The 144,179-nt window shown below is 39.6% G+C and overlaps 1 protein-coding gene across 2 annotated transcripts; it reads right to left on the reverse strand.

The window, feature by feature from the left end:
- Nucleotides 1–20,529: 20,529 nt before the first annotated feature.
- On the reverse strand, nucleotides 20,530–115,425 carry LOC137253744 (uncharacterized). 2 transcript variants are annotated; one of them, XM_067791174.1, is made up of 5 exons: nucleotides 115,237–115,425; nucleotides 22,149–22,230; nucleotides 21,527–22,072; nucleotides 21,284–21,446; nucleotides 20,530–21,010 (listed from the first exon to the last, which is right to left on the reverse strand). In XM_067791174.1, exons 2-5 carry the CDS (start codon nucleotides 22,188–22,190, stop codon nucleotides 20,841–20,843), a joined length of 921 nt encoding a protein of 306 aa, XP_067647275.1. In that variant the 5' UTR covers nucleotides 22,191–22,230; nucleotides 115,237–115,425; the 3' UTR covers nucleotides 20,530–20,840. The 2 variants fall into 2 exon arrangements, with proteins under 2 accessions (XP_067647275.1, XP_067647274.1); XM_067791173.1 differs by having other exon boundaries at nucleotides 22,120–22,230.
- Nucleotides 115,426–144,179: the final 28,754 nt, after the last annotated feature.

Consider the following 144,179-nt stretch of genomic DNA (forward strand, 5'->3'; position numbering starts at 1 on the left):
AGCACCGAGAAACCAATTACAGGTAGGCAGTACCAGGTACCTTTTATCCAAAGACCTGTACTTTCCACGATAATTGACGAATTGCTTAAGCACAATATAATTCGTCAGAGTTCATCACCTTACGCAGCTCCAGTTGTAATAGTGAAGAAGTCAAACGGGGAAGATAGAATGTGCGTTGACTTTAGGGCACTTAATGCGGTCACCATAAAAAAACAATTCCCAATGCCAATAGTAGAAGAGCAGTTGTCAAAGCTTGGGGGTAATACGTTTTTTACCACCCTTGATATGACTGCAGCATATTACCAAATTCCATTACATGAGGAGAGCAAGAAGTTCACAGCGTTTTTGACGCCTGAGGGATTATATGAGTATAATGTAATGCCATTTGGACTGCGAAATGCACCAATGGTCTTTCAGGAGATGATTATTCAACTTGTACGTGGTTTGAGAAACCGAGATAAAATTATAAGCTACGTTGATGAGGTTATAATTGCAACAAAGAATGTTAGTGAAGGTATTGATGTCCTAGCCGAGTTTTTGGATGCAGTACGAAATGCTGGTCTCACGCTAAAACCAAGTAAATGTACTTTTATGTCAAGAAATGTTAAATTCTTAGGCACATGGCCAACATGGTAAGCCAAGATGGTATTAAGCTTGGTGAGGAGAAAACAAAATCAATTAAAGCTTTTCCTCAACCCACTAATGTAAGTGAAGTCCGTCGATTCCTTGGCTTAACAGGGTTTTTCAGGAAGTTTATACCAGATTATGGTAGTACCGCTATGCCGCTAACAACGTTACTAAAGAAAGCACAAACATTCGTGTGGACAGACGAACATGCCATAGCTTTTGAAAAATTAAAACATGCACTTTGCACTCAGCCGGTGTTAGTTTTGTTTGACGTAACAAAGAGCCACGAAGTACACACCGACGCTAGTTCCATAGGGCTATCTGGAGTGTTGTTGCAGCTAGAAGGTGAGGATTGGAAGCCGGTACACTATTACAGCAGACGATGTAATGCAGCTGAGTCTACGTATCCATCACATGAATTAGAAGTATTGGCGATCGTAGAGACGCTTGAACGATTACGAGTTTATTTAGTCGGTACTCCATTTGTTGTACGAACGGATTGCAATGCAATTGCAACAACTAAGTCCACTACAGCGTTGAAGCCGCGCATTGCCAGATGGTGGCTAAAACTACAAGAATTTGATTTTACATGTACATATCGACCTGGGTCTAAAATGCAGCACGCAGACTCACTTAGTCGAGCGCCTGTTGAAATATCGAAAGGTACAAACACTGTTGCAGAAAAGGTATTGAAACTTAACCGAGGCAATACGATGGATGATTGGATTTACTCAATGCAACTCCAAGATGAAAATTTAAAACGAATAAGCGATATAATTACAGGGAAAGAAACGGCAGATGAAGCTACAATTAAGCAAATGAAAACCGATTATACGATGCATTACAGTCGATTATTTAGAAAAGCTAAGGGCGAAATGAAATTAGCAGTACCAAAGGCAGTAAGATGGCGAGTTGTTAAGTCATGTCATGATGACTCTGGACATTTTTCTTTAGAAAAAACATTACAGCGACATGCAAACATTTTTGGTTTCCACGCATGAGGAGGTATGTCAAATCATACATAGCAGCTTGTGAAGAGTGTTGCTTAAAGAAAATGACGGGAGGTAAACCGCAAAGCCAATTGCACGTAAGCGATGTGTTGCCGATCCCATTTAGGCACATTTTTATTGATCATGTGGGTCCATTCCAACGCAGCAAATCAGGGTTTTCGTACATATTAGTAGTTGTATGCGGATTCAGTAAGTACGTAATCCTAAAGGCAGTCAGAACTACGAAAACTGAACCAGTCGTAAAAGCACTAGAAGAAATCATGGCCATTTTTGGTCAACCACTTAAAATAACATCAGATCGAGGTACGGCGTTCACTTCGAGGCAATTTGAAGAATTCATTTCCAATCATGGTATTCAACACAACAAAACTGCAGTACGAACACCGAGAGCTAACGGACAGGCCGAACGCGTAAATAAAACAGTTATCAACGCTTTGAAATGTATGAGCGAAACGGCCAAAACATGGGATAAAATGCTTCCAAACATTCAATGGACGATTAATTCCCAACGTAATGAGGTAACAAAATACACGCCTAATGAACTTGTGTTTTATTTCAATCCCAGAGATGTAACATACAACCGAATGATACAAGCTATAAACGATGATGATAAGGGTAATCCAGATATCGAGGTGCAACGTGATGAAGCAGCAAACAATATAATGGCAGAGAGACATAAGTGGAAAGAGCGTTATGACAAAAGACACCAAACTCCAAAGAAATATGATGTTGGCGACTTAGTGGTCATTGATCATGTTCCAAATGCAACAGGTCTCTCCCATAAGCTGGATCCCGCATTTAAAGGACCATATATTGTTACGAAAGTACTTAACTACGACAGATATATTATCGAAGATCTACCAGACTCAACACATACACAAAGACGTTATTGCAACATATGTAGTGTGGATAACATAAAACCGTGGTGTGCATTGATTCCTGAACTTGATGGTATCGACGACGACGATGATTCGTCCATGCAGGACGAAATGTCAGGAAAGGCCGAGCTGTCACCGACAGTTTGCGTGTGAGAGCATTGAGGGGCATTCGCTGGTTGACTGTGAAGCAGAACGGTAGTCAGTTCGTGGTACAATCAATTTCCTTAACATTTGAATTATAATTTAACCTAAACCTTTTGTTAATTAAATAAACAAATACATGTATTACTTTTATAAACGTGGTGAGACTATTCATTTTAATCCATTTGGACATTCCTGACACTATCCTTCAGGTAAAATCCTACTTAACTGGGGAACGGCAGGTATCTTATAGCGTTTTCTTTTCTAGCAAAAGTGTTACGCATTTTGTACGCCGCGCAAGGTTTTTAAATATATTTGGTTCTATTCTAAAAACCAGGTAGCGCCTTTACGGGTTATTTCGTTCTTTTGTGAAAATTGTTGCCTGATCGCGAAGCAAAAGCGTTACACTTTTACCCTGCCTAAAATGGCAGTGTAGCAGTGCAACTCTGCTAAACTAGCTGATCGTGACAATTTATTTTCGCAACTTCACAAATTTTTAGCGAAGAAAATTGAAATGAAGGAAATCATTCCTAATGAATTTTTATTATCATTGACAGCGCGTTTGTGAAAATCAGCTAATACACGGGATAGCCATTTATGTTCTTTGCATGCACTATAAATGTTGAAAATTTTCAGGGGTAGGAGTAACGCTATTAAGGCTTTACCATTTAGGTAGGTAGGTAGGTGAAATGGCTGCGACCCTGGTCGCCAAAGAAGCTATTTAAAGCCGTTTTGATGCCATGTAAATCGTCTAAAAACCTACGGAATGTTACGGTCAATGTATTACAACCAGCCAGAATTGTTGATAAAATTAAGAATATTCGGGACTGATATCACAGATAACCCTCTGAGGTCTTCTAGAAAGGGGGTTCCAAGGAACCCGATCATTTACACATAAAGTGTTCTACTGTCTCCCTGGCATTTGGATCTTTGCAGCTTCTGCAGTATTCGTTATACGGAATGCTCATCTTTTCCACATGCAGTAGGCGCCCAATGACCGGTGCAGACTGCTATCAGTTTGCGTGTGTTAGCCCTTGATTTGTTCAGAAGACTTCTCGTCCTCTTTCCATCATAATTTGGGCAAATGGATTTTGATATTGCACAGGTGGTGATGTCATTCCACTTTGTTTGTGCTTTCTTCAAGTAGAAGCTTTGGATATTCCCCTTGGCTGCTGCTAAAGGTATGCCTATTTCGACACTGGTTATTTCGTCGCTCATCTCCTGCGTGCTAGCTCGTCGGCCTTCTCGTTACCCTCAATCCCCCTATGACCCGGGACCCAGATAACGCGTAGTTCTAGATTGGTGGATAACTATGATATGAGTCGCTTACAAGCCCACACTAATTTTGAGTTAATGTGTGGCGAGGAAAGCGCTTTTCTCGCTGCTTGCCTTTCCGAAAGGATGCAAACTTTACCAGCTATATTCAAGCCCTCCAGTGATTAGTAGGCTTGCCAAATCGCGAGGATTTCTGCTTGAAGCACGCTGCAGTGCGATGGGAGTCTGAATGATGCAGATAAATCTAGGGACTCAGAGAAGACTCCGGCCCCCACTCCCGATTCCATCTTGGAGCCGTCAGTGTAGATTTGGATGTCGTCCCTTATGCCCGTGTTTCTCATCCACTCGTTCCTGCTTGGAATAGCGGTATTACAACCGTACTCAAACTTCAGTTTGCGAGGGTAGTAATCTGTCTCGGTACTACATGTACCATCCGGAAGTTTATTTAGGATACTACTATGCCCTTGCTGAATATACTCTCAACACCCAGACTCCCTCAGTCTCAGTGCAGTTTGTGACGATGTACAAAGTATATGCAAGTCGATCGGAAACAGTAGCAAAATGGGGTCTAAAGAGGCTGTGGGGTAAGTGCGTCTGGCCCCTATGGCATCAACGCAAGCAATGCGCTGGACTTTTTGCAGGCTGGTGAGATTGTAGCTCTTACTGAGAGCTTCCCACAAGACTATGGAACCATAGCTAAGCACCGGTCGCACCACCGCCTCGTACATCCAAATTACCATGCTTGGATTGAGTCCCCCTTTCTTATCAAACATTGATTTGCAGGCATAGAAGGCGATGCAGGCCTTCCGTACCCGCTCTTCGATGCATACTTTCCAATGACAGGATTAATTGCTGGCCATTTAAGAATGGTAGTCTGAAGGCAGGTGGTTTGTACTTCCTCGGGAAGAGAAGCAGGTCCGTCTTGTCGGGATTTAACCTACGTCCACATCCCTGTGCCCACCTGCTGAGTTTAGTCAATGCCATTTCTATGATTTCACTCATTACGGATGGGGAAAGGACCAGAGACCAAGATCGCCACGTCGTCGGCATACGCCCCGATCTTAACCCCCCTGCGTTAAGTTTTCCTAGGATTTCATTTATGGTGATCAACCCTCTGCATTGGTGAAAGCACCCCACCCTGTGGTGTACCTCTGCATACCTGCTTGCCAACAATAGCTCCGCCTAGCTCTGCTGTTATTTCGAGGTTGCGAAGCAGGGTTGAAATCCAAAGCCGTATTGGTTCTTCAAGCCCTGCCCTACAGAGGGCAGCCTCAATCGCTTCAGCTCTTACATTGTTAAACGCGCCTTCCACATCAACAAACGCAGCCAGAGTGAACTGCTTGTGATGAAGGGACTTTTCCACCGTTCGAACTACCTCATGTAGCGCGGTTTCTGTGGATTTCCCTCTCAGAGCGTGCTGTGCCGTGGAAAGTGGAGCCTCGCCTAGAAGCTCCCGTATATGTATATCTAGTAGCCTTTCGAACGTTTTCAGAACAAAGGACGTGAGACTTATTGGCCGAAAGTATTTGGCTACTTCATGCCCCCTTCTGACGGCCTTAGGGATGAAAACCACCCTTGTTTTCGTCCACGAGACCGGAATGTGATTGAGACGAATGCATGCCTCGAAGACCTCCTTTAGTTCTTTAACCAAAGATTTGTGAGTCTTCTGCAGCATAATAGGTAGAATACCATCCACGCCCGGTGATTTATATGGAGAGAAGCTATCCATTGCCCAGGCAATTTTCTTCTCCGCTAAAAGGTTGTTTTTGAGGCCAACAGGTACTTCCTGATGTGCCGTCTTTGTATCGCGTACTCCCTCCCCCGATCCATCCGGGAAGTGAGCATCTACAAGAAAAGTGGAGACACAATCATCTGTTGTATTTCTGTGCATAACATATAGCTGAATCAGTTGTGATAAATAGTGGACGCGCATAGAATACATAGAATTAGTGTAGAGGGTGAAACATAGACACATATTTCAGTTACATCTGAGTATAATGCGTATTGAAATTTAGTAGCACTAATTTTAAGCGTAGCAATTTCAGAGGTGTACTTAAAGTTTGTCGCTTAGTCCATATAAAGTTTAAGCGTAAACGTATATATGTAGATGTGAAAAAAAACAGCTTTTTTCCTTTTTGGTTTTCTTTTGTTTTGAGATTGATTTTTAATATTATATTGCGCGAAAGTTAAGAAAGAAAAAAAGTCATGGCCAGAAGAAAGACAGAACGGTTTACCTTGTAAGTGTTTTTAATAAATTCTCCATTTATATCGTCGTTAAACCTGTACAGGTAGGATATATTTGAGAAGTAAACAATTCCTTTCTTTTACTAACACACTGCCGCAGGGAAACAAAAAAAGGACCGGAATATCAGATATGTCTTGCTGTGATGGCAATTTTTTTTTAACGAATTTATTATGAAAATGTAAAGTGCACCTATATGGGTCCTACAGAAAATTATACAACAGTCTTCAATTGGGGTATCAAAAGTTGTCCGCGAAAAACCGTTTGAAATCGTGGTCGACTGCAATAAATAAATAAAAATAAATGTAAGGCGCGATAACCTCCGAAGAGATCTAAGGCCGAGCTTCTCTTCCAATTTGCGTCGTGCTCCTCTTGATTTTCCCTACAAATTGGCCGGACGGGACCTACATGATTTTATGCCGACTCCGAACGGCATCTGCAAGGCAGATGAGTTTTCACTGAGAGCTTTTCATGGCAGAAATACACCCGGAGCGCTTGCCAAACACTGCCGAGGGGCGACCCCGCTTAGAAAAATTTTCTTCTAATTTAAAAACCTTACCTTGCGAACCCAGGGCATACGGTGTGGTAGGCGGAGCACGCTACCATCACACCACGGTCGCCGCAATTGCAAGGAAAAATTTATGAGAGAATTCTTCCCAAACTTATTGATATATTTATAACTTGTATCCAATGCGAATTCAGTACCAGGTATTGTTATCCCCAACAGCTGATTGCTTCTTCTTGATTATTTCCCATACAGCGCCTTGTACTTTAATATATCAGTTAATCGACATCAATCAACGTTTTCTTTTGACTTGTCATTCTTCTGCACGGCGAATTGGTTGAATTCGCTTTGCCACCACCTAGTATAGATTCGCCTTGCCTCGTATGAAGCGTTGCTTGTATGGCATCACAATTTTCATATACTCACGCAAGGCGAATTCAGTATACTTGACACAACAAGACGTCAGTTAATCGAAATCAAAGCTATTTTTTATACTCAGCTGAGCAGAGCTCACAGAGTATATTAACTTTGTTCGCATAACGGTAATCCGTAACGGCATAAACTAATCGAGATAGAGTGAAAAAAGAAATTCATTTACCCATGTCCATCCGTCCGTCTGTCCGTCTGTCCGTCCATCTGTAAACACGATAACTTGAGTAAATTTTGAGGTATCTTGATGAAATTTGGTATGTAGGTCCCTGGGCGCTCATCTCAGATCGCTATTTAAAATGAATGAAATCGGACTACAAGCACGCCCACTTTTTCGATATCGAAAATTTAGAAAAACCGAAAAAGTGCGATAATTCATTACCAAAGACGGATAAGGCGATGAAACTTGGTAGGTGCGTTGACGTTATGACGCAAAATAGAAAATTAGAAAAACTTTGGACAATGGGCGTGGCACCGCCCACTTTTAAAAGGAGGTAATTTAAAAGTTTTGCAAGCTGTAATTAGGCAGTCGTTGAAGATATCATGATGAAATTTGGCAGGAACGTTACTCCTATGACTATATGTGTGCTAAATAAAAACTAGCGAATTCGGATAACGAACACCCCCCCCCCTTTTTAAAAAAATTTTTTTTAAAGTAAAATTTTAACAAAAAATTTAGTATAAAAGTAAATTATGCCAACATTCGACTCCAGTAATGATATGGTGCAACAAAATACAAATATAAAAGAAAATTTCAAAATGGGCGTAACTCCGCCCTTTTTCATTTAATTCGTCTAGAATACTTTTAATGCCATAAGTCGAACAAAAATTTACCAATCCTTGTGAAATTTGGTAGGGACATAGATTCTATGACTATAACTGTTTTCTGTGAAAATGGGCGAAATCGGTTGAAGCCACGCCCAGTTTTTTACACAGACGGCCGTCTGTCCTTCCGCTCGGCCGTTAACACGATAACTTGAGCAAAACACGATATATCTTAACTAAACTTAGTTCACGAACTTACTTTAAGTCACTTTATCTTGGTATAAAATATGGCCGAAATCCGGCTATGACCACGCCCACTTCTCCGATATCGAAAATTACGAAAAATGCCCGCTTCCCAAGGCAGTCGGTTCTCTGTACCGGAGAGACTCGGGATTTTTCCCGACCAAGGACTGTCATTTCAGTGTAACCCCATTTAATTTGTTGCGTCCCTCCCACAAATTGTCATCCTCGCAGCAGCTCCTTGCAGCGGGACTGCTCCATATTCTCTTGCTCCGGGAAGGTATTGAATCAAATCCGGGTCCGTCTCCTGACCCCGGTCCTGAGAAATGGTTTTGCTGCATCTGCCGGAAAAGATTCTTTTCAGGACGGTCATACTCTGTTCAGTGTGTCTCGTGTAAGGGATGGTTGCATCGGACAGGTTGTTCTGGGCTTGATCCCAAAACCCGACTTCCACGTAACTTTTATAAATATTTTGTGGCTCCTTGCTGTTCACGTCCAAGGGCGTCCCGTAGTCGCCTTAGCGTAGCCTCTGCACTGCAAACCTGTTCTGGGTATAATGTCAACAGAAAAGATCGCATGAGCGGAAATGGCGGCGGCCTCGCGTTTATCATACACAACTCTGTGCAATATCGTATATTTGATCCTGGCATCGACCGCAGATTCAATGTTTTAGAACGTCAAGGCCTATCTGTCCGGTCAGGCGATGGAAACCTAGAAATCATCAACATCTACATCCCTCCTGCCACCTGTTGCCTCAGTGGATACCGCCCTAGTATTAGCGCCTTACTCACTGGAAACAATCGAATTATCTTAGGCGACTTTAATGCCCATCATGATCTATGGCATTCAAACTTGCGGGCGGACAGTAGGGGTGAGATGTTGGCGGATCAAATAGAAGAAACGACGTTCTACACAATAAACGGAGACGTCCCCACACGTATGGTAGGAAGCTGTCACAGTTCGCCGGATATCTCAATCGTGAGCGCAGAACTCGTAAACTGCGTAAACTGGCAGCCGATGGTAACATTGGCATCCGACCACCTGCCTATACTTATTTCGTTCGAGCGTACCGCCGACTTCATCGTTACAGAAAACCGCACTTTCATAAACTTTAAAAAAGGAAAGTGGGACGAATACAAATCTTTTACAGACAACCACTTTGCTGCCCTCCCTATCCCGACTGATGCCCGCCAAGGGGAGCGTGCTTTCCGCCTCGGCACGTTTCATTCCCGCCGGGAGAATTCCCGAAATTCGGCCCCACTTCCCGGCGGAGGCCGCAAATTTAGCGAGAGAACGTGACCTTATAAGACAGCTCGACCCAGGCGACCCCCAAAAAAGGGATATAAACCAACGCATCAGATTGCTTGTGGATGAACACAAGCGGGCGAAATGGGAGGAGCACCTAAGAGGTTGTAACCTCTCTGCCGGTGTGGGTAAACTTTGGTCCACCGTAAAGTCCCTATCCGTCTAAGCACAATGACAAAGTTTCCATCGCCTTCGGCGATAAAGTGCTGTCAGATTCGAAAAAATGCGCGAGCGCTTTCTGCCGTCAATATGTAATGCATTCTATGGTCGACAAAGATAGACGGAGGGCCAACAGACACGCACATAAACATAAATTCAGCGCGTCACCAGTTACCATCACCGCCAGAGAGGTTGAAGATGCCATTGGTCACGCTAAAAGCCTAGGGAAAGAGGGTTTCAAATACTTAGCACATGTCTTCAACCTGTCTATGTCCACCTTTGTCATACCCGAAAAATGGAAAATGGCCAAGGTGGTTCCGCTACTAAAGCCTGGGAAACCAGCTAACATAGGAGAGTCGTATCATCCGATATCTCTCCTATCGCCAGTAGCAAAGACGCTTGAAGCCATTTTGCTCCTCTACTTCCAAGCAAATTTGCAGCTAGCCTGTCATCAGCATGGCTTTAGAAAACTCCATAGCACCACCACCGCGCTAAATGCTATCAGCACCCAGATAAATTGCGGTTTAAATGAAACCCCCACCATAGAACAGTACTCGTAGCGCTAGACCTATCAAAAGCTTTTGATACGGTCAACCATGGCACGTTACTGCAAGACCTGGAAGTGTCTACCCTTCCCCCATGTCTTAACAGGTGGACCACAAATTATCTGGGTGGTCGGCAGGCATCAGTGCAATTTAAAAACGAAACATCAAAACCAAGAAGAATTAAACAAGGGGTGCCACAGGGTGGTGTCCTATCCCCACTTTTGTTTAATTTCTACATATCTAAGCTACCTTCACCACCAGAAGGAGTACTATCGTTTCATACGCCGATGACTGCACAATAATAGCCACAGGCCCAGGCCCACAGATCGATGAGCTCTGCAACAGAATAAACGGCTACCTCCCTGATCTCTCCAGTTTTTTCGCCTCGCGAAACATGGCATTATCACCGACTAAATATTCCGCGACCTTATTTACAACATGGACGTCCCAAATGTCGACCATTTTGAACATCCACGTCGATGGCACTACGCTACCGACTGTCCTACACCCCAAAATCTTGGTTGTGACGTTTGATCAGGATCTACATTTTGGTGAGCACGCAGCCGCAATTGTTCCGAAAATCCAGAGCCGTAATAAAATCTTCAAATCCCTTGCTGGCAGCACCTGGGGAAAAGATAAAGAAACGCTCATTACTACATACAAAGCAATTGGCCAGCCGTTTATGTGCTACGCGTCCCCTATATGGTCGCCAAGCCTAAAAACTACCCACTGGAAGAAGCTACAGGCCTGCCAAAATACTACTCTCAGAATCGCCACGGGCTGTCTTCTTATGTCCCCAGAACACCATCTACAAAATGAGGCGAGAATACTCCCCATCAGGGAGAGAAATGAGATGCTAACCAAACAGTTCCTGTTGAATACCCAGAAACCTGGGCATCCAAACAGACATCTGATTGATGACCCAACACCGCCTAGGGGCTTAAGGAGTCATATCCGTAAACATTTTGAGGAAATACGGCACCTGAGAAACCAGCCGTATGAAGCAAAAAAACACAAGCAGGTCCTTGGGGAACCCCACAAACAGGCGTCGGACCTTTATGCCGGGAATTGCCCGGTGAATCCAGTACTCAAAGAAAAGTACCCAAAACTTGTGGAAGAGGAACGCATACTCCCCAGGGAAACGCGTGTCACTCTTGCTCAACTTCGTTCTGGATGCTGTAACAGGTTAAATTCTTACCTATCCAGAATCAACCCCGACATACAAAATGTATGCCTTCGCTTGCAATGTGTCCCCACATGACACCAACCATATCTTTAATTGTAATTAACGCGTCTAACACCCCTTTCATTATGGTCCACCCCTGTTTAAACAGCAAGTTTCCTTGGACTCCCGTTAGAGGATATTGATGACAATTTGTGATCGGTCGCGGCTGTTAGGTGGGGCGAAGCACTGCTACAACAAAAACAACAATGAAATATGCCATAATTCTGTACCAAATATGAAAAAAGAGATGAAACATGGTAATTGGATTGGTTTTTTGACGCAAAATATAACTTTAGAAAAAAATTTGTAAAATGGGTGTGACACCTACCATATTAAGTAGAAGAAAATGAAAAAGTTCTGCAGGGCGAAATCAAAAGCCCTTGGAATTATGGCAGGAATACTGTTCGTGGTATTATATATATATATAAATTAATTAGAGGTACCCGACAGATGATGTTCTGGGTCACCCTGGTCCACATTTTGGTCGATATCTCGAAAACGTCTTCATATATACAACTAAGTGCTACTCCCTTTTAAAACCCTCATTAATACTTTTAATTTGATACCCATATCGTACAAACACATTCTAGACCTGGTCCACCGTTATTGCGATATCTCGAGAAGGCGTCCACCTATAGAACGAAGGCCCACTACGTTTTAAATAATCATTAACACCTTTCATTTGATACACATGTCATACAAACACATTCCAGGTTTACCCTAGGTTCATTTTGCTAAATGGTGATTTTCCCTTATTTTGTCTCCAAAGCTCTCAGCTTAGTATGTAATGTTCGGTTACACCCGAACTTAGCTTTCCTTACTTGTTTTGAGTTAACATTCTTCTGCATGTCGAATTGGGTTGAATTCGCTTTGCCATAGCATTGTTTAGATTTTCTTTGTTCCAAGGCGAATTCAATACCAGGTGTTGTTATCCCAACAGCTGATTGCTTCTTCTTGATAATTTTCCATGGAAATCAAAGAACATTTTCTTTCGACTTGACTTTCTTCTGCACGGCGAATTGGTTGAATTCGTTGTGTTTCCACCTGGTGTAGATTCGCCTTGCCCAGTAGTTTTTTTTCAATTGATAAACTAACTTTTCAAAAGTGTTAACCCAGGCTAATTCAGTTGTTGTTATCCCACCAGCTGGTGGATTTTTCTAAAGATTTCCCGTACAACGCCTAGGAACAAAAATATGTCAGTCAATGGAAATGAATAAAAGTTTTCTCATAACTTGATCGTCTGCGCTGCGAATTAGGTTGAATTTGCTTTGCATCAATTTATATGGATTTGCTTTAGAGATAACTCATCACACTTTCTAAGCTAGCACTTTTTCCTCAGATTTGAGTCTATTTGAGCTAGACCGTAGTATTCAATATCCAGGTCATACATGTCTATTGAGTTGTAAGGATTGTGAAAAAGTGGACAGTGCCAGCATCTCCAACCTTCTGCCGTCTGTTTTCGGAACTTTGCGGGATCTCGACTAGCCTGTTTCGAAGCTTTACGGAACTTCTTTGAAATCATGTTTTGGGAGCATTAGGGGCCCATTTTCTTATAACTTCGGGTTTTGTTTCAGAATCAATTCGGCTCTAACCATAGTTTTGTAAAATGTACTATTGTTTCGGTACCGATCATTTTCGCGATATCTCTTAATCGTTTAGAATATTTTGGAACTGTTTTTATATACTTCGAGAACTCTTTTATACAAATCTTCCAACTATTTTTAAATAGTTTTGTACCTATTTTTTAAAACGATTTCGAAACTATTTTGGGATCGTTTATGAAACTTTTTTGCTGAAAATTTCAGTACTATTTCGGTATGATTTATTTCGACGCCATTCCGGAACTATTTTCCGTATATTTCAAAACAGTTTTAAACCAATTTTCCCACACCCATCTTGTTATAATTTTTGGGCACATTTTTTAAGTTCTACGTAGACAATCATCGTGATAGTAACAGGGCCGCCATGGTGTGGTGCTAGCGTACTATGCTTACCATACCCAAGATCCTGGGTTCAAGTCTTAGGAAAAGCAACACCAAAATATAGAAACAAGATTTCCGATTGGAAAAAAGTGTTTCCAAGCGAGTCGCCAGTCGGCAAAGATTTAGCAAGCACCCCAAGATTATTTCTGCCATAAAACACTTCTCAGGGAAAACTAATAAGCCTTGCAGATGCCGTTCGGAGTTGGCGTAAAACATGTACATAGGTCCCGTTCCGTCAATTTGTAAGAAAAAAGGAAAGGAGCACGACGTAAATCTAAATCCCTTTTATTTATTATTTTTTTTAAAGCTCAAAAGAATATTGAAATATCGCAGAATTTATTTTTAGGAAATATTAGGAGGGCGTGGTTATACATATAGCGCTTCCGTCCGTCTTAAACAAAAGCCTAGTTCGTGTTAGAAAGAACAAGTGTGCCAAATTCCATTTCAGTAGCGGAGCTTAAATGTAAGTCATTGCAAAAAATATGTGACGATGACCCTTCGGAGGGAAAGCCTGGCCGATATACAGGCGGATGGATAAGCAATGGTAACATTCATTTGTTTTTCGGTTAAGGCTTCAGCATTTTTTTGTCGAAGCTTACGTTTCTTTTCGGTAGTAGATACCAATTCCTTCGACAGAGTCTACCGAAATTTTTTTCCTTGCAGGATATTTTGTTCATTATGCGGAAACACTATGCCATCCTCGTCGTTCCAAACAAAGTTAGGTAAACCACTGTAGAGACAAAGGAGTTAACTATTTATGTTGAAAAATACACTGAACCAAAAAAATATTAAAAACCACGTAAAGTTAACATTTTTTGTTTACAATTCTCGACTGAAATGAAAAAATATTAATTTTATCATTTCGACTCTATCATTTTTACTTGAAATTTATGTGTATGAAACACGTACAATTAACATGACGATCATGTATTATTGATATGATACTCAGGCATAATTAACACGATATTTATGTAATACTCACATAGAGCGTAGAGCAACGGTGAAACAACATTTTAAAAATGTTAATTGGAATTTATACTTACGTGAAAGTAACGTTAGTATACATTTAAAAAACTGTTGATTTAAAATGAAGATCACATCAAATTAAAATTATTTTTAGTATATTTATTATTATTTTTCAATTCAATAAAATAATTTTTTTTTATAATAAATAGGCACTTGTTTACATATTTTTTTAATGAATAAACAGGAACTAAAAATTCTTATTTCTAATGACAGGAGTTCCTTCGTTAATGTAGTACAAATGAATAGGTGGAATTGTAAAAAAATCAACATTTTATAATTCAATAACATTCTTTATACATCCAACTTTGTACGATTGATGGTGCTCTAAGAATCCAATAATTTCATGTTTATAGATTAGAAAGTAAGCCTCATTATAGACACCTATAACAATTTATTTTATTTCATATAGTTCAATGACTTCTTCAGTAGTTTTTGTTAAAAAATAGCCCTTTTTATACGCCTTCCTCTTAAAGTTGACTAATTTGGCTTTAATATTATTTGTGAACATTGATTCAAACGTTTGAAAGTTCACGATATTTTTAAAATAACTGCAATCTTTAATTCGAAAATGCTCAGTTTTATCATATTGCGTTTGGCTTGGAAACCCTTTGTTATGGGCCCTAATAAATGCTGTAAACTTTAAAGATGTCTTCATGCTTAAACTGTATGTTATATTTTTTCTGGAAGTAATACTTCTTGTATACATTTTTGCTTCCTTGTGCTTAGATTCGAATCGAAAAGTCCATAAGTACTTAAGAGGGCCTAATTGTTTAATAACACACACATAATGTTTAAAAAAGTGAAATTTAGGTTTAAGGGATTTGTGAAATAATTTCAAATATATTTCATTATGCGATATTATTACAGACTCTTACTTAATTAAAGAATTTGTATAAAAATAACTGCTATATATCATGTCAATCATTTTGAGGAGTGTTAAAAAAAATAACCAACATTCGTCGTCGTCTGGAATACGAATTCCTATTATTAGAGGAAGAAAATGTACAAACGTCATCATTTCTCTAGCGGACATTTTGAGGTTACCACTAGAGAGGCGAGTTAATTCAAAAGGAGGGGGAAAATTTCCAATTTCCGTTTCACCGTAGTTAAACATCTGCTTTCTGTAATTTTTTCTTTTGAATTATGAATAATAATAATTTCTTTTGAATTATGAAGTATTTTAGAATTTCAAAAATATCATATTTACAAACTCCCTCGAACAAATCGGGTACTATATCTACCGCAAAATTTGTTGTAGCATGAAAAGATGTTAGCTTAACGTCGTTAGTCACTAATGCCGCATTATAATGTTTCTCAGACCTGATGAAGTCTAGATACTCCACGCAATCTAAATGCATCTCAGCTTTGTTTCTCATACAAAATCGGCAATAATAATTGGAATTAAATGAAGTTGTGAAACCAAGAATGTCATTCAAGCCTAAATTATCCCCAAGAATATTACACAATACAAAGTATATTTTTTTAGTACAATTTTTTAAATTAAATTCTAAACCGTCTTTTTCAAGAGACTTGGATATATCAATTAGAGGTTTCATAAAAGGCTCATTACCAAACTTTTTTTGTTCTTTGCTTTTGAAGTAAGCTGCTACAAATATATAGTTTAAATTAAATAACAGATATTGCGGCAAAGTTGGAAATATAAAATAAACACCACATATTTGATTTGCATTTGCATGACTACCCAACGGATTATTAATTTCAAAGCTATCCATGTAAACAAAAAACGGTATGACAGTTTTACCAACAAAAAACTTTAACTTCTCTTTAAATGAAGCGGGGTTGATGAAATGCGTAATCGAGGATGAATTAAATAGGTAATTTATATTATTTGAAGTAATTTCCAGAACTGATGGTAATTCGAAAAATTTTCTAATTTGAAATTTAATCGGGATAATGCAGCCAAACATATTACCTGCTTCTATTGTTGGTCTATTATTTAATATAACTTCACACATTTCATTGTTTATATTTAAAAACTGTGGTTTTGAAAATTCTTCGGATCGTTTAACGCTTTTTAAGAACTTATATTCAGTTTGAACGTCTTTAAATGGGTTTTGGCAAAAATTAGCAAATTCTATAATATCTTTTCTCTCATTTTCAGGAGTATAGCTAAGAAGTTTATTTTTCAATGGCTCCACAACACTAGAAATTATAGCAGATGCACTTTCCTGAATCGATAGAATGTCTTTTCTGCTTACGTTGCTCTTAGTATGTAAATCTAATAAAAACGATTAACATTTTTTGATACATTTAACTTACTTTATATCATTTCGTCCCTATTGTTACAAGGTCTGTTTGAGTCTGCTATTTGAGCAACTATTCTAGAGCTGTCGTTTATAAAATGTAAATGAATCTTAGTTCTTTTAGATTGTGGTTGTTACGGTCTGCTGTTACGGTCTACGGTTACGGTCCACTTGGGAGCGTTTTCGTGCGAACACACCTAGTGACTGGTGATGGGGCGAAAGTTGCGATACAAAAGTATCGAAACAAAGAAAAGAAAAATTCGGCGATCACTAGCGAAAAATTTGCCACGAGTTTCCGGCCGCAAGTAAAACGAAGAAGACGTGGAAAAATTTAGAAAAAGAAAAGCAAAAGGATAGCACGTTTTTCCGGCCGGGAAAAAGCAAGAGTTGGCTTTTCTTTTGCGCAGTTAATCGGAAAATTTTATAAACCAAAAAGGTTTATTGTAAAATTATTCATTTAAGGCTGTTATACAAACGAGAAGATTTGTGATTTGCTTCAGCCTAAATTTTGGCGGCCTTGCGATTATACAAAAGGATCGTATAACATCTATTAACACAACTTCAACAGCAAAGGCGTCAAGCACAGCTCCTGCTTCATTAACATTATTGCTTACATCAACTGCACATCCCCAACTATATTCAACTCATCGCAAAACACCCTCGTTGTGCTGTGCACATATTCAAGCGAGTATTGTTGAAGAGCCAAAAGACTGCAACGAGGAATCGCAGGCCGATTCCTTTACCCAACTACTAAAAGAACAAACAGGTAATGCCTAGAAACTAGGAAGAGTCGATAGCGCAAAGTACCGACAGAGTTCATTCCGACAAATCTAGTTTCTACTCGTCTATTTTGGGTGGTAATAAACTTTACAACGGGTGTGTTGTGTTGACGCAAGCTCAACGTATAGAATATCCAGTTGAAATAGGTCAGCGTTTCACGGTCACACCTAGTGAGGAAAGTTCTAGTGATTCCGATTTAGATTCGGGCGGCACTAAACTAATTGTTGATGAGAAACCCTTGGTATCTGAAGATAAATTCCTTTCTCTACGTTTACGAAGTACACTACCACCTTCGGAAAGCGTCCGACTCCAATTCCGCCTCCACGGCCAGCAGTACGCTGCCGCGTAATACAACTGACGCCAAAATTACCAAGTCATCCAGATCGTAAAGGTCAGCACGAAGCTTTATCGCCACCAGGTTCATTCGATTACCTCGGACCAGAGCGCAACAACCACCAACGCAGCGCGCCCAAGACCGCACGACATAACCAACGACAGCGACACCTTCACCAGCAATAACAACATCACCGGTAACCACGTCGGCAGAGACCCATGGTACGTACTCTGACGGCCATGTAAGTACCAGCAAAGTATAACTTTAGATATAATTACCCTACAAAAAATTTGGTCATAAAACTTACCCACGCTCATGCAAATGTGACTATGAATATAACCTATGACTGTAGAGTGTCTAGTCAAATGACGTGGAATGACGAGAGCGTTTTTGCAGGGTAGTTAAAGAAACTTCTAAGTGGTACTTAGAGGGTTCTATACAGTCCGGTTGAACCATTTAACAAGGGTCGATTTTTCCCGTCAAACTTTATTATTGAATACTTGAAATTGTTAGCTTTACAGCAAAGGGCATACATCCTTTTTTTTATATCATTTTAATAATATATTTTGTCGCTTTAAAATGTTTGAAGTTAGCTCTATAAATTTTGTTGATAATAAGCCGTCCTTATCACGTGAAACGTTTTAACGATCCATTTTTGGAGCTCAACCGTGGGTTGTTAGACAAAAAATTATGCACGAATTGGCTAGAAGATTTAAACTTTCTTTTTTATATCATTCAAATACAATATATATATATATATATATATATATACATATGACTCACTATTGCTAGCAATATCGTTCGAACAACCAGAAGCAAATAATATACGCGCATATAATACATAACATAGCGCTATACAAATTTAATCTTTATTGCTTTTATAACAAGTTTTCTTGGTACATATTACATGTTAGTGTCATTATACTATGCGTTATACCAAATTGATATTTTGTTAAACTCAAAAATAAGTTCTACTACAACAACATAATAATTTTGTAATAGAGCCCCAATTATCGGAATTTGTATCCCAACTTTATAGCCCTAAAATATGTTTTGTGAAGGGAAAACCGAAAAGGGGTACTCGACCAAATTCTTACGTTGAATGTAGTATATTTACTATACATAAGTACATTTAATTACATATTTTTCTCACACATAGCGTTTATAACGATTATAAAAAAAGGGGGAGACGTAAATAATTGTATAATTTAAAATATTACGAGCAAAAGTAAGAGAAAAGAAAAAAACCCCCAACAGAACAAGCTTAGTCAGACTTAAGTATTCATATTAGATTTCGTTTCGATTCCGGCCCAATAAAGTGTGATCTGTTGGATCATTTTTTTTTTCTCTCACTTATGTACTACACACACTTACCTACATTTTCATAGTGTAATACGCTATTCGTAGTTCAACAATGCTGTAGCCATGGTTAAGAAACCTGCATTATCTTATTTTTTTTGTTGCTTACATACGTTAATAGAAATGAATTATAAATAAATTAATATTTAAAATGGAAATGCTGGCGTCACCATTTATTTAGAAGGTACGTAGGGTCTACAGAAAAATAAATTGAGGCAATATCAATTCAAATTGAGTGGTGTTCATACAACTCAATTTAGCTTACACAATAGTAATTTGATGGCCGGTTGGCTCATCTCTACAGCAACAACATACCTGTATTCAGAATGTCAAAATGTGCGTGTTGGAATTAGGTGAATGGAATGGAATGAAAACATAAAACTTAAAATTTTTTGTGTGTTGTAAGATAATGTGTTCAATGTTTTGGTTTCATTTTGAGTTTGCAATCCTCTTTTGACAATTCCTACTCCAGTGAAATGAAAAAAATAATATCAGCTGATGAGATGAGCCAACCATATAGTGGAGCCATGCGCAGCTGACGTTTAAATCTACTCAATAAACACACTTTACAAGGTTGTACTTACAGTTTGAAACAATTTATTACGCAATTTTTTTTAAATTGGCAATTTGTTATTACAATTTATTATATGATAAATTGCGTAATAAATTGCCCAAATGGTATAAATTGCCAATATGGCGTATGTTTGTACCTAGTATAAGGGGCCACCGAAATTTAGGTGCGTCGGTGGCCATGGTTTTTGAGGGTGGGTAATGCACCGGGCGTCGCAACAACACCCGCGGCGCACCTATGTATATTCGGCCTTTTGTTTCCTTTTAATTTTCAGCTTTTTTTTTGATTTCCTGCGATTAGTAACCGGTCATTGCCGGTTCGGTTAATTTTGTTTGCGTTAGATTTTTTTTGAATTTGAATTTAGATTTTGAATGTCGTAGCGGTCTGTCCGTGACATCCGGTTCGGCCGGATGTTGTTTTATTTTAAATATATAAGCGTTTTGAGTCGTTCTCTGCGTTTCTGTCAGAGTTTTTTGATTTTGACAGCTTTCAGTTTGATAGGCATGATAGGAACTTTTTTCTGTTTATGGCGCAGGAACAGTAAGGTTGGCAAGGACCCGCCCCAGCCGACAATTACTAGCCATTGTGCACCACCACATCATGCCGACCGCCTTCCTAACTGCTTCCACCGAAGATGTGTTTCCATAACATGGTAGTGTTAGCTCACTTTCGATAAAATATTTCAAATGGTTTCGGGTATGCCTCTTGCAGCAATACAGGTTTGAAAATAGTTGATTACAATTTTAAAAAGTACATCGAAAGTCACTATTGTGTGTCAAGCTATGAGCATCTTTAAATTGTTTAAGTAATATTGAGAGTTCAATAAAAACTCTATCACAAGCAAAATATTTAACTTCTTTACTCATTCTTTATTTATGATTTAAGGAAGGTCAAAAATTCACATAAAGCTGAGCCTTTTAGGTCTTAGATCGTTGTTATCTTGTAAATTGGTTTTTGCAAAAAATACCATATCAAAGCTGACTCTTTTGGATACTCTAAGTTAAATACATGAAACACATTAAAGCAAATGTCTAAAGTAGCTATAAATATGTGAAACTTTTGTATAGTTCCGTCATAGTTTACATAAAATTCAGTTAAGCTTTTTATATCTGTACCCACTACAATGAGATACGGTTGAATTTTTTCTTTCCTGTGTATCGATTTTTTTCCTTCTCTGCTTACGTAAATTCCAGATCACTTATATTGGTAATATGTATAATACAACTGTCCATAGCATCTCGAATAGTAGTTTTAAGAGTAACGCGCTTTCCATCAATTTCTGCTACGTATCGTGATGTGGGTTTCAATACAGCATTTAGCAGCATAATCAAAATGCAATCTTTGGAATCTACATATGTATGTACATAATAGAAAAAATTTTTTAGCTTAAGAAGTGTCTTATAAATGTGAATACATAAATATGAAGGTACACTGACGGTCATAAAGATTTGCACAAGGACTTTTTTGATATTAAGCTTTACTTCATATTGGTTTTCGTACATGTTTTTATAAAGAAATAGTGAAAATTATTTTGCTTAAGCAAAACTAGGTGAAAACAGCAAAAAAGTCCTTGCGCAAATCTTTATGACAGCCAGTGTAAGTATATAGTATTGATACTCACTCTCGTTAACGCATTCTTTGCTTACTAACCCAAAAAGATCTCCATAATGTTTATCCCTCAACAAATCTTTATAAAGTTCGCAAAGTTGGCTCCGCACATCTATCCAATTATTTATTAAATGAAACGTTTTTTCTGGGTATATTTTTTGAAAATCGAAATCGAGCTACATACATAAATTAAATGAAAAATATGCTTGTGTTAGTGTAAGTACGTTAATTTGTTTTGAAAACCTTTAGTACGTACTAATTTTGGCCCTGTAGCTTGCGTGTAGAATGGCCACTCTTCCAGGATAGATTTCAAGTCTTTTAAGTGACGTATATCAATAACACGGAGCGAGACATATCTCCATAAATTGATTGCATCGCTTTCGTCACCACTCATAAACTTCATTTTATTCTTAAGTGAAATGTAATTAGTGGAGCAGAGTGTTTCCTTATCAGATGCATTCTCTTCCCCTGACGTGGTCCTTTCAAGTTTTAAGCGCTTGCGATTTAAGTTATTGAAGCGATTGTATAAAATACCAGATGCATTGGTTCTCCGTCCGGCCTTGCAAGATATGTAATATATTTCCTTATTTTCTGTCGGAAAAATTTCTACAATTTCTTCAGCCAATTTATTCATATGATACGGACGCCGTATTATGTACTTTCGTGAATTAGAATCGAAGAAGTTTCCCACAATAATGTTAAGCAATCTTTTTCTATCATCCATATCCAACTTGTTCTTCATTTGATACAAGCTTAGTAGAGATTGGCCGCTTTTTGAGTTTTTCACCATGTCAGTTACATTCTGCAAGAAAGTTTAAAGAATATCTACAGCTTCCAATCAACCCTTACCGTAACTTTTGCTGAATTGGAATTGCTACCTGGTGAGTGAGGAGGCTGATTTTCAAGCCAATTTTGTACATTTGAGTTCATACTAAGAGTCGAAAGAGATTCTTCTGGAAACTAAAACAGAAAATTGTTAATATCGCGGGTTCGAATCGAGCTCAAGGCCTAACAATAATTTTTTTATCATTATTATTGTTATGATAAATTTTTTCTTAATTGAAAAAATTTTTAAATTAGAATAGAAGAAAGAAAAAATTTTAGACAACTGCCAAAGCTCGTTGTATAGATCCATTTCGGGAACTGATAAATTCCTTCATCGGCAACGTTTAGGCGCCGCTGCTATAACCATTCAGCCACCACAGCGGTTTTTTGTTTGTCTTCATTAATCCTACTTCTATTCTGGTTCGTGCCAATTGATATTCACACCACTGCGACATCTGTTGCAGAATAGCTGTGAAAATTGGACTTGTTTGTTGGCAATGCTGCCATAGTGTCATATTTTATTGACACTTGTTTTTCCCCGTGCTCTGGGATGTATTAACAATTTTTGTTGTTATATCGGCCTACTGATTTTAAGATCGCGGGTTCGAATCGAGCTCAAGGCCTAACAATAATTTGTTTATCATTATTATTGTTATGATAAATTTTTTCTTAATTGAAAAAATTTTTAAATTAGAATAGAAGAAAGAAAAAATTTTAGACAACTGCCAAAGCTCGTTGTATAGATCCATTTCGGGAACTGCTAAATTCCTTCATCGGCAACGTTTAGGCGCCGCTGCTATAACCATTCAGCCACCACAGCGGTTTTTTGTTTGTCTTCATTAATCCTACTTCTATTCTGGTTCGTGCCAATTGATATTCACACCACTGCGACATCTGTTGCAGAATAGCTGTGAAAATTGGACTTGTTTGTTGGCAATGCTGCCATAGTGTCATATTTTATTGACACTTGTTTTTCCCCGTGCTCTGGGATGTATTAACAATTTTTGTTGTTATATCGGCCTACTGATTTTAAGATCGCGGGTTCGAATCGAGCTCAAGGCCTAACAATAATTTTTTTATCATTATTATTGTTATGATAAATTTTTTCTTAATTGAAAAAATTTTTAAATTAGAATAGAAGAAAGAAAAAATTTTAGACAACTGCCAAAGCTCGTTGTATAGATCCATTTCGGGAACTGCTAAATTCCTTCATCGGCAACGTTTAGGCGCCGCTGATATAACCATTCAGCCACCACAGCGGTTTTTTGTTTGTCTTCATTAATCCTACTTCTATTCTGGTTCGTGCCAATTGATATTCACACAACTGCGACATCTGTTGCAGAATAGCTGTGAAAATTGGACTTGTTTGTTGGCAATGCTGCCATAGTGTCATATTTTATTGACACTTGTTTTTCCCCGTGCTCTGGGATGTATTAACAATTTTTGTTGTTATATCGGCCTACTGATTTTAAGATCGCGGGTTCGAATCGAGCTCAAGGCCTGAATATCAATTGGCACGAACCAGAATAGAAGTAGGATTAATGAAGACAAACAAAAAACCGCTGTGGTGGCTGAATGGTTATAGCAGCGGCGCCTAAACGTTGCCGATGAAGGAATTTAGCAGTTCCCGAAATGGATCTATACAACGAGCTTTGGCAGTTGTCTAAAATTTTTTCTTTCTTCTATTCTAATTTAAAAATTTTTTCAATTAAGAAAAAATTTATCATAACAATAATAATGATAAAAAAATTATTGTTAGGCCTTGAGCTCGATTCGAACCCGCGATCTTAAAATCAGTAAGCCGATATAACAACAAAAATTGAAAATTGTTAATATTAAAACACAATATAATATTTAAAACTTTATAAAGAAATATATTATGTTCTTGTGTTTCCAAAGCCCAATTTTTCCCCTTAGTTCTGCTCTATAAGCTATATTTTCGTTGCCTGGAAATGCCAACACCAAGTCGTCACAGTTTATGTACTTTAACCGGTCATATGTGATTTCATAAGCTTTATTTGGGTCAGTTTAAATATGATTAGTTACAAAAGATTTTTATTATAAATAAGATAAACAATTACCATAAAACTTGACGTAAGCGGCTTCTACATTCATCTCTTTCAATCAGTTTTTTAAACGCTGGTCCTCTCCTGATTGAGTTTGGACAGCCTAGGCCTCTGAACATGAAAAGTGTTAGGAGCAGAGCCGTAGCACAAAAAATGGATAGAACTTTTTAGGCTCTGCATTTTTTCTGCTGTTTGCCCCGCTCTAAAACGCGACGTAGTTCATAGCCTAAGGAATGCTATCACTGTATTAGGCTACGGCTCTGCTCTATGCTCCATACATTGCAAAGCATTTTCAATGGATGATCTTCAAATTAACCATATAAAAAAGAAGTTGTTTATAAAAACTCTCTTCTTACCAGTTGTAAATTTCCACACGGAGCACCTTGCGTCACAATCTCTGCATTTTCACAAATTTGTACAAGTCTTTCTTCTAGAAAGAGTTACTGCCCAGCGTTATTCATTGCCAGCGAAATGTTTTCGCCAAGTAACAAGCAATTACCACGCATTTTCACTTTTATTTAATGTCTTGGCCTTGTTCTTTAATCAATACATTATACAATGTGGAAAAATGAATAGAGTGTTTTGTGAGGTGTAAGTGTCAATTAGTGAATGTATGAATGTTTCTTTATTCAAATATTTCAGCTTATTTATATTAAATTATTCTAAACATATTCTTACATACATATTTACATTTAAGCATACATACTTACATGCATATCTACCTTAAGCATACATACTTACATACCTACATACAACTCGACACAAAATATGTACCTTCACATCTGTGTGGAGCTGTGACTTTTATGGGAAATGCAATGTTTGAAAGTTTGCTAGAAATCAGAATTACAGCTTTAAGGTACTCCATAGCAGCAGTACCAACGAAAAATATGCTCTGCTACTGCTCCGGCTCTGAACATGAAAAGAGTTAGGAGCAGAGCCGTAGCACAAAAAAGGAATAGAACTTTTTAGGCTCTGCATTTTTTCTGCTGTTTGCCCCGCTCTAAAACGCGACGTAGTTCATAGCCTAAGGAATGCTATCACTGTATTAGGCTACGGCTCTGCTCTATGCTCCATACATTGCAAAGCATTTTCAATGGATGATCTTCAAATTAACCATGCATTTCCACAAATTTGTACAAGTCTTTCTTCTAGAAAGAGTTACTGGCCAGCGTTATTCATTGCCAGCGAAACGTTTTCGCCAAGTAACAAGCAATTACCACGCATTTTCACTTTTATTTAATGTCTTCGCCTTGTTCTTTAATCAATACACTATATAATGTGGAAAAATGAATAGTGTTTTGTAAGTGTAAGTGTCAATTAGTGAATGTATGAATGCTTCTTTATTCAAATATTTCAGCTTATTTATATTAAATTATTCTAAACATATTCTGACATACATATTTACATTTAAGCATACATACTTACATGCATATCTACCTTAAGCATACATACTTACATACCTACATACAACTCGACACAAAATATGTACCTACACATCTGTGTTGAGCTGTGACTTCTATGGGAAATGCAATGTTTGCAAATTTGCTAGAATTCAAATTTGTTTGGTTGTGTGTTGTACACACACCTGTATTAATGGCTATGTCAGCATTAATTATCAAATGCATATTTATGTGTTGATGAACATTTAGACTATTTTTGAAGCAGGGTAGCATATTAGACTGATTTAAATATTTGGGATTAAATTGTTGGCTGTTTATACTACATCTCCCTTTTTTCAGAATGCTTATGCATTTGGAGAATGCATGAGCATTCTATTTTTATAAATTAATTCTACTTTTGTATTTTATGTTTGTAGGTTGAACATTTCCTTATTCTACTAATTTAAGTCTATTTTTGTGTATTTTTATTTTCTTATTATTTATGATATTGATATTCTCTATGTTGCTGAGAAATTTTCGATTATCCTCATTTCTTGTTCTAGATGGGATTAAAGTGTCGTTATTTTTATTATTAGTATATTCTTTATAGGGTATTAGAGTAAAATCATAACATTACATCTCCTATATTTATTTCCTTATATTGAATATTTTTATCATAACTAATCTTTTGTTTTTCTTTAGCCTCTTCTACTAATTTAAAGGCTCTATCCTGTGCTATTTGTAACCTATATTTAATTTTTTTATCGTAAGCCCCATAATTTTATAAAAGGGCTTACCGTATTTTCTTGAAAAATTCGTAAGTCTGGGGTTTTTTGCCAAAGATCAATTCGAATGGACAATAGTTATGGACTGTAGATGGAGTAGTATTGTAACAATATGTAAAATATTTGAGATATTCATCCCAGTCATCTTTGTTAATGGATATGTATGAACGCACATATTCATTGAAAGTTCTATGGTTACGTTCAACAGTGCTTAAAGTTTGGTGGTGATACGGCGTAGATGTTTTGTGCTCAATATTGAGAAGTTTACATAGTTCTTCAAACAGGCTATTTTTATATTCAGATCCCATATCCGTTATTATTGTTTTCATACTTCCATAAATTAATATGAAATTCTCGAATATGGCTATGGCTACTGGTTTTGCATGTTTGTCTGTATAGGAATTGCAATTAAGTATTTAGTCAAATCACATATTAGAGTGACAGCGTATTCGTTTCCATTTAATGATCTTGGTAAAGGTCCAATTGTATGTATTTGTACTGTTTCGAACACCTTTGGTGGTGTTTCAGTCAAAATCATTGGTTCTTTTAAATTTTTATAAATTTTATTTTTATTGCAATTGACGCATTTCTTCATATATTTTCTTATATCATTTTTCATATTTTTCCAGTAATATTTTTATACTCAGTTGAGCAGAGCTCACAGAGTATATTAACTTTGATTGCATAACGGTTGGTTGTACAGGTATAAAGGAATCGAGATAGATATAGACTTCCATATATCAAAATCATCAGTATCGAAAAAAAATTCGATTGAGCCATGTCCGTCCGTCTGTCCGTTAACACGATAACTTGAGTAAATTTTGAGGTATCTTGATGAAATTTGGTACGTAGGTTCCTGGGCACTCATCTCAGATCGCTATATAAAATGAACGATATCGGACAATAACCACGCCCACTTTTTCGATATCGAAAATTTCGAAAAATCGAAAAAGTGCGATAATTCATTACCAAATACGCATTAAGCGATGAAACTCGGTAGGTGAGTTGAGCTTATGACGCAGAATAGAAAACTAGTAAAAGTTGAACAATGGGCGTGGCACCGCCCACTTTTAAATGAAGGTAATTTAGAAGTTTTGCAAGTTGTAATTTGGCAGTCGTTAAAGATATCATGATGAAATTTGGCAGGAACGTTACTCTTATTACTTTATGTCTGCTTAATAAAAATTAGCAAAATCGGAGAACTACCACGCCCACTTTTAAAAAATTTTTTTTTTTTAATTCAAATTTTAAAAGAAAAGTTAATATCTTTACAGCATATAAGTAAATTATGCCAACATTCAACTCCAGTAATAATATGGTGCAAAAAAATACAAAAATAAAAGAAAATTTCAAAATGGGCATGGCTTCGCCCTTTTTCATTTAATTTGTCTAGGATGCTTGTAATGCCATAAGTCGAACAAAAATTAACCAATCCTTGTGAAATTTGGTAGAGGCTTAGCTTCTAGGACGATAACTGTTTTCTGTGAAAAAGGGCGAAATCGGTTGAAGCCACGCCCAGTTTTTATACACAGTCTACCGTCTGTCCTTCCGCTCGGCCGTTAACAGGATAACTTGGGCAAAAATCGATATATCTTTACTAAACTCAGCTCACGTACTTATCTGAACTCACTTTGTATTGGTATAAAAAATTGCGGAAATCCGACTATGACCACGCCCACTTTTTCGATATCGAAAATTACGAAAAATGAAAAAAATGCCATAATTATATACCAAATACGAAAAAATGGATGAAACATGGTAATTGTATTGGTGTGTTGACGCAAAATATAACTTTAGAAAAAAACTTGGTAAAATGGGTGTGACACCTTCCATATTAAGTAGAAGAAAATGAAAAAGTTTTGCGGGGCGAAATCAAAAGCCCTTGGAATCTTGGAAGGAATACTGTACGTGGTATTACATATATAAATAAACTAGCGGTACCCGACAGATGATGTTCTGGACCACCCTGGTCCACATTTTGGTAGATATCTCGAAAACGCCTTCACATATACAACTAAGGGCCACTCCCTTTTAAAACCCTCATTAATACCTTTAATTTGATACCCATATCGTACAAACACATTCTAGAGTCACCCCTGGTCCACGTTTATGGCGATATCTCGAAAAGGCGTTCACATATAGAACTAAGGCCCACTCCTTTTTAAAATACTCATTAACACCTTTCATTTGATACCCATATCGTACAAACAAATTCTGGAGTCACCCTTGGTCCACCTTTATGTCGATATCTCGAAAAGGCGTCCACCTATAGAACTAAGGCCCACGCCTTTTTAAAATACTCATTAACACCTTTCATTTGATACTCATATCGTACAAAAAAATTCTAGAGTCACCCCTGGCCCATCTTTATGGCGATATCTCGAAAAGGCATCCACCTATAGAACTAAGGCCCACGCCCTTTTAAAATACTCATTAACACCTTTCATTTGATACCCATATCGTACAAACAAATTTTAGAGTCACCACTGGTCCACCTTTATGGCGATATCTCGAAAAGGCGTCCACCTATAGAACTAAGGCCCACGCCCTTTTAAAATACTCATTAACACCTTTCATTTGATACTCATATCGTACAAAAAAATTCTAGATTCACCCCTGGCCCAGCTTTATGGCGATACCTCGAAAAGGCATCCACCTATAGAACTAAGGCCCACGCCCTTTTAAAATACTCATTAACACCTTTCATTTGATACCCATATCGTACAAACAAATTCTAGAGTCACCCCTGGCCCACCTTTATGGCGATATCTCGAAAAGGCATCCACCTATAGAACTAAGGCCCACTCCCTTTTAAAATACTCATTAGCACCTTTCATTTGATACCCATATCGTACAAACAAATTCTAGAGTCACCCCTGGTCTACCTTTATGGAGATATCTCGAAAAGGCGTCCACCTATAGAACTAAGGCCCACACCCTTTTAAAATACTCATTAACACCTTTTATTTGATACCCGTATCGTACACAAAAGTTCTAGAGTCACCCCTGGCCCACCTTTATGGCGATATCTCGAAAAGGCATCCACCTATAGAACTAAGGCCCACTCCCTTTTAAAATACTCATTAACACCTTTCATTTCATACCCATATCGTACAAACAAATTCTAGAGTCACCCCTGGCCCACCTTTATGGCGATATCTCGAAAAGGCATCCACCTATAGAACTAAGGCCCACTCCTTTTAAAATACTCATTAGCACCTTTCATTTGATACTCATATCGTACAAACAAATTCTAGAGTCACCGCTGGTCTACCTTTATGGAGATATCTCGAAAAGGCGTCCACCTATAGAACTAAGGCCCACACCCTTTTAAAATACTCATTAACACCTTTTATTTGATACCCATATCGTACACAAAAGTTCTAGAGTCACCCCTGGCCCACCTTTATGGCGATATCTCGAAAAGGCATCCACCTATAGAACTAAGGCCCACTCCCTTTTAAAATACTCATTAACACCTTTCATTTGATACCCATATCGTACAAACAAATTCTAGAGTCACCCCTGGTCCACCTTTATGGCGATATCTCGAAAAGGCGTCCACCTATAGAACTAAGGCCCACACCCTTTTAAAATACTCATTAGCACCTTTCGTTTGATACCCATATTGTACAAACGCATTCTAGAGTCACCCCTGGTCCACGTTTATGGCGATATCCCGAAAAGGCGTCCACCCATAGAACAAAGGCCCACTCCCTTTTAAAAAACTCATTAACACCTTTCATTTGATACCCATATAGTACAAACAAATTCTAGAGTCACCCCTGGTCCACGTTTATGGCGATATCTCGAAAAGGCGTCCACATATAGAACTAAGGCCCACGCCCTCTTAAAATACTCAGTAACACCTTTCATTTGATACTCGTATCGTACAAACAAATTCTAGAGTCACTCCTGGTCCATCTTTATGGCGATATCTCGAAAAGACGTCCACCTATAGAACTTAGGCCCACTCCCTTTTAAAATTATCATTAACACATTTCATTTGTTACCCATATCGTACAAACAAATTCTCGAGTCAGGCCTGGTCCACCTTTATGGCGATATCCCTAAATGGCGTCCATCTATAGATCTATGGCCCACTTCCTCTTAAAATACTCTTTAATACCTTCCATTTGATACACATGTCATACAAACACATTCCAGGGTTACCCTAGGTTCCTTTTACAACATGGTGATTTCCCTTACTTTGTCTCCACAGCTCTCAACTGAGTATGTAATGTTCGGTTACACCCGAACTTAGCCTTCCTTACTTGTTTTGTCTTAATTTATTAGTTGTACGATTGATTCCTGGGTGGCCACCATTAACAGCATCATCGTGGTATTTTTGAAGAATATTTTTAATTTTATCATTTTCTGTCACATGCACAACCTCCGGAGTTAATGGTATAGTTAAATTTTTGAGAACTTTTGTACGTATTTCCTTAAATGTGTCTACTCGAGTATAATTAAACAATTTGTCTCCTAAGGACAACTGTATTTTCTTAATTCCCAAATTGCCGGTCTTTTCCATAAGCCTGGTAAAGAATTGGCCTAAGTCAATCTTCGCCTCAACAATTTGATTTTCTATATTTATTTCACTACAAATTTTCTTTCCTTTTTTGAAATATAATTTCGGAGGATCGAAAACGAGCTGGACTAGTCTTTTTACTTCACATTTGTTAAGCGCTTCGTATATTATAGGGTTCTCTTTGTGCCTTTTCTTCTCTTCATTTCTATTACAGTTATTACTGGAATTCTTTTTAGTTTTCGATCTTGTCGTGACTTTCATTATTTTACATGCCTGTACTGACATTTCTTTCAAATCATTGATATCTATTCATGACAGAGCGTATGCCACGTAATTTTCTTTTCCGGCTATGTACTCCACCCCAAAGTCATACTCTTCCAAATCTAACCTGATTCTAGTTAATTTAGATGAAGGGGTTTTCATTGAGAATAAATACGTTAAAGGTCGATGATCCGTTTTCACTGTGAATTTTCTGCCATAAACTTATGGTCTAAAATATATAATTGCCCAATGTATGGCCGCTAATTCTTTTTCGATCGTGGCTTTGTTTATTTCGCCTTTTGTAAATGATCTTGAGGCATAGGCAATGGGTAATTGTTTTCCTTCATATTCTTGGCTTAGCACAGCACCGCAAGCAAAACCACTTGCGTCGGTTGTAATAAAGAACTCTTAATCAAAATTGGGATATTGTAAGATATTTGGACTAACTAATGCATTTTTTAGGTAATTAGAAGATTTCTGGCAGTCGTCTGTCCAATTGAAAATTACATTTTTCTTACTAAATCTTGTTAGAATCCTAGCGTATTCCGCGAAATTTGGTATGAATAATTACAAAATGCGACAAATCTTTTTGCTTCATCGGCATTTTTGAGAGTTGGATAATTTTGAACAATTTTAAATTTGCTTGGGTCTGGTAAAATTCCAGTACTTGTGCATTTATGTCCAAGATAAGTGACTTTTTGGCTGAAAAATAGACATTTGTCCGGATATAATTTTAAATTATATTTTCTGCATGTGGGGAATACATCCCGTAAATTTTTAATCATATGTTTTTCAGAGCATCCTAATACGACTAAATCGTCCACGTATAAGAATACTTGTGATGGTTTTGGACCTGTGGATGCCAATGTCATCATCCTCTAGAATGAGTTTGGCGCTACTTTGAGGCCATAAGGTAATATCTTGAAACGATAAGTACCGTTGTCCGCTGTAAAGGATGTGATATATCTCGATTCTGGGCTGAGTTCTATTTGGTGAAATCCTGACATTAAATCTAGGCATGAGAAATATTTCGCTCTTCCCAATTGATCCAGAATATCATCTATTCTAGGCAAAGGGAATTTATCAGCTGTTAATTTTTATTTATTTGTCTGAAATCAACAACTAATCTCCACCTTTTTTCTTGTTTCCCGGAAGAGATTTTTTGGGTACCAATAAAATAGGGCTGTAGTACTCTGAGGTTGATGGTTCAACAATATCATCTTGAATTATTTTATTTACTTGTTTATTTATTTCATTCTTATGTGCTTGGTGTAGTCTATAATTTAAAATATACACAGGAGTGTTATCCTTCAGATGCAACTTTTGTTTGTAAAAGTTGTTGGTCGTAATTGGTTCTGTTTCTAATGAGAATATATCAACGAATTCTGAGCATAATGTGTTGAGTGATTTACTAGCGAATGGTGGGAAATTTTTATTCAATCTTTATAACTTTTCTTTATTATTAGCTTTACAGTGAGGTTTGATGTCATAATCTTGAATGATTGCATATTTATCTGTTGTATTTATTATTCTTATTAAAGCTTGATTTGAGTTTACTATCGTGTTGGCTACAAAAATGCTATTAGTCAATTCTTGATGAGGTACTAATAGTTCCTTATTGTGACTATTGATATGAACCTGTCTAATTACTTCGGTTCTTGCGGGTATTGTTTGTTTGTTTTTGTTTAATTGGCGCTTAACCGTCTAAACGGTTATGGCCGTCCAACAAGGCGCGCCAGTCGCTCCTTCGCTCCGCCAACCGGCGCCAATTGGTCACACCAAGGGAGTTTAAACCGTTTTCCACCTGGTCCTTTCAATGGAGTGGGGGCCGCCCTCTACCTCTGCTTCCATAGGCGGGTTCCGACAGAAACACTTTCTTGGCCGGAGCATCATCATTCATTCGCACAACATGGCCTAGCCAGCGCAGCCGCTGCGTTTTAATTCGCTGGACTATGTTGATGTCTGCGTATAGCTCGTACAGCTCATCATTAAATCTTCTTCGGTACTCGCCATCGCCAACGCGTAGAGGTTCATACATCTTTCGAAGAACTTTTCTCTCGAACACTCCCAAAGCCGCTTCATCTGCTGTTGTCATGGTCCATGCTTCCGCCCCATATAGCAGGATGGGTAAGATAAGTGACTTGTAGAGTATGATTTTCGTTCGCCGAGAGAGGACTTTACTTTTCAATTGCCTACCTTGTCCAAAGTAGCATTTATTGGCAAGATTGATTCTTCGCTGGATTTCAGTGCTGATGTTGTTGCTAGTGTTGATGCTGGTTCCCAAATAAACGAAGTATTTTACTATTTCGAAATTATGGCTACCAACAGTAGCGTGGTTGCCAAGGGGCGTATGCGCTGACTCTTTGCTCGATGACAGCAGGTACTTCGTTTTTTCCTCATTCACCATCAAACCGGGTATTGTAATGCTATTAATTGTTGGTTTATTTGCCATTTGTTTAACTATATCTTCTGGGTAGTCATATGGTCGTAGTATTAGGCTGTCCCCATTTTTATTATAATCTAAAATGCAATTATATTTTTTAATGAAGTCGAGTCCCAAAATTCCATCACATGGGATTGGGAAATTGTCTTCTACTATGTGAAATTTATGTCGTATTAAAAGACTATTATCTGTTAGATCTGCTTTTACTGTTCCAAGTGTGCTTGTTATGCCTCGGCCAATACCTTTTAAATCTGTGGTCTGTGAGTTATTTATTGTGACATTACTGTCAATTTGACCCTTCTTTATTATTGAGATATCCGCTCCTGTATCTATCAGGAACGTCGAAGTTGACTTATTATGGTAGTATTGGAAGATATGTAGCTGTTTAGATGCATATTGAATGTGCATATTTTATTACCGTTAGAATTTACTGTTGGAGTGGAGTTTGCTGGTTTTCCTGTTGGTTTATATTACGGAGATTGCTTGTGTTACTCTGATTGGATGATCTTGACTGACCTCCAAAATTACGTCTTTGGATATTATTGTTTTGTCTATTACTATTGCTGTTATTATACCTGTTAGTGTTACCGGAATATCTTCGGTTTTGGTTACTTCGATATTTATTATTTTGGTAGCTTCTTCGGAAGTTACCTCGGTAATTACCTTGTGAGCGCGTCAGGCGCAGCACTGTATTTGGGTTACCCGTGACTTCAGTACAGCTATTCGTGAATTTTGAAATAGCCTCGTTCATAGATGTGAACGTTCCTGCTTGCATTATCAGTTTAACTCTTTCGTTAGCCGAGTTTTTACACATGGCCTTTACAGCTGATTGTGTGGCATATTTGGTTGCCCAATCAGGTGCAAGACCGTCTGATATGTAAGCACCTTCCAACGATTTTGTTAATTTTTCGATTTCGGTAGTGTACTGGTTAGCTGTTTTACTGCACTGTTGGACGTTAAGGCGTTTTGCCGTCAAAACTTCTACAGATTCACCTTTAGTTGTTGAACTCAACTTTTGTCTTATTGCTGGTATTGAATTTTCAGTTCTCAAAAAGTTTCTAGCTGTTCCCTTGAGCTTAGTTTTTGTCATCGAGACTGCTATGGTCTCGTGAGTATCCTTAATTTGTTCTAGTATATTAGGTGCGTCTAGGAAGCTATGTAAGTTCTCATGTTTACCATCAAACTCAGGTAGAATTGACGAAGCCGTTTTTAAGAACTCTACTGTGGTTTGAGCCATTTTGTCTTTTCTTGTTTGGTACTTTGGCGTCTCTGTTATAATTTCCTTTTATTCCTGTTTTTCTTCTTCTTTTTGTTCTACTTTCGGTTCTTCTTCTAAATCGGATGCTGACTCCAGAAGGAATGTGCTATAGTCTATTTTATTTCTTTCTTGAAACTCGTTGATACTATGAATTCTATATCACATCTTGCCAGTGAGGACACCCATTTGTCTCTAATGCTGGATAAAATTTGATATGCTTGGTCTTTTCGATTGCCGTCGAGTTTATCATTTAACTGTTGAATTATTTTTCCTATTTTGTTAAATGCTTCAACTATTATTTTAAGATGCTTTACTACTGTTTCTGCCTTAACTTTTGTATTTTTATTAATACATTTGTAAGATTTTTCTCCTATCGTTGTTTCTTCTATGAGTAGTTTAACGATATCTTTCCATTTGCCCATTGGGGATGGCAGTTAATATTTAGTTAAACCTTATCTAAACCGTCTGCGCGGCCAGCATATCGCTTGTTTAGGAATTTATTATGGGTTGAGTAGAGTTTCAGAAACAAACTGATGCAACTGACTACGCAGATGATTAGAAGTATGATCTTAATAGTATCTAGTGCCTCAGTATGGTCTACTACTTGGACTGAGTTTACAACGTTTGCCGTTGGTTTTTCTATTTTTGATTCTTGGCCTCCCATCGTAAAAAAAATATGAAGACAAAAAAAATTTTTGTGGTTTTTTTCTTTTATTAAAATTTTTTTTCAATATTTTAATCTGTTCTTCCCATGAATTTTACTTCCCATCTATATATCTCTTCAGCTGCTGTTGCGTGTGGGTTCCTAACATTCCATATTGTTGCTTCCCCAGGCATCTCAATAAGTTTCCAATGACTTTTCAACCAAATTAGAGTTTTTTCCTCATCTACAATTTCAATTTCATTTGTAAGGTCCTCAAGTGGGCCTTTTACATAACCTTTAATTTTGCTTGATCTTTCCATAATTTTAAAATCAATACTTTTACAAAATTGTATTTTATTTATTTTTTTTTTCAACACCCTAATGTTTACATTGTTGGATTCTTTTTTTATTTTTGTAATTATTTTTCCTGAATTTCTTGATTTTTTTTGTAGTTTAATTTTTTATGCCTGATTTGTGCTTAAATTAATTTTTTCATAAATCTTGGCTATTGTTTTTCGAATGGCAAATTGCTTTCCTCCTCTTTTTCTTTTCAATTTTATCGGGCTTGGGACTTTAGGTTCCTCAATTTTTTGAATCTTATTTCTCTGTCTATATTCTTCAATTGTTATTGGCGTAGGGTCTTGCTTGATTTTCTCGGGTGTTTTCTTTTCACCTCCTTGCAAATTTAAATTTAATCTAACTAATTTATCAAAAATTTGGTCAAACTGCCTTTGATTTTGTATGTCCTCTTCTGGGAACACAATACAATAAGTAGGAGAAAAAAATATAATTTTTGCTTGTCAATAGGCAGCCGTTAGGTTGCCCGAATATTGTTATTGTTAGAAATAAATATTAATATTAATTATTATAATACATATCGGAAAGATGATTGGCAATTTGGAGCACCACCTTTTTCTTCAGGGTATCCGTTAATTTCTTCTCAATCCTCTAGCAAATGTTATATTCCACTTCGCTTGCCGCATCAGGTGCACTCGGATAAATGGTTGGCAATTTGGAGCACCGCCTTTTTCTTCAGGGTATCCTTTAATTTCTTCTCAATCCTCTAGCAAATGTTATATTCCACTTCGCTTGCCGCGTCAGGTGCACTCGGAAAAAGGTTTGGTAATTTGGAGTACCGCTTAGTAATGTCGGTTTTTTGTGTGATTTGTGTAGTATGTGTATATATATGTAGCGCTTAGGCTGAAGCCAGTATTATCCTTGCCAGAAATGAACTTAGGCTGAAAAATCAGCCACCAGAATCATAGGCAGGATCGCCATATAAAAAAAAATAAAATAAATGTAAGGCCCGATAACCTCCGAAGAGATCTAAGGCCGAGCTTCTCTTCCAATTTGCGTCGTGCTCCTCTTGATTTTCCCTACAAATTGGCCGGACGGGACCTACATGATTTTATGCCGACTCCGAACGGCATCTGCAAGGCAGATGAGTTTTCACTGAGAGCTTTTCATGGCAGAAATACACCCGGAGCGCTTGCCAAACACTGCCGAGGGGCGACCCCGCTTAGAAAAAATTGCTTCTAATTGAAAAACCTTATTTCTAAAATTTTTGATGTTGCTTTGCCCGGGGTTTGAACCCAGGGCATCCGGTGTGATAGGCGGAGCACGCTACCATCACACCACGGTGGCCGCCATATACAATGTGGAAAAATGAATAGAGTGTTTTGTGAGGTGTAAGTGTCAATGAGTGAATGCATGAATGCTTCTTTATTCAAATATTTCAGCTTATTTATATTAAATTATTCTAAACATATTCTTACATATATATTTACATTTATTTATTTATTTATTTATTTATTTATTTAAGCCAATTAAAAAAGAATCTTATAGGCTAATTATAAAAGTGTAAAGTAGTTAATAATGTATAATAATATAAATTACCTTACTTATAAAAAGTATTTAAAATACTCAGAAAGCCATCTTTCGAACAAGAAAAATCTATCTCACAAAATTTAGAAATTCTATTGAACTCAATTAAGGCTCTAGTAATTGGAGCATTCCGCGCATAAAGAGCCCTGAGAACACCAATATGAAAAAACTCAGAAGCACGAAGAGCTCTAGCCGGTATATTAATGAAAATCCTCTCCAAGAGCACAGGGCAATCAACAACCCCACGTAACAAATCGAAAACGAACGACAACGATAAAATTGTCCTCCTGTCCTGCAATGATTTTAAGTTGATCAATAAGCAACGAGCTTTATAAGTCGGGACAGGATCCGAGAAGCGCAGACTGCGTAATGCAAAGCGTACGAATACTTTTTGGATTCGTTCAATTCTTGCAACATGGCAGGAATAATACGGAGACCAGATGAAACAAGCGTATTCAAGTTTGGATCGCACAAACGCAGAATATAAAAGCTTTAGCGTATACGGGTCACTGAAATCCAAGCTATGACGCCTAACAAAAGCTAGCATGGCATACGACTTAGCAATGCACACATTAATATGACTTGAAAACGAAAACTTCGTGTCAAATATTACACCCAAGTCCTTAATTTCACTAACCCGCAACAGGGGCGAGTTTGATATTTGATACACGGTATCAATCAAGTTGACACGCTTCGAAAAAGTTATTTGAAAGCACTTTTTTAGGTTAAGTGATAACCTATTATTATTACACCAGTTACTAAGTTTATCCAAAGCTTCTTGCAACAATACCGCATCATGAAGGCTATGAATAGGCAAGTATATCTTCAGGTCATCTGCATACAGCAAGAATCTTACTTTAGAGAAGCAAGAGCGAATATCATTAATAAACATGACAAAAAACAGTGGACCCAGGATACTACCTTGTGGAACACCGGAGGAAGCAACGAATGGACGAGACCTAACACCATCAACTACAACCATGCAGCGACGCTTAAATAAGTAGGATTCAATCCAACTCAAAAATACTGAGTGAAAGCCCAAACAGGCTAACTTTTTTATCAAAATAACATGGGAAACCCGATCGAATGCCTTGGAAAAGTCAGTATACACAGCGTCAACCTGATATCCTGCCTGAAAAGCTGCAAGGCAGTCATCCGAGAAAATAGTCAGATTAGACACAGTTGAACGTCCTGGAAAAAATCCATGCTGCTCAGGACACACAAAATTCTTTACACAGAAACGTAATTTATCTTGGATGATACATTCAAAGAGCTTCGCAATGGTGGACAGTTTTGAAATAGGCCTATAATTAGTAATATCATTTTTATTGCCGCTCTTGAAAATAGGTGTAATGAATGCTACTTTCCACGCATCAATAAAAGTACCTGTAGATAACGAATTATTAAAAATTAACAACAGTGGATAGACTAGGGAATCACATTGTTTAAACAGAATTGCAGAGAACCCATCGATATCGGTAATAGTCGACGTATTAAGCCGAATAAGCCCATTAAGAACATCTTCCTTAGACAATACTACATTACCGAAGTCAATCGAAGCCTGAATATTAAAAGTAATGTTATCATGATTGACAGAGTCAGAAGTGAAATTGTTCATAAAGTATTCAGCAAAAAGATTTGCAGCATCCTCCGGAGTATCGACAGCTTCTTCAGCAAGAAAAAGAGAGGACGGAATATTCGAAACTGATTTCTTCGAGTTGACAAAGTTCCAAAATGATTTTGGGTTAGATTTAAGATTTTCCTCAAAATTTAAAATATAATTTCTGTGTAAGAATTTATCCAGACACGCGAATTTCTTATCATACTCTTTATACAAGTTGAAAAACGTTGGATTTTGAGTTCTTTTAAATTTACGGAAAAATTTATTTTTCAAATTCCGGAGTTTCATCAAGGCTCTATTATGTCAGGGCACCTTGTACTTCTTTTTGGAAGCCAAGGGAATGACATTTCTACAAATTTGCAGAACAGTAGACTTAAATATCTCAAACCTTTTAGTGGTATCAAGACTGCAAAACAAATTATCCCAATTTATTTCCAGCAAAAGATTGTTCAAGTTCGAAAAATCACATCTCTTAAAATTAAAAGAAAAATTAGAGCTGGTAGTACTCGCTTCGGCAAATTTATAAAACTCAAGATCAAGAACTAATGGAACATGATGCAAATCGGATTTTTTAATAGGAGAAATACATTCAAAAAGTGAAAAATTTAGATTATTAGATAAAAATATCAAATCCAAAGTACGACCTAGTCTGTTTGAAAAACGATTAATTTGTTTAATATCAATACTTAAAAAACTATCTATTAAATATATTTCACTGGAGCCAATGACCTCACATGCTATTAAAGCCGAGTTTGATAGAGTCTGTGACCATTTAACATTACCCAGATTAAAATCACCCAGCACGCAGAGATGATCACCACCAACTTTGTTCAATGCCAGTGACGTAATATTATCGACATGTGCAGTGTATAAGTCGTAGCTACTATTGGGCGGTATATACGAAGTACAAACAAAAACAGTGTCTGATGAGCCTCGAATGCATACACATACCTGGTCAAGTAGCGCACTATTATTTTCCAGTATGATTTCAGAAGCATGATGTTTGGAATGTACCGCAATGAGAACTCCACCACCTCGTGCACAACCAGTAAAGTTTGAATTTCTGTCTTTGCGAAAAACATTGTATAACATAGGATCAAAATATTCCTCGCTGAAAAAGTTTTCATTTAGCCACGTCTCAATGAAGACAAAAACATCATATTCTTCATGGCAGCTAAATAGCCGCACCAGCTGGGATTTTGTTCTAACACCAGCCATATTCTGCATATATAATCTTAGGTGATTATTTCTCCCATCTAACCCAACCGATTGCCGTCGGACATCGGTTGGTTTTCGTCGTTTTTTGGCTTGAATTTAAATGGGCGCACAACAATATTTGCAGGCCATAGTTCAGGCCGCAACAGCATCGCATATGAGTTGGCATTAACGCCTAACTTGAAATTAAGGTGTCTCAAAGAGCTCGGATCCACACCTTTCTTGCTAAGACTACTGCAAATAATGGAGTTTTCTTCCATACCAGTATGTCTAGCAATATATTTTTTTACCTGGTCAGCTGTTGCTGAAGTAGAAAAGGGAGATATATGGAGCCATTTTCTTCTGACAACAGCTCGTATCTAATTACTGGAGCTCGACCCAATAAATAAGGGTTTAATTAATTTCCGAGCGTTTGCATTTTTTGGGTGGCTAGCGTTGATATTTGCCCTGGAATCAGCATTGTTACCAGAACCTTGCAACTGATTTGAATTTAAATCGCTTTGGGAAGAATTCGCTGTACTAGAACCAGAGGACTTATTTTTGCTTTTATTAGACATCTTTTTTTTACGCACAGTGTTCCAATCACTTAGGTTATCAGCACCTACAGATGGTTCATCTAAATTAGTTGCACTCATATTGGCTGGAAACACTGGCACCGCAGTCGGAGTACCAGTAGCGGGAGTAGCAACATGAGGGGACGGCAGCATTTTCTCTTGGCCAGTAGAAGCAGAAGAAGAGGTATAAGAAGAGGAAGTATTAGTAACTACACTAGTTGACAAAGCAGCAACGCAGGCGTATGGCATATTTGTTGTTGGAACAGAAGTATTGACTGCACTGAGTACACCATTACCATCAGACACAATTATTTCCTTTCCACTAACCTTCTCTTTGGCCAAAGGGCCACTAACAATACCACGCACTTCACTGAATTCAGATAGCAAGTGCGACACAATCGATTTATTTTCAGCAAGCATAGAGCGCAATAGAGCATACATACTTACATGCATATCTACCTTAAGCATACATACTTACATACCTACATACAACTCGACACAAAATATGTACCTACACATCTGTGCTGAGCTGTGACTTCTATGGGAAATGCAATGTTTGCAAATTTGCTAGAATTCAAATTTGTTTGGTTGTGTGTTGTACACACACCTGTATTAATGGCTATGTCAGCATTAATTATCAAATGTATATTTATGTGTTGATGAACAGCAGGGTAGCATATTAGATTGACTTAAATATTTGGGATTAAATTGTTGGCTCTTTAGACTACAACACTCACTCTTTATACTTTTAAAACGGGTACACAACGATTTAATTCGATTTTCTATGGAGCTAGCGTTTTTTAGTAAATATTCTGTGAAATGTTTTATTAACATAAAGACTGATTTAACAGTTTTCATATCAATTTGACGTGAAACCTGCTGATTCTATCATTTTCAACGTTAAGATGACATTTTTCGCCGAAATGTGAAATTGATAATGCAGAAATGTTAGTTTTACATGAGACTTTTCTTCGGTGCATCTATAGATGAAATGTCCGGGTCTGTTGATTTTAGTGTGCAATCGCCTACCTAGAAAAGTGACTCTTTCTGGTGAAAAGGGTATAGGGATATGTAGAAAGTGAATCCCCACTTCTTTGGCACCATATGGCACATCCACTTTTTATTCTTTCTTGATTTGGATTTATCATTTTTGCTCAGAGTGCTAAAATAGAGTGAGTTATTCCGTTTCGCATCATTTGCAGACTTCTAGCGATATATATGCATGTGATAACTCAATACAAATAGTACTCAGTATAAAACTCTACAAATGTTCGTCCATGAGTGAGGCGGATATGTAAAGGAGCAGCAGATTGGAAAAAAAAACATTGGCGACAGTGCTCTTGAGTTTTTAAAAGAGATATGCATATCTATTTTGGGCACAAGTAGCTTTTTCCTTGGGCCCGCCTTTTTTTTAATTTAAATTTTGAAAATATTTTAAATTCAATTCAATAGTTTTAACATATTTCTCATTCAACTCTTCTTACTACAGAAAATACCCTCATACACTGACTTCGCGCGTGATCTTATGTATTGGCTTGGTGATCGTTTGCAGTTAACTGGGGATAACATCTTAGAGTTTATTGATCCACGATCTTCTATTTTATGTACTGAAGATGGCGTTTGCTACACAGAAGAAGAGATTGGCGAAATCTGTTGTCCTCTTTAAAGAAAACGCTTGCTGCTATGAAAGAGTAGAACGAATATGAATATGAAAATGTAATAAATATATGATTTGATAAAATTAATACTAGAGATATTTATTAGAATGGTATGTGGACGGTTCGGATCTATTTACCACTATAAGTCGAAACTTTTTATGGAAAATACACTACACCGAGAGCCGGTCCGAGCGAAGGTAATACTTAAAACAAAAAATTCTGTTGAACTAGGCCCACATGTATGGCGGCAAGTTATATTTTTAGCTCACAGCAAATTTAGCAAATTGCCAAAAATATACTCAATCTGATATTTAGGCTGTGTGCGAGTTGACCTAAATTTCTACTTAAATAGAGAAAAAACCTAAATCACTGGAAACTGTCGGTAAAGTAGTGCAAAATAAAAATTTAGAATTTTTATAAGCATACTTTTCAACCTAAATTCAAATGTCAAATTTCAAAAACAAAAATATTGATTTTTCAATATTGTACATACATATATGCAAATAAATGGCTCTCGTCCATTCAATTTAAGTAAATCATAGCTCCTAGAGCGATGATCCCTGCTGCGATTAAGGTCCAATAGATTGTACGTGATGGTGAGCTCAATTTTGTTCAAGCTGATGTTGGCGACACAAGAATTGGATCCTTCTCAAATATAGACCGCAATCTTAACATATTTGGCAGCCAAATGCACTAATTGGCCTAAAGAAGTTATTGGAGGCGTACCAAAGTCACAGTATTGAATTAGAGATTGTTTAAAAGGTCTTGTGCACGTGCTCCACTATGTCCGAAAAAAAGCCTTATAAGACGGAGCCACTACATTTTCTTGAACTGGAATCTTGGGATATGTACTTACCGCGGACCCTAATTGACCTCTGTTCTCTTTAAGCGTGAAAATGCATCAAAAATACCAAATTTTCCGTATTGTTATTATTTCTTTGGAGCAATAATATAAACAATTTAGGTTTTCAAATCAACTCGCACAGTTTTGGCAGCTTTTTCCTAAATTATTGCAGTGCTGGAAAGTTCCAATGGAATATTAGTTTAGGTACCTAAAATTTAGGCGAACTCGTACCCAGCCTTAAAATATAACTTTCCGTTCAATTACTAGGCCTTAGAGAGTTAAATTCTATTTACATGTTGTGCATTCCCCTTTTTTAAGATTGTTTGCACTATTACTATCCAGATACTAAATAAACGGGAAAAGCTTGTAAGAAACCCCAATATGACCGCGAAATGTAATCGACGCACAGCCGGAACTATCTAAGAATACCGAACATAGTCCAAACGTGTGATTAAATCTACCACAAATTAGCGCTAAAATTGTTTCGAAATTATCTCAAAATTATCCTAAAATAATATCGAAAATAATCGTAAAAAGGTCACATATACATATGTATGAACCCGAAAACAATTCTAAACTGATCCGCCCAAAAGTCTTGAAATTATTCTGAAATAGACTTGAAATTCCAAAAGGAATTCAGACATAGTCCCGAAACGATCCTTAGGTAATCCCGAAATTATACTTAAAATATATACCTGAAATGAAAACCGAAATTTATTCCGAAGTGACTTTGAAGTAATCTGCTTCCGTAATAGGCTGGCAATGTCTTACATTTTTCGCAGATTGATGCTTAAAACAGGGCACCGTGGTGTATATGTAGCGTGTTAGCCTACCTCACCGAAGATCAATGCTTCAAATTTCAGAACAAGCTTCATTTATATATGGTTTTAAAGTTTTTTCCATCGGGGTCGCCCCTCGGTAGTGGGTTGCTAAACACTCGGAGTATGATTCTAATCTTCTCAGATAAAATTTTTCTGCACGCGTTAGCCGTTTGTAGTCGGAACGACCCCGAAAAAATCTCTAAACGATCTAGAAATAGTCCTAGAGATAATCGCGGAATTATACGTGGATGTTCAACAGCGGCCGCCGTGGTATTCTGGTAGCTTGCTCCACCTACCACACCGAAGATTCTGAGTTCAAGTCCCGGGCAAAGCAACACCAAAAATTTAGAAACAATTTTTTTCCCATAACACTACGAGTGTATTTCTGCCATGCAAAGCTTCTTTGTGAAAATTCATCTGCAAATTTGGAGTCAGCGTAAAATGTGTAGATACCATTCCGCGAATTTGTGGGCAAACTTAAAAAGAGCACTAAGCAAATTGGAGGAGAGCTCGGCCTAAATCTGTTCGAAGGTATATCGCGCTTTATGTTTTTTATTCTTTGTTCCTCAAATGTACCCAAGATTGATTTGTGAAAGCATTTTGATATATGATACGGACCGCAAGCTATGCTTATATCATTTCAATATAATTATGAAATGATCCCGGACCCGAGATTATGATCAAATAGTTCCAAATAATATCGAAAGCAATCCATAAATTATCCTGAAACAATTCCGAAATTGACCCGATATGGTTTTTAAAACAATTCTTAAATAGCACCAGAAACCATTCTTAAACTATTCCGAAATATTTCTACAACGATCGCGATAGAGTTAAGGTATTGAAAAAAACCGAAATTATTCAAAAAATAACACTAAAATAGTCTCGAGTTTCCCAAATTTCCCGATATCATCTGCAGATGATTGTAAAATAATCCCAAATCGATTTCCAAAGTTTTCTCAAAATTAGTGTAAAATGATGCCGTGATAATCCTAAATGATCTCGAACACAATCCACATATTAACCTGAAAATATTATAAAATAGATCTGATGTGAACTAGTACTCTTTTTGCAATAAACGAAATGAAATGAAATATGTTTCTTTAGTCAATTCCAAAATAACACGAAAGCAACTCCGAAAGCCGCTCTGAATTTATACCGAAACATTGTCAAAACAATCTCTATATGATTAAAAAACCAAAATGGAGCAGGAATGATCCCCACACCAATCCTGAAACTGTTCCGAAATAGTCTCGAATATAAAACCCAAAATAAATAAATAATAAAAGTTTGTCAGAAATTATTCAGAGAAAGTTCGGAGATTACTCTGAAAACAATACAAATGACCCAGAACTTATGCCAACAAAAAATCAAGAAATTATCTGCTGACGTTCCTCAGATGGGCTCAAAATAAACGCGATACAAAGAGGGTTCCCAAATCATACCGATATTCATAAAAGGTAAATGATATTGTTCGTGCATTGTTCCAAACTTCACCATTTTCTCTAGAAATAAAACCCTAAGGTGTCTTAAATGACCCTAAGTCGTCCCAAAATACATCCAATTTGCATATTTTGCAACTTATTAGAAATCAGTCGTATATCCTAGATACCATATAATACAATTTATATAGGTCAAATAAAGCCAGAGTTCAATCGAGGCTAGTCTTTGTTGGAAGACACTGCTTACCTGTAAAAACTTATGTAGACCTTGATTTGTATGTACGGACCCAGATAACAAATGTTATTGGTAAACTTACAGATAATTATTTAAAGATATTGTTCCAGAAGGGGTAGGGAATTATGGAATAGAATTTCTATAAAATATTCTTAGTTATCGGGTTTTGGCTGTATCCATTAGCAAAGCCCGATGGCTGAACTTCGTTAAGTGTACTCGTCCGTCCTTTCCAACATTGTTAGCCGATCAACCCAATTTCGTTGTGCAAGAATTTTTTTGGGTTGATACATAAACATTTTTCTTTTGTGGCTGCACAGCAAACATATCAACAACATACGCAATTGCATTTTCGCGGTTCACCGATGGTTAACGCTGCTTTTAGTGTGTCATCCTCGCATCAACCGCGAATGACATGCCGTTGTCTGACGTTTACTGTCCCTCGAGGTACATAAATACTCCCACAAATGCACGCTCCTTTCGATATCCGATGGCAATGTTATTGTTGTGTAGCCACATTACCCAGTACCAAAAGAATTCAGAACTGAAAAAGGTAAGCGAGTTGGTAATATGTTGCGGGGTGAGAGACGAAATAAACTTCGTTTTAAAATCCTTGTTGTAATTTTCAACAAAAGTATTTATATCAAAGCTATTCGCACAACTGAACGACTCACTGCCATGGGTATGCGATCACTTCAGTACTAAATTTTCTAAGAAATCGAAGCTGCAACCACGTACAAACAAACATAAATATTTACATGCATGCATATATTTACTGTTGCAAATAAATTACTACAGTTATCCCGTCGCCACGGCAAAATTTGCTGCCACGAAAATTTCGTTTTTATTTTGCTTTTAGTAAATATTAAACATCAGTTGAAAGCGGTCGGGTCTGAAGTGAATAAAACTAATAAGTACATATGTATAGCAAACGTCAACAAAGACGATTGTTAAACACCGAAACAAATGAAATGTTAATTATAATACATCATTTAAGGTTCCCGATTTGCAACGTATCTCACCTCAATGAAATTGAAGATGATGTATCTAAAAACAAGGATGCATAGGTACGTAAGTCTAAAGCCGCAACAGCATAATTTTTTTTAACATTAACATCAAAATTTAATTAATCTAATATTTTTTAAGGTTTCTAATGTAAAAAAAATAATTGGACCGATTGGAGTTGTAAAGGATATGACAAAAATACTCAGCGATAAAGTTATGGTACAACTAAATTATGATGGATTGCACGAAAAGGTTGCATTTAAGAAATTTGAGTCTCTAAATTATGTAATATATGGTAAGTTTTATTTTTTATTAAATAAATCTTTAATATAAAACAATTTTATGTATTTTTTCATTTCAGAAGCAATGCAAGTGGAGGGCTACACTAGAGGAAATTTTGGAGCTCCAAAGAGCCTTCACGATGGGAAAGAATCGTCCTTGAAGAGGCAGCAGAATAAAAACTAACGAAATAGAAGTGAATGCAAAAATCATCAAAAAATATATATACTTTTTATGTTACGAATTTAATTTTTGTATTCTTCCTCCAATATTTATATTTATATTTATTTAACAACAAACAGCGGTTGTATATGTAAGACAACAGTCTTTTAAAAGTACATCAACTAACATTAATTATAATAAAATTAAATTAAATAAAATGCATTAAACTTAAATTTAATTGAACTTATATCTAAATAGAAAAATCAATGGGAAAAGAGAAGAAAAAAAAAAAAAAGAAAAAGACGAAAAAGACAGAGAGTGTAGACCGATAGTAGGAAGTAGTTATATACAATCGCACTCATTAACTCGATTTAAAGTAGTTATGTATAATTTCCTTGCAGTTATTCCTGTTCAGCACGAATTTAACATACTCTGGGATGTTGTTCCAGAGCCTCACAGCGTTGGCGAAGAACAGTCTGGATGATGTCAGGTAGTTGTATTTCGGTATAACCAGATTATGAATCCTAACGGATTTTGTTGGATTTAACTTTTCATACAAATAGTTTGGGGACTTCCATTCTAGTAACTTGAATATGAACATACAGTTTCTAGCAGCAAGGTGGTCATGAATACTACAACCCAGAATATCGTTCCTCCATTGGGATATGTGATCGAATTTCTTTAGACCATAAATATAACGGGTAACATTATTAAATAGGACATTAATTTTGTGAGCGGAAATTGAATCAAGCTTGCTGTAGACATGTTCAGCATACGTTATGTGGGGAATGATAAGCTGTTTAGCTAATTTTCGAATAGTTTCCAAAGGCGTGAACGACGCAGACATTCTCAATCTACGTAAGAACAATACACCTTACTGACAGTACCATTAATGTGATTACAGCAAGTCAGCCTAGAGTTGACGACAAAGCCTAAGTTTTTAGTTTTGTTTGTAATCTGTAGAGTACTATTACCGATAAACACCTCTGGAATATCCTCAACATTCACTACTCTATTACATATTGGCAGCACATATGACTTAGACGCATTAAGGCATAAATTGTTATCACTTGCCCATTGCCATATAGCTGACAGATCACTATTTACTTTAAAATATAAATCGGCACCAAGACCAATCCGACTAGACAAGTACACTTGGATATCATCAGCATATGCGTGTACATTAACATATTTACAAACTGAGAACACATCATTCAAAAATAAACTAAACAAAAGAGGTCCTAGGACAGACCCTTACGGAACGCCCGCTGACACACCCTTAAAACTGGAATACGACTCCATTGACTTCACCTTTTGTACCCTGCACTTAAGATAGCTCATCATAAGTTTCAAGGAATTGTTCGAGAATTCAAAATAATGCTTAAGCTTGGTGTGTAAAATATTATGATCAACCATGTCAAATGCTTTAGAAAAATCCAGGAGGCATAGAAGTGTTAAGGATCCATCATCAAAATGTATCCTTATATCATCAGTTACTTTCAACATGACAGTAGAACAACTATGCTTCTGCTTAAAGCCATATTGTAGAGGGGATAATAAATTGTAGGGCTGAACATGTGATGAGATTTGCGCTGCCATTAACGACTCGCATACCTTCGCCAATGCTGGTAATATACTTATGGGCCTATAGTCACTAGGAGTTGTAGGCGTACTTTTCTTAGCTACTGGTAGTATGACGGTTTTTTTCCAATCCTCTGGTTTATTATGTGGGTAATAGTGCCCAGAATAAATGGCAGCACAAGCTTAACGAATTTTAGGGAAATGCCATATTCACCAACAGCGTCAGATTTGATATTCAGTATTGCTTGTATGACATCACCCTCACTTACACATTCAAACTTAAATTCATGTTCAAAAGCAGTACGAGCTACAAGCTATGAGGAGAAGGTTCATTGCTTTTTCCTACTGAAACGAAATCGTTCATTATATTGGGGTCTATGTCACATTCCGGCTTCAAACCAACACGAACTTTTAAGTTTTTTAAGTTCCGCCATAGATTCTTAGAAGGAAGTGATGGATTCAATTTACTATTACAATATCTTCTTTTTTCTTGTCTTATGACAAGCGTAGTATAATTTCGAGCAGCTTTATATTGAGACCAAGCGAAATCTGACATAGTCCTCCTCCATTACCTATACAAATTATTCCGAATTTTTAAGGATGTATTGACTTTGTTATTAAACCAGGGACAAGATCGGTTTACTCGAGCCATACGTAGAGGAACATGCTTCTCAAATAAATCAGTCAAATTTTTATTAAATGCTTTAAGTTTTTCATCTACAGAGTTGTAGAGCCAACTATCATTCCAATTCACAATTGCCACACTTTGATACAACGCATTTACATTTATCGACTTGAAGTCACGATACATAAAACTACTTTGAAATAGACGACGATTGAACACAATATCTAAAGTACAAAAAATTAGGTCATGGTCAGAAATGAAGAATATTTGGTCGAATTTTAAAATATGGTCAAGGTTTGAAGTTATAAAAAAATCTAAGAGAGTTGGATTTGCATTATGGGCAAATCTTGTAGGTGCTACATCATTAACTATGGTAAGACCTGCTGCAGTTACATGATCGTTTAGTTTACGTGAAAAGGAGTCATTTGAAAGGAGGTTCACATTAAAATCACCACATATTACATAAAATTCATAGTCAATAATAAACATTGATATTTCCCTAAAAAAAGAATCTAACGAACAACACTTACGGGGGTTATATACGCACGACACTAATATGCTTTTTGTACCATCAGAAACTTCAGCTATGATAAACTCGGTATCCGCGGTATGGGATTTAGCTAGAACATGAAAGTTTAACGACGACTTGCAATAGATTGCAACACCACCCCTCGTTGGTTACACCTGCCGTGGCGAATAAGGCTGTAGCTTGGAATACTGTAGACAACATCGGAAATAGTGGGACTGAACCAGGTTTCGGAAACACAAACCACATCAACTAAATAATCCTCAAAGACATTCCTAACGTAGTCCAGTTTATCACCACTAAGGCTACGGGCATTAAAGTGTACTACATTAAAACCACGAGACTGCTTACATAAAATATCCAACAAGATCTTAGAGTTATCATCAACACTGGGTACTTTTTTGCTAACTGGGTTTACCAACATTAAACTGTGTTTGAAGAGAGAGAACCACAAGTAAAAGTGCTCATTCCAAATGCAAAATGAATAACATCGTAATTGTATTAAAGCAAAACACACAAAAAAAGTAATAAATAAACAAAATAATTATATGGGAGTAAATTAACAAGCTAATTCAAATGAGAATGATTATGATATGAAAAAGGGAAAAAAGAGTGTATAGAAGTAGGAGTAAATGTAGAAACAAAGAAGATAAGACCGAGAGAGAAGGTATACAAAAATGTATCCACGTATTACAATATAAATATATTAGAGTACTAGCTTATTTGTGTGTTATGAGTGCGCTCTATTTCCAATAAGAGCATTAACCTCGGCTTTGCTGTTTACTAACTTGGGCTCATCGCTTGGCTTAAGACGAACAAACACTTTTCCACGCATCGAGAAGGCCGACGCCAACTGCTTCTTACGCCTTAGCTCTGAGGCATGTGCCATCAGCTCTCGCAATTTTTTCGTTAAACTTTCATGCAAGAAGATTGCTACATAACCAGGCAAATCAATATCTGACAGCGCGAGCGATCTCTTTTTTGATATGCAAAACAAAGCCACAGATTTTAAGAGTTGGTTGCGGTCAGTTGCAGAAAACAGTTTAACAATGATGGGACTGGCATTGGCGGGTTGCTTTTGGTTGTTATTATTACTGCTGTTATTTCTTGCATCTCGCACTCGAAATGCATCGCGCAGTGGTGGTCTTTTGTGCTCAGCCACTTTGCATATTTTAGAAAACAATTCACGCAAGCACTCACCTGCTGTGAGTGGGACAGTGTTGCCAGGTTAGCCTTTTCGAGGCTAGATTTATCCTTTTTTTTTGCCTTTAGCCTCGAAATTTTGGGTTTAGCTTCGTGACTTTTTTCTAGCCTTTTTTACTCCGAATGTATTTTTAAAAATTTCTAAAATAAAATAATTTCAGTGGTTCCTGTGAACACCTAATACCTAATAATATGAGTTCTCTACAAAAGATTAATTCTTTTTCTGCTGAAAATTTAAAAGTCCGATGTATTTTCTTACTTTGAAAAAGAGAAGTATAGTTATTCTTCAAGTCAAATAGAATTAATAGATGCAGTGGCGAAAACTTATAACTATACAATGGAAAAATGTACACTCCACCATGGAATTTTGGTCGGAAGTCCGAGAACATAAAAATGCATTAAACGAACCTCCTTTTTTAGAACTTGTCGAATTCATATTTAGTTTTTTAGTATTACCACTCAGTAACGTGGAGGTTGAAAGAATTTTTAGTGGCATGAAAATTAAAATGCTTAATGCGCTGCTTAATATTAGATGCTCGTTAAAACGCTTATCTAAATGTTGTAATGACTTTGAAATTACCGATGATCTCATATCTATGGTAAATAGCCAAACTTTATACCCAGACTTAAGCTCTTCTGATTCTTCAGACGGGGAATATATATATAAATAATTAGTTTGTAATATTTTTTTTATGTATTACACATATGCAATCATTTAAAGTAATTCCATGTGCTAGTCAAGGAAAATGTGCCTGATATGTTTTGAAACAGGAAGTTATGCTTAAGTTATGTTTATAAGTTTTTATTTACAAATGTGTAAACTAAAATATAAAAAAAATTTTATGAATTAACCAAAAAATTTCTGGCCTTTTTTAGCTTCTTTTTTTTTCTAAATTTAGCCTTTTCTAACCTTTTTTTTGCCAATCTAGCTTCTTTTTTTGCATCACCTGGCAACACTAATGTGGGATGCCAGTTAGAATTAAATCAGTGGCAACAGCGCTGCTTTCAAATGTATTTATCTGTGCCTGAGCTGAAATGAGTTCATTACGCAGAATGAGCACATCTGAGCACGCGTTTTCAACAACCGCCACTCTCCTTTCGATTGCCGCATTCGCTAGCTTTAAATTGGCAATTTCAGCAGTCAACTCACCAAATTTCTGCATCATACGGTTTTCTGTTTTCTCCATCACTTCAGGTAACTCTTTCATAATTATATGTCTCTGCTCTTCCATCTTCTCTTCCAATTTTTTCTCCAATCTCTCTAGTATCGATTCTCGTGGGAGAGGGGTTTTAGGGGGGGGGGGAGGATTCTGTTCCTCTTGCTGGATTTTTTCGCGCCATTGTTGTGTTTTTATTTATCTTAATTTTTGTTAGGCTATTAGTTTTATTAGGCTAATGTAAGTTCTAACACAAAACAAATGGATACCAAATAAAGTTCGCAGCACAACCGAATACCGCCAAAACAAAAACATAGGAATATTACAATAAAGATTCGAGGGTAAATGCAATTATTTTAGAGCGCGAAAAAACACGTCTTACTCAGTCAACATACTTGCATATGTTAATATTTGTTAACTAATGAATAAAAAGTGTAAAACTATAAAATATTTGCATTAAATCCTCTTTAGTTCTTTCATATAGCCAAGTGAGTCTGTAAGGTGAACAGCTGATCAAATCATTTACCCAAGTATGTGTGTCTGTAAGGTGAACAGCTGATCAATTTATTTGCCCAAGTATGTGAGTCTGTAAGGCGTACAGCTGATCAAATCATTTACCCAAGTTTGTGAGTTGGTAATTCATATAATTGACTTGTAAATATCCGCGGGTAAGCGAGTTCTTCAGGTATGAATTTCGTAGGACATCGCTGTGTTAAAATTCAGCGGTGAATTCAGCAGTAAGACCCTCACTTTGGCTATTACCAACTCATTTCCTATCTATTACCTTTTGTTACTGTGTATTTACGAGCTAAAAGTGACTTATGGCTCGAATTTATTTACAAGAAAAATGTATGTATGGCTGTGTATATGTAAGAGTAGGTAAGTATGTGTTCATAGTAGTGCAAAAGCAGTAGTATTTGATGAGTGAATAAAAAACTATGCCGGTCAGGCAATAAAGAACCTTGGAATAGGCAGAATAAAAAGTCGAAAATAAAAATAGTAGTTAAATAATAAATGAAATGTCATGTAAGTAAATTTGTTGGTGTGCATGCGTACTTACATGGTTGAATAAGTACTGATATATACGTATGTATTTGTGTTAGTTTGGTAAAACTCAAAGCTGAATTAATAATAAACAATTGCTAACATAAGTGAAAACTAGTTTCAAGTGGAGTGAGTCATTTCAAATAATTAACCCCAATACGAGCATTAAATGTCCATTACTAATGCATATTTGATGAGATATTACTACACAGTTAATCATTAGGAATTTTTTTATAATCCTTATTTAATTAAATTAAATTACTGATTGATATATGAGTCAAAAATTTCCACGGCGTACATTTTAGTTCAGCGGAAAAAGTGCGTCTGCTTGACCTACTGACAAAAGACCTTGATTTCTGCATTTTTTGCAAATACGTTATAAGGTAAAGTTTATTTTATTGAGGCCAAACCTCAACAATAAGAACAATAGAGTCACAAATAACAAGGACCACTTGGCTTCTAATGTGAAAAATAATGATGATTTTAACTGGGATATCTAGTTAACTGAATGAATTAGTTAATTTTATTTCAACCAAGCCAGTAAAAATATCCAAAAAAATGATAAGGACTTGCACTGAGACTTTTAGCTCAAGTAATGGACTAATTTATTTAGAGTTCTTACAAGCTGTCGACTGTCTGATGAATAATGACTATAACTGGACTTTTTAGTTCAAAGCATCGACTATCTTATAAATAATAAAGACTTGATAATTTTTTCAAGTGTTTAAACGGATAAGCTCATTTCTAGTTCTTTCAAGCTGCCGACAATATGATAAATGATGAAAACTTGGATTGAGAACATTATTTCTGTGAATTAATTGCTTTATTCCTAGATCAATCTTCGACTATTGGACAAATTAAATAATAATGGATCAGAGATTTATAGTTGTTTTTATACTCAGCGTGTTTTACATACAGAGTATATTAACATTGATTGGATAACGGTTGGTTGTACAGGTATAAAGGAATCGAGATAGATATAGACTTCCATATATCAAAATCATCAGTATCGAAAAAAGATTTGATTGAGCCATGTCCGTCCGTCCGTCCGTTAACACGATAACTTGAGTAAGTATTCAGATATCTTCACCAAATTTGGTACATTAGCTTATCTGTACCCAGAATAGATTGGTATTGAAAATGAGCGAAATCGGATGATAACCACGCCCACTTTTTATATATAAAAAATTTTGGAAAACACAAAACACCTGATAATTTAGTAAATAATACACCTAGAATGTTGAAATTTGACATGTGGACTGATATTAACACTCTTGATAAAATTTTGGAAAAATTGTTTAAAATGAGCGTGGCACCGCTCACTTATGATAAAATCAATTTTACAAATATTATTAATCATAAATCAAAATTCGTTAAACATATCGTAACAACATTCGGCAGAGAGGTTGCCTTTACTATAATGAATGATGTGAAGAAAAATTAACGAAATCGGTTAAGGACCACGCCTACTTTTATATAAAAGATTTTTAAAATGGTCGTGGAGGAATAAAATAAGCTATATCTTTGCAAAAAAGAGCTCTATATCAATGGTATTTCATTTCCCAAGTGGAATTATAGCAATAAATAGGAAAAACTTCAAATTTAAAAAAATGGGCGTGGCACCACCCCTTTTATGACTAAGCAATTTTCTATATTTCGGGAGCCATAACTCGAAGAAAAATTAACGGATCGTAATAAAATTAAAAAAAATAAATGTAAGGCGCGATAACCTCCGAAGAGATCTAAGGCCGAGCTTCTCTTCCAATTTGCGTCGTGCTCCTCTTGATTTTTCCCTACAAATTGGCCGGACGGAACCTACATGTTTTATGCCGACTCCGAACGGCATCTGCAAGGTAGATGAGTTTTCACTGAGAGCTTTTCATGGCAGAAATACAATCGGAGCGCTTGCCGGACACTGCCGAGGGGCGACCCCGCTTAGAAAAATTTTCTTCTAATTGAAAAATCTTATTTCTAAAATTTTGATGTTGCTTTGCCCGGGAGTTGAACCCAGGGCATACGGTGTGATAGGCGGAGCACGCTACCATCACACCACGGTGGCCGCCAAATTTTCCTTATTGTAGAAAATATTTCTACTAAAAATGGACGGGATCAGTTAAAGACCACGGCAATTTAGATATAAAACAAGTTTAAAAGGGTCGTAGACTAGAATAATAAGCTATAACTTAGCAAAAAATAGTTTTGAATCAATGACATTTCACTTATCAAGTTGTATTGTAAGAGGAAAAGGGGAGACATTTTTTTTTAAACGGGCGGTGCCACGTGTTATGTAGAAAAGTAATTTATCTGAAATGAAATGTAAAATTGATGCTCACGATGAGTATAAAATGTTCGGTTGCACCCGCACTTAGACACCTTTACTTGTTATACTCAGTTGAGCAGAGCTCACAGAGTATATTAACTTTGATTGGATAACGGTTGGTTGTACAGGTATAAAGGAATCGAGATAGATATAGACTTCCATATTTCAAAATCATCAGTATCGAAAAAAAATTCGATTGAGCCATGTCCGTCCGTCCGTCCGTCCGTCCGTCTGCCCGTTAACACGATAACTTGAGTCAATTTTGAGGTATCTTGATCAAATTTGGTACGTAGATTCCTGGGCACTAATCTCAGATCGCTATTTAAAATGAACTATATCGGACAATAACCACGCCCACTTTTTCGATATCGAAAATTTCGAAAAATCGAAAAAGTGCGATAATTCATTACCAAATACGGATTAAGCGATGAAGCTTGGTAGGTGAGTTGAACATATGACGCAGAATAGAAAACTAGTAAAATTTTGGACAATGGGCGTGGCACCGCCCACTTTTAAAAGAATGTAATTTAGAAGTTTTGCAAGCTGTAATTTGGCAGTCGTTGAACATATCATGATGAAATTTGGCAGGAACATTACTCTTATTACTATATGTTTGCATAATAAAAATTAGCAAAATCGGAGAACGACCACACCCACTTTTTAAAAAAATGTTTTTTAATTCAAATTTTAAAAGAAAAGTTAATATCTTTACAGTATATAAGTAAATTGTGTCAATATTCAACTCCAGTAATGATATGTTGCAACAAAATACAAAAATAAAAGAAATTTTCAAAATGGGCGTGGCTCCGCCCTTTTCCATTTAATTTATCTAGGATACTTTTAATGCCATAAGTCGAACAAAAATTTACCAATCCTTGTGAAATTTGGTAGAGGTTTAGATTCTAGGACGATAACTGTTTTCTGTGAAAAAGGGAGAAATCGGTTGAAGCCACGCCCAGTTTTTATACACAGTCGATCGTCTGTCCTTCCGCTCGGCCGTTAACACGATAACTTGAGCTCAGTTCACGTACTTATCTGAACTCACTTTGTATTGGTGTAAAAAAGAACGAAATCCGACTATGAACACGCCCACTATTTCGATATCGAAAATTACGAAAAATGAAAAAAATGCCATAATTATATACCAAATACGAAAAAAGGGATGAAGCATGGTAATTGTATTTGTCTATTGACGCAAAATATAACTTTAGAAAAAAACTTGGTAAAATGGGTGTGACACCTACAATATTAAGTAGAAGAAAATGAAAAAGTTTTGCAGGGCGAAATCAAAAGCCCTTGGAATCTTGGAAGGAAACTGTTCGTGGTATTACATATATAAATAAACTAGCCTTTACCCGCGGCCCCGTCCGCAAGGAGAAAATGAAATATGTGGGCTATTCACGTTAGCCTGCTTATAAAGTTATCTGTTTAAAATTTTTTTACTGTCTAATGCATTTTATTTTTTTAATTGAGTAAAAAAAAAGAACTTTGAGCTGATAACCTGATAGGATCCCAAAATGATAACGAAATTATCCAGAAAAAGCCACGAAATGACCCACACGCTATCGCGGACGGATCCCGAAAATCATCCAGAAACGCCCCAGAAGTGTCTCCAAAAGTTCCCGAAGTAGTTCCAAAAAACCCGAAATGACAACGACACGATTCTAGACTTATCCAGAGAACCACACAGAAATGATCCCTGAAGGGTACCAAATTGATCCGAAATAGTCCCGAAAAAGTTCCGAAATTACCCTGAAGGGCTCCCGGACGGATCTCAAAAACCATCCAGGAAGGGTTCCTAAATTATCCCGACATAGTCCAGAAAAAGCTCCGAAAAAGTTCCGAAAAGACCCCGAGGGATCCACAACGGATAGCGAAAACCATAAAGAAATGATTCCGGAAGGGTCCCAAAATGATTCCGAAAATGACCCCGATGGAATCCCACGCGGATCCAAATGTGATCCCGGAAGGGTTTCAAAACTATCCCGAAAAAGTAACAAAAAAATCTCAAAATGAATCTTACGGCATCCTGGACGGATCCAGAAATGATCCCAACAAGGTCCCGAAATGACACTGATGGATCCGGCAAACGATCAAGAATTGATGCCGGAAGGGTCCTCAAATGATCCCGAAATAATACAGATAAAGTCATGGAATGACCCCTAAATGGTCCCCAAATAATCCCGAAATAGTCCCGAAATTACCCTGATGGGTTTCCGTACAGATCCCGAAATCCATCCAGAAGTGATGCCGGAAGCGTCCAAAAATGATCCCGTATTGTCCCGAAAAAGTTCCTAAATGACCCCGACGGGATCCCGGACGGATCCCCAAAACTATCTAGAAATGATGAAGGAAGGTACCCAAAATGATTCCGAAAAAGTCGTGAAATAACCCCGACGGAATTCCGGACGGATCCTGAAAACCATCCAGAAATGATCCCGAAATAGTCCCGAAGAAGTCCCGAGATGTCCCTGACGGGATCTCAAACGGCCCCCTAACTGACCCCGCCGGGATTCCGGACAGATCCCGAAATCCATCCAGGAATCATTTTGGCCCAAAATGATTCCGAAATAGTTTCGGAAAAGTCCACAAATTACCCTGACGGGATTCCGGACGTATCCTGAAAACCATGCTTAAATGATCCCGAAAAAGTCCCGAAATGACCCCGACGGGATCTCGGACGGATCCCCAAGACTATCTAGAAATGATGAAGGAAGGTACCCAAAATGATTCCGAAAAAGTCCTGAAATAATCCCGACCGGATTCCGGACGGATCCCGAAAACCATCCTGAAATGATGCCGAAAGGTACACCAAATGATTCCGACGGGATCCCTTACGGATCCCGAAAACCATGCAGAAATGATGCCGGAAGGGACCCAAATGATCCCGAAAGAGTCCTGAAATGACCCTGACGGGATCCCCTCCGGATCCCGAAAATCATCCAGAAATGATGTCGGTAGGTACCCCAAATGATCCCGAAATAGTTCCGAAATGACCCCGTCGGGATCCCGGAAACTATTCAGAACTGATGCCGGAAAGGTCCTCAAATGATCCCGTATTAGTCGAGAAAAAGTCCCGAAATGACCCCGACGGGGTCCCTTACGGATCCCGAAAACCATCCAGAAATGATGCCGAAAGGTACACCAAATGATCCCGAAATAGTCCCGAAATGACCCCGACGGGATCCGGGACTGATCCCGAAAATTATCCAGAAATGATGCCGGAAAGGTCCTCAAATGATCCCTTAATAGTCCCGAAATCACCCTGAAGGGATCCACGACGGATCCGGGAAACTATCCAGAAATGACGCCGGAAAGGTTCCCAAATGATCCCCAAATAGTGCCCAAATGACCCTGACGGGATCCCGGACGGATCCCGAAAACCATCCAGAAATGAAGGCGAAAGGGTCCACAAACGATCCCGTATTAGTGGCGAGAAAGTCCTGAAATGACCCCGACGGGATCCCGGACGAATCTCGAAAACCATCCAGAAATGCTGCCGGAAGGGAACCCAAATTATCCGGAATAAGTCCGGAATGACGCAGAAATGATGCCGGAAGGGTTCCCAAATGATCCCGTATTAGTCCAGAAAAAGTCCCGAAATGACCCCGACCGGATCCCGGACGGATCCCGAAAACCATCCAGAAATGATGCCGAAAGGGTCCCCAAATGATCCCGTATTAGTCGAGAAAAAGTCCCGAAATGACCCCGGCCGGATCCCGGACTGATCCAGAAAACCATATAGAAATGATGCCGGAAGGTACCCTAAATGACCTCGAAAAATTCCTGAAATGACCCCGACGGGATCACGGACGAATCCCGAAAACCATCCAGAATTGATGCCGTTAGGTACCCCAAATGATCCCGAAATAGTCCCGAAATGGTCCGTCCGGATCCCGGACGGATCCCGAAAACTATCCAGAAATGATGTCGAAAGGGTCCCTAAATGATCCCGTATTAGTCGAGAAAAAGTCCCGGAAAGACTCCGACGGGATCCCGGACGGATCGCGAAAACCATCCAGAAATTAAGCCGGAAGAGCCTCCAAATGATCCCGTATTAGTCGAGAAAAAGTCCCGAAATGACCCCGACGGGATCCCGGACCAATCCCAAAAACCATCCAGAAATGATGCCGGTAGGTATCCCAAATGATCCCGAAAGAGTCCCGAAATGTCCTCGTCGGCATCTCGGACGGATCCCCAAAATTATCCAGAAATGTTGCCGGAAAGGTCCCCAAATGATCCCCTAATAGTCCCACAATTACCCTGATGGGATCCCGGACGGATCTCGAAAACCATCCGGAAATGATGCCGAAAGGGTTCCCAAATGATCCCGTATTAGTGGCGAAAAAGTCCCGAAAAGACCCCGACGGGATCCCGGACGGATCCCGTAAACCATCCAGAAATGATGCCGGAAGAGCCCCCAAATGATCCCGAAAAGGTCCCCAAATGACCCCGACGAGATCCCGGACGGATACCGAAAACCATCCAGAAATGATGTCGGTAGGTACCCCAAATGATCCCGAAATAGTCCCGAAATGACCCCGTCCGGATCCCGGACGGATCCCGAAAACTATCCAGAAATAATGCCGAAAGGGTCCCCAAATGATCCCATATTAGTGGAGAAAAAGTCCCGGAATGACCCCGACGGGATCCCGGGCGGATCCCGAAAAACATCCAGAAATTATGCCGGAAGAGCCCCCAAATGATCCCGAAAAAGTCCCCAAATGACCCCGACTTACTCCAGAGAAAGTTCCGAATTGGGGGACCCACGACGGATCGCGAAAACCATACAGAAATGATTCCGGAAGGATCCCAAAATGATCCCGAGATAGTCCGGAAATGACCCAGATGGGATCCAGCACAGATCCAGAAATGATCCCGGAAGGGTCCAAAAACTATCCCGGAAAAGTAACAAAAAATCCCGAAATGGCTCCTACGGCATCCCGGACGGATCCAGAAATGATCTCGGAAGGGTCCCCAAATGATCCCAAAATGGTCCCGAAATGACCCTGATGGATCCGGCAAACCATCAAGAAATTATGCCGGAAGGGTCCACAAATGATCCCGAAATAATACAGAAAAAGTCACGAAACGACCCATAGAGGATCCCCAAATGATCCCATATTAGCCCCGAAAAGGTCCCGAAATAACCCCGACGGGATCCCGGACAAATCCCGAAAACCATCCAGAAATGATGCCGGAAGGGATCCCAAATGATTCCGAAAAAGTCCCGCAATGATTCCGACGGGTTCCCGAACGGATACCGAAAATCATCCAGAAGTGATGCCGGAAAGGTCCTCAAATGATCACCTAATAGTCCCGAAATGACCCTTAAGGGATCCTAGACGGATCCCGTAAACCATCCAGAAATGATTCCGATATAGTCCCGAAGAAATCCGGAAATGACCCTAACGGGATCTCGAACGCATCCCTAAATGACCCTGACGGGATCCCGGACAGATCCCGAAATCCATCCAGAAATGATTTTGGGAGGGACCCCAAATGATTCCGAAAAAGTCCCGCAATGATTCCGACGGGATCCTGAACGGATACCGAAAACCATCCAGAAGTGATGCCGGAAAGGTCCTCAAATGATCACCTAATAGTCCCAAAATGACCCTGACGGCATCCCGGACTGATCCCGAAATCCATCCAGAAATGATCTTGGGAAGGTCCCAAAATGATCCCAAAATAGTCTCGGAAAAGTCCAGAAATTAGCCTGACGGGTTCCCGGACAAATCCTGAAAACCCTCCTTAAATGATCCCGAAAAAGTCCCGAAATGACCCTGACGGGACCCCGAAAGGATCCCGAAAACTATCCAGAAATGATGCCGGAAAGGTCCTCAAATGATCTCCTAATAGTTGCGAAAAGACCCTGACGGGATCCCGAACGGATCCCGACAACTATCTAGAAATGATGCCGAAAGGGCCCGCAAATGTGATCCCGGAAGGGTTTCAAAACTATCCCGAAAAAGTAACAAAAAAATCTCAAAATGAATCTTACGGCATCCTGGACGGATCCAGAAATGATCCCAACATAGTCCCGAAATGACCTTGATGGATCCGGCAAACGATCAAGAATTGATGCCGGAAGGGTCCTCAAATGATACCGAAATAATACAGATAAAGTCATGGAATGACCCCTAAATGGTCCCCAAATAATCCCGAAATAGTCCCGAAATTACCCTGATGGGTTTCCGTACAGATCCCGAAATCCATCCAGAAGTGATGCCGGAAGCGTCCAAAAATGATCCCGTATTGTCCCGAAAAAGTTCCTAAATGACCCCGACGGGATCCCGGACGGATCCCCAAAACTACCTAGAAATGATGAAGGAAGGTACCCAAAATGATTCCGAAAAAGTCGTGAAATAACCCCGACGGAATTCCGGACGGATCCTGAAAACCATCCAGAAATGATCCCGAAATAGTCCCGAAGAAGTCCCGAAATGTCCCTGACGGGATCTCAAACGGCCCCCTAACTGACCCCGCCGGGATTCCGGACAGATCCCGAAATCCATCCAGGAATCATTTTGGCCCAAAATGATTCCGAAATAGTTTCGGAAAAGTCCACAAATTACCCTGACGGGATTCCGGACGTATCCTGAAAACCATGCTTAAATGATCCCGAAAAAGTCCCGAAATGACCCCGACGGGATCTCGGACGGATCCCCAAGACTATCTAGAAATGATGAAGGAAGGTACCCAAAATGATTCCGAAAAAGTCCTGAAATAACCCCGACCGGATTCCGGACGGATCCCGAAAACCATCCTGAAATGATGCCGAAAGGTACACCAAATGATCCCTACGGGATCCCTTACGGATCCCGAAAACTATGCAAAAATGATGCCGGAAGGGACCCAAATGAGCCCGAAAGAGTCCTGAAATGACCCTGACGGGATCCCGTACGGATCCCGAAAACCATCCAGAAATGATGTCGGTAGGTACCCCAAATGATCCCGAAATAGTTCCGAAATGACCCCGTCGGGATCCCGGAAACTATTCAGAACTGATGCCGGAAAGGTCCTCAAATGATCGAAAAAGTCCCGAAATGACCCCGACGGGGTCCCTTACGGATCCCGAAAACCATCCAGAAATGATGCCGAAAGGTACACCAAATGATCCCGAAATAGTCCCGAAATGACCCCGACGGGATCCCGGACTGATCCCGAAAATTATCCAGAAATGATGCCGGAAAGGTCCTCAAATGATCCCTTAATAGTCCCGAAATCACCCTGAAGGGATCCCAGACGGATCCGTGAAACTATCCAGAAATGACGCCGGAAGGTACCCCAAATGATCCCGAAAAAGTCCTGCAATGAATCCGACGGGATCCCGGACGAATCGTGAAAACCATCCAGAAATGATGCCGGAAGGGAACCCAAATGATACCGAAAAAGTCTCGAAATGACCCCGACGGGATCCCTAACGGATACCGAAAACCATCCAGAAATGATGCCATAAAAGTCCTAAATAATCACCTAATAGTCCCGAAATGACTCTGACGGGATCCCGGACGGATCCCAAAAACTACCGAGAAATGATGCCGAAAAGTCCCCAAATCATCCCGTATTAGTCGAGAAAAAGTACCGAAATGACCCCGCCGGGATCCCGGACGGATCCCAAAAACCATCTAGAAATGATGCCGGAAAGGTCCTCAAATGATCCCGTATTGGTCGAGAAAAAGTCCCGGAATAACCCCGACGGGATCCCGGACTGGTCCCGAAAGCTATCCAGAAATGATGCCGGAAAGTTCCTCAAATGATCTCTTAATAGTCCCGAAATGACCCTGAAGGGATCCCCGGCGGATCCCAGAAACTATCCAGAAATTATGCCGAAAAGGTCCCCAAATGATCCCCTAATAGTCCCACAATTACCCTGATGGAATCCCGGACGGATCCCGAAAATCATCCGGAAATGATGCCGAAAGGGTTCCCAAATGATCCCCAAATAGTGCCGAAATGACCATGACGAGATCCCGGACGGATCCCGAAAACCATCCAGAAATGATGGCGAAAGGGCCCCAACCGATCCCGTATTAGTGGCGAAAAAGTCCTGAAATGACCCCGACGGGATTCCGGACGAATCTCGAAAACCATCCAGAAATGATGCCGGAAGGGAGCCCAAATTATCCGGAAAAAGTCCCGAAATGACGCAGACGGGATCCCGGACGGATCCCGAAAACCATACAGAAATGATGCCGGAAGGGTTCCCAAATGATCCCGTATTAGTCCAGAAAAAGTCCCGAAATGACCCCGACCGGACCCCGGACGGATCCCAAAAACCATCCAGAAATGATGCCGAAAGGGTCCCCAAATGATCCCGTATTAGTCGAAAAAAGTCCCGAAATGACCCCGGCCGGATCCCGGACTGATCCAGAAAACCATATAGAAATGATGCTGGAAGGTACCTTAAATGATCCCGAAAAAGTCCTGAAATGACCCCGACGGGATCACGGACGAATCCCGAAAACCATCCAGAAATGATGCCGGTAGGTACCCCAAATGATCCGGAAATAGTCCCGAAATGGCCCCGTCCGGATCCCGGAAGGATCCCGAAAACTATCCAGAAATGATGCCGAAAGGGTCCCTAAATGATCCCGTATTAGTCGAGAAAAAGTCCCAGAAAGACTTCGACGGGATCCCGGACGGATCGCGAAAACCATCCAAAAATTATGCCGGAAGAGCCCCCAAATGATCCCGTATTAGTCGAGAAAAAGTCCCGAAATGACCCCGTCCGGATCCCGGACGGATCCCGAAAACTATCCAGAAATGATGCCGAAAGGGTCCCCAAGTGATCCCGTATTAGTCGAGAAAAAGTCCCGGAATGACCCCGACGGGATCCCGGACGGATCCCGAAAAACATACAGAAATTATGCCGGAAGAGCCTGCAAATGATCCCGAAAAAGTCCCCAAATGACCCCGACTTACTCCAGAGAAAGTTCCGAATTGCTCCGGGGGGACCGACGACGGATCGCGAGAACCATACAGAAATGATTCCGGAAGGATCCAAAAATGATCCCGAAATAGTCCGGAAATGACCCAGATGGGATCCAGCACAGATCCAGAAATGATCCCGGAAGGGTCCAAAAACTATCCCGGAAAAGTAACAAAAAATTCCGAAATGGCTCCTACGGCATCCCGGACGGATCCAGAAATGATCTCGGAAGGGTCCCCAAATGATCCCAAAATGGTCCCGAAATGACCCTGATGGATCCGGCAAACCATCAAGAAATTATGCCGGAAGGGTCCCCAAATGATCCCGAAATAATACAGAAAAAGTCACGAAACGACCCCTAGAGGATCCCCAAATGATCCCGTATTAGCCCCGAAAAGGTCCCGAAATAACCCCGACGGGATCCCGGACAAATCCCGAAAACCATCCAGGAATGATGCTGGAAGGGATCCCAAATGATTCCGAAAAAGTCCCGCAATGATTCCGACGGGATCCCGAACGGATACCGAAAATCATCCAGAAGTGATGCCGGAAAGGTCCTCAAATGATCACTTAATAGTCCCGAAATGACCCTTTAGGGATCTTAGACGGATCCCGTAAACCATCCAGAAATGATTCCGATATAGTCCCGAAGAAATCCGGAAATGACCCTAACGGGTCCTCGAACGCATCCCTAAATGACCCTGACGGGATCCCGGACAGATCCCGAAATCCATCCAGAAATGATCTTGGGAGGGACCCCAAATGATTCCGAAAAAGTCCCCCAATGATTCCGACGGGATCCTGAACGGATACCGAAAACCATCCAGAAGTGATGCCGGAAAGGTCCTCAAATGATCACATAATAGTCCCAAAATTACCCTGACGGCATCCCGGACTGATGCCGAAATCCATCCAGAAATGATGCCGGAAGAGCCCCCAAATGATCCCGAAAAGGTCCCCAAATGACCCCGACGAGATCCCGGACGGATACCGAAAACCATCCAGAAATGATGCTGGTAGGTACCCAAAATGATCCCGAAATAGTCTCGGAAAATTCCAGAAATTACCCTGACGGGTTCCCGGACGAATCCTGAAAACCATCCTTAAATGATCCCGAAAAAATCCCGAAATGACCCTGACGGGACCACGAAAGGATCCCGAAAACTGTCCAGAAATGATGCCGGAAAGGTCCTCAAATGATCTCCTAATAGTTGCGAAAATACCCTGACGGGATCCCGAACGGATCCCGACAACTATCTAGAAATGATGCCGAAAGGGCCCGCAAATGATCCCGTATTAGTCGAGAAAAAGTCCCGAAATGACCCCGAAGGGATGCCGGACGAATCCCAAAAACCATCCAGAAATGATGCCGGAAGGGACCTCAAATGATCCCCAAAAAGTCCCGCAATTATTCCGACGGGATCCTGAACCGATACAGAAAACCATGCAGAAGTGATGCCGGAAAGGTCCTCAAATGATCACCTAATAGTTCCAAAACGACCCTGACGGCATCCCGGACGGATCCCGAAATCCATCCAGAAATGATCTTGGGAAGGTCCCAAAATGATCCCGAAATAGTCTCGGAAAAGTCCAGAAATTACCCTGACGGGTTCCCGGAGAAATCCTGAAAGCCATCCTTAAATGATCCCGAAAAAGTCCCGAAGTGACCCTGATGGGATCCCGAAAGGATTCCGAAAACTATGCAGAAATGATGCCGAAAGGGTCCGCAAATGATCCCGTATTAGTCGAGAAAAAGTTCCGAAATGACCCCGACGAATCCCAAAAACCATCCAGAAATGATGCCGGTATGTATCCCAAATGATCCCGAAATAGTCCCGAAATGACCTCGTCGGAATCCCGGACGGATCCCGAAAATTATCCAGAAATGATGCCGGAAAGGTCCCCAAATGATCCCCTAATAGTCCCGAAATTACCCTGATGGGATCCCGGACGGATTCCGAAAACCAGCCAGAAATGATGCCGAAAGGGTTCCCTAATGATCCCGTATTAGTCGCGAAAAAGTCCCGAAATGACCCCGACGGGATCCCGGACGGATCCCGAAAACCATCCAGAAATGATGCCGGGAGAGCCCCCAAATGATCCCGAAAAAGTCCCCAAATTACCCCGACGAGATCCGGGACGGATCCCGAAAACCATCCAGAAATGATGCCGGAAGAGCCCCCAAATGATCCCGGAAAAGTCCCCAAATGACCCCGACGAGATCCCGGACGGATCCCGAAAACCATCGTGAATTGACGCCGAAAGGGTTCCCAAATGATCCCGTATTAGTCGCGAAAAAGTCCCGAAATGACCCCGACGGGATCCCGGACGGATCCTGAAAAACATCCAGAAATGATGCCGGGAGAGCCCCCAAATGATCTCGAAAAAGTCCCCAAATGACCCCGACGAGATCCCGGACGGATCCCGAAAACCATCCAGAAATGATGCCGGAAGAGCCCCCAAATGATCCCGAAAAAGTCCCCAAATTACCCTGACGAGATCCCGGACGGATCCCGAAAACCATCAAGAATTTATCTCTCGAAGGTACGCAAATGATCCCGAAAGTACCCCGACGGGATCCCGGACGGATCCCGAAAACCATCCAGAAATGATGCCGGAAGGGTCCCCAAATGATCGCGAAATAGTCCCGAAATTGTCTCAAAATAACCCCGACGGGATCCTGGACGGATCCCGAAAACTATACAGAAATGATCCCGGAAGGGTTCCAAAATGATCCCGAAATAGTCCCGAAAAAGTCCCGAAATTACCCCGGCGGGATCCCGGACCAATCCCGAAGTCCATCCAGAAATGTTCCCGGAAGGGCCTCGATATGACCCTTACGGGATTACAAATAAGGTGAAGCTAATTATAAAACCATGTTAATAAGGCAGCAGGCGCATTGGAGCGAATGAAAAGTTACATAGAAACATACAGGTAAAGGACGGGGCCGCGGGTAAAGGCTAGTCTAATCTAATCTAATCTAATATCTATATCTAATATATATTATAAATGGGAAAGTTTGGATGTTAAGATGTTTGGATGTTTGGATGTTTGGATGTTTGGATGTTTGGATGTTTGGATGTTTGTCCAGACGTTTGACTTTGTGACTCAATAACGCAAGAACGGCTGGACCGATTTGGATGAAATTTTGCACACATATAGCCAATAGTCTAGAAGGATCTACTAGCTATATATTTTTCAAAAGGGGCGTGGTCCCCGCCCCCTAGGAACAGTTATAATTTAATCTAATATATATTATAAATGGGAAAGTTTGGATGTTAAGATGTTTGGATGTTTGGATGTTTGGATGTTTGGATGTTTGTCCAGACGTTTGACTTTGTGACTCAATAACGCAAGAACGGCTGGACCGATTTGGATGAAATTTTGCACACATATAGCCAATAGTCTAGAAGGATCTACTAGCTATATATTTTTCAAAAGGGGCGTGGTCCCCGCCCCCTAGGAACAGTTATAATTTAATTATTATATTTTTTCGTCTTTGCGACTGAATCACGCCAGAATGGCTACACGGATTTTGATGAAATTTGGGACACAGACAGTAGTCTACTAGCGAAATTTTTTTCGAACATGGAAAGAGGGGTGGGGGTCCCACGACCCCTTCGAGAAATTATTTTTCATAATTTTCACACATTATAACTTTACGTATACTGGCCTTCACCAATATCACAGACTCAAGGGGTCAAATAAGTCGAGGGCTTACAAAGTAAGCAGTGACACCCTCCGCCCGCCCCCCTTTATCTCCCCCTCTGGTGTAAAATCCATAAATTGTTATAACTCAATCTAAATTTTCTCCTAAATCAACAGTTTTTGGTATCTGGTACATACAGAACGAGATCTAGACAATTTTGAAGGAACGATCAGTGGTCCTCTCCTCTACTCCCGCCATCCGCCCTCCATCAATTGTTTTTATTAGCACGCTTTTATTAGCTTTACCTGTATGTTTCTATCTAACTTTTTATTCGCTCCAATGCGCCTGCTGCCTTATTAACATGGTTTTATAATTAGCTTCACCTTATTTGTAATCCCGTAAGGGTCATATCGAGACCTTCGTCGGGGTCATATGGGGACTTTTTCGGGATCATTTGACGGCTCTTCCGGCATCATTTCTGGATGGTTTTCGGGATCCGTCCGGGATATCGTCGGGGTCATTTGGGGACTTTTTCGGGATCATTTGGGGGCTCTTCCGGCATCATTTCTGGATGGTTTTCGGGATCCGTCCGGGATCTCGTCGGGGTCATTTGGGGACTTTTTCGGGATCATTTTGGGGCTCATCCGGCATCATTTCTGGATGGTTTTCGGGATCCGTCCGGGATCCCGTCGGGGTCATTTCGGGACTTTTTCGCGACTAATACGGGATCATTTGGGAACCCTTTCGGCATCATTTCTGGATGGTTTTCGGGATCCGTCCGGGATCCCGTCGGGGTCATTTCGGGACTTTTTCGCGACTAATACGGGATCATTTGGTAACCCTTTCGGCATCATTTCTGGATGGTTTTCGGGATCCGTCCGGGATCCCATTAGGGTAATTTCGGGACTATTAGGGGATCATTTGGGAACCTTTCCGGCATCATTTCTGGATAATTTTCGGGATCCGTCCGGGATGCCGACGAGGTCATTTCGGGACTATTTCGGGATCATTTGGGATACCTACCGGCATCATTTCTGGATGGTTTTTGGGATTCGTCCGGGATCCCGTCGTGGTCCTTTCGGGACTTTTTTTCGACTAATACGGGATCATTTGCGGACCCTTTCGGCATCATTTCTGGATAGTTGTTGGGATCCCGTCACGGTCATTTCAGGACTATTAGGGGATCATTTGAGGACCTTTCCGGCATCATTTCTGTATTGTTTTCGGAATCCTTTCGGGATCCCGTCAGGGTCATTTTGGGACTTTTTCGGGGCTAATACGGGATCATTTGGGGATCCTCTAGGGGTCGTTTCGTGACTTTTTCTGTTTTATTTCGGGATCATTTGGGGACCCTTCCGGCATAATTTCTTGATGGTTTGCCGGATCCATCAGGGTCATTTCGGGACCATTTTGGGATCATTTGGGGACCCTTCCGAGATCATTTCTGGATCCGTCCAGGATGCCGTAGGAGCCATTTCGGGATTTTTTGTTACTTTTCCGGGATAGTTTTTGGACCCTTCCGGGATCATTTCTGGATCTGTGCGGGATACCATCTGGGTCATTTCCGGACTATTTCGGGATCATTTTGGGATCCTTCCGGAATCATTTCTGTATTGTTTTCGCGATCCGTCGTTGATTCCCTCGGAGCCATTTCGGAACCTTTTCTGGAGTATGTCGGGGTCATTTGGGGACTTTTTCGGGATCATTTGGGGCTCTTCCGGCATCATTTCTGGATGGTTTTCGGGATCCGTCCGGGATATCGTCGGGGTCATTTGGGGACTTTTTTGGGATCATTTGGGGGCTCTTCCGGCATCATTTCTGGATAGTTTTCGGGATCCGTCCGGCATTCCGTCGGGGTCATTTCGGGACTTTTTCTCGACTAATACGGGATCATTTGCGGGCCCTTTCGGTATCATCTCTGGATAGTTGTCGGGATCCGTTCGGGATCCCGTCAGGGTCTTTTCGGAACTATTGGGAGATCATTTGAGGACCTTTCCGGCATCATTTCTGGTTAGTTTTTGGGATCCTTTCCGGATCCCATCAGGGTCATTTCGGGACTTTTTCGGCATCATTTAAGATTGGTTTTCAGGATTCGTCCGGGATCCGTCAGGGTAATTTCTGGACTTTTCCCAGACTATTTCGTGATAATTTTGGGACCCTCCCAAGATCATTTGTGGATGGATTTCGGGATTCGTCCGGGAACCCGTCAGGGTAATTTCTGAACTTTTCCGAGACTATTTCGGGATAATTTTGGGACCTTCCCAAGATCATTTCTGGATGGATTTTGGGATCAGTCCGGGATGCCGTCAGGGTCATTTTGGTATTAGGTGATCATTTGAGGACCTTTCCGGCATCACTTCTGGATGGTTTTCGGTATCCGATCAGGATCCCCTCGGAATCATTGCGGGACTTTTTGGGGATCATTTGGGGCCCCTCCCAAGATAATTTCTGGATGGATTTCGGGATCTGTCCGGGATCCCGTCAGGGTCATTTAGGGATGCGTTCGAGATCCCGTCAGGGTCATTTCGGGACTTCTTCGGGACTATATCGGGATAATTTCTGGATGGTTTATGGGATCCGTCCATGACCCCTTAAGGGTCATTTCGGGACTATTAGGTGATCATTTGAGGACCTTTCCGGCATCACTTCTGGATGATTTTCGGTATCCGTTCGGGATCCCGTCGGAATCAATGCGGGACTTTTACGGAATCATTTGGGATCCCTTCCGGAATCATTTCTGGATGATTTTCGGGATTTGTCCGGGATCACGTCGGGGTTATTTCGGGACCTTTTCGGGGCTAATACGGGATCATTTGGGGATCCTCTATGGGTCGTTTCGCGACTTTTTCTGTATTATTTCGGGATCATTTTGGGACCTTTTCGGCATAATTTCTTGATGGTTTGCCGGATCCATCAGGGTCATTTCGGGACCATTTTGGGATCATTTGGGGACCCTTCCGAGATCATTTCTAGATCCGTCCGGGATGCCGTAGGAGCCATTTCGGGATTTTTTGTTACTTTTCCGGGATAGTTTTTGCACCCTTCCGGGATCATTTCTGGATCTGTGCGGGATCCCATCTGGGTCAATTCCGGACTATTTCGGGATCATTTTGGAATCCTTCCGGAATCATTTCTGTATGGTTTTCGCGATCCATCGTGGATCCCCTCGGAGCCATTTCGGAACTTTTTCTGGAGTTAGTCGGGATAATTTAGGGACCCTTCCTGGATATTTTCTGGATGGTTTTTGAGATCCGCCCGGGAGCCCGTCAGGGTCATTTCGGAACCTTTTCGGGATCATTTTGGAACACCTTCAGGGATCATTTCTGTGTGGTTCTCTGGATACGTCTAGAATCGTGTCGCTCTCATTTCGGGTTTTTTTGGGACTATTAGGGGAACTTATGGAGACCCTTTCGGGGCATTTCTGGATGGTTTTCGGGATCCGTCCGCGATAGCGTTGGGGTCATTTCGTAGCTTTTTCTGGATAATTTCGGGATCATTTGGGATCCTATCAGGTTATCAGCTCACTTAGTTCTTTTTTTTACTCAATTACAAAAATAAAATGCATTAGACAGAAAACAAAATTTTAAACAGATAATAAGCAGGCTAACGCGAATAGCCCATATATTTAAAATTTTCCTTGCGGACGGGGCCGCGGGTAAAGGCTAGTATATTATAAATGGGAAAGTTTGGATGTTAAGATGTTTGGATGTTTGGATGTTTGTCCAGACGTTTGACTTTGTGACTCAATAACGCAAGAACGGCTGGACCGATTTGGATGAAATTTTGCACACATATAGCCAATAGTCTAGAAGGATCTACTAGCTATATATTTTTCAAAAGGGGCGTGGTCCCCGCCCCCTAGGAACAGTTATAATTTAATTATTATATTTTTTCGTCTTTGCGACTGAATCACGCCAGAATGGCTACACGGATTTTGATGAAATTTGGGACACAGACAGTAGTCTACTAGCGAAATTTTTTTCGAACATGGAAAGAGGGGTGGGGGTCCCACGACCCCTTCGAGAAATTATTTTTCATAATTTTCACACATTATAACTTTACGTATACTGGCCTTCACCAATATCACAGACTCAAGGGGTCAAATAAGTCGAGGGCTTACAAAGTAAGCAGTGACACCCTCCGCCCGCCCCTCTTTATCTCCCCCTCTGGTGTAAAATCCATAAATTGTTATAACTCAATCTAAATTTTCTCCTAAATCAACAGTTTTTGGTATCTGGTACATACAGAACGAGATCTAGACAATTTTGAAGGAACGATCAGTGGTCCTCTCCTCTACTCCCGCCATCCGCCCTCCATCAATTGTTTTTATTAGCACGCTTTTATTAGCTTTACCTGTATGTTTCTATCTAACTTTTTATTCGCTCAATGCGCCTGCTGCCTTATTAACATGGTTTTATAATTAGCTTCACCTTATTGGTAATCCCGTAAGGGTCATATCGAGACCTTCGTCGGGGTCATATGGGGACTTTTTCGGGATCATTTGACGGCTCTTCCGGCATCATTTCTGGATGGTTTTCGGGATCCGTCCGGGATATCGTCGGGGTCATTTGGGGACTTTTTCGGGATCATTTGGGGGCTCTTCCGACATCATTTCTGGATGGTTTTCGGGATCCGTCCGGGATCTCGTCGGGGTCATTTGGGGACTTTTTCGGGATCATTTTGGGGCTCATCCGGCATAATTTCTGGATGGTTTTCGGGATCCGTCCGGGATCCCGTCGGGGTCATTTCGGGACTTTTTCGCGACTAATACGGGATCATTTGGGAACCCTTTCGGCATCATTTCTGGATGGTTTTCGGGATCCGTCCGGGATCCCGTCGGGGTCATTTCGGGACTTTTTCGCGACTAATACGGGATAATTTGGTAACCCTTTCGGCATCATTTCTGGATGGTTTTCGGGATCCGTCCGGGATCCCATTAGGGTAATTTCGGGACTATTAGGGGATCATTTGGGAACCTTTCCGGCATCATTTCTGGATAATTTTCGGGATCCGTCCGGGATGCCGACGAGGTCATTTCGGGACTATTTCGGGATCATTTGGGATACCTACCGGCATCATTTCTGGATGGTTTTTGGGATTCGTCCGGGATCCCGTCGTGGTCCTTTCGGGACTTTTTTTCGACTAATACGGGATCATTTGCGGACCCTTTCGGCATCATTTCTGGATAGTAGTTGGGATCCCGTCACGGTCATTTCAGGACTATTAGGGGATCATTTGAGGACCTTTCCGGCATCATTTCTGTATTGTTTTCGGAATCCTTTCGGGATCCCGTCAGGGTCATTTTGGGACTTTTTCGGGGCTAATACGGGATCATTTGGGGATCCTCTAGGGGTCGTTTCGTGACTTTTTCTGTTTTATTTCGGGATCATTTGGGGACCCTTCCGGCATAATTTCTTGATGGTTTGCCGGATCCATCAGGGTCATTTCGGGACCATTTTGGGATCATTTGGGGACCCTTCCGAGATCATTTCTGGATCTGTCCAGGATGCCGTAGGAGCCATTTCGGGATTTTTTGTTACTTTTCCGGGATAGTTTTTGGACCCTTCCGGGATCATTTCTGGATCTGTGCGGGATCCCATCTGGGTCATTTCCGGACTATTTCGGGATCATTTTGGGATCCTTCCGGAATCATTTCTGTATTGTTTTCGCGATCCGTCGTTGATTCCCTCGGAGCCATTTCGGAACCTTTTCTGGAGTATGTCGGGGTCATTTGGGGACTTTTTCGGGATCATTTGGGGCTCTTCCGGCATCATTTCTGGATGGTTTTCGGGATCCGTCCGGGATATCGTCGGGGTCATTTGGGGACTTTTTTGGGATCATTTGGGGGCTCTTCCGGCATCATTTCTGGATAGTTTTCGGGATCCGTCCGGCATTCCGTCGGGGTCATTTCGGGACTTTTTCTCGACTAATACGGGATCATTTGCGGGCCCTTTCGGTAACATCTCTGGATAGTTGTCGGGATCCGTTCGGGATCCCGTCAGGGTCTTTTCGGAACTATTGGGAGATCATTTGAGGACCTTTCCGGCATCATTTCTGGTTAGTTTTTGGGATCCTTTCCGGATCCCATCAGGGTCATTTCGGGACTTTTTCGGCATCATTTAAGATTGGTTTTCAGGATTCGTCCGGGATCCGTCAGGGTAATTTCTGGACTTTTCCCAGACTATTTCGTGATAATTTTGGGACCCTCCCAAGATCATTTGTGGATGGATTTCGGGATTCGTCCGGGAACCCGTCAGGGTAATTTCTGAGCCTTTCCGAGACTATTTCGGGATAATTTTGGGACCTTCCCAAGATCATTTCTGGATGGATTTTGGGATCAGTCCGGGATGCCGTCAGGGTCATTTTGGTATTAGGTGATCATTTGAGGACCTTTCCGGCATCACTTCTGGATGGTTTTCGGTATCCGATCAGGATCCCCTCGAAATCATTGCGGGACTTTTTGGGGATCATTTGGGACCCCTCCCAAGATAATTTCTGGATGGATTTCGGGATCTGTCCGGGATCCCGTCAGGGTCATTTAGGGATGTGTTCGAGATCCCGTCAGGGTCATTTCGGGACTTCTTCGGGACTATATCGGGATAATTTCTGGATGGTTTATGGGATCCGTCCATGACCCCTTAAGGGTCATTTCGGGACTATTAGGTGATCATTTGAGGACCTTTCCGGCATCACTTCTGGATGATTTTCGGTATCCGTTCGGGATCCCGTCGGAATCAATGCGGGACTTTTACGGAATCATTTGGGATCCCTTCCGGAATCATTTCTGGATGATTTTCGGGATTTGTCCGGGATCACGTCGGGGTTATTTCGGGACCTTTTCGGGGCTAATATGGGATCATTTGGGGATCCTCTATGGGTCGTTTCGTGACTTTTTCTGTATTATTTCGGGATCATTTTGGGACCCTTTCGGCATAATTTCTTGATGGTTTGCCGGATCCATCAGGGTCATTTCGGGACCATTTTGGGATCATTTGGGGACCCTTCCGAGATCATTTCTGGATCCGTCCGGGATGCCGTAGGAGCCATTTCGGGATTTTTTGTTACTTTTCCGGGATAGTTTTTGCACCCTTCCGGGATCATTTCTGGATCTGTGCGGGATCCCATCTGGGTCAATTCCGGACTATTTCGGGATCATTTTGGAATCCTTCCGGAATCATTTCTGTATGGTTTTCGCGATCCATCGTGGATCCCCTCGGAGCCATTTCGGAACTTTTTCTGGAGTTAGTCGGGATAATTTAGGGACCCTTCCTGGATATTTTCTGGATGGTTTTTGAGATCCGCCCGGGAGCCCGTCAGGGTCATTTCGGAACCTTTTCGGGATCATTTTGGAACACCTTCAGGGATCATTTCTGTGTGGTTCTCTGGATACGTCTAGAATCGTGTCGCTCTCATTTCGGGTTTTTTTGGGACTATTAGGGGAACTTTTGGAGACCCTTTCGGGGCATTTCTGGATGGTTTTCGGGATCCGTCCGCGATAGCGTTGGGGTCATTTCGTAGCTTTTTCTGAATAATTTCGGGATCATTTGGGATCCTATCAGGTTATCAGCTCACTTAGTTCTTTTTTTTACTCAATTACAAAAATAAAATGCATTAGACAGAAAACAAAATTTTAAACAGATAATAAGCAGGCTAACGCGAATAGCCCATATATTTAAAATTTTCCTTGCGGACGGGGCCGCGGGTAAAGGCTAGTCTAATCTAATATATATTATAAATGGCAAAGTTTGGATGTGAAGATGTTTGGATGTTTGGATGTTTGGATGTTTGTCCAGACGTTTGTCTTTGTGACTCAATAACGCAAGAACGGCTGGACCGATTTGGATGAAATTTTGCACACATATAGCCAATAGTCTAGAAGGATCTACTAGCTATATATTTTTCAAAAGGGGCGTGGTCCCCGCCCCCTAGGAACAGTTATAATTTAATTATTATATTTTTTCGTCTTTGCGACTGAATAACGCCAGAATGGCTACACGGATTTTGATGAAATTTGGGACACAGACAGTAGTCTACTAGCGAAATTTTTTTCGAACATGGAAAGAGGGGTGGGTGTCCCACGACCCTTTCGAGCAATTACTTTTTAATAATTTTTACACATTATAACTTTACGTATACTGGCCTTCACCAATATCACAGACTCAAGGGGTCAAATAAGTCGAGGGATTACAAAGTAAGCAGTGACACCCTCCGCCCGCCCCCTTTATCTCCCCCTCTGGTGTAAAATCTATAAATTGTTATAACTCAATATAAATTTTCTCCTAAATCAATAGTTTTTGGTATCTGGTACATACAGAACGAGATCTAGACAATTTTGGAGGAACGATCAGTGGTCCTCTCCTCTACTCCCGCCATCCGCCCTCCATCAATTGTTTTTATTAGCACGCTTTTATTAGCTTTACCTGTATGTTTCTATGTAACCTTTTATTCGCTCCAATGCGCCTGCTGCCTTATTAACATGGTTTTATAATTAGCTTCACCTTATTTGTAATCCCGTAAGGGTCATATCGAGACCCTTATGGGATCATTTCTGGATGGTTTTCGGGATCGGTCCGGGATTACGCCGGGGTAATTTCGGGACTTTTTCGGGACTATTTCGGGATAATTTTGGGACCCTTCCGGGATCATTTCTGTATAGTTTTCGGGATCCGTCCGGGATCCCGTCGGGATTATTTTGGGACATTTTCGGGACTATTCCGGAATCATTTCGGGACTATTTCGCGATCATTTGGGAACCTTTCCGGCATCATTTCTGGAAAATTTTCGGGATCCGTCCGGGATGCCGACGAGGTCATTTCGGGACTATTTCGGGATCATTTGGGATACCTACCGGCATCATTTCTGGATGGTTTTTGGGATTCGTCCGGGATCCCGTCGTGGTCCTTTCGGGACTTTTTTTCGACTAATACGGGATCATTTGCGGACCCTTTCGGCATCATTTCTGGATAGTTGTCGGGATCCCGTCACAGTCATTTCGGGATTATTAGGGGATCATTTGAGGACCTTTCCGGCATCATTTCTGTATTGTTTTCGGAATCCTTTAGGGATCCCGTCAGGGTCATTTTGGGACTTTTTCGGGGCTAATACGGGATCATTTGGGGATCCTCTAGGGGTCGTTTCGTGACTTTTTCTGTTTTATTTCGGGATCATTTGGGGACCCTTCCGGCATAATTTCTTGATGGTTTGCCGGATCCATCAGGGTCATTTCGGGACCATTTTGGGATCATTTGGGGACCCTTCCGAGATCATTTCTGGATCCGTCCGGGATGCCGTAGGAGCCATTTCGGGATTTTTTGTTACTTTTCCGGGATAGTTTTTGGACCCTTCCGGGATCATTTCTGGATCTGTGCGGGATCCCATCTGGGTCATTTCCGGACTATTCCGGGATCTTTTGGGATCCTTCCGGAATAATTTCTGTATGGTTTTCGCGATCCGTCGTTGATTCCTTCGGAGCCATTTCGGAACCTTTTCTGGAGTATGTCGGGGTCATTTGGGGACTTTTTCGGGATCATTTGGGGCTCTTCCGGCATCATTTCTGGATGGTTTTCGGGATCCGTGCGGGATCTCGTCGGGGTCATTTGGGGACTTTTTCGGGATCATTTGGGGACTCTTCCGGCATTATTTCTGGATGGTTTTCGGGATCCGTCCGGGATATCGTCGGGGTCATTTGGGGACTTTTTCGGGATCATTTTGGGGCTCATCCGGCATCATTTCTGGATGGTTTTCGGGATCCGTCCGGGATCCCGTCGGGGTCATTTCGGGACTTTTTCGCGACTAATACGGGATCATTTGGGAACCCTTTCGGCATAATTTCTTGATGGTTTGCCAGATCCATCAGGGTCATTTCGGGACCATTTTGGGATCATTTGGGGACCCTTCCGAGATCATTTCTGGATCCGTCCGGGATGCCGTAGGAGCCATTTCGGGATTTTTTGTTACTTTTCCGGGATAGTTTTTGGACCCTTCCGTGATCATTTCTGGATCTGTGCGGGATCCCATCTGGGTCATTTCCGGACTATTTCGGGATCATTTTGGGATCCTTCCGGAATCATTTCTGTATGGTTTTCGCGATCCGTCGTTGATTCCCTCGGAGCCATTTCGGAACCTTTTCTGGAGTATGTCGGGGTCATTTGGGGACTTTTTCGGGATCATTTGGGGCTCTTCCGGCATCATTTCTGGATGGTTTTCGGGATCCGTGCGGGATCTCGTCGGGGTCATTTGGGGACTTTTTCGGGATCATTTGGGGGCTCTTCCGGCATTATTTCTGGATGGTTTTCGGGATCCGTCCGGGATATCGTCGGGGTCATTTGGGGACTTTTTCGGGATCATTTGGGGGCTCTTCCGGCATCATTTCTGGATGGTTTTCGGGATCCGTCCGGGATCCCATCAGGGTAATTTCGGGACTATTAGGGGATCATTTGTGGACCTTTCCGGTATCATTTCTGGATAATTTTCGGTATTCGTCCGGGATGCCGACGAGGTCATTTCGGGATTATTTCGGGATCATTTGGGATACCTACCGGCATCATTTCTGGATGGTTTTGGCATTCGTCCGGGATTCCGTCGGGGTCATTTCGGGACTTTTTCTCGACTAATACGGGATCATTTGCGGACCCGTTCGTCATAATTTCTGGATAGTTGTCGGGATCCGTTCGGGATCCCGTCACGGTCATTTCGGAACTATTAGGAGATCGTTTGAAGACCTTTCCGGCATCATTTCTGGATAGTTTTTGGAATCCTTTCGGGATCCCGTCAGGGTCATTTCGGGGCTTTTTCGGGATCATTTAAGGATGGCTTTCAGGATTCGTCCGGGAACCCGTCAGGGTAATTTCTGGACTTTTCCGAGACTATTTCGGGATCATTTTGGGACCTTCCCAAGATCATTTCTGGATGGATTTCGGGATTTGTCCGGGATGCCCTCAGGGTCATTTTGGGACTATTAGGTGAGCATTTGAGGACCTTTTCGGCATCACTTCTGGATGGTTTTCGGTATCCGCTCAGGATCCCGTCGGAATTATTGCGGGACTTTTTCGGGATCATTTGGGGTTCCTCCCAAGATCATTTCTGGATGGATTTCGGGATCTGTCCGGGATCACGTCAGGGTCATTTAGGGGTGCGTTCGAGATCCCGTCAGGGTCATTTCGGGACTTCTTCGGGACTATATCGGGATCATTTCTGGATGGTTTATGGGATCCGCTCAGGATCCCGTCGGAATTATTGCGGGACTTTTTCGGATCATTTGGGGTTCCTCCCAAGATCATTTCTGGATGGTTTTCGGGATTTGTCCGGGATCACGTCGGGGTTATTTCGGGACCTTTTCGGGGCTAATACGGGATCATTTGGGGATCCTCTATGGGTCGTTTCGCGACTTTTTCTGTATTATTTCGGGATCATTTTGGGATCCTTTCGGCATAATTTCTTGATGGTTTGCCGGATCCATCAGGGTTATTTCGGGACCATTTTGGGATCATTTGGGGACCCTTCCGAGATCATTTCTGGATCCGTCCGGGATGCCATAGGAGCCATTTCGGGATTTTTTGTTACTTTTCCGGGATAGTTTTTGCACCCTTCCGGGATCATTTCTGGATCTGTGCGGGATCCCATCTGGGTCAATTCCGGACTATTTCGTGATCATTTTGGAATCCTTCCGGAATCATTTCTGTATGGTTTTCGCGATCCATCGTGGATCCCCTCGGAGCCATTTCGGAACTTTTTCTGGAGTTAGTCGGGATAATTTAGGGACCCTTCCTGGATATTTTCTGGATGGTTTTTGAGATCCGCCCGGGAGCCCGTCAGGGTCATTTCGGAACCTTTTCGGGATCATTTTGGAACACCTTCAGGGATCATTTCTGTGTGCTTCTCTGGACACGCCTAGAATCGTGTCGCTCTCATTTCGGGTTTTTTTGGGACTATTCGGGGAACTTTTGGAGACCCTTTCGGGTCATTTCTGGATGGTTTTCGGGATCCGTCCGCGATAGCATTGGGGTCATTTCGTAGCTTTTTCTGGATAATTTCGGGATCATTTGGGATCCTATCAGGTTATCAGCTCATTTAGTTCTTTTTTTTACTCAATTACAAAAATAAAATGCATTAGACAGAAAACAAAATTTTAAACAGATAATAAGCAGGCTAACGCGAATAGCCCATATATTTAAAATTTTCCTTGCGGACGGGGCCGCGGGTAAAGGCTAGTAATATATATAAATAGGAAAGTTTGGATGTTAAGATGTTTGGATGTTTGGATGCTTGGATGTTTGTCCAGACGTTTGTCTTTGTGACTCAATAACGCAAGAACGGTTGGACCGATTTGGATGAAATTTTGCACACATATAGCCAATAGTCTAGAAGGATCTACTAGCTATATATTTTTGAAAATGGGCGTGGTCCCCGCCCCCTAGGAACAGTTATAATTTAATTATTATATTTTTTCGTCTTTGCGACTGAATCACGCCAGAATGGCTACACGGATTTTGATGAAATTTGGGACACAGACAGTAGTCTACTAGCGAAATTTTTTTCGAACATGGAAAGAGGGGTGGGGGTCCCACGACCTCTTCGAGAAATTATTTTTCATAATTTTTACACATTATAACTTTACGTATACTGGCCTTCACCAATATCACAGACTCAAGGGGTCAAATAAGTCGAGGGCTTACAAAGTAAGCAGTGACACCCTCCGCCCGCCCCCCCTTTATCACCCCCTGTGGTGTAAAATCCATAAATTGTTATAACTCAATCTAAATTTTCTCCTAAATCAATAGTTTTTGGTATCACATACAGAACGAGATCTAGACAATTTTGGAGGAACGATCAGTGCTCCTCTCCTCTACTCCCGCCATCCGCACTCCATGAAATTGTTTTTATTAGCACGCTTTTATTTGTTTTACCTGTATGTTTCTATCTAACTTTTTATTCGCTCCAATGCGCCTGCTGCCTTATTAACATGGTTTTATAATTAGCTTCACCTTATTTGTAATCCCGTAAGGGTCATATCGAGACCCTTCCGGGATCATTTCTGGATGGTTTTCGGGATCGGTCCGGGATTACGCCGGGGTAATTTCGGGACTTTTTCGGGACTATTTCGGGATCATTTTGGGACCCTTCCGGGATCATTTCTGTATAGTTTACGGGATCCGTCCGGGATCCCGTCGGGGTTATTTTGGAACATTTTTGGGACTATTCCGAAATCATTTCGGGACTATTTCGCGATCATTTGGGGACCCTTCCGGCATCATTTCTGGATGGTTTTCGGGATCCGTGCGGGATCTCGTCGGGGTCATATGGGGGACTTTTTCGGGATCATTTGGGGGTCTTCCGGCATCATTTCTGGATGGTTTTCGGGATCCGTCCGGGATATCGTCGGGGTCATTTGGGGACTTTTTCGGGATCATTTGGGGGCTCTTCCGGCATCATTTCTGGATGGTTTTCGGGATCCGTCCGGGATCTCGTCGGGGTCATTTGGGGACTTTTTCGGGATCATTTTGGGGCTCATCCGGCATCATTTCTGGATGGTTTTCGGGATCCGTCCGGGATCCCGTCGGTGTCATTTCGGGACTTTTTCGCGACTAATACGGGATCATTTGGGAACCCTTTCGGCATCATTTCTGGATTGTTTTCGGGATCCGTCCGGGATCCCGTCGGGGTCATTTCGGGACTTTTTCGCGACTAATTCGGGATCATTTGGGAACCCTTTCGGCATCATTTCTTTATGGTTTACGGGATCCGTCCGGGATCCCGTCGGGGTTATTTTGGAACATTTTTGGGACTATTCCGGAATCATTTCGGGACTATTTCGCGATCATTTGGGGACCCTTCCGGCATCATTTCTGGATGGTTTTCGGGATCCGTGCGGGATCTCGTCGGGGTCATATGGGGACTTTTTCGGGATCATTTGGGGGTCTTCCGGCATCATTTCTGGATGGTTTTCGGGATCCGTCCGGGATATCGTCGGGGTCATTTGGGGACTTTTTCGGGATCATTTGGGGGCTTTTCCGGCATCATTTCTGGATGGTTTTCGGGATCCGTCCGGGATCTCGTCGGGGTCATTTGGGGACTTTTTCGGGATCATTTTGGGGCTCATCCGGCATCATTTCTGGATGGTTTTCGGGATCCGTCCGGGATCCCGTCGGTGTCATTTCGGGACTTTTTCGCGACTAATACGGGATCATTTGGGAACCCTTTCGGCATCATTTCTGGATTGTTTTCGGGATCCGTCCGGGATCCCGTCGGGGTCATTTCGGGACTTTTTCGCGACTAATACGGGATCATTTGGGAACCCTTTCGGCATCATTTCTTTATGGTTTTCGGGATCCGTCCGGGATCCCATTAGGGTAATTTCGGGACTATTAGGGGATCATTTGGGAACCTTTCCGGCATCATTTCTGGATAATTTTCGGGATCCGTCCGGGATGCCGACGAGGTCATTTCGGGACTATTTCGGGATCCTTTGGGATACCTACCGGTATCATTTCTGGATGGTTTTTGGGATTCGTCCGGGATCCCGTCGTGGTCCTTTCGGGGCTTTTTTTCGACTAATACGGGATCATTTGCGGACCCTTTCGGCATCATTTCTGGATAGTTGTCGGGATCCCGTCACAGTCATTTCGGGAATATTAGGGGATCATTTGAGGACCTTTCCGGAATCATTTCTGTATTGTTTTCGGAATACTTTCGGGATCCCGTCAGGGTCATTTTGGGACTTTTTCGGGGCTAATACGGGATCATTTGGGGATCCTCTAGGGGTCGTTTCGTGAATTTTTCTGTTTTATTTCGGGATCATTTGGGGACCCTTCCGTCATAATTTCTTGATGGTTTGCCGGATCCATCAGGGTCATTTCGGGACCATTTTGGGATCATTTGGGGACCCTTCCGAGATCATTTCTGGATCCGTCCGGGATGCCGTAGGAGCCATTTCGGGATTTTTTGTTACTTTTCCGGGATCATTTCTGGATCTGTGCGGGATCCCATCTGGGTCATTTCCGGACTATTTCGGGATCATTTTGGGATCCTTCCGGAATCATTTCTGTATGGTTTTCGCGATCCGTCGTTGATTCCCTCGGAGCCATTTCGGAACCTTTTCTGGAGTATGTCGGGGTCATTTGGGGACTTTTTCGGGATCATTTGGGGCTCTTCCGGCATCATTTCTGGATGGTTTTCGGGATCCGTGCGGGATCTCGTCGGGGTCATTTGGGGACTTTTTCGGGATCATTTGGGGGCTCTTCCGGCATCATTTCTGGATGGTTTTCGGGATCCGTCCGGGATATCGTCGGGGTCATTTGGGGACTTTTTCGGGATCATTAGGGGGCTCTTCCGGCATCATTTCTGGATGGTTTTCGGGATCCATCCGGGATCCCATCAGGATAATTTCGGGACTATTAGGGGATCATTTGTGGACCTTTCCGGCATCATTTCTGGATAATTTTCGGTATCCGCCCGGGATGCCGACGAGGTCATTTCGGGATTATTTCGGGATCATTTGGGATACCTACCGGCATCATTTCTGGATGGTTTTTGGGATTCGTCCGGGATCCCGTCGGGGTCATTTCGGGACTTTTTCTCGACTAATACGGGATAATTTTCGGACCCTTCCGGCATAATTTCTGGATAGTTGTCGGGATCCGTTCGGGATCCCGTCACGGTCATTTCGGAACTATTAGGGGATCATTTGAGGACCTTTCCGGCATCATTTCTGGATAGTTTTTGGAATCCTTTCGGGATCCCGTCAGGGTCATTTCGGGGCTTTTTCGGTATCATTTAAAGATGGCTTTCAGGATTCGTCCGGGAATCCGTCAGGGTAATTTCTGGACTTTTCCGAAACTATTTCGGGACCTTCCCAAGATCATTTCTGGATGTATTTCGGGATTTGTCCGGGATGCCCTCAGGGTAATTTTGGGACTATTAGTTGAGCATTTGAGGACCGTTCCGGCATCACTTCTGGATGGTTTTCGGTATCCGTTCAGATTCCCGTCGGAATTATTGCGGGACTTTTTCGGGATCATTTGGGGGCTCTTCCGGCATCATTTCTGGATGGTTTTCGGGATCCGTCCGGGATCCCATCAGGATAATTTCGGGACTATTAGGGGATCATTTGTGGACCTTTCCGGCATCATTTCTGGATAATTTTCGGTATCCGTCCGGTATGCCGACGAGGTCATTTCGGGATTATTTCGGGATCATTTGGGATACCTACCGGCATCATTTCTGGATGGTTTTTGGGATTCGTCCGGGATCCCGTCGGGGTCATTTCGGGACTTTTTCTCGACTAATACGGGATCATTTGCGGGCCCTTTCGGCATAATTTCTGGATAGTTGTCGGGATCCGTTCGGGATCCCGTCAGGGTCTTTTCGGAACTATTGGGAGATCATTTGAGGACCTTTCCGGCATCATTTCTGGTTAGTTTTCGGGATCCTTTCCGGGTCCCATCAGGGTCATTTCGGGACTTTTTCGGCATCATTTAAGATTGGTTTTCAGGATTCGTCCGGGATCCGTCAGGGTAATTTCTGGACTTTTCCCAGATTATTTCGGGATAATTTTGGGACCCTCCCAAGATCATTTCTGGATGGATTTCGGGATCTGTCCGGGATGCCGTCAGGGTCATTTTGGGACTATTAGGTGATCATTTGAGGACCTTTTCGGCATCACTTCTGGATGGTTTTCGGTATCCGCTCAGGATCCCGTCGGAATTATTGCGGGACTTTTTCGGGATCATTTGGTGTCCCTTCCGGCATCATTTCTGGATGGTTTTTGGGATTCGTCCGGCATCCCGTCGGGTTCATTTCGGGACTTTTTCTCGACTAATACGGGATCATTTTCCGGCCCTTTCGGCATCATTTCTAGATAGTTGTCGGGATCCGTTCGGGATCCCGTCAGGGTCTTTTCGGAACTATTAGGTGATCATTTGAGGACATTTCCAGCATCATTTCTGGATAGTTTTCGGGATCCTTTCGGGGTCCAGTCAGGGTCATTTCGGGACTTTTTCGGGATCATTTAGAGATGGCTTTCAGGATTCGTCCGGGAACCCGTCAGGGTAATTTCTGAACTTTTCCTAGACTATTTCGGGATAATTTTGGGACCTTCCGGAGATCATTTCTGGATGGATTTTGGGATCAGTCCGGGATGCCGTCAGGGTCATTTTGGTATTAGGTGATCATTTGAGGACCTTTCCGGCATCACTTCTGGATAGTTTTCGGTATCCGCTCAGGATCCCCTCGGAATCATTGCGGGATTTTTCGGGATCATTTGGGGTCCCTCCCAAGATCATTTCTGGATGGATTTCGGGATCTGTCCGGGATCCCGTCAGGGTCATTTAGGGGTGCGTTCGAGATCCCGTCAGGGTCATTTCGGGACTATATCGGGATCATTTCTGGATGGTTTATGGGATCCGTCCATGACCCCTTAAGGGTCATTTCGGGACTATTAGGTGATCATTTGAGGACCTTTCCGGCATCACTTCTGGATGATTTTCGGTATCCGTTCGGGATCCCGTCGGAGTCAATGCGGGACTTTTACGGAATCATTTGGGATTCCTTCCGGCATCATTTCTGGATGGTTTTCGGGATTTGTCCGGGATCCCGTCGGGGTTATTTCGGGACCTTTTCGGGGCTAATACGGGATCATTTGGGGATCCTCTAGGGGTCGTTTCGTGACTTTTTCTGTATTATTTCGGGATCATTTTGGGACCCTTTCGGCATAATTTCTTGATGGTTTGCCGGATCCATCAGGGTCATTTCGGGACCATTTTGGGATCATTTGGGGACCCTTCCGAGATCATTTCTGGATCCGTCCGGGATGCCGTAGGAGCCATTTCGGTATTTTATGTTACTTTTCCGGGATAGTTTTTGCACCCTTCCGGGATCATTTCTGGATCTGTGCGGGATCCCATCTGTGTCAATTCCGGACTATCTCGGGATCATTTTGGAATCCTTCCGGAATCATTTCTGTATGGTTTTCGCGATCCATCGTGGATCCCCTCGGAGCCATTTCGGAACTTTTTCTGGAGTTAGTCGGGATAATTTAGGGACACTTCCTGGATATTTTCTGGATGGTTTTTGAGATCCGCTCGGGAGCCCGTCAGGGTCATTTCGGAACCTTTTCGGGATCATTTTGGAACACCTTCAGGGATCATTTCTGTGTGGTTCTCTGGATACGTCTAGAATCGTGTCGCTCTCATTTCGGGTTTTTTGGGACTATTCGGGGAACTTTTGGAGACCCTTTCGGGGCATTTCTGGATGGTTTTCGGGATCCGTCCGCGATAGCGTTGGCGTCATTTCGTAGATTTTTCTGGATAATTTCGGGATCATTTGGGATCCTATCAGGTTATCAGCTCACTTAGTTCTTTTTTTTACTCAATTACAAAAATAAAATGCATTAGACAGAAAACAAAATTTTAAACAGATAATAAGCAGGCTAACGCGAATAGCCCATATATTTAAAATTTTCCTTGCGGACGGGGCCGCGGGTAAAGGCTAGTATATTATAAATGGGAAAGTTTGGATGTTTGGATGTTTGTATGTTTGGATGTTTGTCCAGACGTTTGTCTTTGTGACTCAATAACGCAAGAACGGCTGGACCGATTTGGATGAAATTTGGCACACATATAGCCACTAGTCTAGAAGGATCTACTAGCTATATATTTTTCAAAAGGGGCGTGGTCCCCGCCCCCTAGGACTTTGCGACTGAATCACCCCAGGATGACTACACGAATTTTGATGAAATTTGGGACACAGACAGTAGTCTACTAGCGAAATTTTTTTCGAACATGGAAAGAGAGGTGGGGGTCCCACGACCCCTTCGAGCAATTACTTTTTAATAATTTTTACACATTATTACGTATACTGGCCTTCACCAATATCACAGATTCAAGGGGTCAAATAAGTCGAGGGCTTACAAAGTAAGCAGTGAAACACTCCGCCGCCTCCCCTCCCCCCTCTCTATCTCCCCCTCTGGTGTAAAATCTATAAATTGTTATAACTCAATATACATTTTCTCCTAAAACAATAGTTTTTGGTATCTGGCACATATAGATCGATAGCTAGACAATTTTGGAGAAACGATCAGTAGTCCTATCCTTCTACACCCGCCATCCGCCCTCCTTCAATTGTTTTTATTAGCACGCTTTTTGAACGCCCCTTTTGAAAAATATATAGCTAGTAGATCCTTCTAGACTATTGGCTATATGTGTGCAAAATTTCATCCAAATCGGTCCAGCCGTTCTTGCGTTATTGAGTCACAAAGACAAACGTCTGGACAAACATCCAAACATACAAACATCCAAACATCCAAACTTTCCCATTTATAATATACTAGCCTTTACCCGCGGCCCCGTCCGCAAGGAGAAAATGAAATATGTGGGCTATTCTCGTTAGCCTGCTTATAAAGTTATCTGTTTAAAATTTTGTTTCTGCTTAATGCATTTAATTTTTGTAATTGAGTAACAAAAAGAACTTAATGAGCTGATAACCTGATAGGATCCCAAAATGATAACGAAATTATCCAGAAAAATCCACGAAATGACCCCGACGCTATCGCGGAGGGATCCCGAAAACCATCCAGAAATGATGCCGGAAGGGTCCCCAAATGATCGCGAAATAGTCCCGAAATTGTCTCAAAATAACCCCGACGGGATCCCGGACGGATCCCGAAAACTATACAGAAAAGATCCCGGAAGGGTTCCAAAATGATCCCGAAATAGTCCCGAAAAAGTCCCGAAATGACCCCGACGGGATCCCGGACTGATCCCGAAAATTATCCAAAAATGATGTCGGAAAGGTCCTCAAATGATCCCGAAAAAGTCTTGAAATGAATCCGACGGGATCCCGGACGAATCCCGAAAACCATCCAGAAATGCTGCCGGAAGGGAACCCAAATGATACCGAAAAAGTCTCGAAATGACCCCGACGGGATTCCTAACGGATACCGAAAACCATCCAGAAATGATGCCGGAAAAGTCCTAAATGATCACCTAATAGTCCCGAAATGACTCTGACGGGATCCCGGACGGATCCCGAAAACCATCCAGAAATGATGCCGAAAAGTCCCCAAATCATCCCGTATTAGTCGAGAAAAAGTCCTGAAATGACCCCGACGGGATCCCGGACGGGTCCCAAAAACCATCTAGAAATGATGCGGGAAAGGTCCTTAAATAATCCCGCATTGGTCGAGAAAAAGTCCCGAAATGAACCCGACGGGATCCCGGACTGATCCCGAAAGCTATCCAGAAATGATGCCGGAAAGTTCCTCAAATGATCTCTTAATGGTCCCGAAATGACCCTGAAGGGATCCCCGACGGATCCCGGAAACTATCCAGAAATTATGCCGGAAAGGTTCCCAAATGATCCCCAAATAGTGCCGAAATGACCATGACGAGATCCCGGACGGATCCCGCAAACCATCCAGAAATGATGGCGAAAGGGCCCCCAAATGATCCCGTATTAGTGGCGAAAAAGTCCTGAAATGACCCCGACGGGATCCCGGACGAATTTCGAAAACCATCCAGAAATGATGCCGAAAGGGAACCCAAATGATCCCGAAAAACTCCCGAAATTACCCCGACGGGATCCCGAACGTATACCGAAAACAATCCAGAAATGATGCCGGAAAGGTCCTCAAATGATCCCTTAATAGTCCCGAAATGACCCTGAAGGGATCCCCGACGGATCCCGGAAACTATCCAGAAATGATGCCGGAAAGGTTCACAAATGATCCCCAAATAGTGCCGAAATGACCATGACGGGATCCCGGACTGATCCCGAAAACCATCCAGAAATGATGGCGAAACGGCCCCAAACGATCCCGTATTAGTGGCGAAAAAGTTCTGAAATAACCCCGACGGGATCCCGGACGAATCTCGAAAACCATCCAGAAATGATGCCGGAAGGGAACCCAAATTATACCGAAAAAGTCCCGAAATGACGCGACGGATCCCGAAAATTATCCAGAAATGATGCCTGAAAGGTCCCCAAATGATACCCTAATAGTCCCGCAATTACCCTGATGGGATCCTGGACGGATCCCGAAAACCATCCGGAAATGATGCCGAAAGGGTTCCCAAATGATCCCGTATTAGTCGCGAAAAAGTCCCGAAATGACCCCGATGGGCTCCCGGACAGATCCCGAAAACCATCCAGAAATGATGCCGGAAGAGCCCCCAAATGATCCCGAAAAGGTCCCCAAACGACCCCGACGAGATCCCGGACGGATACCGAAAACCATCCAGAAATGATGCCGGTAGGTACCCCAAAATGATCCCGAAATAGTCCCGAAATGACCCCGTCCGGATCCCGAAAACTATCCAGAAATGATGCCGAAAGGGTCCCCAAATGATCCCGTTTTAGTCGGAAAATGCCCCGGAATGACCTGCGACAGGATCCCGGACGGATCCCGAAAACCATCCAGAAATTATGCCGGAAGAGCCCCCAAATGATCCCGAAAAAGTCCTCAGATGACCCCGACATACTCCAGAGGAAGTTCCGAAATTGCTCCGAGGGGATCCACGACGGATCGCGAAAACCATACAGAAATGATTCCGGAAGGATCCCAAAATGATCCCGAAATAGTCCGGAAATGACCCAGATGGGATCCAGCACAGATCCAGAAATGATCCCGGAAGGGTCCAAAAACTATCCCGGAAAAGTAACTAAAAATCCCGAAATGGCTCCTACGGCATCCCGGACTCATCCAGAAATGATCTCGGAAGGGTCCCCAAATGATCTCAAAATGGTTCCGAAATGACCCTGATGGATCCGGCAAACCATCAAGAAATTATGCCGGAAGGGTCCCCAAATGATCCCGAAATAATACAGAAAAAGTCACGAAACGACCCCTAGAGGATCCCCAAATGATCCCGTATTAGCCCCGAAAATATCCCGAAATAACCCCGACGGGATCCCGGACAAATCCCGAAAACTATCCAGAAATGATGCCGGAAGGATCCCAAATGATTCCGAAAAAGTCCCGCAATGATTCCGACGGGATCCCGAACGGATACCGAAAATCATCCAGAAGTGATGCCGGAAAGGTCCTCAAATGATCACCTAATAGTCCCGAAATGACCCTTAAGGGATCCTAGACGGATCCCGTAAACCATCCAGAAATGATCCCGATATAGTCCCGAAGAAGTCCGGAAATGACCCTAACGGGATCTCGAACGCATTCCTAAATGACCCTGACGGGATCCCGGACAGATGCCGAAATCCATCCAGAAATGATCTTGGGAGGGACCCCAAATGATTCCGAAAAAGTCCCGCAATGATCCCGACGGGATCCTGAACGGATACCGAAAAACATCCAGAAGTGATGCCGAAAAGGTCCTCAAATGATCACCTAATAGTCCCAAATGACCGTGACGGCATCCCGGACTGATCCCGAAATCCATCCAGAAATGATCTTGAGAAGGTCCCAAAATGATCCCGAAATAGTCTCGGAAAAGTCCGGAAATTACCCTGACGGGTTCCCGGACGAATCCTTAAATGATCACGAAAAAGTCCCGAAATGAACCTGACGGGACCCCGAAAGGATCCCGAAAACTTTCCAGAAATGATGCCAGAAAGGTTCTCGAATGATTTCCTAATAGTTCCGAAAAGACCCTGACGGGATCCCGAACGGATCCCGACAACTATCTAGAAATGATGCCGAAAGGGCCCGCAAATGATCCCGTATTAGTCGAGAAAATGTCCCGAAATGACCCCGACGGGATGCCGGACGAATCCCAAAAACCATCCAGAAATGATGCCGGAAGGGACCCCAAATGATCCCGAAAAAATCCCGCAATTATTCCGACGGGATCCTGAACCGATACAGAAAACCATGCAGAAGTGATGCCGGAAAGGTCCTCAAATGATCACCTAATAGTTCCAAAACGACCCTGACGGCATCCCGGACAGATCCCGAAATCCATCCAGAAATGATCTTGGGAAGGTCCCAAAATGATCCCGAAATAGTCTCGGAAAAGTCCAGAAATTACCCTGACGGATTCCCGGAGAAATCCTGAAAGCCATCCTTAAATGATCCCGAAAAAGTCCCGAAGTGACCCTGACGGGATCCCGAAATGATTCCGAAAACTATCCAGAAATGATGCCGGAAAGGTCCTCAAATAATCCCCTAATAGTCCCGAAATGACCGTGACGGAATCCCAAACGGATCCCGACAACTATGCAGAAATGATGCCGAAAGGGTCCGCAAATGATCCCGTATTAGTCGAGAAAAAGTCCCGAAATGACCCCGACGGGATCCCGGACGAATCCCAAAAACCATCCAGAAATGATGCCGGTAGGTATCCCAAATGATCCCGAAATAGGACCGAAATGACCTCGTCGGTATCCCGGACGGATCCCGAAAATTATCCAGAAATGATGCCGGAAAGGTCCGCAAATGATCCCCTAATAGTCCCGAAATTACCCTGATGGGATCCCGGACGGATCCCGAAAACCATCCAGAAATGATGCCGGAAGAGACCCCAAATGATCCCGAAAAAGTCCCCAAATGACCCCGACGGGATCCCGGACGTATTCCGAAAACCAGCCAGAAATGATGCCGGAAGAGACCCCAAATGATCCCGAAAAAGTCCCCAAATGACCCCGACGGGATCCCGGACGGATTCCGAAAACCAGCCAGAAATTATGCCGAAAGGGTTCCCAAATGATCCCGTATTAGTCGCGAAAAAGTCCCGAAATGACCCCGACGGGATCCCGGACGTATCCCGAAAACCATCCAGAAATGATGCCGGAAGAGCCCCCAAATGATCCCGAAAAAGTCCCCAAATTACCCCGGCGAGATCCGGGACGGATCCCGAAAACCATCCAGAAATGATGCCGGAAGAGCCCCCAAATGATCCCGAAAAAGTCCCCAAATGACCCCGACGAGATCCCGGACGGATCCCGAAAACCATCGAGAATTGATGCCGAAAGGGTTCCCAAATGATCCCGTATTAGTCGCGAAGCAGTTCCGAAATGACCCCGACGGGATCCCGGACGGATCCCAAAAACCATCCAGAAATGATGCCGGAAGAGCCCCCAAATGATCCCGAAAAAGTCTCCAAATGACCCCGACGGGATCCCGGACGGATCCCGAAAACCATCCAGAAATGATGCCGGAAGAACCCCCAAATGATCCCGAAAAAGTCCCCAAATTACCCTGACGAGATCCCGGACGGATCCCGAAAACCATCCAGAAATGATGCCGAAAGGGTCCCCAAATGATCCCGTATTAGTCGCGAAAAAGCCCCAAAATGACCCCGACGGGATGCCGGACGAATCCCGAAGACCATCCAGAAATGATACCTAAAGGGACTCCAAATAACCCCGAAAAAGTCCCGTAATGATCCCGGAAACCATCAAGAATTTATCTCTCGAAGGTACGCAAATAATCCCGAAAGTACCCCGACGGGATCCCGGACGGATCCCGAAAACCATCCAGAAATGATGCCGGAAGGTCCCCAAATGATCGCGAAATAGTTCCGAAATGATTCCGGAATAGTCCCGAAAATGTCTCAAAATAACCCCGACGGGATCCCGGACGGATCCCGAAAACTATACAGAAATGATCCCGGAAGGGTCACAAAATGATCCCGAAAAAGTCCCGAAATTACCCCGGCGGGATCCCGGACCGATCCCGAAAACCATCCAGAAATGATCCCGGAAGGGCCTCGATATGACCCTTACGGGATTACAAATAAGGTGAAGCTAATTATAAAACCATGTTAATAAGGCAGCAGGCGCATTGGAGCGAATGAAAAGTTACATAGAAACATACAGGTAAAGCTAATAAAAGCGTGCTAATAAAAACAATTGAAGGAGGGCGGATGGCGGGTGTAGAAGGATGGGACTACTGGTCGTTGCTCTAAAATTGTCTAGATCTCGATCTGTATGTGCCAGATACCAAAAACTATTGAAGTAGGAGAAAATTTATATTGAGTTATAACAATTTATAGATTTTACACCAGAGGGGTGATAAAGGGGGGAGGGGGCGGCGGAGTGTTTCACTGCTTACTTTGTAAGCCCTCGACTTATTTGACCCCTTGAGTCTGTGATATTGGTGAAGGCCAGTATACGTAAAGTTATAATGTGTAAAAATTATTAAAAAGTAATTGCTCGAAAGGGTCGTGGGACCCCCACCCCTCTTTCCATGTTCGAAAAAAATTTCGCTAGTAGACTACTGTCTGTGTCCCAAATTTCATCAAAATCCGTGTAGCCATTCTGGCGTGATTCACTCGAAAAGACGAAAAAATATAATAATTAAATTATAACTGTTCCTAGGGGGCGGGGACCACGCCCCTTTTGAAAAATATATAGCTAGTAGATCCTTCTAGACTATTGGCTATATGTGTGCAAAATTTCATCCAAATCGGTCCAGCCGTTCTTGCGTTATTGGGTCACAAAGACAAACATCTGGACAAACATCCAAACATCCAAACATCTTCACATCCAAACTTTCCCATTTATAATATACTAGCCTTTACCCGCGGCCCCGTCCGCAAGGAGAAAATTAAATATATGGGATATTCACGTTAGCCTGCTTATCAAGTTATCTGTTTAAAAAGATGTTTCTGTCCAATACATTTTATTTTTGTAATTGAGTAAAAAAAGAACTAAATGAGCTGATAACCTGACAGGATCCCCAAATGATCCCGAAATTATCCAGAAAAATCCACGAAATGACCCCGACGCTATCGCGGACAGATCCCGAAAACCATTTAGAAATGCCACGGAAGGGTCTCCAAAAGTTCCCGGAATAGTCCCAAAAAACCCGAAATGACAACGACACGATTCTAGACTTATCCAGAGAACCACAAAGAAATGATGCCTGAAGGGTACCAAAATGATCCCGAAATAGTCCCGAAAAAGTTCCGAAATGACCCTGACGGGCTCCCGGACGGTTCTCAAAAACCATCCAGAAAATATCCAGGAAGGGTCCTTAGGGGATCCACGACGGATCGCGAAAACCATACAGAAATGATTCCGGAAGGGTCCCAAAATGATCCCGTATTAGTCCCGAAAAAGTCCTGAAATGACCCCGACGGGATCCCAGACGGATTGCGAAAACTATCCAGGAATGATGCCGGAAAGGTCCTCAAATGATCCCCTAATAATCCCGAAATGACCCTGACGGGATCTCGAACGGACTCCTACATGACCCTGACGGGATCCCGGACAGATCTCGAAATCCATCCAGAAATGATCTTGGAAACCCAAAATAATCCCGAAACAATATCTGAAAAGTCCAGAAATTACCCCGACGGGATCCCTCACGGATCCCAAAAACTATCCAGAAATGATGCCGGAATGTCCTCAAAAGATCCCCTAATAGTCCCGAAATGACCGAAAACCATCCAGAAATTATGCCGGAAGGGACCCCAAATGATCCCGAATACCATACAGAAATGATGCCGGAAAATACCTCAAATGATCCCCAAATAGTCCCAAAAAAGTTCCGAAATGACCCGGAAGGGATCCCGGACGGATCCCGAAAACCATCCAGAAATTATGCCGAAAGGGTCCCCTAATGATCCGATACCAGTCGATAAAAAGTCCCGAAATAACCCCGACGGGATGCCGGACGGATCCTCAAAATCATATAGAAATGATGCCGGAAGGTACCCCAAATGATCCCGAAATAGTCCCGAAATGACCCTGGCAGGATCCCGTACGGATCCCGAAAACCATCCAGAAATGATGCCGAAAGGCTCCCCTAATTATCCCGTATTAGTCCCGAAAAAGTCCCGAAATGACCCCGACGGGATTCCTGACGGATCCCGAAAAGCATCCAGAAATAATGCCGAAAAGGTCCCCAAATCATCCCGTATTAGTCAAGAAAAAGTCCTGAATTGACCCCGTCGGGATCCCGGATGGATCCCGAAAACTATCCAGAAATGATGCCGGAAGGTATCCCGAAATAGTCCCGAAATGACCCTGACGGGATCCCGGACGGATCCCTAAAACCATCTAGAAATGGTGCCGGAAGGTACCTCAAATGATCCCGAAATAGTACCGAAATAAACCCTACGGGTTCCGGACGGATCCCGAAAACCATCGAGAAATGATGCCGAAAGGGTCCCCAAATGATCCCGTATAAGTCGAGAAAAAGTCCCGAAATGACCAAGACGGGATCCCGGACAGATCCCTAAAACCATCTAGCAATGATGCCGGAAGCTACCCCAAATGATCCCGTATTAGTCGAGAAAAAGTCCAGAAATGACCCCGACGGGATCCCTGATGGATCCCGAAAACCATCTAGAAATGATGCCGCAGGGTACCTCAAAGGAACCCGTATTAGTCGAGAAAAAGTCCCAAAATGACCCTGAAGGGATCCCGAACGGATCCCGAAAACCACACAGAAATGATGCCGAAAAGGTCCCCAAATGATCCCGTATTAGTCGAGAAAAAGTCCCGAAATTACCCCGACGGGATCCCGGACGGATCCCGAAAACCATTTAGAAATGATGCCGAAAGGGTCCCCAAATGATCCCGTATTAGTCGAGAAAGGGCCCCGAAATGACCCTGACGGGATCCGGACGAAACCCGAAAACCATCCAGAAATGATGCCGAAAGGGTCCGCAAATGATCCCGTATCAGTCGAGAAAAAGTCCAGAAATGACCCCGACAGGACCCGGACGGATCCCGAAAACCATCCAGAAATGATGCCGAAAGGCTCCCCAAATGATCCCGTCTTAGTAGAGAAAAAGTTCCGAAATGACCCCGACGGGATCCCGGACGGATCCCGAAAACCGTCCAGAAATGATGCCGGAAGGGTCCCCAAATGATCGCGAAATAGTCCCGAAATGATCCCGGAATAGTCCCGAAAATGTCCCAAAATAATCCCGACGGAATCCCGGACGGATCCCGAAAACTATACACAAATGATCCCGGAAGGGTCCCAAAATAATCCCGGAATAGTCCCGAAAAAGTCCAGAAATGACCCCGGCGGGATCGCGGACGGATCCCGAAAACCATCCAGAAATGTTCTCTGAAGGGTCTCGAGATGACCCAAACGGGATTACAAATAGGGTGAAGATAATTATAAAACCATGTTAATAAGGCAACAGGCGCGTTGGAGCGAATGAAGAGTTACAAAGAAACATACAGGTAAAGCTAATAAAAGCGTGCTAATAAAAGCAATTGAAGGAGGGCGGATGGCGGGAGGGGAGAGTACCACTGATCGTTTTTCCAAAATTGTTTAGATCTCGATCTGTATGAGCCAGATACCAAAAATTATTGATTTTAGGACAAAACTTACATTGAGTTATAACAATTTATAGATTTTGCACGAGAGGGGAAAGGGGGGGGGGGTGTGTATCACTGCTCACTTTGTAAGCCCTCGACTTATTTCACCCATTGAGTTTGTAATATTGGTGAAGGTCAGTATACGTAAAGTTATAATGTGTAAAAATTGTTAAAAAGTAATTATTCGAAGGGGTCGTGGGACCCCCTTCCCCCTTTCCATGTTCGAAAAAAATTTCGCCAGTAGCCTATTATCTCTGTCCCAAATTTCATCAAAATCCGTGAAGCCGTTCTGGCGTGATTCAATCGCAAAGACAAAAAAATATAATAATTAAATTATAACTGTTCCTAGGGGGCGGAAACCACGCCTCTTTTGAAAAATATATAGCTAGTAGATCCTTCTAGACTATTGGCTATATGCATGCCAATTTCATACAAATCCGTCCAGCCGTTCTTGCGTGATTGAGTCACAAAGACAAACGTCTGGACAAACATCCAAACATCCAAACATCCAAACATCCAAACATCCAAACATCTTAACATCCAAACTTTGCCATTTATAATATATATTAGATAATATTAGATATTAGATTAGATATATTAGATTAGATTAGCGGTACCCGACAGATGATGTTCTGGATCACCCTGGTCCACATTTCTCGAAAACGCCTTCACATATACAACTAAGTGCCACTCCCTTTTAAAACCCTCATTAATACCTTTAATTTGATACCCATATCGTACAAACACATTCTAGAGTCACCCCTGGTCCACGTTTATGGCGATATCCCGAAAAGGCGTCCACCCATAGAACTAAGGCCCACTCCCTTTTAAAACACTTATTAACACCTTTCTTTTGATATCCATATTGTACAAACGCATTCTAGAGTCAACCCTGGTCCACTTTTATAACGATATTCCGAAAAGGCGTCCACCTATAGAACTAAGGCCCACTCCCTTTTAAAATAATCATTAACACCTTTCATTTGATACCCATATAGTACAAACAAATTCTGGAGTCACCCCTGGTCCACCTTTATGGCGATATCTCGAAAAGGCGTCCACATATAGAACTAAGGCCCACGCCCTCTTAAAATACTCATTAACACCTTTCATTTGATACTCATATCGTACAAACAAATTCTAGAGTCACCCCTGGTCCACCTTTATGGCGATATCTCGAAAAGGCGTCCACCCATAGAACTAAGGCCCACTCCCTTTTAAAACACTTATTAACACCTTTCTTTTGATATCCATATTGTACAAACGCATTCTAGAGTCAACCCTGGTCCACTTTTATAACGATATTCCGAAAAGGCGTCCACCTATAGAACTAAGGCCCACTCCCTTTTAAAATAATCATTAACACCTTTCATTTGATACCCATATCGTACAAACAAATTCTAGAGTCAGGCCTGGTCCACCTTTATGGCGATATCCCTAAATGGCGTCCATCTATAGAACTATGGCCCACTTCCTCTTAAAATACTCTTTAATACCTTCCATTTGATACACATGTCATACAAACACATTCCAGGGTTACCCTAGGTTCTTTTTACAACATGGTGATTTTCCCTTACTTTGTCTCCACAGCTCTCAACTGAGTATGTAATGTTCGGTTACACCCGAACTTAGCCTTCCTTACTTGTTTTAAATGGATTTGATAATTTCTGGTTCTTTCTAGCCAATTGGTCTTAGATAAATTTGCTTTGGCTCTTATGTTAACTTGGCTGACTGAATAAATTCATTTCCAGTTTATTCCAAGCATCAAGTACTTAACATATAATAAAGAACTTAAAAGGGATTTGTTTATAAAATTTTCGTCAACCTATCGATATATTATCGCCTTCTTATCTCTGAGTAGGGCTTCATTCATATCGGCTCCTAATCGACGGTTTAAATTGGGTCATCGATAACAAATAGCCAACAAACCGCTAACAATTTGGTAACACTTCGATCGATATTTTTCGCAAAGAAAAATGAGGTGAATTTCTTTTGTTGTTCCGCTGCTTTTCTTTATTTCTATTTCCTTTATATATTAATGATTTGTTCTTCTACCTCCTTTGATTACCATTAACTGATTTCGCTATTATTAACTCGACCACGTACACTGTTCCCATATTATTCTACAGTGTAGGGACTAATCTTACGCTAACATATTGTATTCCCACATATAGCATACCAAAAGCGTGACTAAAAATAAAAATAAAAAAATAAATGTAAGGCGCGATAACCTCCGAAGAGATCTAAAGCCGAGCTTCTCTTCCAATTTGCGTCGTGCTCCTCTTGATTTTTCCCTACAAATTGGCCGGACGGGACCTACATGTTTTATGCCGACTCCGAACGGCATCTGCAAGGCAGATGAGTTTTCACCGAGAGCTTTTCATGGCAGAAATACAATTTGATGTTGCTTTGCCCGGGAGTTGAACCCAGGGCATACGGTGTGATAGGCGGAGCACGCTACCATCACACCAGCGTGACTAAAGGTGTCCAAAAATTCGTTTCTAAATGCAACTTTCTATAAGACTCCGGGCCCGAATGGCATCATTCTTGCGCAACTTCAAAGTTTTTTGGTACTTTCTGACAGGGTTAAAGAGTTAGAGATTATTTTGGACAAAAAACTGTCCTGGAGACCGCGCAGTTTCCTCGTTTTGCTGCAGGGGGCAATCGGCAAGAGATAGGGTTCTCGCCAAAAGTAGTGCACCGGCTGTACGAGATGGTAGTCAAACCAATTCTGCTCTATAGGGTGCTGGTCTGGTTTTGTATACCAAAAAATTTGTGTCAGTAGAATAGGACAGCGCTGTTTGAATTAGCAACGCCCTTAGAACAACATTTAGCTTGGCTTTGAATGTCACGAAAAACAAGCATCCAGTAGGTCAGGTAAGGTTAGGTTGAACTGGCCGGTCCCTGAGAACCTCACATAGACTGAATGAGTTCATAGTGTTACCAGAAGTTTGTTTTAACGACCAAACTGAAAACCCTATCAAAAACCAGGACCTATGTTATAAAATAACTCCGTCCTCTTAGCAAATACTAGAAGCTTCCTAGGACTTAAGCCACTTACTGCTTCCATATCTAACAGCTATATCACTCCTAATAGCTGGAGTCTTAGCATGGCAAGCGTAGGGCACGAGCACAGAACGTGCTCGATCGTTTCCTCCTCCAACCCGCACTTCCTACATCTGCTATCACTGACCAAGCTTAATTTAAAGGCTTGTCAGAAGGCAGTGTCCAGTCAGAATACCCGTCATGAGCCTACAATCCTCTCTTTTTAATGATAGAAGCAACTTTGTTAGTCTAAGGTTGTAAGACCTACACATAATATTCGACTCTTTACAGCCCCGCGCTTGAACCCACGCCTATCCTGCTTGGTGTACATGTGTACCTCTCGCATTCGCTTAATCTCGCCCAGTCAAATTGGAGCAATCTTCAAAACATACGCCCTTTTTAGCTAGTTCATATCTCTTTCATTCCCATCTATTACCATATGCCCTGGGACCTAATATAGATGTATGCTTCTCCCTGTCCCGGTTCTCTCGAGGGACTGCTTACACTCTAACACGTATTTAGATGTTGTGCTACGTGAGATTATTGCCTTAATTGCTGCTTGACTGCCAACATAAAAGTTAACACGATTGCAGCTTGGTCTATTTTCTTCCAGGGTTTCTACTGCTTTGGTTACGGCTAATATTTCCGCTTGGAGAACGCTACAGTAATCCGGCAGCCTGTAGGATCTGTTAATTTCCGGATCAGAACAGTATACCGCAGACCCTACTCCTTCCACTACTTTGGAACCATCTGTGTACACATGTATCGCCTCGTTCGCCATTTGAGCACCCTTGCCGCAACCGTCCACTTCTATTGTGTCCTTAAGATCGCCCTCGAAGCGCAGATAGGGAACCAGGTAGTCTGTTCGTCTGTGATTGATGACGCTATACTACTATAACCGTATAACCGGCGCTCAAGCTGCCCCGAGGCACCGAGCCTGGTTGCAGTTGTTAACGCTATGTTCTTTGCTACCAGGTCTACAGGTGGAATGTGCAGAATGGCATACAGTGAAGCCGTCGGGGTTGTTTTCAGGGCTCCCGTAATGCTAAGTATTGATAGTCTACATACCCCCTCTAATTTTTTGAGGTAGGTTGTTTTTTGTGTGGCTTTCCACAAACAAGAACTCCATAGTATAGGATAGGGCTTACAATCGCTGTAAAAAGCCAATGAGAAAGAGAAAGCGATAAGCCCCACCTACATCCCAGCATTCTTTTACATGCACAAAGTGCCGTTGAGGCCTTCTTCACCCTCTCCTCCACGTTCAGCTTCCATGACAGCTTACTGTCTAGGATGATTCCTATATACTTTCTGCAAGGTTTCTCCTGAAGGGTCACTTCTCCTTACCTAGGCCCGGTCCAATTTGAGACCTTGTACCTCTTTGTAAACAAGACCATATCCATCTTCTCCGCGTTGACTTTCAGCCCAGCATTAGACGCCTAGGTATGAATATCCCGAAACGTCCGATCCATCAAAGAGCTAATCGTTGGAAGGCACTTTCCACTTATGACGATTGCAACGTCATCTGCGTAAGCCGTAAGTTTTACGGGTCCCTCATCGAATCGCCTGAACAGTTGGTTGATGAACAGCGTCCACAGCAGAGGTGATAGCACCCCTCCCTGCGGCGTGCCCCTGTACACTGATTTCGTGGCCTCGTACAATCCCCACTGTGATGCTATTTTTACTGCAATTTAACATGCAGCCGATCCATCTGGTTAAGGCTGGATGTACTTTAATGTAATTAAAATCATCCATAATCGCCCATTTAGAAACATTATTTAAAGCCCCGGGAATGTCTAAGAAAACTCCTATAGCTTATTCCTTATATTCCAGGGCTCTCTCTATGCTTATTACCACCCTATGTAATGCGGTGTCTACCGACTTGCCTTTGGTGTACGCATTTTGTGTTCTGGAGAGCAGCTATTCATCCACGTTGGACTTTATGTACATGTATGTCAGCCTCTCAAAGTTTTTGAGCAGAAATGATGTTACGCTAATGGGTCTATAGTCTTTGGGTTACACGTGACCCATCTTCCCCGCCTTTGGTGGGAAAGCTACACGAGCAGTTCTCCAAGAGTGCGGTACATGATTTAGTCTAATGCATCCATCGAATACTATTTTAAGCCATTCCACGACCGCTGTACTTGAAACTTGTAGCATGGCCGGTAATATACCATCTGGGCCCGGCGATTTAAACTTAGAAAACGTCTTCATTGCCCAATTGATCTTGGTATCGGTCTCCAAGCCCGGCACTACCCGCTCCGTGATCGAAGTGTGAGTTATCTCTGCTGGCTCTTCTAAACCATCTCACGATGGGAAATGTGTATCGAAAAGCACTTCAAGGGATTCCTCACTATTAAGTGACCATTCCCCGTTCTCTTTCTGTATTAGTCCCTGGACTATGTTTCCCCTTGATAGCACTTTTTTCAACCGTGCTGTTTCGCTGGAGCACTCTATGTCCGTACAGAAACTTTTACATGAGATTCTCTTCGCCCTGGAAATGTCACGCTTGTAGATCCTCGGTAGATCCCTGTAGTCCTTCCGACACGCTTCGCATTCCGCGGCCTTTGTTAACTTAAACATTTCTTTCACCTATCTTCTTAGGAGACTCAGCTCATTGCTCCACCATGGCGGCTTTGCTTTTCCTCTGAATCTTCTTAGAGGGCAAGCTTTGTTATACGCAGTCATAAGCGTCCCTGTTAGACATTCATTAGACTCCTACAGTTCCTCCACATTGGCAACCTCTTTGGGTTGTACCAGTTTTGTTTCTACCTGTTTCTGGAATTTAGTTCAGTTTGTTGACCTAGGGTTTCTAAAGGTTCCTCCCTTCTCTACCCGCCTTAGGGGGATGCTGAAGCTGATGTACGCATGGTCGTAGAAGGATGTTCTATCAAGAACCATCCAATCATACCTTGATATATCACGTTCGGTGCTCAATATAATATCCAGAACATTGCTGGATGTTGGACCAATGTATGTAGGGACATTTCCCCTGTTGACTATCTGCAAATTGGTTTGCAGGATATAACAAAACAGAGATTCGCCTCTCTCGTTCGTATCTGCTCCTCTCCACGCGTTGTGGTGCGCATTTGCATCCGCGCCTATGACCAACCACCCTTTGCGCCCTTCGTCCTGTACTAGCTTCTTGGACTCCATTGGTGGAACCTGCGCAGCATGAGCCATGTAGCAGGATGCCAGGATAAATGCCTGCTTATTCTTTTGCTCAACGGCCACCACAACGAGTTCCTCAGTAGTGTAATTAGGCAGCATATAGGAATGCAGCTGTTTCCTTGCCATTACTACAGCTCGCACCCGTCCTTCCGTTTGCGCGTAGTAATCGCCAAATCCGCGCGGGCTAAGTCCAAAAACCTTTCCTTCCGATGAGAGCCACGGCTCCTGGTTCAGCAGCGCCACGTCAAACGAACCCTCTTCAAGGGTTATGAGGAGTTCGCTCGACGCCATTTTACTGTATTGGAGGTTTATCTGTAAGACTCGCATCACCATTGGGCTGTTTGTCCCCCTCCAGCATCTTCGTCGTGACGTCGTCGTCCTCGCCTTGCCCTTTTGGTTTAGAGTATTCGAAGCCCCTTCAGCCTCTTGTAGCTGTTGTGCTGGGTGTTTCTCTGTGCGACTCGGAACACCATTTGGCTGTTGGTCCTCTTCTAACACCTTCGACGTCGGCTACCTCCACCTGTCCTTTTTCTCTTAAACTTTTGAGGTCCTTTTCGTCTTCGCCCACTTCTACCGTGTTAGGATTTTTATCCTCGGGACGTCTTTTCCTGAGTCGCACGTAAATTTTGCCTGTACCAAAGGATATTTTCCCAAGCTGCGTGTACAATATATCCTCCGCCTGCTTGTTTATTTGGAAGATCTAGAACTGAACTTCCTCCGTATGCCGAGATACAGTAAATATCTTCCAATCCTGTGTCAGCTTGTTCGGATTCTTATTCTGCAGAAGTCGCAGTGTATCCTCCGACTGCATCACGCATGGTATCCATACCTTAAATTTTGGGACCGTGGGGATTTGCGCTTTATCCACCACCTCAAACCGCACGTTCGTGCCTTGCCTTTGGATGGTTTGCAACCACTTTCTTCAGCCACCGCAAGCTCGCCATGTTGTCGCACGCTATCATCTTCACACCATTATACCATCCCCCCGAATCAAAGATAGGAAGGGGCTTACTTGGTTGTTCCCGCATCATCTTAAGCATTAAGCTAATAAGCTCCCTTTCTATAGATCTCGACCTTTCAGAAGTCATCTGTCCGAAAGGACTGCTACGATCAACCAGCGCCAAGTCAGTGACTGCTTTGCCACATCACTCATATTCTCGGGAAAAACCGGAGCCTTAGTGTTATCGCCCTTTGGCACCTCCGAAAAAGCCGGAGTCTTAGCGTTACCTCCTTTTAGCACCTCCGAGAGGGCCGGAGTCAAATCTCCCTTTGGCTTATCTCCTACTTCCGTAGTTGGAACTTCCCTCTAACTAGCAGCTTTCGAGGTCGTTGCTACCTCGCTATTGGGGCCCATCTGTCCTACAGCTTTGGGCCTACATGTCTTGTCTATGCGACTGCCCTGCCTCGCAGCTCTGGGACTGGGTCCTTTCTGCCTATTGAAAGCAGGCTTGTCGCCTTCCGCCGAACGTTGCTTTTTATTCTGCCTTTTGACGTTTCTTACTCCTCGTACTGGTTGCAGAACTGAGGGTTTCTCGCTGAAAACCTTTCGAACTACCTTCGACCTACTTTTACCGCCTCATGGGCCCATTCCAAGCGCTCGATCTCCACTTCTGTTGCGTCGACAACTGCACCCAGGCGTTGGACAATTCTTAGTGCTGCACGGTACTGCGAGAGAGCTCTTTTATTTTCCCAGCTCCGTACCCTTCTCCACTCTTCTACTCCGTTCTCATTTGTATGCTTTTCAAACACGGAGTTCATTGAATCAGCACTACTCCCGATCCCGAGTCCGACACATCGCTTAATGCGTATTTGTCGTCCTTGGCTTGCGACTCAGTTCTCCTCTTATCGTCGTCCTTATTACAATTCGGTAATTAGTCGGTTATCTTGGTCGTACGACCACCTGCCTGACAAGGCGGGCTCGGCGTTTCAGTATTATATACGGGAAAAAAACGTCCGCCACAGCAGCGGCCCTTACTGTGGTAAGACCATCAATACCTCCCTAGGTGGCCCGGTATCGGGAAGGCTCCGTTCGAATACAGCCGAATTTATCCCCTGATTGCAAATCGTCCAATAGGCACGGTCCACATAATACCCTGGATTAGGTGGTTGGCAGTTCTTGGTGACCTACATCCCGCCGCCCTTCTATGAGGCGAAACGGCGTAAATGCCAGTCGTAAACAGCTCCGCCTCATAGTCGGGCGCTATGGAGTTCGGCTAAGCCCTCACACCAACGACAAGGTGCCTACCCTAGTGAGGGAAGCATCAAGTAGATATTGAGGAAAAAGCGGCCGCGGCCCGGTCGTTGGTCAGGCTTCGCGCTATAGGTTATGGGATTTTTGGGGCACTATAGCCCTTAGGTTCGACTTTATCAGCAGGATGGACTATTATGTGCCGATAACTGCTCCCTGTGCAACCTTAACCCCAGTCATTCCCCAAGAGCGGATTCATCTCATCTCGGGCAGGAACCAATTAAACTGTTCACGGATGAGTCGAGGTTGGACATGAAGTTTGGTGGTGGTGGGGGGAGTCTTTTGTCATGAACTAAATATAAGCCACAAGTTTAAGGTGGCTAATCACTGCAGCGTCTTCCAAGCCGAAGTTACCGCAGTTAAGGTTGCGTTTGATAAAATGCTTTCCAGTGCTACTACTATTAGGGAATTTAAGATCTACTCGGATAGTGTAATGTAGTGTAACACACCTCGCTCATAGAACATGGCCGGCTATGCATGCTCGCGTTATCCGGGCCAAAGCACGTCGGATTGGGTGGGTCCTTGCCGCCACTAAGCCGCCTATGAACTCGTTATACATATGAGGAAAATTATGCACTTCTTTTATAACAACAACGACAGAAAAATTACTACCCCAATCAAATCCCTTAAACACTTAAAAACGGAAAGACTGCTCGGATGAAAGTTCCCCCAATTAAACCCTGGACTGCCATTACTAAACAGCCTCCTTCTCTTCTCTACCCATCCATAAAGAGATACACCTTTGCATCACCAACCAAACCATACTTACGAACTTAAGATTTAATCCATCTCACAATATAAATTTGAATTTACGAACACATAATTACAATTCAAATACAAAAATCTTTATTTGACAATTTATGATAACCGACTTCATGTCTAAGCGTTTAATTTTATAGTTTAACTAATTTAACTTTATTGGCTGGTCACCCTAATGCATATTATATAGGAATTAAATCGAAAAAATTAACATATCTATATGTGTAGTGGTCGACATAGGCCTTGCCAAACTTAAATGCTCAGGTATATACATCAGTATGTACATATATTTTTAAAATATTAGAGCATCAAAATCGATATAAATGTAGAGCGCAAGAGTAGCATGAAACAAAATTTAAAGCGACTTTACTTTGACAATATGTTGCAAGCCATAAGAAACATGTTTCACAAGGTATATGATTATATTGTGAAAACTATCATGATACTCTTTTGCTCAGAAATCGTCGCAAGTGGGATATGTTATACATATATATGCACGTAGAAATGTGCAGCGAGAGTATTGTATGCTACAAAAAGAATGCTATGCTAAAACAATTAAAGAACTTACGTGGTTTTGGTCTCGATCGATGTCATCAGGCGCCTGGTGAGAGATGGTCGTGACGAAGAGATCGTTTATCTCTCATAAGCAGTTGAAATTAAATATCACATTCTTTTTGTGTTTTGTTTTTCTCACTAAAACAAGTACTCTAACCCATTCTTACGATGTACATTTGTAAATACTATTTTACGTTATTCCAATTAGATTTTCCTCTGAATACCGGTTTGGTTTTACACCGCCAGTGGCGTAGTGAAATTTATTTATATGAGGGATGCATTGGATATTTGTTAAAATAAAAGATGTAACAATATCTAAAAAGCTTTTATGTTTTATGCTACATTTATAGCGAAATTGCGAATAAAACGTTTGCTCCTCTTTTAATATGTTAATTAAATAAATTTGGTTTTTCATAAACTAAATTTAGCTTTCCATTATTCTTTTTCTCAAACGCATATTTTTTTGTATCCGATTAAGAAAATTTATAAAAATACCATTACAATTTTCCCTACAACTACATGTTTAATACGAAATAGCAGTTTTAAGTTTAATCATACGCTATACAGCTAAGCATAAAAATAAAGAAAATATTAAACATAATCTAACGCATAATATTTAAATGCATCTGGTCGTATTGCCAAAAATTATACTATTCAATCGAAAGAAGAGAACTATTGGGCAAATATTATATCGTATCATATATCAATAGTGTTTATCCTTTCTACAAAAATATATATGAACATTGCGAATTCTACACTGTTGCTGCCTATTTAGAATGAAATATTTAATTATCAAAACTTACCTGTCGTTTAAATTTTGTGCTAATATGTAGCAAACTCGTCGATTCCACGTTCTTTGATTGCATTTGTGTTATTCCGGCGGAGTTTGTGCATCCCAATGCAGAACATTGACTAATGTTATTTGTTTTTAACTGGTTGAAAAATTTTAGTTTCAGCGTGCTTGACTTCCTGCTGGAAGCAATATATCTGCGTAAGCCCGTACGACTTTAACAATTTCGTGATGTGGTTAATTGTAAAATTTTTTTTTATTGTTTATGGAAACAGAACAAAACAAGTATATGCGGTTTATATCACTGTTTTTAAAGTTTCCCGCTTTACAAAATAAAATTTAAGTTCTTTGCTCTATTGCTCACGACTACTCGCCAACGTAGAAAATTTCCAACTTATCTCCAACCTCTCCTCAGCGGAAGTTAAAAGTTGCTCTTTCTCGTGCAGGTAGTTTGACATCTCTCCACAGCCAAGTTGATAAACCTCACAAATAATGCAGTATCGTTATTAGGGTTACCATCAAATGCATAGAATGATACTAAGTTTTAGAGAGGACTTTTACGGTTTCATAAGTCGCGCTCACAATAAAGTGCGATCGAGGGTGGCATGCGATTGCATCGAACTATTTTATGATTAAGATTATCTAGTTCTCCGGCCATAGTGATATTCCGGGCAATTTTTCAGCGGATATCTTAGCCCGAATTGGTACAATTGAACCGGAAGAAGATGGCTGTAGATATATCGGTATTCCGCTGGACATCTGTGGTCTGGTCCTGCTTAGATGGGCATCGAGTCATCCTAGCAAGCGTTGGGCGGACACCAGTTCTTTCAGGGTAGCAATATCTTTCTGGCCGAATGTAGATGGCAGGAGGTCTGCCGAAATGATTGTGTTCACTAAGGCTGGTGTATCAATGGTAATTGGAGTTTTGACAGGACACTGTCCAATGGGAATCCAAGCGGTATGTCTCAATATACTGGAAGCCCCATCCTGCTGCAGCTTTATGAAAGATGATGAGGTGGTATCATCGTATCACGTCATGCTTGATTAACCAGATTTTGCAAAAACTAGGCTAAAGTATTTCGGTCGTGACTTAATTGGATGTTCGGAGGATTTATCCAAAGTTGAGATCGGTCTCATTTGAAACTATATCGTTACGACGCAACGGTTTTCTAAATAGCTAAAAAAGAACGAAAATCGACACTGATGATGGCACAACGCCGAAACGGATTTGTCTCGAAACCAAATTTGACAAGGGATGACGGAAAATTGATCCAATATACATCATTTATCCACCCTGTCGAAAAATCAACAAAACAAGACAAGTCAAGTAGCTAAAACTTACGTCGCTGATTTTTGATGTGGTATCAAAACGCACCTTCATGCTATCCAAGTGACCTTCCACTTCCAGGACAGCTACCATCTAGCCTCACCCAACTTTCCGATTCTCAACGTCTACCATACAACTTTTTATTTATGTTAAGAGTTCTTTAAAATGTGAGTCAGTCGTAAAAGATTTAAATCAACCAAATTTGATGTACCTCTTTCTACTTCAAATATTTTTTAAGAATGCCAATTTTCTTAACTATAAAATGGCATGACGAAAAGATTTAAGCCGATCAAGCATAGTCAAAACTTACTTTATATAGGTAAACAATTTCAGAGTGATTATCAAAATACCATGTCATATATCGCTAGTGGTTTACCTAAACATCGATAAGTGAACATATATATCTTTTCACTAAATCGTGAACATAAGCATACTATAATATTGTTTAGAAAGTTTTTGACAGCCATTGACTTTAGGGAAATGGCGGAAAATTTGGATAATGAAGGCACTTAACTGCTGTGGGTGACTGGGTTTTGCTACACATGGTCATACTTAAGAGCAGGCCTCTGCACTCCATAGTACAATTTTGCCTTCATTGCGTATGCGAACGTGCAATCATCTCTTATTTTTTGACGACCCATGCTTTAAAGTTGAATTTAATACAAAAGTTCTTATTTATATGCAAATATTTATCATTCGTGAGGTTGTCAAAACACATTATGTCTGGAATTTTAAAACCTTGACCCACACAAATATATGCAAACAAAGACCTTTTTTTTGTGAGATCTCAATTATACTAAGTACATATGCACAATCTTAACCTTTATTTTTATTTATTTATACATTTTACTATGTTTATTTTTTCGTTTATTTGTTATTTTTTTGCTGAATGTGCCAAATTTTATTTCACGCTAGACATATCTTTATTTTTCAGTTTCTTTGGTTGATATGAGTGTGTCTATTTGAAGTGCATTTGCAGAAGATGCCCGACCGTTAGTGATCCGATACAAATATTATACGCACGTTTTGCTTTAAGGTTTGCTTATGTTGGCTACTGAAAGTAAACACCATGGCGTATACGTGATACTTTATAGTTCAGTGCGTGTGTGTATGTGCCCTGCAGCCAAACGCCAAAGTAGTCAGAAAACATTCTGGTTCGCTGACTAGAATTTTGTGGGGCTATTGAAACAAGGTAGTATTTGAATAATTCATTAACAAGAATTTTGTCTGTCGGACTCGATGAAATGCGCGAACGCTTTCTGCCGAGATTCAAGAGGTTGATAAGCGCAATACAAAGATTTATAGCTTCAAAGCTGCCGCAACGCAATTGTCAAACTCACCTACGAATGTATCATACACATATTTAGCAGGCGAGGATCTAACGATTCCAAGTTCCTCATGGAACTAGGGGGTTGGCGAGGGGAGCGTTATGGCCAGAGGGTTTAATGTGCCCATATTAATAATTCCCGAGGCACTTTAATGGTGCTTTGTTAACGGATCGTACCGGATCTATATCCGGCAAAGGATCATCACATTGACAACAACTCTTTCTGTCGGAAATTTGAAATGCATACTTCTATTAACCGTTCTCTTTCCCCCTTAAACGCAAACATTCGGTTACTACCGACGCTCTAAACGTCATTAACATGCACATAATTTGCGGCCAGAACCATCCAAAACTCCATCATAGCACGGCGCTCGTAGCACTTCACCTGTCAAAAGCTTTTGTCACAGTCAACCTAGAAGGTTCACCCCTTCCCCCTTGTCTAAAAAAATTTACCGCAAATTATCCGAGTGGTAGGTAAGCGTCAGTTCAATTTAAGAACCAAACCTCAAAATCTAGGCCAATTAAACAGGAGGTGTCGCACGGTGGTGTTTTTGTTGTAGCGATAAGGATACTCCTCGATGGCCTTGGGGAATGTTATCGATGTTGATGGTCCTTTGCAGGATGAAGATCCGTTACGTTCCGGCAACAATCACCATTAAGGCACCAGCCCGACCATCTCTGGAACGATTTAGTATGACCACATGAAACATTTAAGGCCATCCCGCCCTCTCACCCCCTAGATCCATTAGGAACTTGGGGTCACCAGAGCCTCGGCTCTTAAAGTAGCAAGATTCGCCACGGGTAGGTGGGGTTCACAACTGGGTTGGAGAAGTTATATTTTGCGCTGGCAACACTGTGAAAGGGTTGCGCTTCATAACCCCTTGAATCAATTTGGTATTTTAGTCACCTCTTACGACAGGCATACCTGCCGCGGGTATATTCTAAGACCCCTAACTCATTGATGGCGTTACGCTATCAACTGTCAATCGCCCATCTTAAGTTAAATTATAAAGCAGTTGTTGTACTAGGCGGCGGACTTGAAAAATACACATTGGCAAAGTCTGCAAGTGTGCCAAAATACTGAACACCACCTACATAGTGATTCTAGTGTACATATATATTGAGTAGTTTGTCAACAGGTATGAAACTGGCAATTGATATTTCGTAGGACCTCGACGTGTTAAAAATACCTGTTGCTAATATCGAAAATAGAGTTATATCAGTTGGGATTTTTGGCAAACTATGTACTATTTTTTTAATACATAACTTGTTGGTTTGACAGCAGGGTATATATGGTAGAGTAACCTTTTATATGCATGTAAGCACATATTAAACATTTCAAAAGTTTGCATTCAAACTCCATCGCACGGAAAAACGTTATATTAGAGATGAAAATTAGCGCAAAATAATTTCAAATCACACAAGTGCCTCGTGGGACTTCCGAGCTTGGCCAAAACGGACGATATTCAAGCAGTTTTCCAAACGTTTAAAGTCTTTATTTTTGGAGAATGACACATTTTTTATGCAAACTGGCTAAAAATTTCTCATACTTATTAATTTTGTTAAAAAAAAAAAAAAAAAAAAAATGTAAGGCGCGATAACCTCCGAAGAGATCTAAGGCCGAGCTTCTCTTCCAATTTGCGTCGTGCTCCTCTTGATTTTTCCCTACAAATTGGCCGGACGGGACCTACAAATTATTTTTGTTTATTCTCCCATTTTCTCATTGACTTACCCTCTTCCACTCCTCCTGCAATTCCTCCCACTGCTGTTTTCCGTTCCTATTTATCTCTATCTCTATCTTCCTTTTGATGTCTCCCACACTGCAACTCTTGCTGCCACTACCACTCAATCTAACCTTCCCTTTCACTGCCTCTTTCTCTGCACACTTTCCCTTGGCCCTTTTCTGTTTTCGTATCAATATCCCTCACAAAGAGAATGGAACAGCCGCGTTAAACATAGAATATATTAAAATTTTTAACAAAATGATATTTAAATTACGTGTGGAAAAATAAGTCTATTGTAGAAAATTGGTTAACAACTTAGAAGGCCACATAAATATGTTATGCTATGTAGTCTGCATCCCAACAAAGCAGAAACGCATTTTAAGGCCTGTTAAGTCGTCATGATTTCAGCTTTATAATTTTCATCCCTGCAGAACTCAATTTGGAAGAGTCTCTTGACTCTCTTAAAAGGATCCAGTTTGACTGGCCAGCACCCATATGTTTTTTTTTCAGTTCAGTTCTTTCCTCAGTCTGATCATTGGCTTTCCTCTTTACACTATCGCAGGCTACTAAAATCAAAACCGTGTTCCTGGGTTGTGAGCTAGGCTTGAGACCCGCCATATAAAAACGCTTTCCAAAGAAAAATTTGAACAAGCTTTATGTGTGTAGGACTTTTCACAATTAGTATATTTGTATTGCAGTCACGCATTTGCAGAAGTGAAAAATATCCACCAGTTTTCTCACTTGAAAAATCACTAGTTATCTCATCCTTACCACAAACCTAGTGTTTGTATGTTTATGTTTGCTCATACACACATTTTTAAAGACATACAAATGTTCAGCTCGACTGCTTTTCGTATATTTCACTTGACTCTGTCAATTCTTGATTTTTCCCTCAAATCAGCAAAATTCATACACAAAATCCATACATATATAATAATCTTTATTTTATTTATTTCTTTAAAATTATAGTCGACTCAAAAACAAAACGTTCGACTGCTAAGAATAATATATCAAATTACAGGAAAAGAACGTACATAAACTTACAAGCCAAGAATTAAAGTATATAATATATAAATATACGCATTACAATTTCAGTTATAATATACAGAAAGCAACAATGTTATTTAAGAATTTATATAAGTGTGCCCAGTGGGGGGCCATCGTGAGGAGCTCAGAAGGGAGCATACGCGAGGTGCTCAGAAAGGAGCTTGGTGCCCATAAACACAAATAACAAGTAAAGGTGTCTAAGTTCGGGTGTAACCGAATATTTTATACTCAGCGTGAGCGTCAATTGTACATTTCATTTCAGATAAATTACTTTTCTACATAACACGTGGCACCGCCCGTTTAAAAGAAAAGTGCGTCCCCATTTCCTCTTAAAATAAAACTTGATAAGTGAAATATCATTAATTCAAAACTATTTTTTGTAAGTTATAGCTTATTATTCTAGTCTACGACATTTTTAAACCCGTTTTGTATCTAAGTTGCCTTGGTCTTTAACCGATCCCGTCCATTTTTACTAGAAATATTTCCTGCTATAGGGAAAGTTTTTGTACCCAATTTTATTACGATCCGTTAATTTTTCTTCGAGTTATGGCTCCCGGGCGGTGCCACGCCCATTTTGAAAAATTTTTCCACATGTTAAATTTCAACGTTCTAGGTGTATTATTTGGCCATAACCGTTTAGACGGTTAAGCGCCAATTAAGTAAGTTAAGGTGTATTATTTACTAAATTATCAGGTTTTTTGTTTTCCAAACCTTTATATATATATAAAGTGGGCGTGGTTATCATCCGATTTCGCTCACTTTCAATACCAATCTATTCTGGGTCCAGCTAAGATACTGTACCAAATTTGGTCAAGATATCTCAATATTTACTCAAGTTATCGTGCTAACGGACGGACGGACGGACATGGCTCAATCACATTTTTTTTCGATACTGATGATTTTGATATATGGAAGTCTAACGATTCCTTTATACCTGTACAACCAACCATTCTCCAATCAAAGTTAATATACTCTGTGTGCAAAGCACGCTGAGTATAAAAATATTTTTACATATTTACATATGTTCATATTAGCTCCAAATACAACGTGCCATAATACTTATGAATTTATATTCTAGAAGTATGGTTATATATCTATAACTTAAAGGATTAAAATTCTTGGTGAATTAACCAATTTTATGTTGAATTTTTTTGGTCTGCAGACAATTGGTTTTTTGTTTCAAAAGCTTTTGCTCCACTTATTTTAGCCCATTTTACGTGAGCGTGTTGTAATATTTTTCCAGTGTGTCATCGTGGTCATATTAAATTTTGTTTAACTTTATCGTTTATGCATATGTAGTAGTACCTTTGCATTATCTTTGCTCATTTCAAGTGTTGAAATATTTTCGATTTGTTTTTATGTTATCTTAGATCATCGTTTTTAAAAGTTTCGAAACTCTTTTACATATACTCTTTGCTTATACATGTATATGTATATATTTAAGTGCTAGAGCTTTTTATGAGAAATATTCGGAAAACTTGAATTGTATACTAGTTTATTTATCATTAGATCAATGTTTGTATAACCGACCGCCCTGTACCAGCTTTAGATACAGTGGCGGATGCACGGGGAAATTTTTTTCATTATCAAAAATTCATCTAGTAAATTGAGGAAAAAATTTCATTCTTTATTGCGAAAAATTCCAATGTTTATCTTCTTAGAAAGTTTGTTTTAAGTGTTAATTTCATATTCGGCATATTGGAAGTCACAGCCGCTTGTGCCTAAACGTATTTTGTTTACGTGTGACAAATAAAAATCTGGCTTAGAAGTACAATGACAAAGTGTACATATAGTACGAGAATTCATTGGAAAATCGTTAGTTTTTCTCCGATTTTCGAAATGCTCTCCATATTGATTTCCAATGCGAATATATTTTAAATATATCACACTTCAAAGAACCAAGGAAAAACTTATAATTAAAAAATCAAATAATTCTTAAAAATTCCGTAGCAACCATTTTTCTTTTCCTTCATATTGATAGGCTGAAAAATTTCAGAATGCGAATTTCTGAAAATAGACTAAGCCTATACCTGGAATATGTATGGGAATATAAGTAAACTGGAGTAAATTTCCATGTATAAAAATTGCCTTAAATAACCAGGGCATAAAAAAATTTGCTATTTCGGATAAGCCGTTCCTTTGTTATCAAGCGGGACTTTTATTTTGGCCTTGAAAAATAAAAGTCCGGATTTAACTTTTATTTCTGGACTTTTATTTTCAAAAGTCTGAGTTTAACTAGTTCTATCGGACTCAAAAAATAAAAATCCTAAAATAAATTTTTATCGTTATCCAAATAAATTTAAAGTCCAAAATTAATAATTTTGCAAGGAATTATATTATAAAAGGAATAACAGTTTCAGCCCCTGTTTGTGTCACAAAATTATTCTAAGATTAAGAATTTTATAAATTTTACCCCGTTTTTTTAGACATCCACGTAATTTTAAAATCTACCACTAATATAAGGGTCTATATACCATAGTACAATTGTGCCCTAATTGCGTATGCGAAAACACTAACACTTTCAATTTTTGGAGACCCTTGTTCTAATGCCCCGTTATTCTGCTTTCCGTCTGGTTTTCCAAAACCCTTATCAGTCTATTAATTTCGCTCTTTAATTAACTTTTCCCGTCACTGTTTGTTTAGCTTTTTGTTTCTCTTTATATTCAATACTGATTCCTCTTCCTGATCATTTTACTTCTCTCCCCTCCATTTCGGTTATTTCCGTAGACCCTTTGATCGTCGTCCATGTCGTGGTATCGAAATTGTTTTTTTCATATTAATGTGGTGATTCTTACCTTTGTCACCCCTGTTTCTCCGTAATCCAATTAAAGTTTAGCACTTTTGATTTAACAATATAGGTAAGTTTAATAGATTTAAGTTTTTAGTTTAGTCTAAATTACATTTGCAATAAAGTTAAATTTAGGTTATTCGCAGTAACATAAGTAATTACATTAGTTATTAAAAGCACAAAGACACAGAAAACCGACGCGGTAGTGGAGCGTTTCACTTTCGATGTTAAACTAACTATTCAAATGTTCTGTTGGCTTTGCGGCGACGCGAAAGGGTTGCGCAAGTGGTCAACCAGTGTTGATATTATTGGCACGTATGCAAATATTGCCATATAATAGCCGTGTTTTTTAACACGCGTATATCCGTTTACGCTTAAACTTTATATTGACTGCTAAGAGACAAACTATAAATACACCTCTGAATTTGCTGCGCATAAATTTTGTCCTACTAAATTTCAATACGCATTATACTCAGATGTAACTGAAATATGTGTCTTTGTTTCACCCTGTACACTAATTCTATGTATTATATGTGTGTCCACAATTCATCGCAACTGATTCAGCTATATGTTATACCCTATGGCCATCAGAGCGTTGCGTCTCCGCTTTTCGCTACACCCTGTTGCTGTAGCTAGTTGTTTTACCACAGCCGCTAGATGGGTCTCCTAAGCATTATCTAAGCGAAGATAGGCGTTTTTTAACACGCGCAAACGAAACGTATACGCGCGTGTTAAAAAACACGGCTATTGATAGCAAAGCGCGACACAAAGATGTCGCTTACATATGACCATACAGTCGCTACCGCTAATATTATCCTACACTAATTTGTTATTGATAAAAATTTTTCTTGATGAATTATTGTTTTTTATCAGTTTGTTATGAAAAGCTTCCTGACCTTCTATTCAAAATGTATCAATTATTTACAGAAATGTTTGAAGTGTTATCAAAAAGTTATCGATTTATTAGCGAAGGGTTTGCAATTTGTAAGCGAAATGTTATCAATTTGTTATTGGAGTATGACAGATTTTATTTGCGTTTTATCCATATGTTACCTATTTTGTTATCTTAAAGTCATAATTATTATTGAAAATTTTTTGTTATGTAAAGCATCGAAATTGTTGCAATTTTGTTAGCGGGTTATTATTGAACAGTTATCGACTTGTTATCAATTTGGTATAAAATATTTTTAGGTTTGTTATCGAAAAGTTATCGATTTCTTATTGGGGTGCTACCAATTTGTTTAGGGCGTCTAATTGGTTTGTAAGCGATGACTCATCGTTCCGTTTTGAAGCATATACCGATAAAACTTGAATACGAAAACGATGACAAATCACGAAAACATCTCTAACAAGTAATGGTGTCTAAGTTTGGTTATAACCGAAGTTGGATTTACGCTGTTGTCTATTTAACATATTTATATGTAAGCGGCGCCGTAGTGTGATGGTAGCGTGCTTCGCCAACCACATCGAACATCAAAATTTTAGAAAAAGCTTTTTCAATTAGAAAAAAATTGTTCTAACGGGGTCGCTCCTCGGCAGTGTTTGGCAATCATTCCGAGTGTACTTCTGCCATGAAAAGCTCTCAATTAAAACTCATCTGCCTTGCAGATGCCGTTCGGAGTCAGCGTGAAAGCAGTAGGTCCCGTCCCGCCAATTTTTAAGAAAAGTTAAGCACGACGCAAATGGGAAGAGAAGCTAGACATAAAATCTCTTCGGATAATAGTTTACGATAATTTTAAATATCTTTTATATAAAAGTAGGCGTGGCCCTTAATCGATCCTCTCCAGTTCTACTCGAAATATTTACTCCTATAAGGAAAGTTTATATTCCAAATTTTATTACCATATGTTAATTTTTCTTCGATTTATGGCTCCCGAAACATAGAAAATTATTTAGTCGTAAAAGGAATTTTTGTTTTGTTTTCGGATTTATTCCTAATCCTAGTTATATTTCCACTTAAGAAAGAAATATAATTGATATAAAGTTCTTTTTTGCAAAGATATAGCTTATTTTATTCGTCCATGACCCCTTTAAAAATCTTTTATATAAAAGTTGGCGTAGTTCTTAACCGATTTCTCTGTCCAGATAAGCCCGTATACTTATTTTGGAAAATATATCTCAATATTTGCTCAAGTTATCGTGTTAACGCCCATCCGAAGGACAGAAAGACAGATAGACTTGGCTTGGTCAAATTTTTTTCGATGCTGATGACATTGATATATTGAAGTCGATATCTATGCATCTCAATTCCTTTGTACCTCTAAAACCAAAAGTTATGTTACTAAAGTTAATATAATCTGTGTGTAAAGCAATCTAAGTATAAGAATAAAAAGATGAAAAACAAATTTTAATGACTACCTTTAAATAAATGGACCAAAAAATAGAAGGCAAATTTTCATTTAAGACAGACATAATCTTGTTGAATTTTGACTAAAAAACTTTAACAAAAGCTCTTGTAAAAGAATATTAGGATTTAAAACTATAAAGGTGGAGCGCAATCTTTCAATTTAAGGCAAACCATGTACTTGTGATTAACTAATTGATTATTTAAAATTTAAGCACACGCTGTACCTATATAATTTAAAATCCCAAAATTATTTTACTTTGTTGAAGTTTTTTAGCCAAAATTCAACAAGATTATGTCTGTCTTAAATGAAAATTTGCCTTCTATTATTTGGTCGGTCCATTTATATAAAGGTAGTCCTTAAAATTTTTTTATCATCTTTTTATTTTCACTTTTTTAGTGCTGCCTACAAAAAGGCATTTGAAATTTTGGGTTCTGACTCACGGCCAAAGTTTCAAGTCTCTAGCACACCGGGAAGTTACTTAAAAATCGATTGCAAGATTCCCATCATTTTTCAAGGATTTGCAGTTATCTTGACTAGCGCGCCACCTAGAAGAAATTTGTTTTCTATAAGTTGTAATGTCACTAGACCTCTAAGTGCCAAGTTTCAAGTCTCTAGGTAACCGGAAAATTAGTTAAAAAATTATTGAAAGATTCCCAAATCAAAACTAATTCTCTTAATATCTCGATCCATGCGCCACCAAGCGAACTTTTTTTGATCAAGTATTGCATTGCCACCGATTTCTGAATCACGGCGCAAGTTTCAGGTCTCAAGCTCACCGGGAAGTTACTTAAAAATCGATTGTAAGATTCTCCACGTTTTTAAAGGATTTGCAGTTATCTTGACAATCGCGTCACCTAGCGGAACCTTGTTTTCTATAAGTTGTATTGTCACCAGGCCTCTAACTAAGTGCCATGTTTCAAGTCTCTAGTTAACCGGGAAGTTAGTTAAATATGGATTGAAAAATTCCAAAATTAAAATTTGTTTTATTACCATCTCGATCCGCGTGCGGCACCTAGCGAATTTTTTTTTTGATCAAGTATTGGTACTACCACAGGGTTCTGACCCACGGCCCAAGTTCCAAATTTCTAGCTCACCGGGAAGTTACTTAAAAGTAACAGTGCAGTGCTATCGACTCGTAAACTATGTGCTAAGTTTGAAGTCTCTGGATCACCGAGAAGTTACTTAAAAGTCGATCGCAAAATTTCCATTTTAAAATAAATTTTCTGTATATCTCGATCCGTGCGCCATCTAGTGGATTTTTTTCACTTGCATTGTAATGTCTCCCAGATCTGAACTATGCTCTAAATATCAAGTGTCTAGCTCAATGGGAAGTTACCGAAAAAGACTTTTCCGTGGGTCAAAAATTCGTATGGAAATGAGGGGACAAACATGAAAGCGACTTAATATAAAGGTATAAATAAACAGAAGCCGATTGCGTTTTGCAACTTGTACGTCGTTAAAGCCAAATTGAATGAGCTACGAATCTGCCTACTCGAAAAATTTCTAAAAATCCATAATGAAAAGTTGAAAATTTTGCGCACAATTGAAATCTTGGCACTTCTTCTGTTTTATAACTATTTTATAATTTTTTTATTTAAAATGCATTTGAAAGAAGAAGAAAACTGTAGAACTTATTGATAGCAAGTGAGAGACAATTCCGCCCAAAGTGAATTTAACAATGTGCGATTGAGAGTTGAATATGATTATCTTGTAAGGGATTATGAATTAACCCTATGCGATGCATGTAGCATTCTTTCCCTTTTGTTTTTTTATCCCATTTTAACTTGTGCGACGTCATTATTTATGACTACAAAGAAAAGAATATGAGAGCTTCAAAAGCCGACCGTACTTATTTCAATAAAATTATACACACAAGTTACATTCGAATATCTGACATTTTATATACAACATTTTCTTTTTACAAAACGTGTAAGCCATTTTTTGCATTACTTTGCAAAAGATTTATGCTTTTCCGCATTCATTATCTTTCTATTTCCCGGACTACTTTTTGTTAGGATTTGTAAGTTTATGCACCTAACCTCCTCGAGTTCCATGTTTTCTACTTTCGAAAGTTTGTTTCGAAAGGGCTTTATATTTGTGTTACCAAATTGAAAACATATATGGTATTTTAGTTAATTGTGCCCAACTTGTAGGACTCGGTTCAATTGGAATGAGAACAGTTCCTGGATACAAATTTTAATACTCAGATCTGACCAACAACTGATAAAATTAGTTTCCTTCAAACTATTTTCGGAAAAGGGAGAAGAGTTTGTTAACACAACCTATAGCTTTCTTCCCATCGCTTCCGCGTTTGTTCGCAAGCTAGCGTTTTGAAAAAACGGATTGCTTTGCTGTCACCGCTTTGTAACACGCACCGCAACCTTCGCACCTTGTACTCCTTTTCTTGCCGTTTTCTGATCTAAATGGAATTGTAAGAGGACTCAAGGGCAGTGAAAAGTTTTATAGACTTACAGCTTCCGCAACCGAATTGCCAACATCACCTACTCGAAGGGAATATCATACAAATATCTAGCAGGCGAAGCTGTGGCGAGCCCAAGTTTCTCAAGGAACTAGAGGAGGGTGGCGGGATTACCTATAATGCTCAATGTGGTCATATTAAATAGTTCCGAGGTGGTCGGCTCTATGTTCGGAAAATCATCATAAACATCGATTATAGCCTCCAAAACCTTCGGGCAGTATCTTTATCGCTACATCCACAACAAAAACATGGGCTTGTTAGCTGCGAAATATTATGATTGTATTTTATTGAAAAATTAAAGCCATTTTTCACACATTTTAAATCCAAAAATTTTGAACAACTAACTGAAACGGTTAAGATTTTTTGCTTTTCGACATTAACGACCGGAGAAATGCTAAATTCAATCACACTTTGTTAAATGCACTTTAATTCCGCCGACAATAAATGAATAAGGGTGGACAAAGGCAATGTTAAAATTCACTTATTTTACGAGGAACTTAAACTTTTTGGTTGGCCTACAATTTTGCACATTCAAATTTTAAGACTACTTCAATATTTTTGGGATATCGCCTATCGGAACACTTTGGAAAACAAACGCCACTCTAATACAGACCCTTTCAAATCCAGCTAAATAACTGTTAACATAATAAACACGAAATTATGCTAAAAAGTTAATATAAATTTATCAATGTGTGTGCGTGTTATAAATTCTATTATAATATTTATATATTTAGGTAAGTTAAAAAACTTTGTTCCTTATTTTCTAGTTCTCACATAGTTCATATACTTAATAAGATTAAGTTTTGTTTATGTTATTGTTAAAGTTAAAATGAAACTTTTTTAGCGCAATGATGTTATAATAACAAGAATTTTAGCTTAGCTTATTGTTGTGCAAAGACTGCTCTACTAACCGTTTCTTATATACTTTTTTATAATGAAGATTTACGATTATATAAATTTAGCATTTAGTGCCGAAGCAAAAATGAATAACTGTTATTTCATAAAAAACACAAACAACTGCAGATAATTTAATTTGTACTCATTGTTCCTTGCGTCCCTACGCACTTTTCAATTCACCCGCAATAACATTAAATCTTATTTTATTATTACCCATTCCAAATGTTTAATTTATTTATTAGCGCCTTGACAAACATTCATTTTTGCTATCAATTGACCTTCGTCAACTGGCTTTGCCTATTTACGCACGCACACACACATACACATAGCACCTCATAAAGGTGACCTTAGTAGTAAGAGTAAATAAAATCATTGTCAAGTTTACTTAAGTTTGAATTACCTTTCACAGTCTTTTATCTATTCGAACAAATTCCCTTGGCCTTTGCAAACGTATTTGGGTTACGTGGAAATATGCTTTTTATGCCTATTTGAATTGCTCAGACCACTTTAGCTGATTATATATTCACAAATGGCATCCACTTTTAGGCACGTACACATAGGTAAAAACAGACACATACACATACAAACGTACTAAGAAAATTTGGGTTATTTTGGCGTCACTCAGTTTTAAGGAATATCATCTTTTGCGAAATACAAAGCAATAACAACAATATCACTAAATGAAGCTCTTAACTCCTACCCAGACTTATGTTTCCTATTAGTGCAGTTGATGATGATAATGATGATGCGGAAGGGTGATTATGATGGTTATAGGTCGCTAACTTATTGCTTAAAATCAACTGTGAAATTTGCTGACTCACTTATGGAGTCAAACAAATTTCGTTTAAATGCGACGAAGTACAGAAACAGATGACTTGAAACTTTTAAGTACACACCAGAAAAATCCATAAAGCTAGTAACAATTTAAGCTGCTTCCTTGAATATATCCCATATTCGCGGCCAATGACGACCCGAAATCGTATGGAAACCAAGAAAAAAGTTGGAACCGAAGCGAAAATGGAAATTGGACTAGAAAGCGAAACCGAAACCAGAATCAATACAAAAGCCCGAATCGAGACCGAAACCGTAGACGAAATAAGCCGGAACCCATACCGAGCAAAAAGTAGTACTCGCAGTCGGAAGATAACCGGATATAAAACCCAGACCAAAATAGAAAAAAATTCGAGATCGAGACTGAAACCGGACACCAAATCGGGAACAAAACCTGGATCGAATAGAATCCAAGACAAAAGTTGCGAGTTAAACTAAAAGGCAAATTGGAAAAAACCGGAGCCGAAACGCGATCTGCATACGAGAATAAAACAGGAAAGCAAACCGGAAACAAAACCAAAAACGCGACCTAAGCTGGAAGGCTAACCTGAAACAAAACATGACCCGAAACAGGATTTAAGGCCAAAACTCGGACTAAAGTTGAAAGGCAAACCGAAATAAAAACCGGGATTGAAACGGGAAGACAAACGTGAGAATAAATTGGAATCGAAACTAAAAGCAGACATAAGAACTGAGGCAAAACCAGAAATGAAATTGACTGGCAAATCCGAAACCAAATAGGGACTGAAAGCAAATATGAAACTGAAATTGGGACTGAAGTTGGGAGACAAACTGGTTACAAAGTCAAGAGCAGATCAAAAACTGAAAGCGCAATCAGGACTGTAACTGGAAGGCAAACTGGAAAGGGAACCAGAACCGTAACTGAAACCAGATTTAAGCTAAATTCAAAAACCAAACTGAAAAGAAAAGAGACCGGAATTGAAAACAAAGTCAAACTTGGAACCAAAGCGCACACTTAAATGCAAACTGTAAACCGGAAATGAAACTGACCTGAAACCCGCGCTGTTCATTAAACCGATCCTAGTATTGAAATCGCACTCGGAACTGAAACCCTGCATCACACCATTCTTTTGGTTTTTGTGCAAAGTGGAATTGCTTTTGAACTGACCAGGATATACATGCCTCAGTGCAAGTCTGGAATTGAAGTCGGACTGCAAACTAAAACGGAAAAAAATGCTGTATGCACTGACCGGGATTTTTCAGCCCCACTGCCAGACTATACGAATATAGAATTATCTTGGTTTTCAAAAACCTTTTCCCCAAAAACTAGCTTTTCACCGCTCTGGGACCGTACTTCGCATTACTTCGAATATGGAAAAGCTTTACGAGAGCTTTATGGCTACTCTGACGCTAAAAGCCAAGACAATCATCCTCTTGAGCAGGAGAATAAGAGAAATTCGCCTGAACGGATCTGCTGGGATGATGATAATTTGTGAAAGGAACGCAAATTAAATGTGGTTACACTGAAATTACAGCCCTTGGTCGCAAAAATCTCCTGGCCAATCCGGTTCAAAGAATTGACGAATGTGCCCTTCATATCTTTGAATTGTCTGTGATTTCGTTGGTTCTGTTATTAATGACAGGGCCCGGGTAAAGTATGCCATCATCTGCCATCTCCTTCTTCTTGCACTGATAAGGGGACACCCCGTACGGTCCGAAAAATACCGTCACCAAGATACTAGCCCGACTATATAGGGAAAGTTTTGATGTAACCACGTTGAACTTTCTTGGTCACCCAACGCCATGCTTCGGTGAAGAATTTGGAATCGCTAGAGTCCCACGTGCCTTATAAAGAGAACTTGCCCCGGGTTAATGAGCGAAGCTATAAACTGCGCTGGCAGACGCTTGAAATGGTTGCGCTACACAACTGCTTGAATTCCAACTTATTTCGCTCTTTCCCCGTTGATTGGAAAAAGTTTACCGTCCATGCAGAAAGCTAAACTTTCTCGCCGCGCTCCTCTGCATTGGATCGTAGTAAGAGCCGTTTTCTACATCCCGCATTTCATAGAATCCGTACAGCTTCCTCATTTTTAGACCGCTTGTGTCTATTCGCAATAGTGATTGCTATCCTTTCGCGAAGTCCTTAGAGAAGGTTAATATTATATATGAAGCTCACTCCGAAGTATTAGTTTTTCTACGTGTTTCTATTTGATGGTACCCAAGCATCAGTCTTCCGATAGAGAGGATCTGCGGAAGACTGTGGTCATACATCCATCTATTTGGGCTATGTGTGGTTTACTTTGCATTGTCTGCCTACCTTGACCGTGTGTTATTTCGTACGCTTGTATTTAAGGCACAGTTCTGGCAGTTCCTTTCGAGCCAATGCCAATTTTCTCTGCTTAAGGTGGTGACCTAATATTGCTTGTTTAACCAAATAACAATCATAGATTTTAGAGCTTGAATTCTTTAACTCGCTTGAAAAAAAGAAATTTAATCTGTACCCTGATATCGACTATTGATTTGCGATTTATATTCACCATACCGTCGGTTCTTTGAATGAATGGGTTTTTTTAGATCCGGTCCCTTCGTTTTTTGCATCACTAATCTAGACACAAGAAATTCTTGTTTTCAGCTACCAGAGCACAAGTTCACCTTACTGCATATCAATTTCAATATGTACATGACATTCAGCTATCTCAGTGCTAAATATTGAAGGTCTTTGTATTCCAAATTTGTGTTTGGGTTTCTATTTTTATACTCAGTTGAGCAGAGCTCACGTATCTTGATGAAATTTGGTACGTAGGTGCCTGACCACTCATCTCAGATCGCTAAAATGAACGATATCGGACTATAACCACGCCCACTTTTTCGATATCGAAAATTTCGAAAAACCGAAAAAGTCCGATAATTCATTACCAAAGACAGATAAAGCGATGAAACTTGGTAGGTGAGTTGAACTTATGACGCAGAATAGAAAATTAATAAAATTTTGGACAATGGGCGTGGCACCACCCGAAGTAAATTAAAAATTTTGCAAGCTGTAATTTGGCAGTCGTTGAAGATATCATGATGAAATTTGGCAGGAACGTTACTCCTATTACTGTATGTACGCTTAATAAAAATTAGCAAAATCGGAGAAGGACCACGCCCCCTTTTAAAAAAAAATTTTTTTTTAAGTAAAATTTTAACAAAAAATTTAATATCTTTACAGTACATAAGTAAATTATGTCAACATTCAACTCCAGTAATGATATGATGCAACCAAATACAAAAATAAAAGAAAATTTAAAAATGGGCGTGGCTCCGCCCCTTTTCATTAATTTGTCTAGGATACTTTTAATGCCATAAGTCGAACAAAAATTTACCAATCCTTTTGAAATTTGGTAGGGGCATAGATTTTATGACGCTAACTGTTTTCTGTGATGAAATGGGCGAAATCGGTTGAAGCCACGCCCAGTTTTAATACACAGTCGTCCGTCTGTCCTTGCGCATGGCCGTTAACACGATAACTTGAGCAAAAATCGACATATTTTTACTGAACTTAGTTCACATACTTTATCTTGGTATAAAAATGAACGAAATCCGACTATGACCACGCCCACTTTTTCGATATCGAAAATTACGAAAATTGAAAAAATGCCATAATTCTATACCAAATACGAAAAAAGGGATGAAACATGGTAATTGGATTGGTTTATTGACGCGAAATATAACTTTAGAAAAAACTTTGTAAAATGGTTGTGACACCTACTATATTAAGTAGAAGAAAATGATAAAGTTCTGCAGGGCGAAATAAAAAACCCTTGAAATCTTGGCAGGTATTACATATATAAATAAATTAGCGGTATCCAACAGATGATGTTCTCGGTCACCCTGGTGCACATTTTGGTCGATATCTGGAAAACGCCTTCACATATACAACTACCACCACTCCCTTTTAAAACCCTCATTAATACCTTTAATTTGATATCAATATCGTACAAACACATTCTAGAGTGACCCCTGGTCCACTTTTATGGCGATATTTCGAAACGGCGTCCACCTATAGAACTAAGGCCCACTCCCTTTTAAAATACTCATTAACACCTTTCGTTTGATACCCATATTGTACAAACACATCCTAGAGTCACCCCTGGTCCACCTTTATGGCGATATCTCGAAAAGGCTACCACCTATACAACTACCACCACTCCCTTTTAAAACCCTCATTAATACCTTTTTTTTAATACCCATATTGTACAAACAAATTCTAGGGTCACCCCTGGTCCACTTTTAAGGCGATATCTCGAAAAGGCGTCCACCTATAGAACTATGGCCCACTCCCTCATAAAAGACTCTTGAATGCCTTTCATTTGATACACATGTCATACAAACACATTCAAGGGTTTCCCTCGGTTCATTTTCCTACATGGTTATTTTCCCTTATGTTGTCACCATAGCTCTCAACTGAGTATGTAATGTTCGGTTACACCCGAACTTAACCTTCCTTACTTGTTGTTTTCTGTTATTTCAATATGTCTATGACTTGATATTTTTGCCAATTTATGCTCGTATATGGATATGAAATTATTGATGAAAAAATGTTTGCCTAATCTGGAATAATCATCGAGACAAGTGCGATAACTCGTATTGATGGCAGTTTGCTTTTAATTCTAGCATGTATTATAATATGTTGAAAAGAAATTCGTATGCCAAGTTGTGTCTTCTGTTGTTGTAATGGAAGTGGCTATCATAGCTAGAAAATTCCATAAGAAGAACAAGAAGACAATTTTTCGTCCCGTTGTTCAATGACCTGAACATTTTTCTATTTACAGCCTTAAAACATATAGTTAGACTCAAAAAAATTCTTTACAGTTAAAATCAGAAATTGCATTTAAGGACTTACCAGAAAAATGAATTCGCTTTAAGTTTATTTTTGAATTTTTTTCGATCTTTTTCAGTACATCTTATATATCATTTCTAATTGCTTATGAACAGGTCCCTTTTTCGCTGTTATTTGGAATCAATGGTGATTCGTACTGTTAGCGAGCTTTGGGCATTATTAGTCGTAGTGCTTTTGTTTAGCTATATTTTATTAAAATAATTTGGTAAAAAAAAACGATTTTGAGCACACAAAGAAATCTATTTGAACTTTGACACTATTGTGAATATTTGATTAGAACTAATATTTGATTGATAGTTGATATTTGATATGAGAGGGGTCCGGCTCGTAGAAGATAAATTTTCATTTTCAAATGTTTTCTCACTATCACTGAGATCATTTACTGTGATTCATTACCTAGCCTTTTAAGCTATTGCATAGATTTTATCAAGGGCTTGGCGACTAAATCAAAAAAAACCGTGACGGATATTTGTCAAAAAAGATCCGAAAAGGCTCGAAAAGTTTCGGTGTTAGCAACAGGCCAAATACATAAAATTGGATCTCTATCATAAACAGCGGTGGGCACCACTACATTTACACGGTTACCAAATTGAGAATGTGTTAGTAAACACGAACGCGTAGCGAGCACGAAAGCAAAATCAATTATTTATTTAGTTTGATTTCAATGCTTGAACGGTGAACATGTGACACGTACTCTGGTACTCTGTTTTAAGCGCGCGTGAGTTACATCTTTATACCCACCCACTCTATTCTCTTCATCTATATTTACTCTTATTGCTAGATATGTTAACTTACCTACATAATTTCTCTTTTAGGCTACTATTCGCATAAACAAATTTAACCTTTTCTCTTTGTTCTAAGTATTAGTACATAATTAGTGATAAACTTTAGTAAGTAAGATCAATCAAGTATATATACAAATGCATTTCTCTTTTGAGCTCTGTTTTTGATATATCGTCAATAAAGCGAGATCATCGAAGTTAATTGTTTTTACTTGATACTTATTAAAGTAAGTATGTTTGTGGCGCAGTCGGTAGGATAACTAAAAGAAATTTAAATTCCAAAAAAATAAAAAAAAACGTAAATGAACTCTTTTAAAAGAATTGTTTATTAAAACCAAGAAAAATACGAAAATTAATACTGTTATAAAAAGTGAAGTGTGAAAATTCAATTCAAAAAAAAAAAAAAAAAAAAATCATATATCATTTATAAAAAAAATGAACTTAATTTACCGAAGAAAATAAATTTGGAAAAACATTATAACAGAACCTATGAGTACCGTTATGACGCTCATAAATCAGTTACAAAAGTGGTGAAAAATAAATCATACGAGAAATTTTGGTTATGGCGCCACTTTTTACAGTTTGAAAACTTTTACATAAAACAATTAGGAATATTAAAGGAAAAAAAATAGTTACGCACATACATATATATCTATATGTACATGATAAACAAAAACAATATTCAAGTTTTGAATTAACAAGCAAAGAGCGAATGAGAGAACAATTGGAGAGTGAAAAACAATTAACTAGTGTACATTCATATATGCAAAAAAGAAACAAACAACCAAACGATTTTAAGAAAGAAGAAGCAATATAATTTTAAATTATTATAGAAGTGAAAAATAAAATAAAAGAGAAATAACGATTGATGTAAAGAATTTAAATGAATAGACGACAAAATATATTTGACTCAAATAGACCGTTGATGAATATGGAGAACCTAGAAGCACTCAAACAAAGAATCGCTGAGTTGGAGCAAGTTTTGCAACAACAAAATGAAGCTCTGGTGATGCAGCAACAACAAAATCAACAACTGCAGCAACAACAAAACCAACAACAGCAACAGCAAACAAATCAACTACAGCAGCAAATAGCAACAAACATGTCTCTTCACTTAAGTCCAAAATATGTGTTAAGCCAGTTTCGGTATATACGTCCATTGGATGACAGCCAGAATGTTGGCGCTTTTTTCAGGTCAGTAGAAAAAACGTTTGAGCTTTGTGAGGGAAACATTCAATTAAAAGAATTCGGACTTCAAATAATAAAAAATGAAAAAGTTATAGGAGATGCTGGAAAAACCATACAAGAGCTAGGAGAAAACGCTGGTTGGGAGGAAATTAAAACTAGTTTGAAGCAGTATTTTAGACCTCGTCACACTTATGGTGAAATATTTAATTTTTGTAGAATGTTTAAGGTGTCTACCTTACGAGAACTTTTTTCAATTTTTGAGAAGGCAAAGTTCGATTTAAATGAACTATATGAATTTGATAGTAGACAGTCTTCACTTTATTCACCTAACAGCGTAAATAGAGATTTAGTAGATATTTTGTTAGAGAAAATAGATGGCCCGATTCGAGCTCATATTGAAACGAATAGTACATTAAATGACATAATTTTAAGATACTCTAATTTAAAACTACTTGATGATTTAAGATGTATAGATTTTAGACATAGAAAGCAAGCAAAAATATTTAAACCAAATGATATTAACTACAACATATTTGCTCAAACTAGCACTAGTAATAATAATAAGATACCTTTATCGCGAAATAGCAATCAGACGCTAACAAATAATAGTTGCCAAGGATATTCTAAATATTTTAATGGACGACAAGATGAGTATTTTAAAAATTTGCAACCATCTTCTAGACAAGCTGTAAGCAATCATCAGCCAAACAATAGATATAATTATTCAGCTCAGTCTCGAAATATTAATAAAACACGTAAGTCAGTTCCTATCGATAATACAGCTGAGCCTATGGATATTACAAACGTTGAACAGTCCGAAAGTTTTTTAGAGGACTCGCTTACCAACGACTACCGGTGATTACAATCACCATTCAAAAGGAAAAAATTAGGTGTTTAATAGATACTGGTTCAACTACAAGTTTGATTGGACCAAATATTTTAAATAATTTTTCTGTAGAACATCTGGAAAAAGAATTATACTTTAGAACAATAAATGGAATCAATCGAGTAACTAGTAAAATTGTTACTCCACTCCCTGAAGAATTTAAATCTCAAGGGACTATATCATGGAAAGTTGTCAATTTAAGAAATGAGAATTACAATGCCATTATTGGGCAAAACGTTTTAAAACCTTTCAAGGCGAAAATAGATTTCGAAAATGACTTCCTCGAGATAAATGGCAACAAGCTATTTTTCCATCAATATCCATTCGATATTCAAAATATTTCGACATTAAATCCGGTTCCAACGAATATAGTAAAACAATTAAATTTGGAACATCTAAACACCGAAGAACGTATTAAAATTGAAAAATTACTTTTAGCTTATGAAGATTTATTTTATAAGGAAGGAGAAAAGCTTACAGCTACCCAAAACATTCAACATGAAATTGTAACGACAACAAATAATCCAATTTTTTCAAGAATTTATCGTTATCCTAAGGTCCATGAACAAGAGATAAATCGACAAATAAACGAAATGTTAGAACAAAATATTATTACACCATCTTGTTCGCCCTATAATAGTCCACTGTGGATTGTTCCCAAGAAAATAGACAGCACAGGATCAAAACAGTGGCGGATAGTGATAGACTATAGGAAATTGAATGAAAACACAATTTCAGACAAGTTCCCAATTCCCAATATCGACGGGATATTGGACAAATTGGGTAGAGCAATGTACTTTACCACACTTGACCTTGCAAAAGGTTTCCATCAGATTGTGGTAAAGCAGGAAGATCGTAGAAAAACCGCGTTTTCAACCCCACATGGGCACTTTGAGTTTGTTAGAATGCCGTTTGGACTCAAAAACGCACCATCAACCTTCCAAAGGCTCATGAACTCAGTGCTTCAAAAGTATATTAATAGAATTTGTGTCGTTTATCTGGACGACATATTAGTGTTTAGCACCTCTTTAGAGGAACATTTAGTTAACTTAAAATTAATTTTTGAAACACTACGGAAAGCTCAACTTAAAATACAAATCAATAAGTGCAATTTCTTAGTTAAGGAAACCGAATATTTGGGTCATATACTAACTCCCGAAGGAGTCAAACCAAATAGAAGTAAAGTTGATGTAATTCAAAAATTAAAATTACCAACAACGGATAAGCAAATAAGGTCTTTCTTAGGAATGACGGGATATTACCGGAAGTTTATAAGGGATTACGCAAAAATCGCCTATCCCATGATTTCTTATTTGAAAAAAGATAAAGTAGTGAATGTAAATGATCCAAGATATATATCAGCATTTGAAAAATTAAAGTCATTAATAACCGATCATCCTATTTTGCGATATCCCAACTTTAATAAAAGATTCAAATTGACAACGGATGCTAGTAATTTTGCTTTAGGTGCTGTACTATCTCAAGATGGTCACCCTATATGCTTTGCTTCCAGAACACTGAACGACCATGAAAAAAACTATGCAACGGTCGAAAAAGAGCTTTTGGCCATTGTTTGGGCTGTTCACTATTTTAGGCCATATCTATACGGTACAGAATTCGATTTGCATACTGATCACCAACCACTAAAGTGGTTACAAGCAAAGTACAATGGGAAAAATATTAATCCCCGTCTTCAAAGATGGCTGATACAACTAGGGGAATACGAAGCCAAAATTGACTATATCCAGGGGAAGGATAATAAAATTGCCGACTTCCTAAGCCGAATCAATTCATATACGAACGAAATCAATGCGTTAGAAGATCAGGATTGTAATATGTCAACTATGGCTACAATACATTCACAGAAAGAAGAATTCAATGACCATTTTCCAATATTAGATACTGTTGTTAATCGATTTAGGTCGCAAATATTTATTGTAGAGGAAAAAGTAAGAGAGAAGGAGAATGTATTAGGAAATCAAAGAATATATATTGAATGGAACGACATTCCTGATAACATAGCTGATATAGTAAGAAGAAACATTAAACCTGGTAAGACCGCTATTTATTCCGAATTGAGTGAATCACTTTATAATACCGTCCAAGAAACGATAATAAAACTATTTCAAAATAGCAAAAACATTAAATTTATTAAATGTGCTTATTTGGCCAAAGATTTGGCAAGCGAAGAAGAAGCCATCAAACAAATTTCTCTGTTTCACACTAGGGAATCTGGTCACTCCGGTATTATACCCAACTACCAACACCTTAAGCACAAAATTTATTATCCTAACCTTAAACAGATAATCAATAAAGTAATTAATAATTGCGATGTTTGCAGTGCAGCAAAATACGACAGGAACCCTATTAAAAAGATGTTTTCAATCACAGAAACACCATCCGATACAAATGAGATAGTTCACATTGATACTTATATCAATTCAAAACATTCATTTATTATATTTTTAGATAAATTTTCAAAGCATGCTGCGGCGTTCTATTTAGAAGATAGAAATAGTAAGACATTAATTGAAAAACTCAGATTGTATATCTCACTGTTTGGCAAAATGAAGAAAATAGTATGTGACAACGAGTTCAACTCTATTAATGTTAAAGGATTTTGTCGAGAGGAAGATATACACATTCACTTTTCAAAGTCAAATAGCCATACTGGCAACTCCGACGTGGAGAGATTAAACAATACAATAACTGAAAAAGTAAGAGCTTTAAATATAGAAAATAGGATACCTATTAGAGATCAAATTAGTAAAGCTATAGAGTTATATAATAAGTCGTACCATTCAACAATTGAAAGTACGCCAAACAGCGTTCACAATCATATCGTTGATAAAAAATTAATTAAAAATAGAATTGAATTAAAAAAATTTAAAAGCATAGACAAAGCGAACGCAAATAGAGAAAATTATATCGAAAATAGATGTGAAGGTTTTATTAAGAACTATCTAAATGTAAGGCACAAAGAAAAACCCAAGTTTCGGAAAGCAAAACTGAATAACGTTCATGAATCCAATATTAAACGTCCATTAAAATTTTACAACATTAAAGATCAAAAATAATTAAAATTACAAAAAACAAAAAAAAAAAAAAAAAAAAAAAAAAAACACATTTAAATAAAAAAAAAAAAAAATATATTAATATACCGATTAATGAAAATACAAATATTTTGTAGTTATTGTAATAGAAAAGCAAATCTGATGTATTTACTAGTAAAATAAATCTTAATGCAAAAACTAATCTTTGTATACTTCTTTTTTTTTTTACTTTTAATACATACTTTTAATCGTAATTTATATTACTTAGTACACTAAGACAATTTGAATTAAAAAAAAAAATACAAAAAAAATATATATTTTTTTAAGTATTTGGAATAACAACACATATACATACATAAGTCTAATTACACTAAATTTTAACCAATTAAATTTAAAATCCAGGAGTATTTTAAAAACCAGCGGTGGAGGAGTTACATCTTTATACCCACCCACTCTATTCTCTTCATCTATATTTACTCTTATTGCTAGATATGTTAACTTACCTACATAATTTCTCTTTTAGGCTACTATTCGCATAAACAAATTTAACCTTTTCTCTTTGTTCTAAGTATTAGTACATAATTAGTGATAAACTTTAGTAAGTAAGATCAATCAAGTATATATACAAATGCATTTCTCTTTTGAGCTCTGTTTTTGATATATCGTCAATAAAGCGAGATCATCGAAGTTAATTGTTTTTACTTGATACTTATTAAAGTAAGTATGTTTGTCGTGCGACACTTCCCCACCGTACGATCATCGAAATCCAAACTAAAAGAGCTGTCATTGATTTTCACGAAGTAGCCATTGTGCTATCGCTTATCGTTTACATATGTGGTCGCTTACAAGCCAACCTAATAAAACTGCACTGCGTTTTTTTAGCGCACGCAAACAACCGGGGTTTTTTGCCCTAACCCAAATAAGCATGCGTTGCGACAATGTAAAGCATGTATGCAAACGTCAAATCTAAATGTTACGCAGAACAAAAATTGGAAATCGAGTTAGGTTTTCACGCAGCAAATTCAATTTGAGTTGTCTCATACAAGTTGTATGTGCATGAGACATTTTTGACAGAAAATGACTTGCGTGCGTTTATATTAGGTTGGCTTGTTAGCAGGTACTAAGCTCACGCCCACCCCGGATCATAAAGTTAAAGTGAATGTGAATGTTAAAGTCAAAGCGAAAGTTAAAGTTAAAAATAAAGTTAAAGTTAAAGTTAAGGTTAAAGTTAAAGTTAAAGTTAAAGTTAAAGTTAAAGTGAATGTTAAAGTTAAAGCGAAAGTTAAAGTTAAAAATAAAGTTAAAGTTAAAGTGAAAGTTAAAGTTAAAGTTAAAATTAAAGTTAAAGTCAAAGTTAAAGTTAAAGTTAAGGTTAAAGTTAAAGTTAAAGTGAATGTTAAAGTTAATGCGAAAGTTAAAATTAAAGTTAAAGTTACAGATAAAGTTAAAGTTAAAGTTAAAGTTAAAGTGAATGTTAAAGTTAAAGCGAAAGTTAAAGTTAAAAATAAAGTTAAAGTTAAAGTGAAAGTTAAAGTGAAAGTTAAAGTTAAAGTTAAAGTTAAAGTTAAAGTTAAAGTTAAAGTTAAAGTTAAAGTTAAGGTTAAGGTTAAAGTTAAAGTTAAGGTTAAAGGTAAAGTTAAAGTCAAAGTTAAAGTTAAAGTTAAAGTCAAAGTTAAAGTTAAAGTTAAGGTTAAAGTTAAAGTTAAGGTTAAAGTTAAAGTTAAAGTCAAAGTTAAAGTTAAAGTTAAAGTTGAAGTGGAAGTTAAAGTTAAAGTTAAAGTTAAAGTTAAGGTTAAAGTTAAAGCGAAAGTTAAAGTGAATGTTAAAGTTAAAGCGAAAGTTAAAGTTAAAAATAAAGTTAAAGTTAAAGTGAAAGTTAAAGTTAAAGTGAAAGTTAAAGTTAAAGTTAAAGTTAAAGTTAAGGTTAAGGTTAAAGTTAAAGTTAAGGTTAAAGGTAAAGTTAAAGTCAAAGTTAAAGTTAAAGTTAAAGTCAAAGTTAAAGTTAAAGTTAAGGTTAAAGTTAAAGTTAAGGTTAAAGTTAAAGTTAAAGTCAAGGTTAAAGTTAAAGTTAAAGTTGAAGTGGAAGTTAAAGTTAAAGTTAAAGTTAAAGTTAAGGTTAAAGTTAAAGCGAAAGTTAAAGTTAAAAATAAAGTTAAAGTTAAAGTGAATGTTAAAGTTAAAGCGAAAGTTAAAGTTAAGTTAAACTGAATATTAAAGTTAAAGCGAAAGTTAAAGTTAAAAATAAAGTTAAAGCTAGAGTGAAAGTTAAAGTTAAAGTTAAAGTTAAAGTTAAAGTTAAAGTTAAAGTTAAGGTTAAAGTTAAAGTTAAGGTTAAAGTTAAAGTTAAAGTCAAAGTTAAAGTTAAAGTTAAGGTTAAAGTTAAAGTTAAAGTTAAAATCAAAGTTAAAGTTAAAGTTAAAGTTAAAGTCAAAGTTAAACTTAAAGTTATAGTTAAGGTTAAAGTTAAAGTTAAAGTGAATGTTAAAGTTAAAGCGAAAGTTAAAGTGAAAGTTAAAGTTAAAGTTAAAGATAAAGTTAAAGTTACAGTTAATGTTAAAGTTAAAGTGAATGTTAAAGTTAAAGCGAAAGTTAAAGTTAAAAATAAAGTTAAAGTTAAAGTGAAAGTGAAAGTGAAAGTTAAAGTTAAAGTTAAAGTTAAAGTTAAAGTTAAAGTTAAAGTTAAAGTTAAGGTTAAAGTTAAAGTTAAGGTTAAAGTTAAAGTTAAAGTCAATGTTAAAGTTAAAGTTAAGGTTAAAGTTAAAGATAAAGTTAAAGCTAAAGTTAAAGTTAAAGTTAGAGTTAAAGTGAATGTTAAAGTTAAAGCGAAAGATAAAGTTAAAAATAAAGTTTTTTTTTTTTTTTTGTGTTTCGTGGAAGGAGGAAATGCTTTATGCACTGACCGGGATATTTAAGCCTCACTGCGAGACTCTCCGAGTGTAGGACTCCCTTCTTCCATGAAGGCCTACCCACTAAAACCTAACCTCCCACGGGCCGCGCAAATCCCCGTACCTGGGACCGCGTTTAGCATTACTTCGGGTACGGGTGCGCGCTACGTGAGCTCTATGGCTACTCTCACGCTAATGGGCTAGGCATCCGTCTTCTCGTTTACTGGTAAGTATATGCCTCACATATGTGCTGACCGTATCCCATCTGTCTCTTCGACAGGTCATGTTATTAATGACACTGCCCGGGGATAGGCCGCCAAGTACCTCTTCTACCCTCCTTCGCTGATGGGAGAAGTGCCTGCATTCGAAGAAGGTGTGGCGTACATCGTCCATTTCCCCACAGTACAGGCAGCTCGGGCTATCAACCTTACCCATTCTGTGTAGGTATTTGCGGAAGTAACCATGTCCCGTTAGAAACTGGGTCAGGTAAAAGTCTACCTCTCCGTGCGGTCGCTTCAACCATGGATCAAGTTCAGGGATTAGTTCCCTAGTCCACTTTCCTACGAATAAAATAAAGTTAAAGTGAAAGTTAAAGTTTAAGTTAAAGTTAAAGTTAAAGTTAAAGTTAAGGTTAAATTTAAAGTTAAAGTTAAAGTTAAACTTAAAGTTAAAGTTAAAGTTAAAGTTAAAATTAAAATTAAAGTTAAAGTTAAAGTTATAGTGAATGTTAAAGTTAATGCGAAAGTTAAAGTTAAAGTTAAAGTTAAAGTTAAAAATAAAGTTAAAGTTAAATTTGAAGTTAAAGTTAAAAATAAAGTTAAAGTTAAAATTAAAGTAATGTTAAAGTTAAAGTGAAAATTAAAATTAAAGTTAAAGTGAAAGTTAAAGTTAAAAAAAAAGTTGAAGTTAAAGTGAAAGTTAAAGTTAAAGTTAAAAATAAAGTTAAAGTGAATGTTAAAGTTAAAGTGAAAATTAAAGTTGAAGTTAAAGTGAATGTTAGAGTTAAAGTGAAAGTTAAAGTTAAAGTTAAAGTTAAAAATAAAGTTAAAGTTAAAATTAAAGTGAATGTTAAAGTTAAAGTTAAAGTTAAAAATAAAGTTAAAGTTAAAGTGAAAGTTAAAGTTAAAAATAAAGTTAAAGTTAAAGTGAAAGTTAAATATTAACTTCTCATTTATTTAATAAAAGTAAAAAGTTTGTTTTCTTATCGGTCCTCACGCTTAAAAAGTTTAACTTGAATTAATATCAAAGACAAAACTTGAATTAATATCAAAGAAAACAAAGTGTTGCATAAATATTATAATTGCATAAGTTGATAATATGCAATAGCTTTACCGCGGCAGTCCCCGAGTGCCACACGTCCTTTTTATTTTTAAAATGTTATTTTGTGACCAAAATACGTTTTGGGAAGGGTAAATCTCTGGTCTGCTATGTAAGAATTAACAGTATGTAAACCTTTCATTAGGTTATCATAAGGATTTGCAAATAATAGTTATTCCTCAAAACTTTAACCAGTAAACTATAAAATTTCCCCATCGCAGATGTTTGGAATCGCGATGAAACTTTCCACGACCGATTTAAATGAATTGTGGACTGTTTTATCCACTACTCGAGATCGTTCCATTGTCTATTTCGAGATTGTCTTAGAAGAATCTGTACTTCCGAGCATATTTCGAAATAATAGCGGGCTTATGGTATCGCTTATTACAGGATCACTTTGGTGCTATTTCGGAATCATTTAGCAGAGTTCAGAAATATTATGAATACGAAAAATTATAGGGCTGAGGTTATTATCAGATTGTTATAGGCATATTACACTGGATCACAAATTCCAACTTTTTTCTGCACCAGAGACGCCATTATGAAATTCCTATGTAAAATCACCCCTGATTTCGAAAATCAAAGTTATTTTAAATTCTATGTTAAGGTTTTTGAGATATTTACGAATAACGGTTTTTCCAAAAAAAAAAAAAAAAAAAAAAATTGTGTCCACTTAATCACATATATCTCAAGAACGAATTGAGCAATTCCAAAACGGATTGAAGCTTTTAAAAGGTAATAAAAAAACTGTGAATACAACACTTTTTGCTAGGCCCTGCAGATTAAAAGATAACGAAAAATCATTACGGATTTTTTACATTTTTTTTTTTGTAAAAATATGAAAAAAATGTGTACTTTGCGAGGAAGGATCTCGAAAACTTTTTATTTTTTTGCAGATTTGTTTTTTTTCTCTCTTAGCTCTGTTTTATTAAAAAAAAAAAAAATAAGCTTTCATTCAACAAAATCTATGGACTAATTCAAAAGTTATAAGCATTCATGTAAATATTCCCATTTAATACTTAAGTACCCTACTGGTACATGCATATGTGTTAGTATTCGTATATCAGTTAGTTAGCGAATATTAACACATATTTTATTACCTGTTAAAGGCTTCAAACCGGTTTGGAATTTCTCAATTCGTTCTTGAGATATATATGATTAAGTGGACCCAATTCTTTTTATTTGGAAAAATCCGTTATTCGTAAATATCTCAAAAACGTTACCATAGAATTAAAAATAACCTTGATTTTCGAAATAAGGGGGTGATTTTACATAGGAATTTCATAATTGCGTCTCTGGTGCATTTTGGCTGGTTTGTTATAGACGGGTTATCAGCTCGTTATCAAAAACAACCGCCCTAAAAGAATTGTCGATATATTTTCGTTGAGTTATTGAAGCATTATCAGTTTATTATAGAAACGTTATCGATTTTTTTTGGACAAAATATCGATTATTATAAAAATGTTATCGATATGTTATAGACAAAATATCGATTTGCTATCGAAAATTATCGATTTGTTGCTGAAAAAAAATATCCAGTTGTTGCCGAAAAGATATTAATTTTTCGTGGATAAATTGTCGATTAGAAATAGATATTTTTTCGATTACAAGTCGAAAAATTTTTCCCAAAACTCGTTACAATATAAAGCTAGTAGATTTTGTGTGGTACAATTTTATTTTAAGTCTAGTTGTATGATTGTATCATGAATATTATTACTACATAATAAATATGTGGTATGTAAAATTATTAATTAAATTTGAGTTACCAAAATTTTGTAATTAAAAGTTATGTAAATTGTAGAACTAATAGCAGCAACTATTCAAATTGGAATATTAATTTAATATACTGATACAAAAACAAATACACAAATAATAGACTTTGAAATCAACCATTCAAAGACTTAAATGCTAGTTGCCTAACAAAAATGTAAATATTTCCAACGTAAAATCCAATTAAAATAACAATTTTGTTGAGATTAAATGCAGACACATTGCCAACTTACAGTACTAACACATGTAAATACAAGTATACATACATACATACATCTTAAGTATCTTGCTGTCCTCTAATTTGCAGACCGCCTATAAACGTGCCCTATTGTTCATTTGAATAAAGTTCTTTCAATATTTTTTCTACAAATTTTAAAATTTAATACTTTTTACGCACGTACAAAAACTTGGACGTTGGCTCTTCTGCTGCCCGACACAACTCCTACCCATTCCTCTTGATTGTTCAGTGATGTTGTCAGTATTTGTTTAACTTCCTTGCTTGCTATTTGTAACATTTCAAAAAATTTCCGAAATTTAACTTTGTAAATTCAATTCATTGTTACAATGTCTATGCTTGTATTTAGATGTAAATTTTTTTTAAGTTTTCTATTCATTTTGGAGGTTAGATGAAAATAATGTCCTTAAGTGGGTAATTTCTTTTATTTGTGATATGTGGATGGGAAAATGTGGTTTTATGAAGCAATTCCTAGCAGCATAAGTGCTGATTAAATAGCTTGTTAATATTTTTACTTAATTTTTTTTTTCGGAAGCCGCCAATGAAAGCAATGGAGGAGGGCGGCCCAAACTCCGCTGGAAGGACCAGGTGGAACACGATTTGAACTCCCTTGGTGTGACCAAACGGCGCCACTTGGCAGAGTAAAGAAGCGACTGGCACGGCTTGATGGACGGCCATAACCGTTTAAACGATTAAGCGCCAATTAAAAATGTAAGTACTTCATTTTAGACCAAATCACGGATATTTTTGAAATATTGGAAATTTGTCTGTTGTGTTGTTTATGGCCGCGCAAAGCAATAAACGCAGTTTTCACAGTAGCTCCATGTAAGCGCTCAGCGTGTTTGTTGCTATTGATAATTGTCAAAAGTGGGCAAAACACTTAAAGAGGATGACATGGTCGAAACAAGTGTATAGAAAACCCGAGGGGGGTGGAATAGGTAGCGAAAAGAGGGAGTGGAAAGAAAAGCATACGGAGAAGGATTATTATGCATATCAAGTCGAGCCGATTTCTGCGGAGGGCAGTGTCTTACTGGCTTAAAATAAGAGCAAGGTGGTATCAGAAGTTTCTGTTGGCAAGGAATGTGTTAGGTTGTGTGTTAACTGTAATTGATTTCTTGCAATGACACCGAACAATTTGTTTCATAAAAAATATCCGGCTTTAATAGCAACTGTCAGGCTGATCCCCGATATCGAAAGCATGCACTTTCAAAGTGAACTTACCTATCAGTAGAGACTTTGGCACTCCAATGTTTACTTATTTTCTGCTTCTAGATAATTGGATCTCGCGTTAGCTAGCCATGTGATTGACTGTCACCGCGTCTTTCTAAGTGCCGACATGGCTTAATCAACTCAACTCGTCATTCTGAACATTTCAGTATGCCCTTTGGTAGGCTTATCTCTTCTCCTTTAAGGAATTACAATTTTGAGATTCATGACAAATTTAATATGCCATTTCAGTTTCATGAAAAGCATACAAATTATCAAATTTAATTGAGCATACATAGCTTACTCATGGGAGTTTTCAAGTTATCATTCATATGCACATAAGTATATATTTACTTGGAAGCTACTGGAGCTCGTACTTTGTTTTGATTGTGATTGATTTCTTCATACTGAAACTTTTGTTCTTTTTTTTTTAATCTTAGTATATAAGTATGAGCATCGTACAATACAGCTTGAGAGTGATGTATTTGTGTAAGAAATTTTTTTAGTTAAGTGAAAGCGCATTTCAGTGAAACACCAAATAGTCAGAAAAAATGCTGATTTTTTAACAGAAATAACAGTCAGTAACAGTACTTTTTTAAGAAGTGTCCTGTGATTCAGATAAGTATTGGAGAAACTTCTTTTAGGCCGGACCATATATCTGTAATCGGTGCCAGATCTTGAAGGGATAGAAGGTAACGAAAAAGCCGATGAGTTGGCAAAGGAGGGTACAGCACTCGCCGAATCGATGCAAAATGTGCCAATCCGTTTGGGAGAAATCAAAAGATTTATCAAGCAGGGAAGACGTAGACAGAAGCGTAGGGCTGTAAAATTTCTAAAATAATGTGCAAATCCTACGGCATTACACTCACAAGTTTGAGTGCGTGAGCATGCTCTGTGTTCGTATCCTGCACTCGCCAGGTCAAGGATACAACTATAAGAGGTGGTAAAAGTTGCCACGTGTCGAGGTAGCAATTAATCTAGGTCTTAGAAAACTTCTATTGTTTGCCAAGAGTAGGGAGTTATTCTATAATATAAGTCCTGACACCTGAATGGGGTTCTTCCTTGTGGTCTTCAAACAAATTCTGGTACCACTGTGGACACACTCAGTCTATGTGAGGTCGTATGAACCGGTCAGTTCAACCCAACCGAAATAGTCTGAACAAATAAAGATTCAAACTGTTCAGTACATCATAACAATAAAATAAACTGTTTTCGGAACCAAGCAACTCTATAATTGTAACTGAGCACTTATTTTTTCTCTACTTTGCCATTTCTCCAGGGGCAAACTATGCTATACGCAACGTGACTCTACGAGTCACTTTTTCTCGTATGATCAAAAATTCGCATAATTTGAGAGTACTATTTGAGTGAGTAATAGTAAACTTTGGTGGCATTGTTACTCTCCTAGTTATATTTTCTGAATATTCCGGTGAAAAAAATATACAACGCATTACCGAACAATCAGAAATGTTGCTGACTTACTCTCCCTGTGTTGTTATTGTTTGCTTAGTGAGAAAAAAATGGTCAAAAAACTATTTCTTGAAACTTTTGGAAGTCAGTTGTGATCAACACGAATTCCTCTAGATATAGAAATGAAAGGGAAGTATATAAATTTATAAAGCGCTGCATATGACTTTTCAGCCGAGATGTGATGTGGCGAAGTATGCGCGAACAATTTTTTATCATCCTGTATATTGTTGAATATAAATATGTGCGCCAGCGACACAGAAGGTCACGGTATCTTAAAAAGTCTGTCCCTAAAATTGTTCTAAATTGTGATAATTGAACTTGACTTTTTGATTCTTCTTGGAATCTGTTTGAAGCTGGAACTCTACTGGCAGTTAACAACTTGAAGCAAGTCTCCATGTCAAAAATACCAGTTCGCTGAATAAGAACATTGCGACTATTAGGTATTTATAAACGAAAACATACTAAAACCTATTCCCTTTACGTTGGCTATGCTGAGCTGTGATTTAACCACACAAATCATTTTTGCGTATCATTAACGAAAGGCGAGTGTGTATATGTACATTAGACTGGGTGGATTTATTAACCGATATCACACCATCGATTTTTCGATAGGATTTGGGATCAGGAAAAACAGTTCCACTACAAATACCCAAAAATAATAATATTCGAGTCTGCGAATTTTAATTTTTTTGACTTTTTTTCGACTTTGATTTTTACGGTTTTTTTCATCACCTACTAAAAAAATTTCATTTTATTGTAAAATTTTCATGTATACCCTGTCCGACTCAAAAATGTCCGCTAAAAACGTTGGCGATAACAGGTTTTTTGACCCAGCGGATTAGGGGGTTAAAATATACCAGCGGTAGGTATGCCTGTCGTAAGAGGCGACTCAAATACCAGATTCAAGGGGTTGTGTAGCGTAATCTTTTCAGGTTACTAGCGCAATATATAGATTTTCCAAATCCAATTGTCAACCTCACCTTCGAGCGGCGAATCACGTTTCACTAACAGACGAGGCTCTGGCGACCCTAAGCTCCTCATGGAACTTGGGAATGGGGAGGGAGGGATGACCTGAAAGTTTAATGTGGCCATATAAATCATTCCCGAGATGTTAGGGCTAGCACCTTAATGGTGCTGTGTTACCCGAGTGTACCGAATCTGTATCCGCCTAAGGACCTTCACATCGATAACGCTCCCCAAAGCCTTCGTGGAGTAACCTTATCGCTACAACAACAACAACATAACAGTTTAGAAAAAACAAGTAAGGAAGGTTAAGTTCGGGTGTAACCGAACATTACATACTCAGTTGAGAGCTATGGTGACAACATAAGGGAAAATAACCATGTAGGAAAATGAACCGAGGGTAACTCTGGAATGTGTTTGTATGACATGTGTATCAAATGAAAGGCATTAAAGAGTATTTTATGAGGGAGTGGGCCATAGTTCTATAGGTGGACGCCATTTAGGGATATAGCCATAAAGGTGGATCAGGGTTGACTCTAGAATGCGTTTGTACGATATGGGTATCAAATGAAAGGTATTAATGAGTATTTTAAAAGGGCGTGGACCTAAGTTCTATAGATGGACGCCATTTCGAGATATCGCCGTAAAGATGGACCAGGGGTGACTCTAGAATGCGTTTGTACGATATGGGTATCAAATGAAAGGTGTTAATGAGCATTTTAAAAGGGAGTGGGCCTTCGTTTTATAGGTGTTCGCCTTTTCGAGATATCGCCATAAAGGTGGACCAGGGGTGACTTTAGAATTTGTTTGTATGATATGGGTATCAAATGAAAGGTGTTAATGATTATTTTAAAAGGGCGTGGGGCTTAGTTCTATAGGTGGACCCCTTTTCGAGATATTGCCATAAAGGTGGACCAGTGGTGACTCTAGAATTCGTTTGTGCAATATGGGTATCAAACGAAAGGAGTTAATGAGTATTTTAAGAGGGAGTGGGCCTTATTTCTATAGGTGGACGCCTTTTCGAGATATCGCCTTAAAGATGGACCAGGTGTGACTCTAGAATGCGTTTGTACGATATGGGTATCAAATGAAAGGTGTTAATGAGTATTTTAAAAGGGAGTAATCCTTAGTTCCATAGGTGGACGCCGTTTCGAGATATCGCCATAAAGGTGGGCCAGGGGTGACTCTAGAATTCGTTTGTGCAATATGGGTATCAAACGAAAGGAGTTAATAACTATTTTAAGGGAGTGGGCCTTTCTGGACCAGGGGTGACTCTAGACTTTGTTTGTACGATATGGGTATCAAATGAAAGGTGTTAATGAGTATTTTTAAAAGGGAGTGGGCCTTCGTTCTATAGGTGTTCGCCTTTTCGAAATATCGCCATAAAGGTGGACCAGGGGTGACTCTAGAATGAGTTTGTACGATATGGGTATCAAATTAAAGGTATTAATGAGACTTTTAAAAGGGAGTGGTGGTAGTTGTATATGTGAAGGCGTTTTCCAGATATCGACCAAAATGTGGACCAGGGTGACCCAGAACATCATCTGTTGGATACCGCTAATTTATTTATATATGTAATACCTGCCAAGATTTTAAGGGTTTTTTATTTCGCCCTGCAGAACTTTTTCATTTTCTTCTACTTAATATGGTAGGTGTCACAACCATTTTATAAAGTTTTTTCTAAAGTTATATTTCGCGTCAATAAAGCAATCCAATTACCTTACCATATTTCATCCCTTTTTTCGTATTTGGTATAGAATTATGGCATTTTTTTCATTTTTCGTAATTTTCGATATC

This window comes from Eurosta solidaginis, chromosome 5 (assembly GCF_040869045.1).
Source record: "Eurosta solidaginis isolate ZX-2024a chromosome 5, ASM4086904v1, whole genome shotgun sequence".
Lineage (NCBI taxonomy): Eukaryota > Metazoa > Arthropoda > Insecta > Diptera > Tephritidae > Eurosta > Eurosta solidaginis.

Excerpts from the sequence above, each read along its gene's own strand:
- LOC137253744 (XM_067791173.1), bottom strand. The coding sequence starts at position 22,200 with ATGAACTCAAATGTACAAAATTGGCTTGAAAATCAGCCTCCTCACTCA. Across the intron at positions 22,073-22,119 it reads CCAATTCAGCAAAAGTTACG|AATGTAACTGACATGGTGAA; the intron begins GTAAGGGTTGAT and ends ACTTTCTTGCAG. Across the intron at positions 21,011-21,283 it reads CAAAGAATGCGTTAACGAGA|ATTCCAAAGATTGCATTTTG; the intron begins GTGAGTATCAAT and ends ATACATATGTAG.